Source organism: Sceloporus occidentalis, unplaced genomic scaffold (genome assembly GCF_023333645.1).
Source record: "Sceloporus occidentalis isolate IW3139 unplaced genomic scaffold, rSceOcc1.0.p SCAF_10, whole genome shotgun sequence".
Taxonomy (NCBI): domain Eukaryota; kingdom Metazoa; phylum Chordata; class Lepidosauria; order Squamata; family Phrynosomatidae; genus Sceloporus; species Sceloporus occidentalis.
The window spans coordinates 33,629,778-33,759,166 of NW_028316990.1; the positions used below are offsets into that span (position 1 = coordinate 33,629,778).

The following is a 129,389-nucleotide window of genomic DNA, read 5'->3' on the forward strand; positions in this document are numbered from 1 at the left end:
AGAATTTGCATTCCTGTTTGCTGCATATTGGTGATCATGGCAATAGTGTAGAGAATATGAAATGATTCTAGATTTTATAAAGTTAGCTTTTTTAATGAAAAGTATTTTTTGTTGTTTGAAAGTGACTTTCCAAGTTCTGGTTGTAAACACAGCCGTATTGTGGAGAGCACGACTATGAGCTGAGTAGGTGAGCGGTGTTCGTACATTGTCACACGAAGTTGCCCCCACGAAATGTGACGGTATGTTAGTCATGAAATTCTAGAGACCTAACTAATGCAGTTAAAATAAATCCAAATTCACAACAGCAAAAACATGGTGACATGTTTTCTGCAGGTGCTGATGAAAATATATGCATTTGCAAGGAGCTTTGTTTTGGTAGGAATTGCATAATACCGAGTGGGTTGTTTGCATCTTTTTGTCAAGCAGACAGTCCTTCTCTCTTTTCTGGGTGTCAGCATATTTTCCTCCACAAAGGTGAGAGAAGGGATGCATATCTTCGACTGTTTTGCTTTTACATGCAAAGATGAATAGCTTCCATAGTTTTCTTCTCACTGCCAAAGAAAACAAATATTTATGTGCCTGTGAGAAGCATTTCTTACTCTGTTCTCACATCCTGGAGCATCTAATGCAGAAAACTTGGACTGGCATCCTGTTAATGATATATGCCAGCATTAGTTCACTTTACGTCAGAGTATGTCTTACACTATGCTCTGCCCTAAAGCATCTCAGTCAGTGTTTTCTGCACAGAAAGCCTGTTCTGAGCTAAAAGTATCTTGATTGTAGGTGTCCCATAGGCGGTTACCTGACCACCATGTGAGTGAGCAACACCGTGAACTAGAGGGTAGGAATGTAAATCCTCTACTACTTCATCCTCAGATGTGAGATTTACTGTTCCTCCAAAGTATTCTCCCTGTGTTCAAAAGTCCCAAAGTGGAGGAATTAAGGCCTGTACAGACTGGCACTTTGTGCCAACCTGTATGCGCGCTAAGGGCTGAGCGTCCACATGCCCAAAACCCTTACAGCGCCACCAATCCACCATTATGGCATGCACCCATTCACATGGTGCATGCCATAATGATGCACACCGGGTGCAGCACCCAAACGGCACTGTGCGGAAAGGGCGTCATGACGCTGTGCCACGGTGCTGTTGACTCCCCTTCTGGGAACCAAAAAGAAGTGCCTGTTTGAGGCTTCTTTTTGCTCCTTCCAGAGGTCATGGCATGCAGTTCTTGTGACCTCCATCTGGGGCACAAAGGGGTGACACTGAGCCGCCCGTATGTACAGCCCCTTAATCTGTAGAGAAAAACCTGTGGTTTTCATGCATGTCCAGAAATAATATATATATATTCTATATATGAAGCACCTTTTTTTGCCCAGAAAACAGGGAGATTTTGCATAAGAAATCTGTTTTCTGGGCAGGATTGATTGATAATTTTGGAATGGTTAATAATGGATATTCTTTCCCTCCTTTCCAGAAAAGCTCTTGGTTTGATCCAGCATGGCTCTTATGTTTTCTTTACAGACAACCTACCCAAAAAGCCCATCTGTCCCATCTCAGGGAACGTTTTAAAAATTGATCAAACCTACTCATATCTCAGTCACCTGCTTCTCCCCCAGGGAGATGGATTCATCTTTTAAACATGCCTTAATCTCTCCTAAATCACAGTACGCATCTCCTCTGTTTGCTCACTGGATGCTGCTTGGCTTTCCATACCAGGTTGTCTTTGCTTAGAAGCAGGAGATAACACTTCCATTTTGCACAAACTCCTTTCAATTATATTTTGCCTCTAATGCCTGAGCATTAGTTCCACTTATCTTTGGCTAATAGTTCAGCTCATAGTCAAATACCCATTAACATAAAATCAACACAGCAATTTTGACTGAGTCCTTGTGTCATTAACCCATTTAAAGGGGATCTGTGGTTTGCACTTCAAATACGCTTAATTATTGACTTAATAACAGCGAAAGTGTCTGTGGTCTTTGATTCCGAGGGAAAATCGGGAAGATTTGCCATCCGTGCGTTTCGCAGAGCGCTTCCTTCTGATGCTCATTTATTCTGAATTAATTGGGCTGGCATTTTTTTCAAAATAATAATAAGAAGCAAGCAATAACATCTTCACACTTTTTGGTAGCAGGACACTCATGCCTTCACATAGAGAGCCTGCTGAAATTTGAGTTTGTCAAGATAAATTTCCATTCACATTCCAGTGGACACAAGTAGACCTACCTTTCCGATCTTGGTGGTCTGTATAGGATGGCTCAATAATATAAGTCCTGAGATGGGCTTTTTGATGGCTGGGTTCTGTGTACGCCAGTGGTGGCTGGTAGCTTCCAGGCCAGAAGGGCACTGAATCCATACCTAATGTTAGTTTAGGTTTTAAAGGAGCTATCCAGAGTCCAAAACAGGTTCAGGACCTAGGATAGATCTTTGGACAGCTGGCTATGAAGCTGGGCACCCATCTTCCCTTCCTCCTTTTCCTCAATTACATTCCCAATAACCTAAGAAGATGTGTCTGGTCCAAAACACACTGCAGAAACGATCCAGTCTGAGACCACTTTAACTGCCTTGGCTCAATGCTAGAGAAATCAATTGTGAAACATTAAGCCTACTTTGTCAGAGAGCTCTGGTGCCACAATAAACTACAATTCCCAGGATTCCCTAGTACTGAGCCAGGGCAGTTAAAGCGGTCACAAACTGGATTATTTCTACAGTGTGTTTTGGACCTTTGTCTACCAGTCTCTCCCTGCTTCTTAAAGCACACTCATAGCGAGGGATGGAGATATAACGTTCAATGCCAAGGTCAGAATTGTCCATGCCATAGTGTTTCTAATATCTATGGATGAATATGAAAGGTGGACAGTGAAGAAAGCATATAGGGAGAGAATCAGCTCATTTGAAATGTGGTGCTGAGAAGAGTTCTATGGATGTTCTAGAAGAGTTTGTTTATGAGGTATTGCTAGCATCTGTGGCTGGCATCTTCAGAGAATGCTGGCATGGAAGCGAGTGAGATATATATATATATATATATATATATATATATATATATATATATACACACACACACACACACACATACACACACACACACACACACATACATACACACACACTGTGTGACCCTAGGTTGGAGGAATGATTTCAAATATCTATGAATGAATATGAAAGGTGGACAGAGAAGAGTTCTATGGAAACCAAGGAGTGTGAAATCAAGTATGAATTCTCCCTAGATGCCAACAAGACTAATCTGAGACTATCATACTTTGTACATAACATTAAAAAATGTGACTCATTAGAAAAGAGGATAATGCTTGCTAAAGTGGGAGGCAGTGGAGAAAAAAAGGAAGGCTGTATTACAAGTGGATTGACCCAGTTAAGGAAGCTACAGCCCCGAATTTGTAAGACCTTTATAACAGGGTGTCTTGGAGGTCTCTTATTCATAGGATCACCATAAGTTGAAGTTGACTTTATGGCAATTAAAAATGAACTAGAGTTGACAAGAATATTTTGCAATTATCCATGCCCTCATTTAAAAATGTGTTTCCTAACAGCAGGGCAGAATAACAGAAGAGATATTTTAATAGAGATTCAACACAACTTTTGAATGGCATTTGACAATCCCAAACGTTAGGCGGATTCCATTCCATGGGGACACTGTTTTCTGGGCAGAAAATGGCTTCCCGGTTTCTTTATAGAAAGCAAGATTTTTGCCCGCACACAAAAGTGATATTTTTTTCCTCTGCGGAGCAATCCTAGCATAACACTTTGGAATGGACAATCTAGGCAGAATATTAATTTCCTCCCGCAGCAGGCTGAAAACTATTGCAATTATGTTCAGAGACAAAATAATCAAGGATTTACATCCCTATTTGTAATATTACATGATGTCTTCTTCCCGGCTCATCCTCATCTCATTTCCCATCCTTTCACTGAGCTTTGCCATAGCATCACACTCGGCGAGAGCAATCATTTATTTCCTTACAGCTGCCTTTAAAAACATCTTTAATAAAATTGCCTCCAGGCTTTGCACCAGTCTCTAAATTTGATCGGTTATTGCTCTTTGTCTAAATCTTATTTTCCCGGCTGCGATTCCATACTTGCTTAATGTACAGAAAATGCATTCTTGCCTTTCCTTCCCTGTTTATTTGGGCTGTTGATGCAGCTCTTTATTTATTCTTTTTAACAGCGATGCTGTAATTCTGCCTATTTTTTATTTAAAAAGCAAAAAAACCCAAACCTCGGCGCAGGCCATAAAAATGATGGTGACGTGGCTTAGGAAAGTATCCTTGGATTCCTTGCAATATTTCATTGATATTAGACAAAAATGCCTCTTCTGCCATCAGACTGAATTTTCCATAGATTCTCCACAAACTGACGGTTCATAGAAGATTTAAGTGTTTTACATGATTAAGGGTTTTTATTATAAGAACTCAGCCAGCTTCTAGCTTTGGGCAAGTTTTCTGAATGGGAGTATATCCTTGAACGTCCCCATTATCTTCCCACTTGTAGCATTCTCACGGTTAACATACTAACAGGATTATAACCCAAAGCGGGCTTCGGAGAAATAGAAAGGAAGGTTGGTGTAGTGGTTTGAGAGTTGGAAGGCTTTCGGAAGCCAGGGTTTGGATCCCTGCTCAGCCATGGAAACCCATGGAGTGGCTTTGGGCAAGTCATATTCTCTCAGCCTCAGATGAAGGCAAGGGCAAACCCTCTCTGAACAATCCTGGCCAAGAAAACCTTTTGGTTGTGTTCCGTCAATTCATTTCCGACATACGGCAACCCTAAGGCAACCCCACCATGGAGTTTTCTTGGTAAGATTTGTTCAAGAAGATTTCCCATTGCCTTTCCCTGAGGCTGAGAATATGTGACTTCCCCAGGGTCACCCAGTGGGTTTCCATAGCTGAGCCAGATTCAATAGCTGAGCCAGATATGACTCCTGGCTCTTCTGAGTCATGGGACTTTATCACATGAGGGGAAATCAGGAGGGAAGCACCGGCTTAAACTGTCATTATTCCATTAAAATTGTGAGATCGCAGTGAAGATTTTCATACACATCGTGATTAAAGAGGATTTATCCCAGCAATAACCAGGTAATAACCAGCAAGAAATCATTCACAGGATTTCCCCATGAATGATTTGATGCTGGTTATTACCTGGTTATTGTCGGGATAGGTCCTCTTTAGTCCAAACGTCACATGAAAATCTTCACTGCGATTGTGCCATTTTCATGCGGTAATGACAGTTTAAACCCCCGTTTCTCCCCTGATTTTCCACCATATGATAAAGTACATAGTCCAGCACTCGAACTACTATGCCGCGCTGGCTCTACCCATACTTAACCCACCCTATCCAAGTATAAAAATGTCCATATATGTTGGTGGGGTTTGTTTGTTTTTAGAAGAGCTGTCTCCTTCCCCAGTTTAAACTAAAGAGAGAGCTGTCCAGTGGGAGAGTGTTTCCCCTTCTCTGCAGGATGATGCACATTCCCAAAGCATTGGCACAGAGTCACAAAACCTGTTGTGGACTTTAAAAGCGGCCAACTCCAACGTCTCATTTGCAGTCTGTCGGCCAGGATGAGAGCCCCTTGCCAAGAAACTACAGCTGCATCTCTGGGTGCTAGTGGCAATGTTTTTCTTTATGCCTTAGCAAATGTAAATTATGCAAATGGAGTCTCTTTTTTGTCTTCTCTTTCATGGATACATGGAAAGCCTGGTTTCTACTGCTGTTGCTGCTGCTGTTGATCTTGGTTGTACCAGTTGTATTGTTCTCATGCGTCGGGCAGCCTTAGCATTTTTTGGTGCCATGGATCCTTTTGGTAGTCTGATGAAGACTATACAACCCCTCTCAGATTCTAGATTCTAGTTAACTGTAACACCCCAAATGCACAAAACAGCAATTAGGCCAACCAAAGTGCACAAAATAGATGATGCAAGCTGTCAAAACTCCACTGGCTTCTTTATCAGGAAAAGGTTTTTTAAATCATACATGAGAAAAGAAAAATATGGCAATGTTAGAGTCACAGATGTATGTTTTGTCAACATGTTGTTGTTGTTGTTTTCACTCAAGATGGTATGGAGGGATATCCATGTAGGGCGGCAGAGGCTATTTCTTGTTTGGCCAAGTGGTCTCTGCGAAACAAAGAGGCTTAAAGTCTAGGAAATAAAAGTCTAGGTAATAAAATTTAAGCTCCATTAGCAACACAAAAAGATACTTCCTATGAGATCCAGGCTGCATCCAAGGCCCTGTTTGTTATATATAAAGCACAAAGCCAAACATAGTATTAGTTCAAACTTGCAACTTTGTCTAATTTCACATTAAAATGAGAACCAAAACAGTTTCTCTTCCATCCCTAGACAGCAACACAAACATGCCTAGGACTGTACTGTAAACCTTGAGGAATAAATAAGGCAGGAAGATATTAGAAACCGATCTGTTTCTGCCTTTTCAATATGCCTCATTTTGCTGGCACACTCACACTGGCACAAATACTGCCTAGGCAATTTTTCCCCTATTATTACATTTGTATGAACAGCATAATCCTTGTATTATCTGCCCTGAAAGAAAGGGAGATCGCTGTTCAAGGTTGAAAAAAGCTTGAGTGAGAGGAAAAAGTAATGTTAGGTGGGTGAGTGATACACAACCCCACAAGCAAAAGCTGATCTCCTGATATCCAGATGATGGTAATAGGGGCAGATGGGGCAGTTACCATGTCAATGGCACAGGGAGTCCACTCTGGATTCTAGTCTGAACTTCCAAGAAACTATGCAAGGTTCTGAATCTAGCTAGAGTTTGCCACCTTCATTCTAAAACCAAGGGTGGGTTCACCAGTCCAATGTCATGAAGCCATCAGCCAACCCTGGACATTAAACATACTTCCTCATTTCTCATGTGGATTATATATGGATATATTTATTAAGTGACTGTAACTTGAAAATATGCAAGTCCATGGGGCGTCAGTTTCTGTTTTAGGCTGCAGATCCCTGAGCTGAAATGTGAGTATGCATTTGTTTAGAATCAAATTGGGATGGAGCCCAAAGGAAGTCCTACAGGAAGGTACATCACTTTGGGGGGCAGAGTTAACTTCAAGTCAGAGATGGAATGGAGAAGTCTATCAGCCCCAAATGGACCCCATCATCATGGCTGGAATCCTGTGGATAAGTCGCAACTAGAGTAGACCCACTGAATCGATTGTGGACTGGTGAGTCAACACATGGGCAATTGGGTCAATAGCTCTAGCTGGGGTAAAACATTGGATTTAGGCTAAGAAAACCATCTTTAAATGTGGGTTGGGTTTTCCAGATGCATCCCCACCGCCAGAATCTCCAGCCCCCAACCACTCAATGCCAGTTTACCACAAAACTGGAAGTGATGGGGTGTGCACCTGTGGAAGGGACACAGCATCAAAAATTAGTTCCCAGTCCTCGAGGAGTTGCCCATCCCAAGTGTAAGACTATTTAATTCAGAATGAGAAACCCACTGATAGTCAACCAGATGATTCTTTCCTGTCTTCTTCTCAGATTGTGTTTTTTAACACTTCACCCAAGTTGTGGAGGCAACATGGCAACCAGCCCCTGCATCTTCTTCTGGCTGACACAAAACTGACTGAGGCAGGATGCTCAAAAATGGCTGAGCTGTTTGGAGCTGCTTCACCCTAACAAATCTGGTGAAGAAGAGGAATGGAAAATTAAACCAAGCAAATTCATGACGTTTATGCCTTCCTGAAACACTGGCAGAACCAGGGTGCAACAGACCAGCCTTGAATGGTGGACGTTTAAGGAGAGCAAGCACACATGACTTGGGCTTCATTCCATGATTCCATTTTGCAGAGCAGTAGCACTTTCTTCTAGGCCCAGTTTCCCCCTATAATCCTCCTGTCTTCCTCGGTCGACATGTAAACAGTCTCTCTGTTGTTGCTAAAGCTGGGCAGAGTAAGAGTAGTCAAGGCGTCCAAATCCCCTTCCAATCTCCCAAGGAAATAGCTGAGGGATTCCTAGTATGCAGACCCAGATTCCAAAGCGAGTGGTATTTACGGAGCGAGGTGACTCAAGAATAAACAGCATGTGCTGAGTCGGCTGGGACAGGAGCCCCAGCTGCTCTCAGGAAGGCTACCACATGCTGCCAAGTGGGTTACATCATCTACGTCTTCGTGCGCAGGAGTTTCTCAGCGGTGATGTGCCTCCGCCTGGGTTCTGTGTAACGTGTCAGCTTTGCATTATTGTTTGTGCCAGATTTGCTAACAGCCTGTCACCAGATATCCTCCAAGGCTCCACAGTTCATCTGCCTCTTTCATTGGTTGCCACCAGGAGGGGACAAATCTATATATAAGGGTGAAATTCCATTCTTTGTTATAGATGAGGGCCAAGAAAGAAGATAGGAACAAAGGACAGAAAAGGTGGGATAGGGGGAAAGAACAAGAGGAAGAGGAGGAGGATTAGGAGGAAAAGAAGAGGAAGAAGAAGACTGGAAGAAGAAAAGTGAAAGAGGATGAAGATCAGGACAAAGTAGGAAGAAGAGGAGGGAGGGAAGGAAGGAAGGAAGGAAGGAAGGAAGGAAGGAAGGAAGGAGAGTGAGAGATGTCCATTTTGCTTGATATTCATTATCTCCTGCTTGCTTGATCCATAAATGTGTTCTCATATGGTGATTTTTTTTTTAGGACACAGCTGCATATTACAAAGTCAAGGTTGGGTCTCAATATATTTGTGTGATGAGCTAGCTACTCTACCCCTAGCTGCATCTGCCTTGTTCCATAGAAAGGAGGGACTCATGCATTCCTCCCTTCTCACATGCTCTTCCCTCCCTCTTCTCACTCCGTTTCACCTCCCTTTTCTTTCTGTCTCTCCTTCTCCCCCTTTCTTTCTCTCAGGCTTCATCTCCACTCTGGGAAAACTTCAGGGCCGATCCTCCTAGGTTCCAGCCAAGCCTGTGATGTGATAAATATTTATTGCTTGTAACCATAGGCCATGGCAAGATGTACAGACATAAAAGCTGTCTAGGACAGAAATATAAAACATGAACAGATGAGCTTCCCCATTTCTCGCTTAATATACAAGGCATTGCTCAAATGAGTCCTTAATAATAACTCGCAAAGCTTTGTCGTGTCATACCTTGCTCAGGTTAACGTAACAACACCAAAAAGGGGGCGATGGTTGCCAAAAGGGAGAACAAAGGCTGGCAGAGGTTTGCACAGAATGTGGCTGTCTCACAGATATGTACAGAGGTAAATTGTGGCATAATTGTGTTCTACTTAAAAGAGGAATATAGTAGTTGCCCTCATAGTCAGAAGATTATAATCAGGACTGGGACATTTCTATGGGTGGAGAGGGTGCCTATGACACCAGGTGACATCTCAGAGGGGATATCTGTCTTCCGGTGTGAAGCATATTGCCATGCTTCTCCATGGGTAGATTGGCACTTCTAGAAATTGAAGGTCCTGGAAAGACCCAATCTGCCTGTCCAGGTGCCAGAATGCTGTTGGCACACCATGGGAACTCTTGGAAGCCTCTCCCATTGCTGAATGGAGGCTGAACCCCTTAGGGAATTGCAAACAAGGCACGTAGACTGGAACAACCCAGGACGCCGGGTACCTTTGTCTACCATCTGTTGGCAACAAGCAAGTCAGAGCCTTTCTCTTTCATAATAGAGTCCTAATTTAGTCCTAAGGGACCATTGGCCTGGCAGCTCTCAGCCTGGTGATGACAGTATGAGTGACAGCACTGGAGTGACACCAGCCCTAGTGATGGCACTGTTGGGATGTAAGGAAGGCATGTAAAGCATGCCACTCCAAGTCCCAGTTCTGGGGAAAGAGAGGGATACAAATAAATATTATATTTCAGCATAATAAAGCATAAATTCGTGTTTTTCTTGTTTTCGGCTCAAAGGGATATCCAACACACCCAAATGCTCATTGGGAAAATTGCAAAATATCATGAGATGTACTGGGGGGGGGGGGAGTGTAGAAATTTGTTTGTACAAAAACCAGTTGTGCTCAGGTCATGTTTGCACAAAAAACAGCTCTGATCAGATAACGTCTTTGGTGCAGAACGGTTTCCTTTGTGCTGAAAGCCATTTATTTGGCACCAAACACAGTTTCTGGTGCAAAATCCACTGTTTCCTGCCCACAATTGCTTTTGCGCAAATGAAGTTTGCACTGAAGTTTGCAAATGAAGGGGGAGCTTTCACAACGTGAAAAAATAATTGAAATACGTGCAAAAATAATCTGGGTATTTTTGGTGGGTTTTTTGGGCCATGTGGCCATGTTCTAGAAGAGTTTATTCCTGATGTTTCACTAGCATCTGCGGCTGGCATCTTCAGAGAAGATCACAGATGCTGGCAAAACGTCAGGAATAAACTAATCTGAGTATTCTTTATGTCCCTTTTCATGAGGCATAGCAAAAGTGCAGTCCTTGGGCCATATATAGCCTCCGGAGCTGTTTTGTGGCCCTCAGGTGGGGCTGCATACAGCCCATAGACTGCACTTGCAAATAGATTCTTTGCTGCAATTGCCCATAATGCAATGTGACAGGATATATACATCTGAAATTTAAGTGTGCCACTATATTGTATGTTGACCACCCAGCATATTGAGACATACGAGAGAATAGCAGTTTTACTGTGGGAGAGGCATATAGAGGACAAAACAATAAAGGATGGACTAAATCTTTGCTGCAGCCACTTGCGCAGACACATCGTCTAGTGCATGCAGGAATTTGTTTCTCGGTGTAGGGCTGGCCCAAGATGATTAGTTGCCAATAGCAAAAGAAGGCGAAAAATGACACCACTATTATCCATTCCACTTACAGAAGATGGAAAAGCTTTTTAAAAAGTGATTGGTTACCATTCTAGGCTGAGCTTTTGCAGCAGAGGATATGAGGCTGCAACATTCTGAGGAGGGATCTATAACACAGGCACAATAGGCACCCACACTAATGAATTGTAACGATGTACAAAAGGGCACCGTTCAAAATGTCCTATTGGGCAATGGGACTCTTTGAACAACAGGGCACATTACACAACAGGACACATTGCTCATGGCCACACTGCTGGCTCCATTTGTGGTTAATTCTTTTCCAGCACTGAAGATTAACTACATTATCATTATAACCTAAAAAGAAGTACGTAACTTCTTTGGTGAATTAGTTGCTTCCAAGATCTATTACAGAACCCAACTAGGCTAGCAGTTGGAAGTGAGTTTCCTTGGCAATAGGCAATCTTTATCCACTGGTCTCAAAGGCCTAGCTTAGCAGGCATAACGCAAGCTTAGGAGGCCTAACTCAATTCCCCAACATCCCTCTCCTACTTCCTTTCCTTTGGCTTCTGTTTCTTCAGGATAAGATCTTGTAAATGCATTGGAAAATCAGGTTATTGTGCCATTGCCAGTGGGAGAGGGGTGGGAGGTTGCTCCATCTTTCCCACTCCCTCGCTTGGTGTGCAACACAATGTGACTGCCTCAAGCTAGAATCCTGCATTACAACATTTGTTGCTGTTGCTGTTGTTTGCCTTCAGGTTGTTCCCAACTTATGGTGACCCTAAGGCATTTTCTGGCGCTGAGAGAGTGTGACTCACGCCAGGTCACCCAATGGGTTCCCATGCCCAAGTGGGGAATCAAATCCTAGTCTCCAGAGACATAGTCCAATGCTCAAACCGCAATGCTACGCAGGTGTATACATGCCGGTGTATTTACATATAGGCGTAGTTATCCATTGTGCCTGCATATTCATTTTCTCACATTGCGAAAGAAGGTAGCTAGTACCACCTTGTGCAGGACCCTTTTTCGAAGAGCACACTAGCAGTTTAGAGTACCTCCTGTCCCATAGAACAGGTGATTTTCTAAGTCATTCCTCTCACAGTGCCTTTAGCTCCAAGGAACCCGCAGGAAACCAAGCATTTGAAGACAGGTTACTCAAAACTGACAGCTGTCTCTTCCAGGAACTACCACTGATGACCGTATTGTCTTTCCCTCATTACTGTTATGCCCATGGCATTTCCATGGGCCTCTGCTGCCTCCGCAGCCTTTACCTTGGGATAGCTGCATCAAAGGCATCCTAGACTGCTGGGTTTGAAAGTGATAACTAAGTCTTCCATATTCACTGTTATTCTTCCCATGTCCTTCTCCCCATTCACCCCATTCCAATTCTTTTGCATCAGGACCTCAGATGTGCACACTGGAAAGAGAGGAAGATGAGGAGAGTGCATCTACATTGTGGAAATAATGCTGTTTGATGCCACTTTAATTGCTTAAATGGCTCCATCCTACAGAATCCTGGGATTTGTAGTTTTAGGGGGGCACCAGCACCCTTTAGCAGAGAAAGCTAATGATCTTATTAAAATATAGTTACACAGGATGAAGCTATAGTGTTTTAAATGGTGTCCAACTGCATTATTTCTATGGTGCAGATGTACCCAGGGAGTGAGCAGGAGAAGCCTCTTTTCACGAACCATATCTGGAGATTTCAAAGTATATGGATATTAGCTGGCTTTGACATTGTCACCCTTGATATTCAGCTTGATCCATTATATTATCACTTTGTTTTATCGCTGTCACAGCATTGTCATAGCAATGGAGAAAAACCTTCCCCAAAGTATCAGTTTTTCACCTCCTGAGACTTGCTGCAAGAAAAAAGGGCCTCTTGCTGCAGGATTTCAGCCAAGTGGCTTGAAATATGCATAAATAATGTTCACGTTTTAAACATGTAAATGGCCAAAAAAAAGGTGCACAATTGGGAAAAGGACTCAATGAGTTGGGGAAATGCATACACAAATGTGTACATGAAAAATGCATGCCAACACAGATACATTTTCAAATACAAAAGGAGGAGGAGGAGGAGGATGGCTACCCAATAATTTGCTTTAAAATTGTAAATACAGTCTTGCAGCTTGATACGAACCATGGATGGGCGAGAATACAGATGGAACTGGAAGACACACACTGAAACTGAGACCGAATTTATTCTGTCGTTCTAAATATTTCATCTTCCCTATTTGTACGTTGTCATGAAATATAGTTTAGACGCAGAAACAAATTGCAACTCAGTACCATGCGATGGGGTATACCTTGGTTGCCTTGCTATTTTAAGGTTAGCTCTCATCTGCTGTCTAAGGCGAATGGATACTACTTAAGGTTTCTTCGGCCTGGTCTGACCTCAATGGGATTATCTGCCAGAGCCACTTTGCCAATATTGTTGCTTCCACACTGAAAAGCATCCTTGGGATTCCATTTTACTCAGTGCTTTGGAGGCTGACAGTTTCCAATCAAAACTCCACGCTCCCTTTGCGAACAAATACTGCAGGCCTGACAGATATTAAATGCCATGTTCAAAGCATACTTGCCTCCGATAAATGGTAACGGGATCCTCCCCACCCCTCCCAAAACGTAGCATGCAATCTAGTGCTAACTCAAAACATTATAGCAGAAAGTAGGTCTTGTGTGAGAACTTCAGTCAATAGACGTACAGTTTCCAGCTGCAAAAGAGTATCTTTACTGGTTGTATAGAAAGGGAATTTCAACAGGTCATGCAAACTCCACCTGTTGTAATTCCCTCTTTTCAACAACAATTACAGGTACAAGAATTCTGCTTTGTCATTTTGTGCCTTCAAGATGTTTCCAACTTAATGGTGACCCTAAGGGTGCATCTATGCTTTAGAAAGAGTGTACTTGACACCACTTTAAGTTTTGTACCGCCATCCTATGGAATCCTGGGATCTGTCATTTGATGAGGTCTTTAACCTTCTCCACCAAAAAGGGCTAGTGCCTCATAGAACTACAAATCCCAAGATTCTGCAGGATGGACCTGTGGCAGTTAAAATAAGACTGCATTATTTATGTTGTAGATGCACCCTAAGATGAGCCTATCATGGGGTTTCCTTGGTGGAATTTGTTCAGAGGTGGGTTTGCCTTTGCCTTGCACTGAAGCTTGGAAAATGCAACTTGCCAAAGGCTACCCAGTGGATTTCCATGGCAGAGAAGGGATTTGAACCCTGGTCTCCAGAGTCACTGTCCAACACTCAAACCACTACACCATGCATGCTCTCTGGAAACACAACCTAGAAGGCATCTGCTCAGCAGAGTTATAGCAGGTTGAGTTCTGTAGTTTGGTAAGACCCTTTGATCTGTTAGAGAGCTTAAGTATTTTGGTGCATTAGCATTCTCTAGCAGAGAACTGTAAGGACCTCATCAAACTATAAATCTCATGGTTTGTGGACGAGAGACATAATTTTATGATTTTATTCATTTCCATCTTCCCAGAAGGGTCAGACAAAAGCAAACTGCTGCAGCATCTCCTAGTTTATGTCTTATCCCTGAGGAATAATTTGCCATCCTGACTACACTCAGATGGTGCTTTGACCCATGAAATGCTGGTGGGCATGCGATCTGAAGAAGTATCTGTATTCACATTTGGCTGAGTAAAGTTACAGAGCATCTATGAATGGGATTATTTGGTTACTCATTGCTTCCCAAATGGCTTTCTTGGGGTCACTGACAGCAGTCTTTGTCAGAGTAAAAAAATAATTCATTAAAAAGTACCGGATGAGTAACATGTCCTTAATACATCACTAATAAAGTTAGCAACTCATGCGATTGTGTTAATTGTTAACAACAGTGTTCTAACTTCTTGGCAAATACAGTTCCAGGAATTTAAACCTGTTTACATTAAGAAAATAGAAAGGCATTAAATACACCAAGCATAGAGAAATAGATATCCCAGCTTGGGAACAATGGCTATTTTAACTTCATTCATAAGAACTAAGGAAATCTTGGATGGTTTTATAGATGGCTAGACACCATGGGCTAAATCTAATTGTTAATCCAACTATAGTAAACCCATTGAATCAATGGGAACTTGGCAAATCAACCCTTGTGTAAGTGCCACTGGTTTCATGGATCTATATATGGGATTAGCCATTCATTTGAAGGCCTTGTGTCCAATTTTGTAGACTTATGTCTAGTTCTAAAATGAATTAACAATGTAAGGAACACAATTTTCTCTAGCTTTTGTGGGGTTTTCAGGCTATGTGGGGCTAATGGGTGCTGGAGTCCAACAACCTCTGGAGGGACACAGCTTTTACGGTCCCCTTGAAAGTACCATGAAACATCCATCTCCTGCAAGGTAATAAAAAGGGTGAAAATCATACTCCCTGACTTAATGAAAACCTTCCAATTAAACTGTGACTCTTCTTCTATTCATCGCAGCTGGGAGATATTTTTGGCATGTTTGCTGGAAGAATAATTCTCATTATAATATGGCCCAAATAATTCTAATAATAGGGGCTCTTTCCAGCCCTTATGAGTGGCCGGTACCTGCAAAATTATCTTCTTTCCTTCTTTTCTTTCTTTCTTTCGTTTCCCTGGAACCAAAAAAGAAAAGGGAAGAAAACTATCAGACTGGCCAGGCAAGAATCATTTTTTTCCTCTCTCCCCATTTCTTTGAGGTTCTGTTGTTTCTTTCTGATTTCTCTGTTTAATAAAAACCAACAGAAGGAGAACGTTGAGCGGCTTCTGCGAGCGCCTGCCTGCCAAGACCGAAATTGTATTTTGCATTATCCACATTCTGTCCATCTTGCTCAGCGATTCTGCACATTGAGTGTGAAAGGAAGTAAAGCCTAGTGGCCACTTTATTAGATTAGGTGCTGAGAGCTGGGCATAATTCTATTGACCTACATCTAGAGCACAGCGAGAATTGCATTTGTGCATGTGCCCTCGGAAAGACTCAGAGTTCACTGGGCATAGGATGTATGGGATATTTCTTTTTCAACCAGACAAAAGCATGCAAAGACTCTAAATGTACTCTTTTGAAAGACAGAGCATCTCCTCGCTCAAAATGAGGCTTAAGACATCTCAAAGTTTCTTATAGATTCAGAATCCTATCATAAGTATCGGGTCATCTATATGGGGCTCATATTGACATTCATAAATGAGTGGTATAAGAAAGAGTAGATCTTGGAAAATAAGCAAGGTCAGCCCTGTTTATTACTTTGATGGGAGACCAGCAATGACTACCAGGTGGTGTAGACTATGGCGCGGTACATACCACCCTGAAAGGGTGGGCTGGAGGCATCCATTTTAACTCTGGAGGGTTGCCACAGCAGCCAAACTGTGCAGCGTCCCCCCGCAGTAAAAAGAACCTGGAAAGAAAGGGTACTTTTTAAGGCGGCCAGCACATGTCACAACCGCACCATTGGCACACTGGTGACATAAGCGACATGCAGTGATGTCTGTATGCTGCATGTCGCTTAATTCATCATGGTGGCACCCGTGTGGATGAGCCGCCATGATGCCACCACCATTACACGCTAGGGTTTGGGAGCATGCAGTTACTGCGCACTCCCAAATCCTAGTATCGGCAGCGGCACACCACTTTTGGCCCGTCTATCCTGGGCCTGTATTTCAGAGGAAGGAATTGGCAAACCACATCTGAGTATTCCTTACCTAAACAAATCCCATGAGATTCATGGGATCACCATAAATTAATAGAGGCTTGAAAATACACACATGCATACAAAGATCTAATAAGAAAAATAACTCTCAAACAGCTTTCAGTTTCTCTTGTATTCATATGTTTCCAGCACAGCAGCAATGGATGGCTTCCATATCAGTGTTAGTGAATCTGCTTCAGATTTTAGTCCAAAGCTAACCAAAGTGTTAAACCTATTTTAGGGATTGGTTTCTGCATCTTTAAAATTTGGGCAATAAATATAAAGAAGACTCACTGTGCTATGGACAATATGGAAGCCACCAGTGGCCACTTTTTAAACCTTAAGTCCATCCTGTTGGAAATACAATGAAATCGCACACAAAATGTTGGTCAGCTCTGATAAGTGATAACCAATCTCTGAGCAGTCAAGAAAGCACAAAAGATCAATTTTGGCTGACTATGTCTTATGTTCAAAGATATAGTAGATAGTGTAAAAGAATATGTGTGTCACTGAATACCAAAGAACCTCCTAGCATCCAATTTATTCATGGAATGACTTCCATCCAGAATAAGGCAACCACAAGGCATTTCCAAAACATAAAGAAGCGTTAATAGTACTACATCTCCAATAGAATGATAATGATGGCGGCGATGGTGGTGATAACAACAACAACAATGTTCATTTATAACACCCTTTCCACCAAATGATTTAGATAAGGCTTTATTTAAAAGATGTCATGATGTCCAGTATACTCCAGCATTGGAAAGGTAACTATAGCATATCCCCACCTGTGATCTAATGGATGGAAAATTTAACATCGCTTGCAATATTTGAAAGAGTGATGTATTGAAGCAATTTGCAAATTGACATGCATTTAGACATCTCCTCTGCTTTTATTGAAATTTATGAGTTATGATTTCTCCCTTTTTTTATCTTTTTATTCCTTACTGTTGCCATAACATCATGATATGTAAGTGAGAGCCTTGCAATGTAATTTTACCTTGCATAATTAGTATAAAGAAATAAAGAAAAGAAGAAAAAAGATTCTGATAAACAGAACAAACTGAAATGAAAGTCTTCTTCTCGGAAACAGTCCCAGACATTACATCCTGCCAAAGGCGCACAATCTAAGAATAAATATATATATAAATTATACAGTAATTATGAACAAATTATGGAGATAAAATGCACTACTATAATAGCAATTGAGATATAATCAAATATAAAATTATAAAACAGTACTAATGTAAAATTCCTAATGCTTTAACAAACAAGAATGTCTTCCATTCTGATTTAAAACTAGCCAGACGAGGCAGTGCACAAATATTCAGGGGGATTTCATCCCTGAGCAAACGCTGTTGTTGTTGTTGTTAATTGGCATCAAATTGACTTCAGCTTATGGCAACCCCATGAATGAAAGACCTCCAATTCGCCTGAACATCACCCGGTCTTGTAGATTCAGGGTCATGGCTTCCTTGAGTGAGGCCCTCTTCACACTGGCCATTAAGGCTGACCTGGGCGCGGAGTCAGGGCATTGCGTCCAAATGGCGCATGCCCTGACTCCACCCCCAGGGCACCATGACACCGCATGTCGCACCACACAGTGCGTTGCATCATGGCGGTCCTCTGTCCATACAATGCAGTGGCCAAGGAGCACCGCATAGCCACTTTTTGTGGCTCCTATTCACACCCTCGAAAGGCCAGATCGGGAGCTCAGAATGAGGTTGCCGCGACCCCAATCCAGCGATCTATAGAGCCTCTGAGTCTATCCACCCATAACACAGTATCCCTCTTTTGCCTACCATCTTCGATCTTACAAAATATCATTGTCTTTTCTAGTGAATCATGTCTTCCCATGATATGGCCAAAGTATGACAGCCTCAGTTTAGTCATCCTGGCGTCTAGGAAGAGTTCAGGCTTGGTTTGTCATAGGGCCCATTTTTTGTCTTTTTAGTCGTTAGTGGCATCTGTAGCACTCATGCTTCAGCATCACGTTTCAAATGGGTTGAGTTTCTTCCTAGCAGCTTTCTTCACTGTCCAGTTTCCATGACCATACACAGAAATGGGAAATATGATGTCAAGGACAATCCTACCTATAGTATCCAATGCTATATCTTGACACTTTCAAGATCTTGTCTAGTTCCTCCACTGACTTGGATGAGAATGCAGGAATTTAACACTTTACTTTGGCTGCCTTAACTGTCCTTCTAAATGCTTGACTAACATTTTAATTTAATGCAATGCTAGAAATTTGGAGACTGAAGGAAACTTTCAGGATCCTTATTGGAGAGCTAATGCCGTCATTGCGAACCCAATGTAATGACACTTCTGAAAATAGCTGTCCCTTTTAAATTGGAATGGCATAACTGGCAGGGAGCTCCATCCCAATACATTATTGAAGGGTTTCCATCATTCCCAACGCCAATGTTGCTTTACATTCCAGCTATACAGAGAATGAGAAGAAAGAGGGCTGGGCCCATCTAAAAGGATCTGGTCAAAAGGATCTTGTTTGTCAGAGGCCTTGTTAACAGAGGTATCCCTGTGCTGTTCTGCATCTTGTTTTGTTTTTTAATGGTTCTTAAAATTGGCATTTAAATCTGTTTTAAACCTGTTTAAATAATATTTTAGCTATGTTCTCTCGCTACGGGAGTTCTGTCAGGCTGGGGAAAAAAAGCATTGATAAATCTCTTTAATCAATAAATAAGCGCAAATAACTCTTGAAATGATTCAGAGCGAGGTGGGTTCCTTTTCCACATGCACTGCATGAAATTTAACCTAAACTATATATCCGATGCAAGCTCAATCCATGCAAACATCCACAAATGCATAATTATTTTAATTGCAAGAAGCCAGACAGAAAAGGGGAGGACTAAATGTTTCAGATAAACAAGAACTTTCATGCTTCCATCGTCGCAGCAGCTCCTTGGTTTTGGTGGGTTTTGTGTCTCTGGAGGGCACAGCCCTCCAAGGGTTGAAGTCTGAATAGAGGGATTTATTTATCAGGGCAAGAGAACATCGGCCCTCTCTGTGTTCAGAGACGCCTTGGCAGCACATGGAAGTTTAACCACTACGCAGCTGGCGCACACATAAAGCTAGCCTGAAGGGTCTTGCTGTGTGGGTCTTTCCCCCCGCTCTCCTTTCTCTTTCTCCAAAGCTGCTTGCAGCAGTCCAGGAAAAGGATTTGACTTGATATCGGCTTCCATCTTCTTCGGGATTTCAGGACCTGGCTGGTACTGAAGCAACTGCTCTCTGTTTCATTGGCCATGGCTGTCACCAACTTCTCCGCAGGGTGCCTGATCAGAAGCGTGCGCTCCATGGGAGATTTGGTTCCTCTCCATGGCCAGAGGTGTGGTGAAGAAAGTCTTTGCCCAAGAAGAGAGGGGGAATATGAGGGCCAACTGAATGCTTGCTTTCTGCCATCTTCCAGAAACAACTCCCCATGAAAACAGGCCAAGAAAGTTGGAGTTCCTGGGCCCAAATCAAATGGATTAATCCCAACTTCTCCGGAAAGCATCCCCAAGTTAGCAAAGAAAAGTTTGAAAAGTGGAAGAACGTCTCCATATTTGGGATGTTATGTAAAATATATTGCCCAATTGACAATCACAAATGTGTGTTATGCTGTCAGAAAATACCCTCCAATTCAGAATTTAATTGCTTTCCTTTCCATTCCTTTTTTTAAATCGTGCGCTGCTCATGTACGTCAACCTGCCTCTTATGGCACACTGTGCATTCGCTGCCTTGAGGAACTACATTTCCCCGGCTCCCAAGGAGGTCTTCTCAGGTTGTGTTCTGTCAATTATCTCCATATATAAATGTCTCCAAGGCCTTGTTGCTGCAAATTGCAATGGAGAATTTTAAGGGTTTTATTGGAAGAAGAAAGAAGTCAATAATGTGCATTGTTGGGGGGAGGGAGAAATCTTTCTGAAATTATACAGATTTATGGGCTCTGGGTTTATGTCTTTGTTTATGGAACATCAATGCAATGTATACATGCTGAAATACTGAAGCAAAGAGCCAGCATACAGAAAAAGAAGAATTGGCAACTGATAGATATTTGACTGACCTCTTAAGAATGCAGAAAATTATCTTCAACCAAACCTGAACCAGAGATCCATTTCATCCATTGCTTTCTACAGTGGGGCTACTACCACTGAGTCAGTGGATCTATTCTAACTGAGACTAAACAACAAGATCTCCAAGGTTCCAGTCCAGCATTCCAACCAACAAACCAGAGCATCCTTAAGGGCATGGCTACTCAAATAGTGGTCCATGGACCAAGTACAGTTCCCAGGCCATTGGTCACCAGCCCCAGGAGTGTCCCCAGAAAGAAACCGTGACAGTTAAAGTGGGGTCAAACTGCATTAATTCTGCAGTTTGACAATAGTCTGTGCCTACCCCCCTCCTTAATGTTTTTGAACTGCAGCTCCCATAATCCCATAGTCCACTGGCTACATTGGGTAGGGCTGCTGGAAGGTGCAGTCCAACAACATGAAGTGATGGAAGCCACAAATATATGGAAGACCATGGCTGCCCATTCTCAGTATAGTTGCTATCACTTCTATATTCCAACATCCAATTCTCTGGCATTTAATGGTGTTTTCCTGCAACATCATGACATGTACAAAACATGACGTTCTACCCAAAATGGCCAACAGTTCCCATGTTAGTTCCAGTGAATTTGTTCCAGCTTTTCACCCAAAGGAGTTATCCAAGATGCTGAACACATTGGTTGGTAAACAGCTTGAATGGTTCCTTTAACGCTCAGGCTAAAACCTGGAATGGATTCACTGCCCCACTGACCAAGAAGGTAGCTGCTTTCTCTGTGTTCTAGCAACCAAAGGGAATAGACTAGAATCACTGAGATTAGGAACACTGTTGCTAAAGCTATTTTTGTAACAGAAATTTAGAAAATGCTGGAATAAACTATTTTTTCAGTGCCAGGCGTTGTTACAATCTGCATGAGAAAGAGAACAGAAGCGGAAGGGACGGGGAACGCCTTAGCCTACTACAGTACTGTCTCAGGTTTGCTCAGCATGGCTGGTGAAAAACAACAACACTGTGAATGACTCAGAAGGGTGTATATCTGTGGCTTGATCTACCAGGAGCTGGCACCAGCCCTAGACAAGATGCAACATTGGAGATTTGGCCTGCCTCATTACCGTGTGGTTGTTCTCTTCCCCAGGACATCTTTTAAAAGCAAACCCAAACAACAACACCGACTTTCTGCCCATCCAAGGAAACAAAATAAATTGCAGTGTGAGAAGGACTCGCTTGAACCTCAGGAACTTACTGAAGGGAAGGAGACAAACACGCATCCCTCAAAAACCAAATTATAGCATGTTGCTACAGTGACTCTTCTCCAAGCAGTTATTTGCATATACATTGTTAGGACCTTGATAAACACCGAAGCATAGGAGAAAGCTGGCAGATGGAACAAGGAGGCTGGGATGGAAGGGGTGGCGCGGAGTTGCGCTTGGCAGTTTTGCAAGATTGCGCACCGCCAGCCGTCAAGGTTAGGACTGAGCTGGAGGTTCTTGCAAAGTAATCCCCCCCCCCCCCCCCATAAAAAGTTTTGGAAACTTTGAAAACAGGCCTTTGTTGAGTCAGAATGGGAAGGTGTTGAACAGGGAAGCGCACATCTATAGACGTCACGCCTGTCGACATTTTCTTTTCTCCTTTAATTCCATACCAGGTGGGCATCATGAAGGCTTCCAGATGCGGGTGAACTTTAACTCCCATAAAGGCCAATACTTGGAGGTGTCGTTCGGCAAAATCTGGAGAGGCATGTGATTCCCACTTGTACTCTGTACCTTGGGGCTTTTTTCACACTTCACCATTATAGCACCATGATATCTCTTTAACTCTTCATTCTGGGAATTGTGGGATTTGCAGTTTAGGGAAGGGTAGTTGGACATCTCTATTAGAGAACTCTAGTGCTTCACCAAAGTACAAATCCCAGGACTCCACAAGATGGAGCCACACTGGTTAAAGTGGAACAATACTGCTATAACTGTATAATGTAAAGGATCCTTTGTCTTGCTGTTGTTGATCTTAAATAACTGTTTTGGATGCCTTTTCGGGACACTAGGAAGGCATTTAGTAAATAAATAATCAATAAGTATCGCCTGACGCCATCAATTGATTGGAGGCCTGGGGTGCATCTACACTGCAGAAATAATGCAGTTTGACATCACTTTAAGTGTTGTAGCTCCATCCTGCGGAATCCTAGGATCTGGAGTTTGGAAAGGCCTTCAGCGTTCTCTAAAGGGGGGGGGGAGCCTGGGGAAACACAAAACTACAGATCCCAGGATTCTGTAATAATAATAGTAATAATAATAATAATAATAATAATAATAATAATATTTATATGCCATCTCTCCCGCAGGATCAAGGTGGCTTACAACATCAGGTAAAAACACATACAAAATACAACATACAACTGTAGGATGGAGCCATGGCAGTTAGTGCTGTCAAGCTGCATTATTTCTACATGTAGATGCATCTTGCCCCATCCTATGGAATCCTGGGATTTGTTGTTTTGCAAGGTCTTTAGCCATCTCTGCCAAAAAGCGCTGGTGCCTCCCAAAACTACAAACCCCAGGATTTTGTAGGATGGTGCCATGGCAGTTAAAGTGGTATCAGACTGCATTATTTCTACAGTGTAGATACCCCCATGGAGAGTGTTAATACTGCCATTAATACTACAATTATTGTTACGTCCTCCACCCTTAATGTCTTGTAGATGGGATGCCTTATTGATTTATCTAACTACGGAGTGATACAGATGAGTTTAAATGGTAATGTATTTCCAGGAACTTGCAAGAAGAAATTGCTAGTAAAAAAATGATTTATAGGCAGCAAAACAAAACTAGCAGGGTGGGAGAGAAATATGGAAATGACAAGCGTCAAAGGAAGAACAAAGCAAAGGGAGCTGAAAAGAAAAATAATGACATTAAGAGAACAAGGTATTTGATAAGACCATCCTAAAAACTTTTTTTTTAAAGTGCACCCTAATGAATTAATGAGACAAGAGAAGAATAAAGAGTGATGGATGCTCACTTTGAGTGTCATTTGCATAAGTACAAATGGGCCAGAACAAATGTTTGCTTCGCGCTTGTTGGCTCTTCAATGGAAGCGGCTTCTCGTGTTCCATTCCCTGAATCGTGATTTTCAAAACCAGGTGGAAGGCTGCTGCCAAAAGAGAAGATTTTAATATGTCAGACTGATCAGATGTAAATTTTATGGGACTGCAGCATCACGGAATCAAAGAACTGTTGAACTGGGAAGGGATCTCATGGGGGAAATGGGGTGGGAACAATGGGCATAAAAACCAGCTAAGAGAAGTTACAGTCTCTAGAATTGTTGCTGTTGTTGTTGCTGTTGTTGTGTGCTTTCAAGACATTTCCAACTTATGGCAACTCTATAAGGCAAAACTATAATGGGGTTTTCTTGGCAAGATTTGTCCAGAGGAGGTTTGGCTTTGGCTTCTTCCGAGGCTGAGAGAGTGGAACTTGGCCAAAGTCAGCCACTGGTGAAAGGCAAGAGTGGAACCTGTCCTGGAAGCACTGACCTCCCTCTACTCCCTCTCTTCCATCCAGCCTTTAGTGTGAGCCAAAACATTATATTATAGGTTCTTTGGCATTTTTCTTTGCCTCGTCCTTTAGATCCTTTGTTGCATGTCCCCAAGTTTTACCCTCAACTGATCCAAGGATCATATCAGTATCCATAATTTTGCCCCCAAAACTTGCCCTCGACTTATACATGAGGTTGACTTATAGTCTAGTATATATGATATATAATACACCACACACACCCAGAACTCTAGAAATAAAAAGAAGCATCTCTCTCCAGACGAGAGATATCAATCTGCATCCCACTTAATCAAGGTGACCTTTTTAATGGTTGGCATTTTTTAAAATCAGTTAATCTAATTTGCACCCTTCTTTCTTTCTTTCTCTCTTTCTCTCTTTCTCTCTTCCCAGCCTTTCTCAAGAGTAAGGCAGGAGAAACAGCAGTGCCAGTAACCAAAGAGAGAGAGAGATTAATCTTTAAGGATCAGAGGAAAGATGAAAACACTTGAGATGAGAAGAGTCGGTTCTGCTTCGGAGACATGCAGCCCCTAATTCTGTCTCCTGGCACCTGAAATGGAGACGATGTGGCTGCTGCCAGCCCAGATGCCCTTCTCTTCCCCCCGCGCAACATGTTCCCAGTCTGAACAATGGACAAAGAAGCAGAGGGTTGTGGAAGGAAGCAAAGAGGAGGGTCATGCGGTCAAGGGTTTCATCTCGGCCCACTCCAGAAAGTTTGTTCACACTTCCTGGCTCATGCCACTGACTCAGGAGGTTTGGGGTTTTCGGCCAGTGAATCACTGCTTCGGTTGAGCTATTTTTTGAGGAGGGGGGCGGTGGAAAAAGAAAACACACAACCGAAAAGTGTGTGCAAAGCCAACAAAAAGGGGACTTTTATCAAAGGTCACAGAAAAAGCTCTGTTGACACAGCAGCTTCCATTCCACTTCAAGGAGCCAAGACAAAGCACCAAAGTCTGCTTTTAGCTCCTCAATGTCCTGGAAACCAAGTGCTTGGGATGGTCATTTTCTAAATAATTAGTGATTGTTAAAATGGCAAAGTGTCACGATTATTAATATAGACAATAGTTAGAGTTGTTGTTGGGTGCCTTGAATTCATTTCCGACTTATAGCGACTCTAAGGCAAACCAAGACACTAGACCTCTCTAGCTGAGATTTCTGGCTGGGAACCCTTCCCCAATCTGCAAATCCCAGCATTCCATAGGTTTGGACCATGGCAGTTAAAGTGGGATTATAGTGGTAATATGTAGTATGAAAAGTAGAAAGGCAGCTCCACTGGTTCCCAGTCTGTTCCTAGACCCAAATTGAGTCCTAACCCTTTAAAGTCCTAATCATTTTGGGACTAGATTACCCTTCCTTGCATACCTATCCAAAGGTTAAGTTCTTCTTCAGAGATCCTTTCTTTCATTATTGCCATTATATGTCTTCAAGTCATTTCTGACTTGTGGCAACCCTAAAGTGACACTATCATATGGTTTTCTTTGGCAAGATTTGTTCAGGGACAGTTTGCTGTCCTCTGAGCCTGGGAGAGTGTGGCTTGCCCACTGTGGCTTGCCCAGTGAGTCTCCATGACCAAATGGGGATTTGAACCCTGTTCTCCCAGAGTTGTAGTCCAACACTCAAGATACTACATCATGCTGGCTTATCCCACTCTTCATGTCCTCACCTAATTCAATAGAATAGGCAAACAATAAGGAGAGGACCTTTGCAGAACTTAGGTTTCCACAGCTGAGCAGGGATTCAGTGGTCTTCCAGTGTCCTAGTCTAACATTCAAACCTATGCTGGCTCTCAGTTAAGATGGAAGGTAGGCTGTGTGTGTGTGTGTGTGTGTGTGTGTGTGTGTGTGTGTGTATGGGCCTGTACAGACAGGCCAAAATAAAGCTGCTTCAGGTCACTTTGGAGGTAAGCTGTTTAAATGACAAACACATCTTAAGAGTCCAGAAGCTGCATCAAAGCTGCATTCTAGTCCTTAAGACTGGAGCATGGCTTTGGTGCAGCTTCTGGCCTCTTAGGACACATGCAGCATTTAAATAGCATACCTCCAAAGTGACCCGAAGCAGCTTTATTTTGGCCTGTCTGTACGGACTCATATATATTGCAGAAATAATTCAGTGGGGTGCTGAATGAACATGCAAGGAAATGAGTGCTATTTTGTTGTTGTCATTTTGATCCGGTGGAAATCAGTAGTTCTGAAGAGAAACCTCTTCTATGCATGAAAGAAGAACCATCCCTTTTCATGCAATCAAACAACAGAGAAACCAACATGCTCCGTTCATCAATTGTTGATCTTAACCCAGGCATGGGAATCATGCAACCCTGTACCTGACTACAGAATAGCCAGCATAGCCAATGGTGCTGAACACTAGGGACTGCAGTCCAACAATATCTAGAGACCCGTAGGACTCCAATCCCTGATTTAACCTTCTTCTGGAATAGGACTAGTGTGCGGATATGTGTAGGACGCATGCACACTGAGACTTGGATCAAGACAACCACCTATATTTTGGGGCTTTCTCTTAGGAAACATCTCTATAAAGAAGGTTATAATGAGAGCTTGCCCTTCAAATTCAGCACTATGTCACTGGAAACCGGACTGAATAGAATTCAGGCTCAAATAAGTCCATTGGAGCCTTCTTGGGGGCAAAGATTTCATTGATTGATTGATTGATTGATTGATTTCGCTTGTGTTTTCTTTTCTAAAATGCAATGGTTCCTCTGGCCATCATGGAGTAGCTGACCAAGTGTATGCATGAACAAAGCCTTTGTCCCAAAATGAGATTCAAGGCGACCGTAAGTATGCAAAACCCTCATCTTGGACCTATTGTGTTTATTCAGACAGGCATCTTGCGCTGAAGCCAGCCAAAAAGAAATTTCAGTTATTTAATATGTGTACTCAGGACAAACCCAGGCTCATTTAATTTAAACAAATCATGCCTTTTTTTAGCCATTGCCAATGCATTGGCAAGGCAAGGAGATAAATCAGAGGCATCTGGCAAACCTTTGCTGTTTTTCCAGGGAGACATCTTGTGGATGTCTGTTGGCAAGATGAGCACCTTGAGACAGCTACCTGTAAAAACACAATGCAGGGCACATAATGCAACCATGTTACTGTTTATATAAAGCATCAGCTGCTTGGTGAGCCAAAGATAATGATGTACCCATATAAAAGTTAAGATACAAGAGGGAGAGGGGAAGCAGTTAGGGAATAAGTACAACAAAGCAAAAGCGGTAGCTATAATGCACAGTGTAGAAAAAATGAGGGCTGTGTGTGACACTTGGACCATACATTCCCAGCCTTGAAGCCCCTCTATCCAGTCCTCCAAAGCCTGCTAAGCTCCCCGTTTTTAAAAACAAAATTAGCACAGATGCATCCTCAGATGCATCCTTGGAAACAGACGAAGCCTAGAAAGGTATATGCTGCAAGGCCAAAATAAAGCTGCTTCGGGTCACTTTGGAGGTATGCTGTTTAAATGATGCATGCATCCTAAGAGGCCAGAAGCCATGTCAAAGCCATGTTCCAGTCCTAAGGATTGCAGCATAGCTTTGATGCAGCTTCTGGACTCTTAGGATGCATGTGTCATTTAAACAGCATACCTCCAAAGTGACCCGAAGCCGCTTTATTTTGGCCTGTCTGTTTGGGCCCATCTCAAAGGTGCTAGAAGAACCCCATGCACAGAAAAGTTACAGGTTGGATTGCAGTTCCCCAAAGCCCCTGGCTAGCATGGCCAGTGATAATGCTGCTGGTGGAATCTGGAAACTACTCCCCAGAACAATATCTTTCCTAATCACTGCTCCTAAGCTCTTCTGAGAATATACAGAATAGAGCGATGCGCTATGCATTTGTGATTGATTGACTGGAATTCGATCAAATGCTTGAGCCCTAGGGAGTGCAACTCCGTGCAACTTGCTGCAAGACTAATTAGCTCTCTAATTAACAGGGAATTAAAAATTCTGGTAATGACTTATAGTCCCTAAATTTCTAGGATTGCAGAGCATGGGGCACTAAAAATTGGTCATGCCTTCTATTTCCTATGTTTGCATTCCCTTGGTCACTTTGGTCTCATCCGAACTGCAGATATAATGCAGTTTGACACCCTTTTGACTGGCATGGCTCCATGCCAGGGATTTATAGTTTATTCTGGCACCAGAGCTCTCTGATAAGAGAAGGCGAAACGTCTTGCAAAACGACAAACCCCAGAACTCTGTAGCATGGACTCATGGCAGTTAAAGCGGTGTCAAACTCCATTAATTCTGCAGTGCAAAATTTCATTGGGAGAGGACAACATTTGGTCTTCTTTGCTCTTCCTTGGGTCCATTTAAACTCCCAGGAGTCTGCCCTTCATCTATCCTTGCTGCAGGATTTTGGGAGTTGTAGTCTAAATTGACAACTTTCCATGGTTTGTTTCTATATAGAGAATTACATTAGTAGTTCCATCAGAACGCAAGGCATCAAACCAACAGATTCTAGTGCTTGCATTAACAATAGTAGTAACATTGGAGGGAGAAAGAGACTGCGGTAAGTAGACGGAGAAAGAGAAATCTTTTTAAAAGGTACTCTCATATAGCAAAGAGTTCATTTTATTAAATTTATCAACTAGCCAAGAAATGTATTAATGGTGGGCAATTCCATTAAGAGTTCATTATTTCCTTGCGTTTGTAATAGGGGAAGCATTATCCAGGGTAATATTCATCTGACGCAGCAGAAATGGAGAGCGTGAAACCATTTGGCAAAGCCGCCCCAGAAGACTTGGAGCTCCAACCCTAACAAGAAGACATTTGCGATCCCTACGCTCTCATCCTCACAATGCATCAAACCAACATCGTAATGAGAGGCGGCAATAGAAACGTTTGATATAGTATCTCAGTAATTCTCATAATAAACCAAAGGAGACTGAACATCTTAAGCTCATAGGGTTGACAAGGGTTTCTTTCACAGCACACAATTGTGGCTCCATCCGAAGAGATGTGGTTTTGTGAGGCACTAGACCTCCCTGGCGGAGAATACTAAAGACCCCCCCACACACACAAAACTACAAATCCCAGGATTCCATAGGATGGAGCCATGGCAGCTGAAGTAGTATCAAAGTACTATAATTGTGTAGACTAGGGTTATCACCCAGTGAGTCCAAAATGAAGGCTGCGATCCTGCTCACATAGAGACAAACACTTTAACCCAATGGGAAGTACTTATAAGTTGCTGTCTAGAGGTTTGAGCTTTAAACTAAGGACAGCCTTAGTATGTAGCAACACTGCAGAAGTACAGCATTTTGATACCACTTGAACTCCCATGACTCCATCCTGTGGGATCCTGGGATTTATAGTTTGGTGAGGTGTTCAGCCTGGTATCTGAGAGCTCTGGTGCCTCGTCAAACTACAAATCCCAGGATTCCACTGGATAGAGTTGTGGCCATTAAAGTAGTGTCACAATGCTTTATTTCCACTGTGAGCCCATATCTTCTGATCTCATTGTTTGTCCCAATCGAAGAAGATCCATTGACTCAGTTCTATCAAGATTGCATTGATCTAGTGAATCTTCTCTAGCCAAGATGAACAAGTGGATTGAGATCCAAGATTTCAACCAGAGGTCCAAAACACACTGCAGAAATAACCCAGTTTGACATCACTTTAACTGCGCTGGATCAGGGTTAGGGAAGGGCCTCCAAATATATTGGTATGGTGCTTTGCTGTAATGGTATCCACAAGGGAGTGTGTGTGTGTGTGTGCAGAAAATTAGAGGGGGTGTATGGAGAAAATGTATGTGTATGTGCAAAGAGTGTGCAAATGTGTGTATGCAGGAAGCGTGAGGATCTGTCTGCGCAAGGAGTGTGTGTATGTGAAGAAAGAGAGTCTGCGCATGGGTAGAAAATGAGGCACTGTCACATTTGTGCGTGGGAAAAAGAGTTTGTGTAGTGTGTGTTGAGAATGCGAGTGTTTGTGTGTGCGGAGAAAGTGTGAGAGAGAAGAATTTGGGTAGAGAGGAGAACGAGTTTCTGCATGTGTGAAGAGAAAGAGCACATGTGTGATGTGCGCATTCGAGAATGAGAAAGTGTGTGTTTGTGCGTATGTGTTATTTTGTGTGTTTAGAGGAGGCAAGGCCTGTAGGAATGTCCTTCCAACACCAAAACTGAGAACAGCCGCATCTTGGCAAAATGTGGCCATTTTTCTTTCTCCGGTATGATTTTTAACGCCTTTGCCTGATGAAGAAGACAGTGGAGCCCCCAAAGTTTGCAACATGGATTTTGTGCCATTTGGTTGGCCAATATAAGCATCACTGTTTTGCAGATTTGGGATCTCCTTCTTCTTTGCTACATGGCCGACAAGTCAACATCTGGATATGCTTTGCGTATCAGAGAGAGAGAGAGCCAGAGAAAGACAGAAGAAGAGGAAGTGGGGAGCATTGCAAAATCTAGGCCATACTCTCTCTGGCTTTGCTTCGCGAATGAAGATTCAGGAAGGACTGAATCTTCGTTCGCGAAGCAAAGCCAGAGAGTATGGCCTAGATTTTGCAATGCTCCCCGCTTCCTCTTCTTCTGTCTCTCTCTCTGATACGCAAAGCATATCCAGATGTTGACCTGTCATACTAGAACACAACTATATACTCCAGGCAGTTGCCAGACTTTGCAATGCTATCGATTGTAGAGATTTGAGCTTCGGACTCTGGAGACCAGGGTTCGAATCCCTGCTCAGAAACCCGTGAGTGACCTTTGGGTAAGTCGCACTCTCTCAGCATCAAAGGAAGCCAAAGGCAAGCCTCCTCTGAACACATCTCCCCCCCCTTAAAAAAAACCCTCCCCACTCAGTATAGAAACCTCCTTGTTGACCTTGGGCAAGTCACACTCTCTCAGCCTCAGAGGCAGGCAATGGCCAATCCCCTCTGAACAAATCTGTTGCGTGCTTTGATTGCGAGTCCCTGCATGGCAGGAGGTGGGCCTGGAGGTCCCTTTTGGGGTGGGGGGGGATCTCTTCCAACTTTAGGGGTGCTATGGCTGTGAAGGAAGCTGTCCAACAAGCAAAGCCCAGGAGGAAGGCTGCCCAAAAGGCGAGCTCCGCGAACCCAGGCGCCCTCTTTGCGCTGCAGCCGGCTCTGCAGCGCAAAGCCAATGCAGGGCTGTGTGTCTCTTGTGTGTGTGTGTCTCTTGTGTGTGTGTTTGTGTGAGCTTTTCGTGGAGCCTGGCTTCAGCCAATCTCTTCCCTGTGACGTCGGGGCTCCGGATATTTAACACACCCCTTTTTTCCCCCCTCCAAGCAGCCAACCTCCCGCATTTCCTCCAGAAAGGAAGGAAGGAGGGAAGGGGAAAGGGGGGAAAAGGAGGAGAGGGGTGGCCCCATTCATGCTGCACCTGCCAGAGAGGCTCCATCGGGTCCCTTTTCCTCCCTCTTTCCCCAAAGACAGAGACCTTGCTGCGGAAAATTAAAGCAAAATCTCTCCTTTCCTTGCCTTCAAAGGAGATTTTACATTGGAAGCTTGATTTCTTTTGCAGAGACGTTTTGCTGACATTGCTTCCAGGGTTTGTTTGTTTTTTGTGGGGCTTGCTTTCTTATTATTTTGGAACCGCAGTGATTTTTAATTGAACTGAATTATTATTGCCAAGATCCAGTGCCAGTTTCGGACTTTGGATGAAGGCTTCGCTTGCAAACCTTGGAAGAAAACTCCGGAAAGAGACGAAAGAAGAAGAAGGAGGAAAAAAGGAGGAGGAAGAACCCCAAAAGCCAAGGTCTTCTCGCCTCTTCGAAAACCTTCCCCAAAAGACCTATTTTCCTGTGGATTTTGAGGGTGAGATCAATTCAATCCCCTCTTTTCTCTTTTTTTAGGAGGTATTTTTTCCATCCCTCCTTTCCTTTCTCTGCTCCTGCTTCGGTTTCTCCACCATTTCCTTGGCTTTGAATGCCATTTTTTGAAAGGCATCGCTACCTTTCTCCTCCCCAAAAGGAAAGCGAGTGGGTTTTGCTTTTTTGGGAGAGGGAAAGACATCCAATAAAGGTCTGTTTTTGGGAAGGAGGGCTTTGGCAGCCTCTTGGTTTGCCTTTCCTTTCCGTCTTTTAAACCCGATCCGGAGCTGAAGGCTTTTCCCTTCCAGCTGCGATGCTTTGCAAAGCCCTCTGCAACCGGGTTTCAAAGCCTTGACTTCCCAGATTTGGTTGCCTTTTCTCCTTTCTTCTCCATATCCCCCTATTTTATTGTATTGCCTTTTGGGAAAGATGCAAGGAGGACTCCTTTCCCAACCGACAACTGAGACCCAAATGCATCTGAGGAAGGAGGCTGAAGCCTAGGGAAGCTCCTTCTGTCCATTTCTAGCTTTCAGATAGACCTCTTTATTGGGTCTTTTCTTTCCCTGCCTTTGCAATGCCTGGTTGGACTGGGAAGGCTGGGAAGAAGCATCCTTAGCAATGCCTTTACACATCGCCTGAAAGAAAAGAAGCAAGACTCGGCAGCCTTGGGAGGCTTGAAAAGCACCACCAGCATCATCATCATCTCTATTAGAAGATAGATATTGATCTCTGCTATGATGCCTTGGACCCCTGGAGCTTCGCCTTCGCCGATCCCTTTCTAAGTCCCCTTTCAAAGACTGGGCTCTGCGAGTCTTTTTTGGACCCCTGAGACTCCCCCCCCCTTTTAAAGAAGAACCCTGATCTCTGGGATCCTTTCTTGACCCACCTCCGGCTCCTCCTCTGGGATCCCCCTTTTGAATCCCCTTTCAGCCTCCAAGAAAAATACTGAGCTGTCATGAGATCTTAAGCCACCTCTGGGACCCCCCTTTTGAAGACCCTTTCCTTCAGCCTCAGAAGGGAGACTCCTACTGAGCCCTGCCGGGAGGATGCTCCCTTGAGCCGCCTCGGGGCTCCAGATCCCTCGCTGGCCTCCTTTTTCCCTTTCAAGAAGAACCATCTCTTCCTCGAGCAAAGAGAACATCCTGAACTCGGGGGTTCACTCCCGACTCCTCTCCGGATCTCTTAAGAAGAGGGAAAGCTGGCTCCATCACTCTAAAGGAAGGAAGGAAGGAAGGAAGGAAGGAAGGGGAAAGAAAGGGAAGAAGAAAAAGGGACGGAGGGAGAAAAGAAAGAAAGAAAGGAGAAGAGAGGAAAGAAGGACCCTCTTTCTTTAGGTCTTCAAGCGACCTAAAAGGGAGAAAAAAAACCCAAGGAAGGAAGGAAAGAAAGAAAGAAGAGAGGGAGGGGAGGGAGAAAGGAAGGAAGGAAGGAAGGGAAGAAGAAAAAGGAAGGGAGGGAAGGAGGGAGGGAGGAAAGAAAGAAGGGAGAAGAGAGGAAAGGAGGACCCTCTTTCTTCAAGTGACCTAAAAGGGAGAAAAGACCCCCAAGGAAAGAGGGAAGGAAGGAAAGAAGAAAGAGAGGGAGGGAGGAGGGAGTGAGAAAGGGAGAAAGGAAAGGAGGGAGGAAGGAAGGAAGGAAGGAAGGAAGGAAGGAAGGAAGGACTCTCTTTCTTCAAGTGCCCTAAGGGGGAGAAAAGACCTCCAAGGAAAGAACGAAGGAAGGAAGGAAGGAAGGAAGGAAGGAAGGAAGGAAGGAAGGAAGGGGAAGGGAAGGGAAGAAGGAATCCCCTTCTTTCTTTCTTTCTTTCTTTCTTTCTTTCTTTCTTTCTTTCCTCCCTGGGCCCTGAGGGCGGAAGAGCCGAGGAGGGCGAGGAGGAGAGCCCTGCTCCCCGGGAGGCAGGCATCCGGCTCGGCGTCCGAGTCCTCCGGGGCCGGTTGGCTCTGGGGCGTCGTCGGGGATGAAGGTGCTGCTGGTGCGCCGCTTCCGAGTGCTGCTGGTGCTGGTGCTGCTCTTGGCCTGCTCCCTCCACATCATGATCGACCTGCTGCCCAAGCTGGAGCGGAGGGCGGCGGTGGCGGCGGTGGAAAGGGACGGAGCAGCCGGCGGAGGAGGAGGAGGAGGAGGCCTGGGACTGGGCTCGGAGAAGAGGCCGGCCTCCCCCGGCTGCAGCTGCGCCCACAAGGCCCCGGCGCCAGGCCCTGAGGCTGGTGGAGGAGGTGCAGCGGGGGTCTCTGCGGCCTCGGAGTCGGCCTCGGAGGGCGGCTGGCCCAGCAAGCACACCCTCCGTCTCCTGCAGGACTTCAGCAGCGAGCCGGGCTCCAACCTGAGCTCGCCTTCCCTGGAGAAAGGGCCCCCTTCTCCTCCTCCATCCTCGCTCCTGCTGGGCCAGGACCCCAACCAGAAGCCCCTCATGCTCCCCGAGGGAGCCAAGGGCCAGCAAGGAAGGCCGGCTGCTCCCAGCGAGGCCTCTTCCTCCTCTTCCTCCTCCTCGAAGCTGGCGGCCCTCTTCCAGCACGGCCTCTACCGCCTCCCCGCCGCCGGAGCTGGGGCTCCCGCTCTGTCCGAGGCCGATCTCCTCTTCAACGTCAACAGCGACATCCGCTTCAACCCCAAGGCAGCCGCCGCCGCCGCCGCAGAGAACCCCGAATGGTGAGTCAGTCAGTCAGTGGCTCCCCAAAATGGAGGGGGCTCCTCAGAGGGAAGGCCGCCTCCGCCTGCTTTCCACAGCCCCTCGCCCTCCGCCCTGAAAGAGAGAAAAGGGGGAAGGCTCCCCTTCACACACAGAGACCCCCCAAGACACCCCCCGTCTCCCTGGGAAAGAGAGACACCCCCTTCCCGCCAAAAGCATTGAAAGAAGGGGAAGGGCACCCCAAAACCACCCAGAGAGCCCCCGGCTATTCCTGGAGAAAGGCAAAGGCAGCCCCCTCCCCGTCCCACAAAACCCTTCCAAGAGACCCCTCAAAAACTACGACTGAAAGAGCCCCTTCAAGCATTGACAAGAAGCCCCCCTCAGCCCCTGAGAGCTCCTCTTGCATCCATGGAAAGAAAAGAGGCTTCCCCCATTATGCCCCCCCCCAAAAGCCATCTGAAGAGCCCCTTCCTCGCCCATTTCAAGAGCTCCCCCTCATCCCCCAAAAGAACCCTTTCAGGAGCCCCTTCCTTTGCCACTCCTCCCTGAACCTTAGAGGTCCTTCTTCCCCCTCAATTCAAGGGATGCTTCCTCACCCAGAAAACTATTCAGAGGGCTGAAAGAGCCCCCCAAAAAACTTTAAGACTGTTTCCCAACCCCAAAGCCATTGACAGGCCTTCCCTTACCCCCAAACCATGTAGGAAGCTGCCCATTGCCACCAAAACCATTAAGGGACCTCCCTCACCCCCTGAATCCTCAACCCTTCACCCTTTAAGCTCTTAAGAGTGCCCCTCATCCCATAACCTTTCCAATGATGCCCTTCATCCCATAACCTTTCCAAGGATGCCCTTCATCCCATAACCTTTCCAAGGGTGCCCCTCATCCCATAACCTTTCCAATGATGCCCTTCATCCCATAACCTTTCCAAGGGTGCCCCTCGTCCCATAACCTTCACCCCTATTAAAATATTTCCTTCTTGTCCCCAAAACCATTCAGAAAGCTTCTGTGCCTCCAATAAAAAGCATGGAGCCCAGAGTCAAAAAGGACCCAAATAGACCCCAGAAAAGACAGATGAGTTTAGTCTTGGCATCCTTCCCCCCAAAAGAAAACCCACAACATAACAGGACCTCCTTCTAAAACATTATCGAGGATGATTGCCTCCTTTTTCCTTCCATCCTAAAGAATAAAAAATGGAAGGGTCTTGCTTAGGTTGAATGCTCTTTTCAGAGCTTCATTCCTGCTTCAGCATCACCCCAAATCTTGCACCCCTGAAACCCCAATCTCTCTTTAATGAAGGGAAATGGTAGACTTCATGGATGGAGTCTCTTTAGAATAGGTCCCCCACCCTAATAAAAAATGGGTGAAGGTCTTGCATTGGCAAGACTCCCGTCCACCAAAGGTTATGATGTATAAGATGTTGCTTCCTCCATAGAGGAGAGACTTAGGGTTTGAGAGCCCCCTCCCCAATAAAGCCGAGAGGAGACCTTCCTGGACCGCCATTCCATCTCCTTGGACTTACATTGCTTGACCCTTGCCAGCAAAAATGAGAATAGAGTGGGGCCTTGGCATCCACTGGGGGTTGGGTCCAGGACCCAAATCTGTAGATGCTCAAGTCCCATTATATACAGTGGCATAGTAAAATGGTGGCCCTTATATAAAATGGACAAATGAATTTATATATGTTTGGAACATATATAAAGCATGCATGGATTGAACATATTAAAACAGCATTCCAAATATATGGGTCCAGAGGGCCAACTGTACTGTGTTTCATTGACTTGTGAGAGTAGTCCTGGCTCATGTTGGCCTCTCGGATTTGTTCTCCACTCCCAGGCTGAGCAAAAATGGATGGTGGTTTTAAACTCAGTGACATGACACCCCTCCTCCCTAAAGGCAGAGCTGGACATAGCATTGCAAAATGTGTCTTTTGGACTCCCTTTGATTCGACCTCCCTGCAAAATAAACACAACCCCTGGAAAAACATACGGCAAAAAATGGATGCTTCTTTTCAGCGAGTGGAATAAGGGTTTCAAGGAAGAATTGCTTCCTGTCCTCCCCGCAACCTCAGTCCATATAACAAAAATGTATAGCGGAGCTTTGGAAATGTAACGCTGTCAGATGTCTTTTTATATCTTGGCTAGAACTTCATTGTGTGTAAGGCAGCCGCAGGAGAAAAACTCTCCTCCCATGAGGTTTTCCACCATGATTCCTCCCTGCCACCGCTGCCCCATCCACACATAAGTAGAAGAAGGGTGAGATGCAGTGTTTCTAAGGATGCTGTTAATGGGGTTATTGGATTGCTCCATGTTCTTTTAAGGCAGGTTGCTGTTGCACCCCAAAGACAAAGAGAATGGAAGGGAGAGGAGCAGTGTATGCTCTCCGCACACCCTGCAAAATATCCCCCTAGAAAGGAAAAACCTACTGTAAGTAGGGCAAGCAGTATATTTTGAATGCTGTTTTTAAAGGGAGAGGGATGCTTTGGTTCACCAAAGGAACAGAAGCAGGATAAAGAGATTTTCCCTCTCTGATGCCCCCCCCCCCCTCTCCATCTTGGTGTACCCCTGCTAGGGTTGTTTCAATGGAGCCTGCTAGGTCAATCCATGCAAGATGCTGCCAAGGATAGGTATGATGAAGTAGGGAGTGTGTCTTCTCTTTAGATCCTCCATCACAGGGACGTAGCTAGGATTTTAGGAAGGGGGGGGGGGGGTCCAGACTAAGTGCCACCATTATAATGGTGTTTGGGTGCAAAGTTGCAGCAGCACACACCATTCATTTTTCTAATGGAAGGGGGGGGGGTCCGGACTCCAAGAACCCCCCCTTGGCTACGTCCCTGTCCATCATCATCATCATCATCATCATCATCATCATCATCATCATCATCACTATTGTATAATCTCAGCCCCCCCCCTCTCCCCTCCCCTCCCTAGATTTGCAGAATCTCTTTAGTTGAGTCAGATAGGATCAGGCTGTGCAATTGCAGGTACATTCTTCTCTTGATGTCTCCCCGCAGTATCTCTTGTCCTTTCCAATATATATATATATATATTCGTAACCAAGATTTTGCTATTTAGATTGTGAGGATCTGGTTCCTTAAAAACATCAAGGGAACAGTGCAGGGTTTGAACGTGTTCTCCCTGTGCCTCGATGCAGGGAAGCTGAAAGAAGCAACCCAGCTTCCACGCTTCCAAGAGCATCGTCCACCAAATGACTGGAGCGTTTCTAACATGACAGACTGCACTTACTTAGGTGCAAATCCCACTGAGCTTCTGAGTTAACCTCCAAGCCTCGTGGTGTTATGTGAGCATCCTTCCTCTGATCGCATTCCCCCTCCGCCAGATGATATTGCAGAGCTTCTGTTTTCTCTTTTATTAGGGTCAAGAGCCTTAGGCATGTCACATCCTCTCAGCCTCAGGGGAAGGCCATGGCAAACCTGGTCTAAACAAGTCTCACCAAGAAAACCCCATGATAGGTCCGCTTTAGGGTCGCCATAAGTCGGAAACGACTTGAAGGCACACTACAACAACAAGCAATGACATGACATGACATGAAATTTGGGGTGCCCTCCCAACATGGCCCCATTAAAATGGTTACAAAGCCTTACTGGAGGTGATGGACCATACCCCTCGTATACCCTGGTTGCCCAAATGAAGGCAAGATTTAACTCCTACCTTCTAGGCCTCCATCATCATCATCATCATCATCATCATCATCATCATCATCATCATCAGGATGATAGGGATATGATCCTTTTTATCCCAAGATTTCCCACAGCCCACATGGAGCTGTGGAGATGCCATGCCTCAAACCCAAGACTTTCCGAAGCATGAATGATTCAAGAGAGTATCCTCAGCTAACCCCTCGTCCTTCCTAGCTACAGGGAGCCTGAAAAGCTAAATGAGAATAGTACAGCAAGGATGATACTACAAGTTGAATATCCCTTATCCGAAATCCCCAGATGCTCCAATATCCAAAACTCTCTTCATGGGCACCTGAGATAGTGACACTTTTGCTTTCTGATGGTTCAGTGTACACAAACTTTGATTCAGGCACAAAATTATTTTTAAAATGGTATAAAATTACATTCAGGCTATGGGCATAAGGTCTAAATATAAATGAATTTGTGTTTTGACTTGGGTCCCTTCTGCAAGATTTCTCATTATGTATATTTATATATTCCAAAATTCATTAAAAAAAATTCTGAAATACTTCTGGTCTCAGCATTTCAGAGAAGGGATAATCCACCTAAACTTTCTCCTCATCTAATTCTTCCAGAACCAGTATAGCATAGTGGTTTGTAAGACACTGGGAGACCAGAGGTTGAATCCCTGCTCAGCCATGGAAACCCATTGAATGACCTTGAGCAAGGCACACTCTCTCAGCTTCAGAGGAAGGCAATAGCAAACCTCCTCTGAGCAAATCTGGCCCAGAAAACCCCATGATAAATTCATTTTAGGATTGCCATAAATCAGAATGGCTTAAAGACAGAACAAAGCTGATTCTTCACAGTGGCCTCTCTATCCTAAAGAGAAATAGCTAGTCTCAACTGAAGCAGATCCACTGAAGGAATGGGATTTATGTGTTGATTATTTTGTCATTAATTGCTTTTGTTGTTAATGCCTTTGACGTATGCTGACTCTATGCATGAGAGGCCTCCAAGAGCCCTCACTGTCAACTGCAAACTCAGGGCTGTGTCTTGTTTGATTTGAGCCTCTCCACCTGTAATGAGGTCTTTTGCCTTTCATATTGCTTTTTTACTTTAACCAAGCACTATCATTTTCTTAATGAGTCATGCTGTCTCATAATAAGTCTAAAGTATGATAACCTCAGTTAAGTCATTTTGGCTTCTAGGGAGACTCCAGGTCAGGCTTGCTTTTCTCTTGGACCCATTTATTGGTCTTTATGGCAGTCTCTGCTCTCTGCAGAACAGTCCTCCAGCACCGCATGTCAAAGGAGTTGATCCTCTTCCTATGGGCTCCCTTTACTCTTCCCAATGTTGATTTATCATATAGCAGTCGATTTAGTATGTCTATTCTAGTTCGTTGTTAGATATAGGCCCACATCTAAATGTTGATGGCTCAGGAGTTAGAAACTTTATCTTTTATGTAATATAATCCTTTGGTTTCTTTCCAAGCATTCTCCCTTGTGTTGGCTTAGGGTCTTTACCCAAAACCTTTCCGCACCCTCTGCTAAAGCTTTCCAAATATTTTGCTAGTCCTTAAAGCATGCAACCTGGATCAGGGTCTATTTAGCCATCTTTCCCAATCTTGGAACATACCCCGCCAATGGTTTTGGGTTGTAGCTCCCATTATGCTCACCCATGGTCAAGGATGTTGGGAGTTCTAGTCCAACGTTATGGAGGAGAGGACTGATGTAAGGAATACTAGACTAATGCTTCAAAAGGAACTTCCTCACTTAAAAACGGAGAGCTGCATATTCACTAGATGGTGCTGTCTTCTTAGGGCTGGCAAAAGGGGTTTTGCTAGAGGTGGCGTCTTCCATCACAGAGCAACAGTGACTTAGGGGAAGGGGCTTGCATTTGGCTGATGCAATTCTTAAACATGGAGGTGTAACCATCATCCTGCCCTTTCAATGTGTATTCACCTTGTATGGTTGGGACCTACAAGTCCTATCATCTTTGATCACTGGCCACATGGATTGGAGGCTACAGGGGGATGCTGTCCAAAATTTCAGGAGGGCACCACAGGGCAGCATGGCAAAGCTGCTCTAGCCCTTCTCTCTTTTCCTTCTTCTCATGCTAGAAGGGATTAAAGCCTTTTGGAACAATATAGTGATGTGCGCTCAGTGTGACTGCAGTACATGGAGTATCCACCATTCTTTGCCTCTTCAAAAAGTCAGCTTCCTTCTTCGTTCCTAGCAGAAAAGCTAGGAACAAGAGAGGAACTCTGTCTCTATCCACAGTATTCCAGGTGAGGTCTGACCAAACCAGAATAGAGAACTACTACTTCCCTCGCTCTAGACACTATACTTCTATTGATGCAGGCTGGAATTGCATTGACTTTTTTTAGCTGCCACATCCCATTGCTAACCCATGTTCGGCCTGTGGTCTACTAAGATTCCCAGACCCCTTTTGCATGTACCGCCTTTAAGCCAGGTGTCACCCATCCTATAACTGTGCATTTCGTTTTTGCTGCCCAAGTGTAGTAGCCTACACCTCTCCCCGCTGAAATTCATTTGAAGGCTTCTTCCAAAAAGCATTGAAGGGTTCTTTTTTCTTTCTTTCACCACCCCCATTTGTCTATTATTGATATGGCAGTAGCCAATAGTGAACATAATAGTGTACCTGGAAAGGCGGACTTATACGATCTCCCCTTTTCTGTCTGTTTTGCTGTTTGCACATGCTCAGTAAAGGATTCTGGAGGCAGCTGCTGTTTACCTTGCCTGTTGTAGAAATACAACCGGAGCTGTACTGTGATTACCTAGAGTAGAATTATATTCTTTTCCAGCTCAGACATTATTGCATTGTTTTCTCTAGCGACACAGCTGCAATCCAACACCAAAAAGTCTGTTTTTTTCTCACCCCGCTTCATCATCCTTCCATCTTGATGATGCATCTAAAAAATCTTCCAGCTAGACATAGGATATGGAGGAAAGGAGTGGCTAGGGCACTTAAGAAGGCTTTGTAAAAAAGGACATTCTTTATAAGAGGCTTTGTTAACTGTGATATGTTTATATAGAGGTCTTTAGCTTTCGTTGAATGTAATCAATATTAAAAAATCACATTTTCTCACTTTTGTGGCTCTCTAGTGTAGAGATTACAATGCCAACAATCCTCTGTACGATTACTCAGGTGTAAATCCTATTGGTTTCATTTGGACTTACCTCTAGGTAATGTGTATAGCGTTGGAGGCCAAATTTCATCTATTCACATGATTGCAGTATTCTTATACTGCCTCTGCTTTCATGGTATCTGCAAAGCAGTTACATTAAAATGTAATGGAAGTGTTCCAATCCTAAGCGTTTCATTTGGGAATCCAAATCTTTCGTCATGTTTGATAAAGGCCCAGTTTGCTGGTGTGGGCTGATGGAGGCAGCAGGCTGAGAAACAACCCCAAAAAGAGAGAGGTTAGGTTAATAGTTTACTAATTTGCATGTTAAAAATTGAGAGTTGTGTGCGCACTTGAGAGTCTGCAAAGTGCTTTGTTAAAAACCTAATGCCTTGTAAGAAAATCACTGTTATTCTTTATGTTTGTACTTGGACGTTTATGGCTGTAGTCTTGTAAATGCTTACCTGGAAGTATGTCAGAGTGCAGAAAGCAGATAAGAATAGTCTTGTGTTGCCTTGAGTAACAATTCACTCTTGCATGTGCCTTTTAGGGGGTAGATGCCCTCTGAACAGAAAGGAGACCCCTTACATTTAATGCAGTTTAATCGGAGAAAGGTTTGAATAGAATAGTAGCCTAAGTGGACAACACTTTGTTAGAGGAGTAGAGAGCCTCCATCTTCCAGAGTTGTAGTCCAAACCACAGTCCTTCGCCACGATGGTGGGAGTTGTAGGCCAAAGCTTGACGTTTGGGGAGACCCACTGAATTAATTGCTAAATGCATACCCTCCAGCATTTTATAGATAAAAGCCAGGAGACATGTGGTCAAGCAACATCAAAGTATGGTTAAGATGACAAAACTCATTAATGAGGAAGAAAACCCAAGCTTGGAGAAGCTTCAGGAGCCTGTTTGTGCCTGAGTCTACTGAGAGGGGGCAAGACTCTACCCCTTATTCTACTCTTTTCCCACTGACTCAATTGACTACAGGCTACTTTTGCACTTTGAACTGTTTGCTGCAAATAGGCTGAAGTCAAAGAGTCAAAGTGGGAGGAGGATAGAGAAGATGGGACATTTTAATAGCTGATGAAAAAGTGGGACAACAGAGGATTAAATGGGACTTTATCTTTCCAAATTAGGTCAGTGGGAGGGTGAGTGAAAGGAAAATCAACACATAGGTGTAGCCCATTGATTCAGCTGACTTACTCTAGTTGTCACTAAGACTAGCATTCAAACCTACATCTCCTGAAGGTTGTTCTTCACCAGTCCTTCATTGCTGCATGGCCTAGGATATTCAGAAAGCTGATTATATGCTGAATCAGGCTAATAATCCATCTAGCCCAGTGTTGTCTGTACTGACTGGCAGCAGTTCTTTAGGGTATCAGGCAGGAACTGGTGCCAAGGACTGAACCTGCCAAGCTCTTGCATGCAAAGCATGCACTTTACCACTGAGCCATGGCATGTTCATTGTGATGCCATGTCAAGGTCTCCAAACAGAGTCTTGGGTATATTCTCTGTTGAATGCAAATCCATTGCAGGTGTTGAGAACAGTGATCAGGTTAGATATTTTATACCTCAGGACAACTGTTGTAGTGCTGTCAAAACAAATTGGTTACTTCTTTTAAGCCAAGGTCCTTGGGCCTTGTACATATTTGCTTTTCTGGTGCATAGCACAATTGATTAGTTTACAGCAGGTGGGAATCATGTAGCCTTCCATTTTATTATTACATTAATAAATGAAATTTGTTTCATAAAGATCAAGTAGACCACACATACTGCAAAGAACAAAAATAACCTTCTGGCTTTGCATCGCACATTTTAGTGTCAATATTAAGACAGAAATATTTTGTGTTCAATTGAGCAAGTCTTGCAGAATGTCATGCCACATGTTTTGGGGTTGAAAATCCCAGTGTATAAACGATGGTTTGGATTGCTGGATGTTGAAATATCTAGATGGCTGCATGAGTCCCATCCTTGGTCTAAAACAGTGATCTCTCTGGTGGAAAGCATACAATGGATTCTTTGCAAGTGATCTGAAACATTGAAGGGAGTGGATGAAAAATATCCAGTGCTTTCTACATGTTGTTTTTTTTTATGACGGAAGATGCTGTTCATCACAGCTGGAGAGCTCTAAGTTGGAGAAAGCTTGACTAGGCAGAGTTTCAGCATTGCAGTTGAGTAACACAGCCTCATAAATCACATATCTCACCTGAATGCAAAATTGGATGTGACAACAAGCAGCTGCTGCCTCCTGACCATGTTGTCCTTTGTTTGGGGCTGTTGGCTTCCTCAAGGAAACAAAAAGCAGTATTTGACTATAGGCTAGCATGGTGTAGTAGTTTGAGATTTTGGACTATGAATCTGTAGATAAGGATTAATTTATTACTCCTCAGACCTGGAGCCTCTCCTGACAGCCATCCCATTTCTTTATCATCATCTGATGGTTTCCCATATTTTGTACATTTCTTTTCCCAAACCATCTTTCCATTCCAGAATCTGAATGACTCTGTTAAGGCTTAGTTACTGTCGTGAGACTGCTTCTATGGTCCTATGGATCCCCTTCCTCCATTTTGCTGTAGCATCCCCCAGTCTGCAGAGTCAACAAATCTTTCTCCTGCCTGCAGATATTTTGGAAATATCAAGTTATTTCTCTTTTACATATGAAGAAGTTTTCTTGCTCAGTAAAGGCCTCACCTGGACTGAAGGCAGCCAGGGCGAACAGGGATAGTCCAAAATGGAACAATGCTGAAATTGTTCCCACATCCACTAAGACACGGAGAGGGGGGTTGAATTACAATAAACCTTGAAAAAGATGGCAAAAGAGTGAAATCTTTGAGGGAAGCACAGTCTTCAGGGGCTGCATGCAGGCTGGAGGCTATGTTTTCTCCATTCTCTTTTAGCAAAAAACAAATGGAAACGATGTTTTCACCCAAGCCTGCCTTAATCCCATCCACATGGGGACTACACACTGGGCACTTTTATGGTTTGCATGATCCCAAATTCGATTGTTCCTTCAAGGTTGAAACAATCTGCAGGATTGCAGGCAGCAGGGTGCTAGGTTCTTGACCTAAATATTCTGTCTTTTCTTTTTTTCCAAGAGTGTTTCTGGCCTACTTACCCTTAGAGATACATAGAAAAATGTGCAATCCAGTTTTCTGCTCAGTTCCTAAGTAGAAAATAATAACACTGGTGCTTACCAGGGAATGCAAACCTGACAAATGATGGTGACCCTATTTATATATATATAACATTTGTAAAACTGAATTTGACTTTTAAAAAACATTTTAATACAGCTGCACTAGCTTAAAATGCATCAAGCTGCTGCTAGGCCACTTAAAATGGCTGCTGTGGGGGGCTACCATTATTTCTTCCGAATGGTATATTAGCCATACCTTTCATCATGTATCATAATTCTGGACCATTCTGAGAGAAAATAAACCCTAAACAAACCCGCTACCTATCTGAAAACCCATGAAGCAAACGGCCATTCTTTGGAATATGGATTAACCAGCTGTTATCCATATTTAGTTTTTTACTTCACTTCTCATTCACTTTCTACCCAGAACCTGCTCACTGCAAAATTCCTGGTGACATGCCACTCTGGAATACAAAATGGGTTATGGTTCAGCTTAAATGAAGTCCTGCTTCATGCTAATCCATTTTAAGGGAGTAAAAAACCATTGGCAGGTTTGCTGTATTGGTACCACCCAGCTTTCTATATGGAAAGAGATCTTGTAGCACCTTTGAGACTAAATGAAAGAAAGATGTTAGTGGCATCTTTCAGTTAGCCTCAAAGGTGCAACAACGGTGGTTCTCAATCTGTGGGTTGCGACCCCTTTGAGAGTCAAATGACCCCTTTGCAGGGGTTGCCTAGGACCATTGGAAAACACATATTTTCAGTTGTCTTAGGAACAGTTGGGGGTCACCACGACATGAGGAACTGTATTAAAGGGTCATGGCATAAGGAAGGTTGACAACCACTGTGTTACAAGATCTCTTTCCATATTGATTTTACAGATGGACACAACTATGTCTTTGAAAAGGTGGTGACCATATGTCCTACCTTATTTTATTATTTCTAGTCATTTAATTTATATTCCATCTTTCTTCCAATATGGGAGCCATAGATGTTCCATCTGTAGACTTAATGGAGAAGTGTCTTCTATATGAAGGGCTGTCTTGATTTGGAGGTATCCCCTTCATGGAGCACTTCCAAACCTAGTTTTGCTTAAAGGTAAAGAATCGTCAGTAGGGAAAACAGGGATCTTGAAGCTGTCCATCAGCAGTTGGTACCAGGGCAGTCACCAAATCTATGTTCTCCATTATGGCAAGGTGTTTTTGCACAGAACATCTACATTTGCATCTATACAGATTAATTAGTGTATGCCAATTTATGCAAGTCTGTGTCTGATTTTGTCCTCATCTTTCGTGATCCAAAAGTGGTCATCCTATTAAGCTTTACAGATCAAAAACATTGGATGCCTGCAGGAACTGTTATGATGAAAAGGAAAAATATAACTTGTAACAATCTAAATTATGGACAACATGCCCCATAGACAGTGGCAAATCCATGATGGTCTTTTAAAGATCTTAGGCAGATCTGAAATGAGCCAAATAGGTATGAATAGGAGGCCCTTCTTTGTAATTGTCCCCCTCCAGAGAAACTAATTTTCCAGACCTTCTTTGCTTCTTGGTTTCTAGAAAATAAAACAGCGTTCTCTTTCTTAAAAAAAAGTATTTGCAACAATTATACAGTATCTACCCAGCAATGAGATGCTTGTTTATTTTACTGACTTTACACAGCAAGAGAAGATGCCCTGAATCCTGTTGGTTACCCCCAACCAATATAGAACCATTGGATCAATTGTTGACTCAACATGCAGAGAAATCCCACTGAGTCCATGGTTCTACTCTGGTTTGGATTCAGCATAGGATCAGGCTAATGGGTTGTTGCCCACAGATATCTTATTATTATTATTATTATTATTATTATTATTATTATTAACCTTTATTTAGAAAGCACTGTACATTTACACATCTTGCTATTTAAAAGGAGATAAGGAGCCAGCATGAAGCAATGGAGTCTGGAGACCAGAGTTTCCCTCTTGGCCATGAAAACCTACTGGATGGCTGTGTACAAAATACACACTCTCAGCATTCAGAAAACCCTGTGATAGGTTTGCCTTAAGGTTGCTCTAAGTTGGAACCATCTTGAAGGCACACAACAACAACAACACAAGGGAGTGAGGAAAATATGGAAAGGAGAGCAAAGAAAGTCATGCAGCTAAGATGCTGTGTTGTTTTAGATATTTCTTTCATCGTTTTTACGGCCTGTTTTGTCAGTTGTGCATTTCATTCAGAAGCTATCTCAAGAGACTTTGAAATCAAAAGCAGGGTCAAGGCTTTTCAAAGGAATACAGTCCAATGTTGCAGCTATGCATAATATATACTCTCTCCTTCCCAAAAGCTAACAAGGTTTAAAAAACAGGGAGGAAGAGAAGGACAAAGAACAAGAAGGGGGTTAGAACAAGACAGAGCAGTAATATATTAACTTTTCTGGCAAACAGAAGAATTGGCACCGAAAAGAGGGAGAGAGAGGAATGAAAGATGGATTGCTTAAATGGGGACTCTTTTAAAATCCTTGCGATTTTGATTTATCCTTGATAACTGGATTGTGGTTTGGTATTGTACACAGCCTTGGATTTCAGCCTTTAATTTGTTTCATCCAAAAACATTTTGGTTACTCTGTATAGAATGGTTTTCAATGTGAATGCCTGACTCTTGACACAACAGCTCCCAATTTCCAACGTAACTGTCGCCGTCTCATTGAAACTGTCGTATAACAGGGTGTGATGTCTTTCTGAACATCCTATGAAGCAGCCAAGATGGGTGACTGCTTTGTTTTAGAAGATCTATATTCTACCTGCTGTTAAAATGAAACCTTTTCTTGTGAGGCAGGGCATCCGTGTTCAAACTCTAACAATGTGGATTCTTTCTAGAAAACATTACCTTCTTGGGCCTTCCCCAGAAAACAGGAATAGGGTTTGTTTTGCAATTAATAGTATGGCCATACCTCAGTCAGCACAGCTTCTAACCCTGACACTCCTTTTTGCAAAGCCTTTTTACACTCATCCTTTATTGGCTGTCTAGATAGAGGGATTTTTTAAAAATCAGCATTGGCATTGGGAGGATGGTGAAGGCAAGGGCTGTAGCAACACCAGCATTTGGAAACCATGCCCTATGAGGACCGCCTTAGGGAGCTGGGTATGTTTAGCCTGGAGAAAAGAAGGTTAAGAGGTGATATGATAGCCCTGTTTAAATATTTGAAGGGATGTCATATTGAGGAGGGAGCAAGCTTGTTTTCTGCTGCTCCAGAGACTAGGACCTGGAGCAATGGATGCAAGCTCTAGGAAAAGAGATTCCACCTTAACATTAGGAGGAACTTCCTGACAGTAAGGGCTGTTCAACAGTGGAACACACTCCTTCCTCGGAGTGTAGTGGAGTCTCCTTCCTTGGAGGTCTTCAAGCAGAGGCTGGATGGCCATCTGTTGGGGATGCTTTGATTGGGATTTCCTGCATGGCAGGGGGTTGGACTAGATGGCCCTTGCGGTCTCTTCCAACTCTATGATTCTATGATTCTATGATTTGGCTTTACATGTCTGTAGTAAACAATGCAATGAAATCTGAGTTGCGAAAGAGTGGGATTCTACTCTTAGCTGCTCCTATGGTAGCCATTGTGTACCTCCCTTGAGCAAGCAAGGTAAACAGAATCCTCCAGAATCCCTTACTGAGCATGTGAAAAGCAAAACAGAGACAAAAGGGAAGAGCAGGTAAACCTGCCTCTCCAGCTACCTCCCACACTTTTAAACAAAATATAGGTATGCAAGCTTGGCCAGTAAAGTGGAAATCAAAAGAAAAGAGGAAACATGTGAAAAGGAAAAGTCATCTCTGGATACATTGGGGAACGAGTATTCAAGTGGTCTCTAGAAGATCTTAAAATGCTTTCATTCACTACGCAAGCCTTAACCTACCTGATTTTTTCTTTTCGTTTTGCATACACACATATTGTTCATATGGATTTATTTATCCTGCCGTTTTCCTTACACAGGATCCAAGGTGGCTTGCAAACACTGAGTGAAAATGAATGAGATGTTTTGTTCTTTAGAATGAAAGGTTTTGAATGAAGAGCTTGTTGAAACTGCTCTTCTTCTTTGTGCCGTAGGTACCTATCCCTGTTTCCATATTACAGTGGCCCTGCTGCATTGGTATAGGATAGCAATCTGTGGATTCGACCACGCATGGATCACCATGCCCCATCTTATTCAATGGAGGTGTGTGCACATGGATGAGGATGTGCACTCTTTGCCACCACCCATTGGATAATATGGGGCATGATTGTCTGCATTTTTCCGCATCTGTTGTGAGGGCTTGGAACTGACCCTCCACTCCATGGATGGGAAGAGTCCACTGTATTTTATTCTCTCTGGTACCAAATTTTCTGCTAAACGAGCCATGTCCAGGAACACACCTACTTTATTAACTGAGGTATAACATTATTCTGGGTGGATAAGGGATTTGCAAACAACCCACCATAGCAACAGTAGTAGCAATATGCTCCAAGTAGAATGAGCTCAGAAGCTTCTATTTTCCTGAGAACTACTCATTATCCATTTCCACTCTTCTAATATGATCTAATCCTGTTCTTCCCAGCATTGTCATTTCTCTTGTCTCCTTTCTTAATACTGTAAATGATTTTTCAGGTCAAATGCATGGCTTGAGAGCAGTTGCCTTTAAATGGCAACTCATGCCTCTCTAAGACTTTGGGGCAATGGGATTTGCTAATTGGGGGAGGCATTTTAAAGTGTTCTGACATTGAGTAGGTTGGAGGGGATCATTGGGGGGTACACTGGGGGGAGTGGAAGAGGGCCACACAAGGTTTTTACAGCCTATAAGCTGCACTTTGCCTCGCCTGCTCTAACCACTACACCACACCAAGTCATAGAATCAAAGAGATCAAGCTGTTATTTGTGGATACTGTAAAGTAAGCATATCCACAGTATACAAACAAGAACACTGGTTTGCAGTTCAGCAAAGTCTAAATATCCCTGCAGTGGCCTGTCAAGTGCTTTTCTTGGCACTTCTCCGTGCCTTGGATTTGGTCCCATTTTCTCCCCCTCCCCACCCTGTCACAAAGTGCATTGCTGGCATTTTAAGGCAACCTAATCTTCTCTGCCATTTCTCATTTGTTTTCTTTTGGTAGGCAAAATGAAGGCAACGAAGACGAAGAATTCCTACCCACTGGAGAAACATCGATTGATTCCTATCCAAACTGGCTCAAGTTCCACATTGGCATTAACCGATACGAACTGTATTCCAGACACAACCCGGCCATTGGAGCCTTGCTGCAAGACCTGGCCTCCCAGAAAATAACAAGTGTTGGTAGGTTGATGAACGTACGGTTCCCGGTGGGATGCTGTGCAAATAAGTGGCTTGCTCTTGCTATGCTGTTGCTTGCAGATTCGGGGATATTTTGCATGGTTTACATTACAAGTTCCTGACAAAAGCTTGCTCTCGAAGATGGCAGGCGTAAAATACAGTCTGCTGCTCCCTGTGTACTGCCTTTGAAAACCAATCCCAAGAGAAAGCTTGGAGGAATTGAGTGGCAAAATGCAACAATAGCTTTGATGTAAAACTGGCACCGTCAATTTGACTTCACCCTTTGGAAGCTTTAATTTTGAGCAGAGCCAATTTAACTCCTCCCCCCCCCCCCAATATAGATGATGGATGATAGATAGATAGATAGATAGATAGATAGATAGATAGATAGTTTTTCAGGATCCACTAACAGCTGTTTTCCATCTTTGCATCCCACTTCGAACAATACTGTATAGAAGGCTAAGGGGCACATTAGCCTCCCCGGAGACATTGAAGATCCACATCCTTACCCCTGAAAGAGAGTCCTCAAATTCCCTCTGTGGGACCCAAGGATCATTATTGCCATGTTTTTAACCCCATCCCACTCTCCCCCATTTTAGATCCAGGAGATGCCTTTTTTAACAACTGGAAGAGAATGGAAATCTTCTTCATTTCCTTTCTGATTCCCAGTGGGAATCCCATGCCCCCAAGGAAGTTACTGGGTCTTGGGCCAGGAATAGGTGGGATGACACTGGCACCTGTAGGTATGCATGGCTTAGGGAAGGAAAGGCATTCTCAAGGAGCCATGTGCACAAGACCATTTCCTGGGGCCTTTTCACACAGTGATAGTGCTATGATTCAACAGCTGTGGCAACATCTTAATTTATAATTACACGAGGTACTTAGAATTCTCTACTGACAGTTGTAGTGCCTCACCAAACTACACACCCCAGGAATCCACACGATGCAGCCATGGCAGGTAAAGTGGAAGCATAGGACTATAACTATGGAGTGTGAAAGCTGGCCTCGGAACCTATTGATACAGTGTTTACGTTGTTCTTCCCCTTCTGCACTTCATTCTTTATGAACATAAGGCAATCTTGGGCATCTGTGGCCCTTTAGATGGGCTCTACAGATGGGGCAGTGGGGCATGCTCCTGGGCTGTGAAGCAATTAGAGTGTTCTGCCCCAAAAGCAGGAATTGGAGAAGATCAGAAACATGGCAGCAGCAGTTCTACCAAACTTTGCACACAGAGAGGACTTAACCAGGGAAGGTGCAGAGATAGAGAGGTGCTTGCATATGGCTATGGATGGTGGTGGTGGGGAGCCATCAGCACTGAAGAGCAGCTGTAATGGTAGCCCTTTCAAAAAGAGCAGCTATGTTAGGGTATGCTAGAGTGGTCCACTTCTTTTTGTTCTTATTATAAGCTTCCTAAACTTCTCTGCTGGCTCTAAATTTCTTTTCTAAGAGTACAATTCCCAGATGTCTCAGCTGCTTAGGGATGGTGGAAGGTGATGCCCAACAAGATCCAGAAGCCACAGTTGCCCACTCTGGAGATAGCAGTCTTGGGCCGTAGAATTTATTCTTTGTGAATCCCTTGGTCTTTGGGGTTATCTTTCAGTGGAAAGATACCTCTGTGCCCTCCCTCTGGCTGGTGATAATTTGTTTACTTTGGTTGCAGCCAGGATGACCTACAAAAGCTTCACTGGTGTAGCTCTGAGCAGCAGCAGCAGCACAATGTACAGATTACAGAATGTACTTAGCAGTGAGCACCAATTATGCCTTTGCAAACAAGAGATTGGCAGATAGAGGAGATGGAAGGTTGTTTTTTTCTACAGCAGTTCATGTTGGTGATTTCATTTGGGAGCCTTTTGTCCAGAGTTTCTGATTCATTACAACTACTACTAGTAGTAGTAGTACTGATGCTTCTTAAAAGCTTCCTCGTATACTTGTGTCATCTTTCCATGTTTTGCATGGTGCCAGTGACTTGGAAGCAAGTAACGCCAGGCAAGTGAATGCAAACGGGCTTACCTACTTTTGTATTAAGTACAAAATCAAACAAAGGATTGATCACACTAAACTATGTCACACAACTTTATTTCAAGGGTATGACAAGCATAATACTTTCACTGTGTAATTATTTGCACCACAGATGAAGAGTAGGGAGAGCTTAACATCTAAACAAACATCCCTTGGTAATTTGTTTACTTGTACGTACAAGTGCAGGGATGCATGTAAGCCATCATTTGATGTTAAGAGCATGAACTATAGTAAACTTTGGCCTTGCACACTCTCCTTCTTATTCTTTTGGTGCTGCTGTTAGATGACCTAAAATGTTTCAGTTGAACACTGCCACATGTTATGCCTAAACCTTACAGATCAACCAGTCGTAACTATAGTTTCCTAGAATAAGTCAACTTCATAAATGATTATTTGGATGGCTTTTGTCAATAAACCATAGTTAAGATTAACCCTAGTTTGTCAGGTCTGGATAATTTAGCAAACTGTGGTTAATCTGAAAGTAGATGCTTTTGAACTGGGCAGGAAGGAGGGGTGCCTAAACCTGATTTGGGGAACCGAGAAAGAGCAGTCTAGATAGTCTGAAGGGATTGAGGGCCACAAAAACACTATGGGGACCACACTCCCCTCTCTGTTCTATACCAATAAAACAGTGGTTCCCAACCTGTGGGTCAGGACACCTTTGGGGGCCCAACGGCCCTTTCACAGGGGTCACCTAAAACATATTTCCGATGGTCTTAGGAACTGAGACACCGCTCCTCCATGGTTGGAGGTCACAAGATGAGGAACTGTATTAAAGGGTCATGACATTAGGAAGGTTGAGAACCACTGCAATAAAGTAATTTTCCTCTTACACATTACATGCATTTTGAAATGTAGCCTTGTTGCATCTTTGTTATCATTAGATGTTACTGGTGGAAATGGCCTAGAGGGACCAGCTCGCATTTTGGTCAGCCCCAGTTAGTACTTGGATGGGAGACTGCCTATGAATATCCGATGCTGTGGGCTATATTTCAGAGGATGGCAGTAACCAATTACCTCTGAGTAGTCCTTGCCTAAGAAAACCCTATGACAATTCATGGGTTTGCCATGCGTTGGCAGGTGACTTGAAGGCACATACATGCATAATGGTATGCACACAATTATCTCGCTATCCATTTTCTTGCTTCTGCCAAGTTACAGCCAACACAAACTGCAGCCCTAGATCTCAGCTTTGTTTCTCTCCATATACTACCCCCTCGTAGCCCAGCCTTCCCTTTGCAAACTGCAGTATATACATGTTGTGATATTTCATTCCACATCGCTTCAGGGCAACAGCCTTGCTCAACCTGTGTTTCCTTGAAGAGTTTCCCTTTGAAGCACCTGAGCACCCTCCCCTCACTTTTGATTTTGCTTGGGTTGAGAAAGGAGACCCTCACACACAAACACAAAAGGCCTTTTCAATACCTCTTTGGCTCTGAGGATGTGGAGTGAGTGTGTGTTTGTGTGGGCATGGGTTCAGCTGCTGGAATATTTCTACTTTTGCTTTATTATCATTCCTGGCATTATTATTTCACTGTCCTTGAAACTGAAAAAAATATGTTGGTGGCTGGTTTATGTAGGAGACGAGGGGTTAAGGAGGAATTGTGCTTCGCCAAATGCTTAGGTTACAATGGGGCACCTTTTCTACCTGTGAGTACCTGAAAGAATGCCAGAAGGACAGTGTGAAATAGTGGGTGGAGTGGGTGTTGAAAGTAACTCTAGTTACTATGGCATTGTAAAATGGTGTCCCTTGTATAAACTTGCTAAATTGAGTTTTGCTTTTTGGATATGTATGTGTGTGTGTGTGCAAATATTTTCAAACCATGTTTGGTTGAATCACGATGCAGAATCTTTGTACACAAAGGGCCGACTGTATATCAAGATTTCTGGTATATTAGTATGGAAATGGAAGAATGGAGATAGGCTTTGTATATTTCATGGACCACTGATGCTTAGGACAATGTGATGAACCTATGGTCCTCCAGATGGTATTGGGTACCAGTCTCCATCATCTCTAGCCAGTGGCCATGTCTCCTGGGACTGATGGGATTTGAAATCCAGGAAGATCTGGAGTCCCACAGATTCCTCACTCCTACATGAGAGCTGCTGAGTCTATAACTAGGAACCTATGACATACTGCACATTTGGCCTATACAATACAACCCATGTATCTACAGAACCAGTACCCACAATTTAACTTATGCACATCTGAAAAATATGTTCTCTCTAGGCATTTCCTAGGTCCTCCAGAGCAATTCTATGGTATGCTTCTGGTGGAACTTGACATAGAGTTGTGCTGGAAGACCTAAAAATGCCTAAAGAGGTGGTCTCTCTAGGAATCTCTAGGTCTTCCAACACAACTCTAAGGTTGGCTTCTTCCAGAAGTCATTCATTTAAATAGGGTTTGCTGTTACACATGGTTTCTCATTTCCATGATATGTCCAGGAATGTATCCCCAATGGGCATGAGGGTAGTACTGTATACTGAGTAGTGGCAGTTGGTGCTTTCATGTCAATGGGATGAGGAATCTGCTCCAGGTTTTAATCTTATCTTTAAAGGAGCACTACATGGTGTAGAACCTCTTCAGAGGATAAGATTCAACCCCCAAAGAGCTCTTTTATAATTTGGACTGAAACCCAGAGCAGATTCATAACCCCACTGAGATAGAAGACATCAGTCAGCACTGATGTTGACCTCCAATGCCAACAGATAGAGCATGCCCCTAACTTGGGAAAGGGAACCTTTGGCTCTCTGGGTGTTTTGGACTACAACATCCATCAACCTTGCCTGTCAAAGCCAATGGTTAAGGAGTCAAAGTCTCCCCTGTAGCTGAAGCAGGAGGGGAAAATGGGTTACCAGTGAGTGAGGATGGACAAATTTGTTAGATTCTCTTTCTTAAGTGTTTGAATTTTATAAATCTCAACCAGAGCTCTGACGGGGAGGGCTAAATGTCTCGCAAAAACTACAATTACCAGCATTCGATAGCACTGAGCCATAGCCATTCAAGTGGTGTCCAAGCTGGATCATTTCTGCAGAGTGGACAGCCTCATATTCTGCAAACCAGCAGTGGTTAGGTAAAAGGCACTGCTGCAAACATGTGAAGGTGGGCATCTGAATGAAGCAAAGATCTCACCACCTCCACAGAAATACCTGCTATCCTCTATCTTGGGAAACAAAGGAATCGGCATGCAGGCCTTCACATCTTGCTTTGGAGGAAGCCAAATGGAATTGAGTGAATGTAGGGATCAGCTTCCTAGAAAACACACCCTGCAGATCTGCCCAGGTCTTGGCAGCCCAGTCAGCAAAAGGAACGTGTAACAATCCAGTCTCAAGGCCTCCAAAGCTGTGAGAGGACATGTTTATGTTCTCTCAAGAAAGTTGTCATAGCAGTGCAAGGTAATATTTACTGAATGTACTATTTTCATTTAACACGGCAGTATAATTTTCAAGCAATTAAAGAGTGCCAGAGCCATCAAAGGAGAGTGAGGTGGAGAGAGAGGCAAAAGAAGATGAGATGTTTCTGGAGGATACAAGTCAAGACTGGTTGGTTGCTACAGATGAGGTGTCCAAGTTCTTTAAAATGAACAGGAGAGCCTCAAGGGAGGACAGAAGAAGGCACTGCTGGGCAGCAATGGATTTTCCTCCCTCCTCTCTAAGGAGTTTATTACACTGGGGCTAATTTTGGCATTAAAGAGAGTTTAAAGCGCATTTAAAGCATCCTGCAAATAAAGTGAAAATGGCGAGTAATTGCATGAACGATTCCTAGGGTTACCCAGCTGGTTTCCATGACCAAGCTGGAATTCAAACATTGATCTCCAGAATCATAGTCCAATGCTCAAACCACGCTGGCTCTAGCAAACTGAAATTTGGATTGACTACAATATTGGTCCTCAGGATGGTTCTCCAGATGTTTTTGACTTCAGTCCCTAAAGGTCCTAGCCAACATGGCTGATGGTGGAGGATTTTGGGAGTTGTAATGCAACCACATATGGGAACGCACAGGAACCACTATGTTGCCATATTCTTTTGTCTGACCAAAAGATTCCATCTTCCCCCCTTTCCCCCCATTCTGTTCCATTCTCTTAAAGCATAATTAGATCTTTAAATATTATTTTGAATTGAGCATTGGCAGTAAATTTTTTCAGGGAAGAGTGAGCCTACACAACTCACAGGCAACGGTGCGTTGTGGAAGTGTAATTACCTGAATTAAGACACAGAAATGACCATAATTAGCAATTTCTTTGTGCCGCTTAAAATTTACATCTATAATAATGCCACCTGCATGAGCGAGAGAGTTGTTTAATTAGAAACACTGCATGGTATATAATAGTTAGATGCGACTCGTTAATAATGCCAGGCATCTTTCCCCTTCGACTAAAATTAACAAGAGGGCTGCCCTTGGTTTCTAAGGGAAGAGAGGACGCCTCGGGGTCTCTCTTTTTATTCCTTTGCCTGAAGAAATGAGTGCACAACCTGAGTAGTTTAATTTCTAAAATCTACAATGCGTTTCGCTTGGGCGGGCGACATAATTAAAGAGGTGGCACATGCCGTTATAGGCGTAATTAGCAAGTGATGCGGTTAACTAACTTGGGCAATGATAAAATTGGGGGAAACTGATGAAAATGGGTCCAGAATTCGGCCTAGAGTTCAGATAGGGAATCTGTGGTCTTCCACTTGCTTACCTACCTTCCCTTCCTTCGGCTAACGTTCTCTCTGATGTTTTGCTTATAAAGCCTGACAGGGGAGAGAAGGTAGCTGCAGGTTGTTTTTAGACCAGTGCTTTGCATGCAGAAAGATGAAGTTCAGCCCTTGGCATCTCCAGGAAGGTTTGTTAGACCAACTTTCATTTTACTGGCACCCTAAGTTCCACCAACTGGAGTTAGAGGGGGGAAACCCCTTGAAATGAAAGAACAGGGTGCCATGTGCAAATTCAGCACCAGAGATAAAAGCCAGCATGGTATAGCAACTTGGATATTGGACTAGGATTCTGGGAGAACAGGGTTTGACTTCAGCCCCTAAAAGTCTTAACCAACGTGGCTGATGGTGAACGATTCTAGGAGTTGTAGTGCGAACCACATATGGGAACACACAGGAACCACTGTGTTGCCGTATTCTTCTGTCTCACCAGTGAGGAAACCCACTGGGGGACCTTGGACAAATGACACTCTCTCAGCCTCAGATCACCAGATAGATCACAAGACTAGGGGTCAGCAGCTGGAATGGAGGTGGTGGCCAGTTTTTGCCTTTGTTCCCCCATGGGCTTTTCTGGTGCATTCCAGGGAACTGAAGTCAGCCCAAAATGAAGGTACATCAAAATCAGTTGTTGGGTTTTTTTATTTTGACTTACCTTTAAAATATTTGCTTGGTTTAATTTCTGGGGCATTTTTTTATTCAGCATTTATGCCAGACATGTTTTGGTGCATTTGGGCAATGAGCTGGGTGATATTCAAGCCCGTTTCTTCTAATGGGGAGACTGACAACTTTGAGGGTACTCTCTGTGACTTGTAGGGATTCCCCAGTAGATCTCCATCTATCACTAATTCCTCCTCTACCTTTCTCCATCCCTTAGCATAGACAATACTGAGCCAGGAGGCACAATGATTGGGCTTTGAACCTATGGGTTTTGTTTTGCTTTGTTCTGGCCATGTTTATTGCTCCCTCTCCAAATCACGCAGTTCTCAGAAATGAAAAGGTTTCCCATTCTTGATTTATACATGCAACAAACAAAAGGTTGATTCTCAACCTTCCTAATGCCGCAATACAGTGATCTCCAACCATACAATTATTTTGTCTCGGTTCCTAAAACCATATGAAATATGTGTTTTCCGATGGTCTTAGGTGACTCCTGTGAAAGGGTCATTCGACCCCCAGGTTGAGACCCACTGGCTTAGAATAAAGCAAGTGTTCTTAATCTGGATCTCCCCTGTTTTCCCCTCTAACCACATCCTCACCATGGCTCTTCAGTGGAAAAAATTCTAGGCGAATAATACATTTCCTCTAGGTCTGACATTGACTTGCTAATTTTCTCTGCATGTGGTATTTTGGGCTCCGGGAAGCACTGAAACATGATTTCTGCTTCATGGAATAGACACAAAGCACATGATTTGCTCTGCAAAGCACCTCTTCTATTTTTATCAGTGGCTGCTAAATTGGTCATTGGCTTGAAAATGGAAACAAACAAACAAAAAAAAGCAATGTGCAACAAAGCCAGGATTCCCACCAACTGAAGGTCAGCGCATAGGAAAAGCGTGTGATATTTTATTCATGGGGAAATGTCACAATGAAGTCAAAAGCTGTAATCAAGCCAGGCCTGTTCCATTTCTTATGATTTCTTGGGCTACCTTGGAATATAGTTATTTAACTAACAGTGCCTTACTCCAGGAAAATGCACAATAGACAATAGAGGAGTGTATGTTTAAAGCTTCTTCTTTGGCTACATTATACTGTATTGTGCTATATTGTATTATATAAGAACCAGGGGCTTTACAGATATTAATGACCTCCTGCCAGGGCTTGGGAAACCTTCCATTGAAACTGGGACATTGTGTGTTGTAAGCCAGGTGCTTCACCTGCTGAGCTGGGACTCTCATTGTAAGGCATCATTTCAGCTCAGAACTGAATTGGGAATTCATTGTTCTGTCATTCAGCTGAAACAGAATAGGAAACGAAATCCAGAATTGATTCTGCTGCGGTGGGTTTGTTGCATGTATAAATCAAGAATGGGAAACCTTTTCATTTCTGAGAACTGCATGATTTGGAGAGGGAGCAATAAACATGGCCAGAACAAAGCAAAACAAAACCCATAGGTTCACACTTTTTCTACTTGCCTTTCTGCCAATCTCTCCTCTCTTTCCTTCTTTGACCTTTCTTTCCTTCTCTCCCCTTAAGCCCCCCCTTTCCTGACATGGGATTTGGCCAAGAGAAAGGATGTACATTCATGCAAGAATGAATACTTACTATAGTTTTTCTCACCGCTGCAGGATAAAGCAAATACTTCTCCATAGCACTATCCTTGTATTCAGATGTCTGAAGGTACTGCAGAGAAATTACTTTGTGGAGACATGCACAAGGATGTGCTTTTTTGCACATACAAAAAAAAATGTCTCCAGGAAACCAGTTTTTGTGCAAAGGAACAACAACAACAACAACAACAGCATGTGCTTTTCTCCACAGAATAATTCCTCTGCAACACCTCATGGCCATTGAATATTTGGATGAAGCTGAGCAAAGTTCTCACTGGCCTATTATTCCTGATAGAGTTAATGTGCTTTTCATTGTGAGAACAAATAATAATGGATATTCTTTCCATCCATAGCCAAAGGTCACAGGTTATCTCTCACTAACATAGGTTGACAGATACAAGAATGGACTTTAGCCATGTACAAATGCAAATGTAGAAATAAATGCTGAAATATAATTAAAACTTCCATATGTCTGACCACAGTGGGCTAAGACTATGATCAGTGACCAATGTGCTTGCTATGTCATAGCAAGCACATTGGTCACTGATCATAGTCTTAGCCCACTGTGGTCAGACATATGGAAGTTTTAATTATATTTCAGCATTTATTTCTACCTCCCAGACATGGACTGTGAAGACACAGTGTCAAGGCTTCTGATGTCCTTTTTAGGTGCTCTTGGATGGGACAACCCTTCAAATAGGGCAGTGATGGTGAACCTATGGCATGCATACCAGAGGTGGCACTCAGAGCCCTCTCTGTGGACACATGTGCCATCGCCCCAGCACAGAGTTTGCCAGAGTTTGTTACTAGAAAGCCAGAGGGACATGGCACTTTGCAATAAATAAGTGGGTTTGGGGTTGCAGTTTGGGCACTTGGCCTCTAAAAGGTTCACCATCACTGAAATAGAGGATTGTCCTTTTAACAACTTTCAAATAAAGTGTAGACATAAGCATCCTACTGGAGAACTTTGGATTTCTTCTGAGTGTTTTTAAGGGTTCCTTCAGTTAAAAACTTAGTAGCTGTTGTGTGCCTTCAAGTCATATCTAACTTATAGTGACCGACCCTAAGGCAGACCTACTATTAGTGGAAAGTTAGGAGTGGTGAATAAAAGTCTATGTTGTAGGAGTGGTTGATCTTCAGCCAGTTGATCTTCCTCTGTAATGCACTACTTTGGGGTGTATTCCTAGAGCACACTGCCCATTGATAGCATGGCACAGAGGCTTAGTTGGGACCTCTCATAAACCCCAGATCATAAATCCTGGAACATTTCCCAGAACACTTTGCCAAATGTAGTTCTCCCAGAAATGAGTTGACATGAGCCTTTCATCGATGGTAGACAAGGACCACACCTCAGGGTCAGAAAACGTAAGTGAAGGTTTGACTGAAAGCCAATCTGTGTCATAGAAAACCCTCTTGAGTGAAGCAATGAAACTCTTCCAAAATGCAAACCTTAAAAGTAAGCTGAAATTCGAAGGCGTTTAAATCAGCCGTGACTTCGCTGACTTTGAGAGGGTCAAGGTGGTTGCTAGGATGCTGGGAGCGAGTGCAGTTTGGTTAACCTTTATATGACATTACTTAGCTTAATCTTTGCTTTCCATTCTTTTAGGTGAGTTGTAATGCTGAAAGATTAAATGTAACATTTGCATATCAGTGTGCTTTCAACACTGTGTAAACGTTCTGGGCGATCTTTGCCAAAGTTAACTATATACATTGGGAACATTGTAAAGGCTTTAACAAAAGATGCAATGTGTGCTTCTGGCATCAGTGCATATCCAGGAGGGTGGCTACTTGTGTGTTAACCAATGAAAATAAGAGTGTGTGGCACACAATGACATTGACTGGGCAATTTGCAGATTTCCATCCAGCCCCAAAGGCTGCTTTTGTGACCTTGCACCTCTCGGCTCCCCGAAACTGACCTTTCCCTGTCCAGGAAAGAGAAGGCCTATCGTTTCTCCTAGGAACCTTTAGATCTTTTTAAATAGGTCAATCTTTTAAATAGGTTGCAGCTCCCCTCCAAGCAATCCTTACCATTTAAAAAACATTTTTTCAAGCCAAAGGTAGACTTCCAACTGCTTCTGTTTTTTAATTTATTTGATTTTTGACTTTTGAGGGGACCCTGGGGCAGAAAATTGGCCCATTGAAATTATTCACCCCTGAAATATGAGCACAAAAGAGGACGGAGATTTGCATAGCATTTCCCAATGTTTGTACAAGTTACTGGCTCAAGCATACCTGCCGGTTTTTACAATCAATCCTCTATTGGCCCACTTTTCTAGTTGCTTTTAAAATGGTCCTGTTTTTCACACCTCTTCCTCATTCTCCCCTTTGGCCTGTTACAGACAGCCAAAATAAAGCTGCTTCGGGTCTCTTTGGAGGTACGCTATTTAAATGATGCATGGGTCCTAAGAGTCTGGAGGTTGCACCAAAGCCACACTCCATTCCTAAGCACTGGAGTGCAGCTTTGGTGCAGCTTCCGGATTCTTAGGATGTACACATCATTTAAACAGCATACCTCCAAAGAGACCTGAAGCAGCTTTATTTTGGCATTCTGTAACAGGCCATAGTCTCCTGCTTATTTCCATTGCTGGAAATGGAATTCAAAGTGCAAAAGTAGTCAGAACTCAGTTGACTCAATACTGGAGAGAAGAGAGGAAGGGGGCAGAATATTGCCCTTCCCAATAGGCTCAGGCAAAAGCAAACTGTGGCAGCTTCTCTTATCCTCTGTGTTCTTCCTCATTCATAACTTTTGCCATCGTGACCATACTGTGATGTTGCTTGGCCACTTGCCTTGGTTTTCATGTGTGAAACTTTGAAGGATACGCGCAAGTTTCTCTACAAGTACAAATGCGTTCTTTTCATTTCTGCATCAGCTTTCACCGGGTTTCATGTAAAAGTCTGCATTTGTGTTCTTGAGCATATGTCTGTGTCCATGAAAATTAATATGCAGTTTTGTACACAATTTCCCTAAAAATGCCCATTTTTGCAAGTGCCACCTTTAATATATGAATTTCTATATACAATGTTATTTAATGCACCTATTTTGGCACCACATGTCCTTTCACTTCCCTGTGGAATTGTGCATTGGAGAAGTGCATCCCAGAAATCCAGAGGCCTGTGAGATCCTTGCATTCTGATTTATACATTTGTTTGAAAGAATGAGAATTAGGCTGGTTCGTGTTAAAATTGTGGACCAGATGAATTTTGCTTTCGGCGCTGCGTGGGTCTTTTGCAGAGCAGAAAACACAAGTAAACAAAAACATGGCAGTCTTTATATTGACGAAGTTGGAGTTCAGTTTTATCTGGTGCCCTGGATAAAGAGTCAATAGGCGCCAAATTAATGTCCCATTTTGAGGCTTTGTTAACATGCCGTTCCAAGACATTACTGGCAGTGGTGACTTAAGTGTCATTATGTGGCTTTCTTGAGATCTGTTGACACAATCCGGTATGCTATAAATCCTCAAGACAATTTTATTTGGGGAGAAAATGAAGCCTCTCAGTTGGCAACTCCAAATAGGCAAACAGAGTCTGGGTTATTTTCTAATGTATTATTTAGCATGGAGGCAGGGAGGGAGACTTGGGTAATACTGTATGAAGCATGAGTGGGAAAGTGGCTTTTTTTGCTCTTATTTGTAGAGTTAACAAACAGCCTAGAATGTGACTTCAGTGGCCTGAATCCTATTTGTAGATTAGAGGAACTCAATTGAATCAATAAGGTTTCCTGCCTTTCAGTTTGTCATCAGATTGATTTTGACTTACAGTGAACCTAAGAATAAGAGACAGTCGGCATGGCCTAATGGTTTGAGCATAGGACTATGGCTCTAAAGACCAGGGTTTGAATCCCAGCTCAACCATGGAAACCCACTGGGTGACCCTGGGCAAGTCACATTCTCTCAGGATGAAAGAGAGGATGAAAGAGAAAAGAGAGAGGAGGAGAGAGAGATGGGGACATTTCAAAAGCAGCTTAAAAGGGGGGTAACAAAAGATTAATTGGGAGTGTGACTGCTAAATTGGGGCAGTTGGCGGGTATGATTAAGCCCCCTCACATGCTCCCATAAAACATGACTGAGAAGGTGAAAGGAGTGGACAAAAGGCTTGCCCAGAAGATCTCAGTGCTTTCACAAGCTCATACAGGTCAGTGTGGTCCCTCAAAGAGCCTGTAGCCAAATTACCGCAACGATGAGTCAATGTCTAATGCATAGTTCAGATGATGAAATCTTACCTGCAGAGACAGGCTTATAAAGCCAGCCAAACTCCTGTTGGCACCAGAGACAATCTTCTATGTTTGGGCTAATGAATTGCAATGCCTCTCTCTGGCTAGGCGGCATTGCAAAAAAAATCAAATTCAGTCTGAGAGTTGACCTGTTGGTAGAGAGAACAAGGCAAAAGTAAGACACACACACACACACACACCATGTTTCTTGAGTTAAAATCCACTTTAGCAAATCTGTTGAAATCATTGGGACCTAAGTTACAAGTAGTTCAGATTGACAAATTGTGAAGGTAGCTAGAGTTTCTGCATTGAGCCGGGGAAGGACTCAATGACCTGTGGAGCCTTTTCTAACTCTGTGGTTGTGTAAGTCCCAGTCATTTCCATGGATTTCTTCTAGATAGGACTAGCATTGAATTTAGACCTATTTCCCTCAGCACCTAAGGATGGTCTCACGTTTGCTTCCATAATATAACATGCGCTAGTTATACACAGGTACTTAGGCATGTCAAATTTCCACCCAATGCTTTGTAATTGTATCCATTTTGCCAGTAAGATGAAGGCATAGATGCTTTTAGTTTGGGGTGTAGCAATCTTTGTTGGCATAATACTGAGTTCAAATAATTATAGCATTTGAAACTAGATTTGTGTGTAATGCTGCAAATATGTTTGGGAGAGAGAGAGAAACATTGTGTTGTAAGTAGTAGAAACATACAAATTTGCAATCCCTTTGCCAAATATCAAATGGTATAATAAAAGTAATTGATTAGCAACAGAAAAATAATGTCACTTAGTATTTGCCCCTGCTATTTGGCCATTTCCTTTAGAAAGAAAAGTGTGCTTTTCTATAATGTGAAACAAGGATAACTGTTTTCATTGGGCAAGGGTTGGACCTGAAGGTGTGCTTGGCATTGACCGATGCTCATCTCTCATATCTTCAGCAATGCACTAAGGCTCTTACTGTTATGTGTTTGGATTTGGAGTCTTGACCTTTCTTTTCACATGGGTTCAGGTTTTCCTCTTGTTCTTTTTCCCCCGGAGGAGGCTAATCCGCCAGACAGAGGATTGCTAATGCTATTGTTTGTGCTTCCTAGGAAAAGCCAGGAGGCATCTGCCCATGTTTTCTTTCGCAAATCAATGTTAAGAGTCCACAGTCCAACTGATAAAAGGGCCCAAACAGACTGGCCAAAATAAAGCTGCTTTGGCTCACTTTAGAGGTATGCTGTTTAAATGACGCATGTGTCCTAAGAGGCCAGAAGCCACGCTAAAGCCATGCTCCAGACCGTGTGGTCAGGTTGGCACATGTTATTAATGCAGAGGAAGACACAGACTAGGAAAGGCTGCAGCAGTTTGCTTTTGCCTGAGCCTCCTGAAGAAGGCAAGATTCTGGCCTCTCCTCTCTCGATTCCTAGGTTAACGCAATTCAGACTACATTTGTACTTTGAACTCACTTTATACCTGTAGAGAAAGGGAGAAATAAGATGAGGAGAGAGAATCTGGTACGTTTTAAAAGCAGCTAAAAAACTGGAACAATAGAGGATTAATCTGGATTGTCCCTACCAAACTGGGGCAGCTGGAGAGTATAAGGAGATGCAGACCACAATGTTACCTGTTGAGAAAATTGACTAGTGCTCACCAAATAGTTGCTCACCTCTGTCTTATAATAAGATACCATTTGTTCGACACACTCAAACAGCTAAAAAGGGGAGCAGAATGTTATCTGTCTACAGGGAACAGACTTAGGGCATCTACATTGTAGAAATAATGCAGTTTCGGTGCTGGATCCCCATCCAATAGAATTCTGGTAGTTGTAATTTTGCAAGGTCTTTAGCCTGCTCTGCCAAAGAGTGATGGTGGCTCCCCAAACTACAAATCTCAGGATGCTGTAGGATGGACCCATGGCAGTTAAAGTGGTGTGAAACCACATTATTTCTACAGTGCAGATGGACCTTGAGACAAGGAGCCTTTTAACTTTTCAATGGTCCTGACTGTACTCTGTGTGTGTGTGTGTGTGTGTGTGTGTGTGTGTGTGTATACACACATACATATATCTATATGTATATATGTATGTATGAAAACAAGGGTCTTGGTTGTTTGTTTCCCAGTTGAAGAAGCAGTATGCTCCTCTTCCTTCCAAATATTGGCCCACTCAGCACCGCTGACTTAATCTAATATGTGAAATCCACATGCTCTGCCTATTCAGTGCAAAATACTTAATGCCCTTTAATTTCTAATTATTTATTTGTTCCTCTGGGAAGGATTGGTAATGCAAGAGAAGGCTGGGGTCAGCAAAACAGCTAGGCTGGAGGGACTGTTTTGCTGCAGCAGAAGAGTAATTAAACTGACCAGATTTGCATAACATTTTATTGCACAGGAAAGGAAAGGAAAGGAAAGGAGAACGGGATTAGGAGCTTGTGACCTATCAGGAATAAATCACCAAGAGTAATAATTAAAAAGATGCGAAACTAATAGGACTAGTTAGGGGACAGAAAGCGTTCCAGATGTAAAAGGCTGGAGAAAGTGAGCTTTGAAGCTGAATACATACCCTCCAACTATCTCAATTTGGCATGAACTAGCCCTAATAATCCTCTGTTGTTCCACTTTTTAAGGTCCTTTTTAAAATGTCTGGGTTTCTTTCTCCTCTTCCCACTTCCCTCTTTGTCCTCAGTTGTTTTCAATTGCGGCAACTGGAGTTCAAAGTGCAAAAGTAGTTGCACTCAGTTAGCTCAGCAAAGGGGAAAAGGAGAGTTGGGAAGCTGCCTTTCCCAGGAGGCTCAGGCAAAAGCAAACTGCTGCAGACTTTTCTAGCTTTGTGGTTTTCTTCGTTAAAAACGTTTGCCATCTTAACCACATCTGATGTTGCTTGACTGCATGCATTCCAGTTTTCACCTGTGACACATGGTTGTGTGTATGTATACATGAGCTAAGTTACGGGACAGTCTCCTTCCCACAATTAATCCAGTCTAGAGATGTGGGCTATTTCTTTTGGTGTTATTTTCAAACGGAGAACAAAAGCTGACCAATGCGAGCAGCTTCTAAAAATGGAAAGGTACAGTTTGATTAATCACACGTATTGATTATTTTGATGTGTGAAAGAGAGGGAGCGTGTGTGTGTATGTGTGTGTGCTAATGGACTTTAACACCTTATCATTTATTTAATTTATATCGAGTCCCGTCCCCCCCGAAATGAGATCCACGACTGATAAGACTGAGTTCATTCTCAACTCAGAATGATGCTGGCTATGGGGCGTTAGATGAGATGGCTTCTAACTGAAATGCCCTTACTCAGACATCACCCTTTTGGGGGGGTGATCTCAGAGATTAGTCGGCAGAGAGATCTGCTTGGACAGCTGCTCCAAAGAAAACTCAGAGAAGCCAAAAAATGTGAGGGAAGGTGGAAAGGAGACAGAGAGAAGGAGGAAGCAGTTATGTCTCCTCCAGATCTCCTCCAGTCCAGTGGCACAACCTTTATGCTGGTACAAAGCTGGGCCTGGGTAGTCCTAGATAATCATTTAAAGGACCAAATCTTGAGTTTTAAGATCTTTGGGGAAGGGCTTTCTCTTGCTCTTTCAATGGCATGGTTAGTGAGGACAAAAGAGGGCAACTTCTTGCGGGGTGCCACCAGGCTCTGGAACTTCTCTCCCAGAGAGGTGAAACTGGCATCCTCCTTGCTCTCCTTTTTTAGGCAGATGAAGACCGTTTCATTTTGGTCGGCCTTTTCTGACTTGACCGCTCAGGGTGAAATGACTTTTACATTTTACATTTATGGCCCTCCATATCCACAGACTCTTTTTCAACCATGAAAAATTATCAAGAAAAGTATAATCTGAAAAAATGAAACTTTGATTTTGCCATCTTAAATAAGAGACATTATCTTACTATGCCACTGTATTTAATGGAACTTGAGTATCCACAGATTTTGGTATCCACAGGGGTCCTGGAACAAAACCTCTGCAGATACTAAGGGCCCACTATATATGTTGTGTTGGTTACATTTGTTCTTCTTTTGAAGTGTCTGTTTTTAACTGACTTTAATTTTATTGATTGGTATTAATTGCCATCCAGTCAGACGGCACTTTTGAGACTAACTGAAAGAAACTGTTAGCATAAGCGACCATCTTCCCTTTCAGTAGTCTCAAAGGTGCAACAAGATCCCTTTGCATACTGATCCAGACTAACACAGTTGTGTCTGAATTCTACCCCTATGAATAAGAGACTGTTAAGTCACTCTGTTTCCAACAGCCCTGCTCAGAGTCTTGCGGGTTTCTTAACTGAGCTTAATTATATTTTAAACTTTTGTACAGGATAAATTTTCTAGCTGTATCTATTTTTTTGGAATTGGGGAAAATACTATCATTATCATTATCATTTTCATTTCTAAGATTCCTAGGCTCTAATAAGCACAGCTTGAGCCAACTCAATGTCAGCTCATCTGGCTCTCAGCTGTCTTAGCAAGACAGGATTGCTCTCTTACTCAGTTCTGACTTCTAGGAATTGAATGCAGAACTGAATACAGTTCATATGGTTTGCCTTCCACATTTGCAGCTTTGATTTTTTGCAGATTTGATTATTCATGGATTTGATTAATATGTTCTCTTTAGGAATCTTTTGGTCCTCCAGCACGACTCTGTGGTCAGCTTTGGCCAGAGGTCCCACTGGAGAACCTCATCAAATGAGGACCACATGGACATGGCCCATGGGCTTCATATGTCCCACCATTGATGAACAAGCTGACTGTATCAGATTTGTGCACATTTTAGAACTATAGACAGTCGCAGTGTTTTCAAAGGGGCATGTTTTGTCAAGCCTATGTTTTCTTCTTTCACAGACATGTCCGGTCAAGCCCTTTTCTTTTTCTTTTTCAAGACATACTGCAAGCTCAAAAATATACAGATGCACAGGATATAAATCAAGTAAATAGATACACTTGTAAACAGTAGATTTCCAACTGCAAATTGTATTTGGTTCTGGATCCAGTACCTGGACTGAACTCAACTATAGCTGCTTTGGGTCCCATTTCTGGAGATAAGCAGGATATAAATCAAATAAATAAATACACATGTAAGTTGTAGATTTCCAACTACAGTGAGCCCTTCACATTTGCTGGGGTTAGGGTTGCAGGACCTCTGTGAAAGTGGAAAAAGTGTAAATTGAACAGGGATGTGAACCCTGGTCTCCTGGTGTCCCAGTCCAACAATCAAATCACGACACCACATTGGTTCACATACAGTTAGCTGTGACGTTTCCGTACAAATGTTACTAGGTGTCTACTGAACCCTGTTTTGCAGTCGAATCATTTGTCTTCATTTTCCCCTTCTGCTTTCCCCTACAGCAATGAAATCAGGAGGCACCCAGCTCAAACTTATCATGACATTCCAGAACTATGGACAAGCTTTGTTTAAGCCAATGAAGTAAGTGAACAATCTACGATTCCTATTGTCAATGTTGTTATCAATGTAAATTTAAAAACCTGCCAACACTTTCCCTCTGAAGATTGTCAACAGATCATCAGTGGTCAGTGACATTTTCAACCAAGCGAAGGACCAAATGAGATATGGTATTATTCATCCCAATTTCATGGCTGTTTCTTTAGCGTAATGTAAAGAGCAGCCATGAGATGTGACAATTTGGATCATATTATAGGACTGGGGAGAGGGGAGGTCTAGCGCTCATCGCTACCTTGGCCATGGATGACATGGTTGCCCCCATCCCACCCCAATACATCTGCATCAAGAGTGAAGATAATACTTCCTACCAAGGGTAACCAACCGAATGTAGGGGTGTAAATCTTCACTAATTTTGTTCTCAATGCACACATAGAATAATTTGAGTAATTTCTTTCCCATGGGAAGTCTTTGAAAACCTTAAAGTTCTTGAAGACTATTCCGGGTTTGGGAATTATTCAGCACAAAATTCACATGGAGTATTTTTGTGCAGAAAACAGCATTTTTATTATATTACTGCCTGCTCAGCAAATGTTGTCTTCTGCATAGAGGATCTTGCTCTCTGTGCAAAATTCAGCATGGCATAAGAACCAAATTATGACGATTCTCATCAGTCCAGGATTCTTCACATCAGGATTTTCCAAATTTTGAAAAGACATTGATAACCATTTTTAAAAATAGTTTTGAATATGCTTCCAGTCCCTAATCTGCTGCCTTCTGGATGTTTTGGACTGCTGCTCATATCAGCCCCATCCACATGGCTAAACATCTAGAGCGAGCACCACCTTGTGTAGTCTTTCTCTACTCTGTTTGGAAGCCTCTTTCCAACCTCTCAGGTAGACCTTCCCATCATCCATGATTTGATCCTTTTAATTCAAGGATGGATCTGTTGATGTCATTGTATTGCTGATCTCATTAGTGTCAAAAAATCATAGGAGTGGCATTCCAGCATTAAATGGAGATGCTGGAGATTGAACTCGGGACCTTCTCAATGTGATGCACATGTTTTTTCCAGTAAGCTAAGACATTTGTTTTGTTTCCTTGCTGTTGTTCAGGGGAAATGGCGGCTCACTTTAAGTATGAGTGATTTGCACTGAACAAAGAATGCTTCTGGACTGATTGAAAATCACCAAATTTTGTGCCTGTTCTTCCAGATTTTATATTGGGTTAAAATAAACTGACCTGGGCAACTGTTTTTAAAAGTTTCTCAATATACCCGGAGCTGATAGAAAATATTCTGGGATAAACAAAACATGTATGGCTATCCAAAATAAAATCAGAAAGAAGAACAAAATCTGGTCTTTATTTAAAAAGCCTGGGTATGCCCTTAGTGGCGGTTTCATATTATTTTAGCTTGCAATGTGTTCTTCAATTATTATTTTTCTAAAAAATGAAAAGGCAATGCCTAGGAACTGAAGCCAGCAGGAGAAGCAGAAAAGCATGTGGGATGATGAAGGCTGTGGGCTTGATTTTCTCCTGATTGCTGCCCAGGAGGGATTGGCCTTCAAAATTAGCAGAATAAAATAGACGTAAAAGGGTATGAGAGAAAGCTGAATGGAAAAAATGGACCTTTTAAGCCGGGCCAACAGCAAAGGAAAGACATTATATGTTTATTGCACTGGGTTTAGCCAAGTCACTTGAGGCTGCAGAAGGTTTAACAAACCCCATTCAGCATCGGTGTGCAGGCAGCGCCTGAAAAATAAACTCATTTCTGCACTGTTTCGGCTGTATGGGAGTTCAATTATTAGTTCTCTTTCAGTGGGTACATAAAGTAAAAGAGTGGAAAATGATAAATGGTTTCAAGTGTCTATGTAGCATTCCTCACATCTCTGCTAAATCATAGGCTCCATAAATGAAGGCTGACGGAGGCTGGGATGCTTACAGGCTAAAACAAGAGTTGGTCAGGGTGAGGAACTTGAAGGCACACATGTCACACACACAGAGGAAAATTAAGGAAGAAAGTGCACAAAGGCCAGGAGAAATGGCTGCAGGTTAAGAAGACCTTAGTTCAAATCTCCCCAATCTATTAGTTACATGGTAGCCTTTGGCTGGGGGAATCATTCTTCAGCCTCTGCACCCTACCACCATCACCAGCCTGTGGATAACAGTACTAACTTGTCTTGAAAGTGTATTGCTGTTGTGGCTGCGGCTGCGGCTACTACTACTATAGTACTGATAGTCATAGTATTAAAAAAGTAGTACAGTTGGTTCTCTTTATCCATGGATTCTTCATCCATGGATTCAACTGTCCATAGCTAGATATAGGATCTCGGCAGACCACCCCAAAAGGGCGGGCTGGAGGCGCCCATTTTTGCTGCTGAGGGCCAAACTGTGCAGCCTCCCTCTGCACCAACCAACCTGATAAAAGCGGGTTCTTTTTGGTGCACGCGGCAGATGCCATGTGCGTGCCATTGGTGCAAGCGTGGCACCACGACGTACAGATGGTGTGCTACTCTTGCATCATCATGGCAGCCCCCATGTGGATGGTGCCACCACCACATACTAGGGCTTTGTTTTTGTAAGGGGCTACATGCTCATCCAGTCAACAAGAGGCTACCATGCCAGGCTGACAGGAACCAGGATTCTGAAAGTAACTCTACTTTTGTACTTCCTTTCTTGGTTTTCCTCCGTCTCTGTGTGTATGTGTCTTCAAGTTGCCTGTAGACGTATGGTGACCCCATAGATATTTAGGCCAGTCTCTAATACATATTCCTGAGTAATTCCTAACATTAGGAGACTCAACTCTTACTCTCCCTAATTCTGTATGTCTGTGTGCCTTCAAGACACCTGTCAATGCATGGGGACAATGAATTTCACAGGGTTTTCTTAGACAAGGAATGTTCAGAGGTGGTTTTGCCAGTTCCTTCCTCTGAAATATAGTCTATTGCACCTATTGTTCTTTGGCAGGCTCCCATCAAAGTACAAACTAGGGCTGACCCTGCTTAGCTTCCAAGATCAGGGAAGGTCTAATCACTTTAGGGTATTTAGGCCCTTGGAATACAGTCGATAATGAACAAGAAAGAATAAGGATAAATGAAAAGAAAGGAGGCTAGAGGAAGCAGGGCATGGCTGTCAAGAAAGGAAAAGATGCATGGAACAGATTTCCCTTGCTGATTTGAAGCAACCCACTAGTTATTTGGTCTGTAGGCTTCTAATGGTTCTGTGCACTAAAATCTGAAATCAAACTGAAGGCAGAAGAGTGCCCTTGTGATGAGCAAAGCCCAGTTCACCACAATCCTTTCATTTATTTGAGGATCTACTTCTTCCTGCCTGAAAAAATTGCCCAACAGCCACCTCTGTTTACAAATCCCATTGCTCAATGCGAATTCCATTGCTAATTCTGCATGAATCACCCCCAAATGAGACAGCTTCCAGGAAACTCCGAGAGAGTTATTACCATTACTGAAAACACATCTATCAAATACATTGTGTAGAGCTTTGCTTAATATATTGCAATATTCTCCACTCGTTTGAGATTTCTTGTGCCAAGGTTTCTTCCACGACTTCCACTTAGCAGGAAGATGCCCAAAGTAGTAGTAGTGGTAGTAATCCTTAGACTAACCAAATGTTGGATTGTGTGACTCATAATATTGGCAGTATTTGCATTGTCTTGATCCCAAAGTAAGTTCTGATGTCTGATGAACAGAACATTAGATTTTAGAGATCGGGATTCAGATCCATATCCCATCAACTTTATGGATGGAGCACAGTTGGCACTTGTATACCTAGAAGAACATTGGTACTGAATATGGTGAACTGTGACCAATCGGTGTTACATAAGTCATCTCATTGTCATAAAATGTTTCTTAAATTGCATGTTTCAATTTGGGCCTCATTTACTTACAGGCCTTACTTAAGCATTCTTTTCATTGTACCGAGAGAGTGGTCATTTTCAAAGTCACATTGTTATTTATCAATTACCTTTCTACTAGTTGTTCTCAAGGAAATGTATGCAGGAGGAAACCCTAGAAATAATGCAGTTTATCACCATTTTAACTGCCATGGTGCAATGCTATGGAATCCTGGGATTTGTAGTTTGTTGTGGCACCAGAGCTCCCTGGCAGAGAAAGAATAAATATGTCACCGAACTACAAATCCCAGAAATCCACAGAACTAAGCCATGGCAGATAAAGCATTGTTAAACAGCATTATTTCTGCAATGCAGATTAAACCTCAGTGTAGTTTCAGTACTGTCATGCCAGCAGCTTTCTAAGGCAAGGTCCATTTAGTAACCATGATTCTAATGGCCTGGGCAGAATCTCTCTGTGACAGGCTAAATCCACTGCAGAAAATGCCCTGCTAGGAAAAGCCAGGCTGGATGTACAAACAGTATCTCTCAGGTCATTGAAGCGGCTTAAAGCAATTTCCGGTGAGGATGTTCACTGCTACAATCTCGCTCGATGTGCAAGGCTGCTATTCCAGATTCGTGGTGTGACAACAAGATGATCTGAAAGGCAGAAACTGATAATCATAACATTTCAAGACCATCGTGCATGTTTAGAACTGAGAAGTGCCATGTTTCTAAAGAATTGGAGCAGGAAATCTCTCCCTCGCCCTCCCTCCAGCTTTTGGCATCTGGGAACATCAGATGTTGACATAACAAGGAGATGCTTAGCATGCTGCCAAGGGCACCCGGCAGCCCTGCCTGTGCTTGAAATGATGGCATCCAAACCTTTTGCAGCATCTGAAAGGGGCAGCCACCAAACTGGGCACCGCCATCCCCTGTCCGACCCCTGGATCTCCTATATGGTGTGTAAAAATAAGTATTGGCACTTTGTCCCTCATGCGGAAAAGGGAGTGGGAAGCTGAGATGAGACAGTTTGTATACAGAGGTAGTAGGGAGGGGTTTTTTCTTCTGTTGAAGGCTGCATACTGTTGGCAGTGGGTAGCTTCGGAGCTGGCATTGGGTGGAATTGGAGCCAGACTAATTGGTGGCTAGCCAAAATGGTTAGTTTTGCAATACTGCAGGGTTGTTTTCGCTTTCTGTGGTCTCAGTCTCAAATGTGTTCTCTGTACATGTGCCTTTCTCTGTCAGTCTCATTACAGCCCAGCTCTCTGTAGTCCATCTCATTTGTACCTCTGATACTTTTTTTTGTATTGTGTCACTCGAAGTCTTTATGACTCTCTGTACCATGCCACCCTTCTCTGAATGCTTTCTCTAGGTCAGCCCTCCTTCCTTCCCTTCCTTTGCCATCCTCTCTCTGTGGCCACTAACAGGATGCTATCCACTGAGGATGCCCAGTAAATTTTGTGGCTGTATGTAACTGCAGCTTGAGTCCTGGAATAGTTCCTACCATCACCCAGGACCCCGGGTTCTTCATTAAGTGTTGTTGCTGTGTTTCACAGCAATGCCTGTGTCCCTTTCAATTACAATACAATTACAACACTATTATTCCATTTTAACTATCATGGCAACATGCTATGAAATCCTAGGATTTGGAATTTAGAGGAGTGCTGAGGATACCGTGGGTGGCCAGAAAGACAAACAATTGGGTCCTAAGACAAACCAAGCCTGTACTCTCCCAGGAAGTCAAGATCATAGAAGCATAGAGTTGGAAGAGACATCAAGGGTCATCCAGTCCAACCCCCTGCCATGCAGGAATACACAATCAAAGCACTCCTGACGGATGGCCATCCAGCCTGTTTAAAAACCACCAAAGGAGACTCCTCCATTCTCTGAGAGAGTGTGTTCCACTGTTGAACAGCTCTTACTGTCAGGAAGTTCCTCCTAATGTTGAGCTGGAATCTCTTTTCATGTAGCTTGCACCCATTGTTTTGGGTCCTATTCTCTGCAGCAGCAGAAAACAAGCTTGCTCCCTCCTCAATATGACATCCCTTCAAGTATTTAAACAGGGCTATCATATCACCTCTTAACCTTCTCTTCTCCAGGCTAAACATCCCCAGCTCCAAGACCCTTCACCATTTTAGTCGCCTCCTTTGGACACACTCCAGTTGCTCAAGATGATCAAACGGAGGGTGTCATACTTTGGACACATCATGAGAAGACATGGCACACTAGGAAAGACAATGATGCTGGGGAAGGGAGAGGGCAGTAGAAAGATAACAAGACTGCAAGCCAGATGGATAGACTAAGTCAGGGAAACCATGGGCCTGAGCCTACAGCACCTGAGCAGAGAGGTAGAAGACAGAAGGGCTTAGAGATGGATCATTCACAGGGTTGCTATGAGTCAAGGTTAACTCAGAGGTAGCTAACAACAAGCAGACTTAGAATTCTCAACCATAAAGCTCCTATATCTCCTTAGACTAGAAATCCTAGGATTCCAGAGGATGTTATCATGGTAGTGAAAATGAAATTACAGTGCTTCAGTTGTATAGTATGAAGAGGCCATCTCTCTCTCATTCCCATCACACAATCATTAAGACCAACTGTTGTAGCATCCCTTTTGCATACACCACTTCTTCTGAAGGCTTCTTCCTCTGTGGCAACAGCCACGCCACAAAACTCCCTCACCCCAAAAGAATAGATTATTTCCCTCTCTACATGTTTTCCTCCAGGACCTGAATATATTTATTTCTGGAAAAGCTTTTCAAGTCTCTGGTTGCTTAATTTATTGTTAGTCTTGGCTCTGCATATGGGTGTGTGTGTGTGTGTGTGTTTGTTGGTCTTGATACGCCTTTTAGTCTGGTACTCTTCTTGTTTTAATGATGTTTACCTCCCTTCTTTGTCAGAGGCATTGAGCAATTCCTTCTTGGAAGGGGAGGGAGGTTAGAGTGGGAGATGTATTTTTGTTCAGAGAAAGAAATCCAAATTTGCACCATGCTTAGCGTCAACACAAAACAAAACAAAATCCATATCTTCCAGCCAACTCAAGATGTTGTTTCCTACCTTGTGGATGGTTGTTGTGTGCCTTCAAGTCATTTCAAGTTGTGTGCCTTAGGATGATCCCTATCATAGGAGTTTATTGGCAAGATTTGTTCAGAGGAGGTTTGCCATTGCCTTCTCCTGAGGCTGAGAGTTTACATGACTGAGCAGCGATTCAAACCCAGGTCTCTAGGGTCTCTAGGGTCCTAGTCCAACACTCAGACCATTACCCTCAAATTGTGGATACCCCTTCCTTTAAATCCATCGAAACACTTATCTCTTTTTGTTTGTAAAGGTTTCACATTTGTTTTCCTCCTGTGCATCTGGTCCTTTTCCCAGCCCACATTGGGTCAAAGCAAGGTCCAGCTCAAAAGTTACGGAGGCGGACATTTTGGCTCTGCAAGCCAGTATTTACTCTCAACCCGCATTTCCTCTTTTAAAACCTCTCACTGGCTCCTGGTTTCCGTGGAATTATTTAGTAACCCTCAGCATCCTGCCAAGAGGAAGTGCAAAGGTAAATATACAAGCAGCAGTCTCTCTTGCAGAGATGGCAATATTGGACAGAGAGACCTGGGTCCAACCTGCCAACGGTTGAGGGCTGAGGTTCATCCCATCTTCAATGCAATGAACTAAACCAAAACGCATATCCCTGTTATGGATGGAGAAAGTAGCAGACAGAGTCTGAGGACTAGGAAGCCACAGTTTGTTTATTTGAGCTCGCTTGCTGTGTCTCTTTCACCCTACAATTCTGGCTGAGTCCTGCTAGGAAAAAGCTGGGATGGAAATTAGAGGGTGTTGTAGATGGAGGTTAAAAGGCTGTTTGGGGAATGCCAAGGACGTCTTCCACAGGGACTAACAAAGCCATGTTGATAGGTTACCTTAGTCTAGTGATGGTGAGCTTTTTAGAGGCCAAGTGCCCAAACTGCAACCCCAAACCCACTTACTTATTGCAAAGTGCCACGTCCCTCTGGCTTTCTAGTAAGAAACTCTGTGTTGGGGCGACGGCACATGTGCCCACAGAGAGGGCTCAGACTGCCACCTTTGGCACGCATGCCATAGGTTCGCCATCACTGCCTTAGTCAAAGTATTGCCCCAGAATGGGATGTGGGACCTGACTCACAGAACCACTCAGAAGCAAACAGAAAGTCAAAAGATAAAACGATTAATGGGCCATATACAAATATCAGAGATCCAGTGTGTGCAGTGGTTGAGTGTTGGACTATTACCTTACAGATAAGGAACTCTATGTGGATGTCTTCAGGTAAAAGTAGAAGATGGTAAAAAGTTTAATTTTGGCCACCGAAGAAGGTGACAGTGTTGAATTGTGTCCGGCCCTTGTTTTCTTGAAGGCTTGTTTAGATCCATGGCATTTTGTATTTTATATATATATATATATATATATATATATATATGGACTATTGATGATGTGGTAGATTCATTGTAACTTCTAAACATTCATTCTTTCATTCATTTCTTGACTCTGTTTGCTTTTATGCCAGCACATTGTTCCTGTAACAAGTTACTTTTCTTGGTAGCAAGAGCGAACCTTCCAAAAATATTGTCACAAGTAAGAGTTATGTTATTTTGTTGTTATTTTTGAAGCTATTTTTAAAAGGACTTGTTTTTTTAAAAATTCCTTTTTAAAGAACCATTACAGGATTTTATTTTATTTTCCTTCTTTTTTAAAAAAAAAAATGCCATTCTTTTAACAACATTAAGGAGTCCTTTTGAAGTAACAAAAAGGAACTGGAAAGGAACTGAGAGTTACTTTTCCAGCATGGTGATGAGGAGTGACAATGCATTACCCTTTATCACTGTAATAAATAAGAAGAGTGAATTACTTTTAAAAAGCATCTTTCCAAACTCTGGCCCTAGTGTGAAGGAAGCTAAATTTGGTAAACCTGAGGGCATGACATTTGCAGAGAAAAGAGAATGACACTTTTGACATTTCCCTGATCCAAATGTCTCCCTGGATTTCAAAAGTCTTCTTCCCGTTTCTTCTTTCCAGTATAGAATTGATGCATCTGGAATCTTTCTCTCTCTATGCCTACATATATATTGTCAGTCAGTCAGTCAGTCAACGTTTATTAGGCACAGAAAAACAACATGCATTTACAACATTTACAATAAAACTTCAGGATCGTTATTAAAATGTGAACCATAATCTTCTTGCCTCCACCAGAAAATTGGCCATTATCCTGGTAATGTGTGGGTTCCAATCTTCCAATAGGTATTCCACTGATAACCCATTCAAAGGTGGGATACAGTAGACTGCCCAAAAAGGGCGGTCTGCCGCTGCCTCCATTTCCGCCAGCAGGAAGCCTCAGCCTCCAAACGGTGAGGTTTCCCGGCGGCGGAAAAAGAAGCCACAAAAAGCGGCTTCTTTTTGCGGCACGCAAGTGACACCACAGTGCACCATTAGCACACTCACAACGTCACCTGGGCACCGCGACGTGCGGACACCAGGCGTCCATTGCGTCAAAATGGCGGCGCCTGTGGGAACAGGGCACCGCCATTTTGTACTTACTCCGTACATACTAGGGTTGTGGGTGTCTAAAAGAGACACCCCCAGGCAACCCTAGTATGTACGGAGTACGTTCTTGGGTGCCCATCTGTTCAGGGCCAAAGAGATATTCATTTCCAATAACCTTCTTAACAATTTTTTCCTCGGAATTATGTACAATGGACAAAGCAATACAGTGTGATGGAGAACATCTGGAGCTTTGTCACAGTGACATACACGAATCAAAAATGGGGTCTGCAGATATCTGCCCCTGGTCACATTTGAGGAGTGTACATTCAGTCTTGCAAACAAAAAGGCCTTCCTTGACACCAGCAGTGAAAGGGTTTGAAAATAGTCTGGTATCCTACCCTGCAAGGGAAGGATACTGAGCATCGCTGGAGAACACACTCTGGGAGGAGTGGGATATGTCAGTTGATATTCTCTCTCTGCAAGGCAGGCCCTAATAGATTATATATTATATCTTCCAAATTTTGCACAGTGCGCTTGGGTCTACAGAGTCTGCAGTAGCTTAAGGGCAACTATGACAGAACTAGATAAGATCCTCTAAGGCATATCATTGAATACCAAAGTCAGGATCATCTATCCCTTCGTATTTTTGACTTCTTTATATGGTTGTGGAAAAGGGACAGTCAAGAAAGCTGAGGACAAGAGAATTAACATCTTTGAAAGTAGGTGATGAAGACATCAAAATGGTGAAATACTTTCTATACATAGATTCTTTGAAATGAATCAAAATTAAGATGATGGTTAAAAAACACTTATTATTATCATTATTATTGTTAATATTATTATTACTTACCCACTTCTCCCCAAGGCCTGAGGTAGGGCACAGCATAGATTAAAACACACAAAACCATTTTAACACATTACAGGGCAGTACAGACCGCCCAGAAACGGCGGGCTGGAGTCACCTGTTTTAACTACGGAAGGATGCCACAGCCGCCAAACCGTGCCACATCCCTCTGCAGTAAAAAGAACCCGGTTCTTTTGTGTTCTTTTTGTGATGCGTTGCGTACATCACAGGTGCGCCATTGGCAGCATCATCATAGTGGTGCCCATGTGGACAGGACGCCGCCATGATGATGCCGCCCGTACAGACTAGGGTTCCGGAGCATGTGGTTGCCATGCGCTCTGGAACCCTAGTTTGGGTGCTGTCACGCTGCTTTTGGCCAGTGTGTCTCGGGCCTAAGTTAAAACACATAAACCTAGGACACATTCAAATCTTCCAACATAAATTTTAAAGTGAACCTATAATAGGGTTTTCTTGGCAAGATTTGTTCAGAAGAGTTTTGCCATTGCCTTCCCCTGAGGCTGAGAGAGTGTAACTTACCCAAGGTCATCCTGTGGATTTCGTGGCTGAGCAGGGAATCGAACCCTGATCTCTAGAGCCATAGTCCAACACTCAAATCATTATGCCACAATGTATTGTGTGTGTGTGTGTGTGTGTGTGTGTGTGTGTGTGTGTATAGGTCTACATTTCACCAAATGATATGCATTTTTGTAATTTTTTAATGCTAAAATGCATATCTTTATATACATATGATTTTTGTTTTTTAGAAATCTTATCTCAGAATTCAGAGAAGTGTGAAAATTGAAACATAGCTGCAATCCAATCCATATGTTCCGCTATGAAGTCAGCGTCAGAGTGGTTCACTTAAAAAACGCTGGCCAAACACATCCTCAAATATTTCTAGGGACACAGTCTTCCCACTCTCAGCCATCATGGCTAGGAACCAAAAGCTGAGATGTGTGTATGCCTAAAGTCTGCATCTACCCACCTCTGTGTTCAGTCTGTCTAGTTTTGGGTTTGTCTGGGTTGGGTTTTGGCATTTGCTCGTTTTTTGTACAGTGTGATCTTTCCTTTTCTCAATCCCCCAATGTATGTAAGTTTGTGCATAATGACCTGCATCATTCTCTCATTTGTGGATGTGGGAGGAAAACAATCTCACTATTGCTGTGCTTTAGGATAAGCAGACCATCTCAGCACAAGAATTCGCTGGGATGAAACTGAATCACTGTTCAGTGCTGGGGGGGGGGGGGATGTTTCTTTGTTTGCCACACTTGATGCAAAATTTCATCTGAGACCACCACCCTCCAAGAAGTGTGGATCAAAGCAAACCTGCTGAACCTCTGACTGAAACAGATTCTTCATGCATCCCCAGCCAAAAGAGACCTTGACTTCTTATTAAGATAGCAGAGATTGGATAGCCGTCACACCAGAGTGAGCCGGGAAGGACATAACAATGGTGCTGTCCAAGAAGAGAAGGAATCCATGCAGAAGGGAAAGCCCTTTCCATGTGGCCGAGCTGCCTGCTCGGATCCATGCTCTTTTGGCACATGGAGTGCTGTCTGACAACTTGTGAGCCGGCACAGTGCCATCCAGGCAGATGGATACCAATCTTCTGGCAAGCATGTATGCCTGTCTGTTGCCCTCATGCGGGTGCAGAGGGCAAAAAAGCCTAGCCGTGCTGCAGAACAGCCTTGAATATATATATATTTTTATTCCTGGAGGTTATAAATTGACAAGGAATGGAAGTGGAAAGACTTTTAAGGTCAACTGTAGAAAAGGTTTTATTGCATGTTCAGCTGTCCCTTACTTGAACCCGCCATCTGTCTCGGGGTGATCTTTCATCACTTTGTTATTATTAAACATCACTAGAAAGTTGTGGAATGCTGCCGAAAGAGTTCTCGATCTGGGCTGGGAGTGGAATGAGTTGGAATGAAAGCCCCCAGTAAGTCAAGATTTACGTCACCAAGCCTATCTCACTGGCTTGTTTTGAGGATAGGATAAGAAGAGGAAACCATGCATGTCGACCTGAGCTCCTTGGAGAAGAGGGTGGGATTGTAGTTAAGAATAATTAACATAGAATTAACCATAGTAATAGGAGCCGCAGCAGCAGCACCGGCAATACAGCTGCAATAAGAATGTGTATCCCTATGACTGAATTAAATCCAGATTTGCATGCATTCACATGCAGCAAGGCTCATTTAGGCTGAAGGTTGTTTCCGAGAGCTGATTATTCATTAAATCTCAATTAAGGGATGCTGTGACTGCCAAAGCCTTTACGTGTGGAGTAGAATTTGCTTCAGCGTCTTCCTTTGTTTTTTATCCGTCTTCTTTTTTTTCCTCCTGGAGCTAAACAGTGCTTTTCTGCTGTGGCCATCCTTTTGAAAGACTAACACCATTGTGCGAGGAGATGGAACTGTCAGTAGGAGCTGGAATTTAATAAGTTCACTGCTGAAAGGTTCTGTGGGGGAAACAGAAAATGCTCTTTCCTCGGGAGAGAGGACGGCCTCCTGCTGGCTTCTCTCACAGTGATTAAAACACACTCCTACAATTTTGCAAAGGCATGGCATGCCTCCACACACATACACACATGTACCATTGCACATCGAAATGCTACCTCTAAATAATTTTTAAATAACTAGTGTGCCGTTAAGATGTCGGACTCCTGGCAGATCCAGGTTATCATTCTCAGCAACCTAACTATGGAGCTCGGCTCAGTGATCTTGGGTCATGCGCTCACTGTATCAGCCTGAGCTACCTCACAGGGTTGCTGTGATGATAATGTTGGGAGAAGGAGAGCCATGCATGCGGCCTCAATCTATTTGGTGTAAAGGTGGGATATAAATGTTTCATTTAAATTAATGTTAAGAGATGCCATTTCTAACACCTCGGGTTAAGAGTATTGGGTTGCAGGAGGCGACAGACCTTTCTCCACCTGAGACCCTGGAAAGCTCCAGAGAATCAGAATAGAGAATACTGAGCCTGTTACAGACTGCCAAAATAAAGCTGCTTCAGGTCTCTTTGGAGGTATGCTGTTTAAATGATGCATGCATCCTAAGAATCCGGAAGCTGCACCAAAGCTGCACTCCAGTGCTTAGGAATGGAGTGTGGCTTTGGCGCACCTCCGGACTCTTAGGACCCATGCATCATTTAAATAGCATACCTCCAAAGAGACCCGAAGCAGCTTTATTTTGGCAGTCTGTAACAGGCCAGAAGTGAGCAAATAGTTTTATTCAATATAAAATTTTATATTTAAGGATTTATATTCCATCTTTCTTCCCCAATGGGATTCATCTGCCTGTGTTCATGTGTTGTTGTTGTTGTTGTTGTTGTTGTTGTTGTTTTTGTTGTGTGCCTTCAAGTCATTTCCGACTTGTGGTGCCCCTAACCTGTCATGGGGTTTTCTTGGCAAGTGTCTTCAAATGAGGTCTGCCATTGCCATCCTCTGAGGCTGAGAGAGTGTGACTTGCCCAAGGACACCCAGAGGATCTACATGTCCAAACTAGGATTCGAAGCTTGGTCTTCAGAGTCCAATGCTCAAACCACTACACCATTCTGACTCTTGAACATATCTGAAAACTCCTTTCTAATGTAGCTTTCCAGATAAGTTTGTAACAGGTAACTCTTATGGAACTTTGTTTAGAAATACGTTCTTAACAATACAGATGCACTGATTTGCTTTCAGATTTGTTGTTGTTTTATTTTCAAGTGGGTCCCACCTACGCTGACAAACCTTGGTGGAATGAGTTTTCCACCTAGATGAATAAATTAGCCATCCCTTTCTCCTTCCTATCTCAAAGCAGCATTAAAGATGGTTACCTAGGTACCCTGCTTATAAAAGATGCACTTGCTGAAGCCTTTTAAATAGCTAGATTTGTCATCTGAATGCGGGCATCATTAGGAAAATGCGCTGTGGCTGGAACTCTGCCAGGACTGAATGCTGATCCCTTTTAGCATGGGATATAGAGATCTCCTTATTCAGTTGTATTTTAGTCTCAAGGAGGGACATCCAGACCCCAAAAAGATAAACCTTGATTCTCCTGCCTCATCTGCACAAGCAGCCTATCCAACCAAAAAAGATGGCTGGCATTCTGCTTGGGGCTTAAGTCTTTGTAAATGTCCTTACCTGTGTGCAAAACCAAATGAAGTAGTTTAGTAACATCCATATTGTCTCATGCCACCATATTATAACGTATGGGCATCTGTTGTGCAATGTTTTCCAGTGGAGTGAGTGACATACCGTGGCCTGATATACAGTAGATTTATAAATTTCTCTTTCCCCATTTGAATTTTTTTTAAAGAACTTGCTATTAGAGAATGTTTTATATGTTCTTTATGTTCAGTGTTGGTCAGGTCTGTGATTTATTGGGTGTTGTAAAAAATTACTGCTGCAAATTTTGGTTTGATTAACTGCATCCGAAGCCCTTCTGTGCCGACAGTTCAGTGAGCGTTTGGTATTCTTGTAATTTTGAGCTGCGGTGGAATTGTTCTATAAGTTGCCTATATTGGAGGAAGTATCTCATGATAACCCTTTATTCCCCCTGTAAATCCAATAGCATGCATCTATCTTCCAGGTGGTGATTAAATTCCTGCTGTGACACATAGTGTATTTTGCGAATCTTTTCTGCATAATGAATGTATTCATCATCCTAGACGCTCACAATATTTTCCTGGCTATTATCCTGGTAGCATTCCGCATATAAATAATGCAAAACATGGTATCAGTGGGATTTCCCCCTCCCCAGTTTTTCCAGGGCTATTATACATTAAAAGAAATCCCATGGTTCTTTTTGCGATGGATGCACCGCAGGAGAAGGAGGGGGTCTAGAGGAGAAGTGAGGTTGTTCTTTGTGATCAGCAATTCTAGAAGCAGATGATGCTCGTATCTATAAATCCCAATATAGTACGTTTATAATGTCTGGCGTTACTTGTGAAACTGAACTGCAGCACTGGAAGGTGAACATTTAACCTAGGAATGGGGACAGTGCCACATATAGGGCATATGTACCACTGCACTTTTGTGGCCCCTGAAGCCCCACATCAGCCATCCATAGCCTCCAACCTCACACTTTAGCAACAGCAATAGCGCTTACATTTCTATGCTGCTTTATATTGCTAGGCACTCTCTAAGTGGTTTACAGGCTATTAGCCAATTGCCCCCAACAAGCTGGGTATTCATTTACTGACCTACGAAAGGATGGAAGGCTGAGTCAACCTGGAGCCCTGCAGGATCAAACTCACTATGTTTTGGCTGCAGTGCCGGCATTTAGGTACTGCAGCAGTTAAGATGTTGACTCTGATGATGGCAAGTTTGGCTGGTCAACAGTTTAAGACCCAAGCGCTGTGGGATGGAGCGAGCTCCCAACTGTTAGTCCCAGCTTTTGCCAACCTAGCCGTTCGAAACCATGTAAAATTACAATTAGATAAATAGGTACCACTTCGGTGGGATGGTAGACTGGATTCACCCCCATCTATTTCCATTTTGGGACTCTCCTTCTGGGCCTGGCTATGGAGATTGGCATAGTGATGGCCCATCTAGAGTATGTGGATCTAACAGAGCTTGTACAATTAATATTTGCAATATCGTGTATTTGCATATTTGAAAGCTTGTGTGTTCTTCCACGTGAATAAGTTTTGTCATCCTAACTACACTCTGATATGGTTTGACCACATGGGTCCTGGTTTTCAGCTTTGAAGTATTGGGGGTATGCAATAGAGATGCTTTCTCCCCTGGTAGAAATGAGCATCAATTCAAGTGACTTTGGAGAGCTGGACCAAAAGAGGAATGCTTGAGAAGGTTGGCTTGGTCTCTGGAGCCTGGAAGCTCCTGCAAGGTCACAAGCAGGGCATCTCCCAGCAGGCCTTCAGCAATGTGCCAAGAGATGTAGACATGGACTGTGCCAGACCAGGCTCACGTTCAAGGATTGACTGGATGCTTTAATAGAAGGTGTCCTCCTTTAATTAGCCATACTATCTGCCAACCCACATACCAGTCCAAACATGTTATTAAACTGGTATCAGGTTGGATCAACCCTATTCCCACAGTAGAATTGAATCCAAACTGGTTTCATACTCTTGCTCGAATTGGGCACAGGCTCCAAGTTTTTGTATGCATTTAAAAAACCAAATCATACAATAGTCTATGCTTCTAAGTTAAGACATGGCAACTGCCCAAGAGCTGTGGATGAAGGGTGAGATTCTTTTGCTTTGCATGCTAATGCAAACTTGATGAATTTCACCTTTTCAAACTCAGTTGTGGTTTGAAATTCACACTTCGCTGAATTTTGCAAAAAGGGTTTTTTTCTAGGGGAAAATGCATATATTAAAGGAAGTCATATATACTTTGTTCTCAGCAACTGAACACGGCAGCAGCTAATAAATTTTGCTAATTTATTAAGTTGTGTTTCTTAATCACACCAATATGCATTTCAGTGATTAATTGCATCCTTCTAGGATCCAGAACAAATTTGTTAGAAGTGCAGTTTGTTCCTTTTAAATTATCCTCACACACACACACATAATCATCTTTACATTCTCATATATATATATATATATATATATATATATATATACACATACACACACACACATATATATATATACACACGTGTGTGTGTGTACATTTGTGTGCATGCGCATGAGAAAGTAAAGTTCAAAGAGCATTATAAAAGAACTATTTGCAAAAACATATACATTAATTTTGTAAAACCTCCATACAAAAATGCATGTATTAGTAGGAAAAATCTGCACAGATCTGCCTATAAATGTTAATGTGCAAGGTTTTGTTTTTCAAATGTTCTGTGCAAACTGAACTTAAAGACAGAGAAAATGAAAGAAACCAAAATTAACAAATGTGTCCGTTCCTACAAAGAATAGACTCAGAATAACCTCACACTAACTTCCTCCACTAGCTTTCTGATATCCTTAACTATAAACATGCTTAACTGCTGCAGAGATGCTTGAGGAATTTGAGTTTGCAAATAACAGTATAAACTGGCCAGATCGCTCATTCATAGGCTCCTGTGTGCACCAGATCCTAGTAACCACACCATTATTTTCCACTTCTCCACCTCCTGAAGGAAATATGCCCCTCCAGAGGAAAGTTCTCCATCCCCGCTTCACGGAGTTTCCCATGCCTCCCTACCTCTCCTTTGTCCTTCTCCAACTCATCCCATTCTATGTCGTTGCATGCATTTGAGCAAAAGAAATGGAGTAACATGAAATAGAAATTGCAAGGCAGGAAAGTGTCATAAAACATGACGTATCAAAGCCAATCCAATTTATTCTCCCTTTCTCTCTCGTACCGCAAAGCTGAGGCTGGGACAATTAAACATTTTCTCCCCGTGGCTTTAAGAGGCACCTCAACCTTTTGCTATGCATCGGAGAATGTTAATAGCGGCAGTAAAACAAGTTCAAGGGTGTGTGTTCTTTTATTAGGAAGTGGCACCTCTGAGGAATCAGACACATTTAGCTCTAGGGTGCGATTATATTGCCATGCCCACGTGGCTGCTGTCATGGTTGGCATAATTATTGGACGTCTTTGAGATTTTGAACAGAGAAGAGCCCAAGAGGGACATGCACTTCTTGTTCTTTTTCTTCCTAAGGAAAGCAACTGGGTATTGATATTGGTGAGTCTGTAAAGTACGAACTGGCTTCCTGATAGGTTAGGACAGGCTCCTAATCGGTTGGGAGGGTACGAAATGTCTGCCCATTTTCAGGCTGAGTATATTACTTGGAAGAGGATAAAAAGAGAATCCTTAGTAGATGCCAATCTGCTCCTGTTTGCTCGCTTTCTTGTGCCTCAGTGGCATTTTTTCCCCATGCCCGCGATCAAGCAGGGAGGGGAATTTCCAGATTGTGGTCCAAATATGTTCTGCCAAACCTCAGAATCCACACCCTGTTTGATGATATGTCTGATGACATTGCTGAGAAGCCCTAGCAAGACAGAAAAGAGAAGCTGTAGAAAGGAAAAGATACAAGTTTGGGTAGAATCATAGAGTTGGAAGAGACCGCACGGGCCATCCAGTCCAACCCCCTGCCATGCAGGAAATCCAAATCAAAGCGTTCCCGACAGATGGCCATCTAGCCTCTGCTTAAAGCCCTCCAAGGAAGGAGACTCCATTACACTCCGAGGAAGTGTGTTCCACTGTCGAACAGCCCTTACTGTCAGGAAGTTCTTCCTAATGTTGAGGTGGAATCTCTTTTCCTGTAGCTTGCATCCATTGTTCCGTGTTCTAGTCTCTGGAGCAGCAGAAAACAAGCTTGCTCCCTCCTCAACATAACATCCCTTCAAATATTTAAACAGGGCTGTCATATCACCTCTTAACTTTCTCTTCTCCAGGCTAAACATCCCCAGCTCCCTGAGTCGTTCCTCATAGGGCAAGGTTTCCAGACCTTTCACCATTTTAGTCGCCCTCCTCTGGACACGCTCCAGTAGCCAGGAAGTATGTTCCATGGGAGGGAGGGATGAAAGTTCATGAGTCTGTGATTGGGTTTTTGCTCCTCGGATCTTGCCCCAAACACTTCCCTGGCTGGTTTTCAGCTGGCCAAAATAGCTCAGATGCATGGCTCCTTATTTTAATTTTCCTTAAAAGAAAAACTCTGGAGAAAAGGTGAGCAGAAGGAATAGCTAAGAGAGTAAGAGCAGGAATAGGTGAAGAGGCCAAAAGAGGTTGACAGCAGAGACCTTCCAGCAAAGAATGGAAGCCTTATTCTCCTTCATTCAGGGCATGCTGTTTGTGGAGTGTTTTGATCCTGTTGAGGTTTTGAGCATTTTCAAAGCAGTAGGGCTTCCACTGGAAATTCTGGTGCAGCCCATTAACAGCCCCATAGTGCCTGTTAGTGAGGACTAATTTGCCATGCAGGGTTGTTGTGATGAATAACATGGGGGGGGGGGGATCCATGTATGTGATGGCTGAGAATCCTACAGTCCATATACCCCAGATCCTCTTGAGGATGGACCTCTCCAAAACTCGGTTTGGGTTTTTTTGGGTGGAGGAAAAGGATAAATGACTTATTTCTGGTCCCAGAAGCTCTGAGGAGCAGCAATATTGTATTATTAAAAAGTGCAGGTGCCTTGTTCTTCACAAAGAAGTTTTGTTGTTGTTGCATGCCTTCAAGTAGTTTCTGATTTACGCAACCCTCAGGCAAATCTATCACTGGGGTTTCTTAGCAAGATTTGTTCACAAGGGATTTGTCTCTGTCGTCCCCTGAGGCTGAGAGAATGTGACTTGTCAAAGGTCACTTGGTGGGTTTCAATGGTCGAAAGGGGATTCGAGTATACATCCAGTATGGTCTCCAGAGCCGTAGTTCAGTGCTCAAACCACTGCACCACATTGGCTTTTCTTTGTAAAATGAAGTCTTACAAAACAACAACAAAAAAGGTATTCTGGCCACTTCTGTTTTTGTTGTTCCTGGGATTGTCAGAATTGGATTTCCTGTAGCATCGTATAATTGGATACGCCCTCGTGTCTTTAAAAGGTAGTCCAAAAAGCAGATTGTGCCCCCTTTGACAGCAAGGGAATGGCCCTTGGCGTTTGGTCTACCTTGCTTGTTTTTCATTTTGAACTTCACTTATCTCAAGGGAAATAATAGCTGAGATTTCTTGTCCTTTCTTTTTAAAATCCTCATCTGTCCATAAATTTTCCACCAAGGCGATTCCCATGTTGAGGCCAGCTCTGCAAAATTCAGGTTCAGAAGAATTTGTCGTATATTGGAAAGAAAAATAAAGAACGTATAGTGGAAATGGCAAACTGGGGAAGGACAGAGAGGTTCATAGCCAATTAAAGATTATTTCATTCATGGGGTAGTCAACCATCTCACATGGGATTCATTGCCATGGGATGGTCTTTCAAGGGCCACATGGCACTGGAGGGCTGGAACATGAATAGATTCTGACATCTATTTAACGTTCGCCCTTTAAAATGAAGCCAGTTCTGGGTGAAAACAGAACCCAAAGCGGGCAAAGGCTTCCTCTTTCTCTCTTTCATCCACCATTTTCTCCTTCCCCTCATCTTTCTCCCTTCCCAGCCAACTGCTGGCAGAGGAACAGATGGCTCCTAACAAAGGTGTGAACTGATTTCTCAATCTGGGTCAAGGGCTCCATGTGGCTCACCCCGATTCAGTTGATTCATCCTCCGACTTTCCATTTATCCGTGCAATTTAAATAAGTTGTCCTATGATGAAAAACCTCAGCGTAGGTGCCATTTTGAGCATAATGAAGGCAAATGGACTTACTCTCTAAACAGCTAGACAACTCACGATTTAATACGATTGTATTTCATTGAAGACATATTGTTGTTTGTTTCACAGTCTACCAGGTATTGCCGACTGGAGTTTGGGGCATTAGCGATTTGGATTCTATACAAAAATCTGTGCCAAATAATGTGACACATTCCAAGTATACAAAAAGAATAAACAAATCCTATAATCAAAACTTAGCAGTAGAAATAACTTCTACTACTACTATTCCTACTTATTATTATTATATTAATATGTTATTATTATTATTATTATTAACTTATTCATATGTGTTATTTCAAGTAGTCTACCCTCTATATGCATGGATTCTTTATCCACAGATTCAAGTATCCACGGCTTGAAGTTATTCTCTCTCTCTCTGCAAAGCAAACATTCATTTTGCCATTTTATATAAGGGACACCATTTTACTATCCACTGTATTTAATGGAACTTGAATATCCATGAATTTTGGTATCCATGGAGGGTCCTGCAACCAAACCCCAGAAGATATCAAGGGTCTATTGTGTCTGGTGAGCCGATATGGTGCCATGGTTTGAGTGCTGGACTAGGAGTCCAGGAGACCTGGGTTCGAATCCCCACTGAGCCATGAGAAACCTACTGGGGGGCCTTGGACAAGCCCTCAGTCTCTGTTAGCCTCAGAGGAAGGCAATGACTAACTCCCACGGAATAAATCTTGCCAAGAAACTCCCATGATAGGGTCACTTTAGGATTGCCATAAGTTGGAAAAGACCTGAAGGCACACAACACTATAGAATCCTTTGATGTGAGAACATTGAAACTGCAGCGTTGCTTTTAGAAAATGAATCTCATCCGTTGATGCAGCCATCTCAGGTTGTCATCTCCTAGGGATTAATAGGTAACTAAAGCAAATCTTAGTTTGTATCCCTAATTTAGATACCGCTACTATAACAGGCCCTGACTTGTGCAAGCATCCACAATACATCAAAGGGTGGAAAGGGGTGTGAACCTAGCCCCAGGGGAAGGCATGAGCAAACAGGTACATTGGTACACTCTGTGGCGATCCCTAGCACACCTTTCTCATGGACCTACCATCAGCAAGAGCCTTGTTTTTATGGAAACAGCAGAGATGTGTATTAATCCTGTTCTCTTTGAAATGGAGACCATACAAAATTATCCAGCATCTGCAAGGACAGCTCACTAAGTGAAGTCCTCACATCAAAGGTCCTGTATTTAAATCTTAGTGGCAACTATCTTGAAGCTGGAAGTGGAGATCTCTGGAAAGTTCGGAATTTTACCAATCTGAAAAACAAAACTGAACACTGTTGTTATTCCACCGATTATATGCCCACTGGCCAAATTTCATTTTAATGATAACAATCATTATGCTGGTGATAATGGACCTCCAACATGAGCCCAGCATTCATTTTGTGTATCTGGAGTAGGTAATTGCTGGGGTAGGCAGTAGTTCCCCAAGGGCCACACCTTGTCCTCACTGCTGCCAACTTTGTTGCTGCATGGAGGTATCTGACAGTGCCACTGTAGCCAAAACATTAAAATAAATTAGAAAACCAACATATTTTTCTTCTGATGGGTGGCATGCATCTTGTTTTCATACTGAATTGTTCTTTCGGGAGGCTTCTGGGGATGCATTTCTGCTTGAAAACAAGGCATTTGCTCTCTACACACCTTGCTTGAAAGGTAAAACATGGACCTTTCTGCCACAGTCCAAGACTCCCCGAGATTCGTGATAGTCCTCTATACTGTTGTCCTGTGGATGCTAAAAGTCACATTTAATACAATGGATAGCAAAATGGCGTCCCTTCTATAAAATGGCATAATCAAGGATTGCTCTTTTGGAATTTATGTGTTTGGTTTTTTTAAAATATTTTCAAGCCGTGGATGCTTAAATCTGTGGATAAAGAATCTGTGGATATGGAGGAATGGTGGATATGGAAAACAATGCAAACTGTGTTTTTCCATAAAAAGAAAAGAGCAGCAATGCAGGGACATAAAGTGTGTTTATGAACAAACATGGATGGAACAGGCAGAGATGAGATATCATGTTGTGTCATTTCTAGTCCCAGGATGCAGCTGGAAAGCAGCTGGTTTTTAAGGCATTTTTAGGGTTTGGGGTACTTGGGAGGAGATCATTCGGTGACGGAGCCCAAAAATGGGACATCAAAATGGGAAGTTGAAAGTTTGCTTGTGTTTCCTCCACAATCTCTTGCCACAAAATGTGTTCCAAGACCAAATACAACCCATAGATTGTATCAGGCCCACTCCAGAAAGAGAGACAGATTACATCTATAAGTTGCAGGCAGTACGTGACGGAGATGCTGTTGTTGCCAAGATTCATGATACGCCTCTATAATGTCGTCCTGGAACAGTAGGGAGTTAATAGAGATCTGAAATTTCAGAGCGTATACCATCCCTGCCGTGATGTAATGACTGGCGCATGTGCCATGCAGGCAGCAGTGAGGAACAATGGCTGTTTTCCATAGATAGCTCTGCTTCGGTGATTGCAATCACGACTGAGGCTTGTCTTCGGGTCAAGATTTTCCTTGTCGAGAAATCTCCAGGATACGTTTACACTTTGGGGGAAGATTAAAGGGAAATTACTATCGATTAGCTAATTAGCCAGATTTTTTGAAGCTTATCGGTAACATCAAGTTAAGTCCCATTGAAGCATACTGCGAGTGGATCTTTTGTGGGTGAATCTTTTCAGAAATGTATTTTAAAAAAGAAACCATCTCAGAAAAAGAAGACAAAGCAAAACAAGAGTCATGAAATAGCAGGCTTTTATTTTTCCTTTTTTCATTGCAGAAGTAATTCTGAAATGAGCATTTGCTCAGGGTTTTGGCAATTGGTTAAAGTGTCTAGACATGTATTATCTCATCAGCAGGCCACAAGCGCTGTGAATTGGATTGCTCTACGGTCATCTCAGGTCAGGAAAGGGCGACACATTGCCCTGGAGACATTGTTGGATTGCAGCTTCCAGTATCCCTCAACATTGGCTGTGTTGGCCGGGGCTGTCGGGAGTTGCAGTCCTAACATGTAGCTGCCCATAGATGTACATGGCTTATCTGGTCATGTCTTTGCACAAGCCAGTGCTTCTAGTGTGCTTAGCAATGGTTTAGTGCCAGAGGGCAGTGAGTGGACTATGCAGACTGGAGTCATTCATTCATTGTGAAGTCGAAGGCTTTCATGGCCGGCATCCATAGTTTTTTGTGGGTTTCTCGGGCTATGCGGCCATGTTCTAGAAGAGTTTATTCCTGACATTTCGCCTGCATCTAATTTATTGATTGGGTGGCATATAAATAAATCCTATTATTATTATTATTATTATTATTATTATTATTGTGTTGTTACTCAGATCTTTCGAAACTTTCCATGCAATCCAGAGAACATTCTCTGTTCAGAAAACACATCTGCACAGAAAACAGGTTTCTTGCACAGAAAACTGTTGTTGTTGTTGTTGTTGTTTTGCTCAGAATAAGTTTCAAAATGTGTTAGCCTTTGAAAACTGCACAATTTTCAACAACCTTCTCGCAATGAGGAGGGGAAACATTGCAAAGATTTGCATCCCTACTAGCTTCACTCCCGTTGTTATATTTCTAGCAAAGGTGAAAATGGGATCTCAGTGTCTGCAGAGATGGCTGGATAGATATCCATCATTCAGAGGGAATCTTGACTGTCAACATGTTCGCCCTCCATAAGTGGAATTCAAAAATGGCAGATTCTTTTCTGACTTTGGCACTTGATCTTTGTGATCCTCTGGGGAGTCTGATGGGTGATTGCTCTTTTTTCCCATCTGAAATGGAGAAATAGTGGGTGGAACTCAGTTGCGGCAAGAAAAATGGCACTCCATGCCGAAGCCCTGCATTTGCCAAAGCTGAAACGGAAATGTGATGACTCTGGGAGACTTTATAATTACACTTAATAAAAATTCAATAAATCATCCATTGGCTGCTGTTAATGTGGTGTTTAGAAGGATGAAACAGATCTTGTTAAAATGAGTCTCCCTCTCTGTCTCTCTTTCCCTCACATCCATGGAAACCAACGGCTAGCAGCATCCTGCTAGGCAGTTATCATGTCATAGGCTAAACTTAGGAACTTGTAACTGTTTTGTATTCACAGTTACGATTATGGTACCCACAAATGCAAATGTCCCCAAAAAAACACCATATAAGCCAGACAGCCAGAATGAGTAAGTCCTGAAGCCTTGGTGAACAGGCCACATTAATAGCAGCCAAAGAGATGGATCATTTATTGAATTTTTATTAAGTGTAATTATAAAGTCTCCCAAAGTCATGACATTTCCATTTCAAGATGCTCAGCCTCCTCTGCCAGGGAGCCACAGTGCCATCTGCAGAAGCAGGGACCCATAAGGGACCTATGTTTGTAGAGACAATTCTGAATGCTTCATGGTCCTCCTATAAACACTAAACGGGTTCTTCCTGGAGAGCAATAAAAAAGTTAAGCATTTGCTACTTTTCTTTCTTCCACAGACAAACAAGAGAGCAGGAGACTCCTCCAGACTTCTTTTATTTCTCCGACTACGAAAGACATAACGCTGAAATCGCAGCATTTCACCTGGACAGGTAAGGAACATGAAACAAGGAAGCCATTTAACAACATCAATAAAATCTGGAAAGCAAAAATACTAAGGGAGGGAGGGAGATAAAGAGATATATATGTTAAGTTCCAACTTTGTATTTCGGTGCCTCATATTAATGGCTAATTTTGGTGTAATCGGCAAGATCTATCATAATTGTGATAGACCCACTGAATCAGTGGAACCTAACATGAGCATTAGGTTCACATCACAACATTCAACATTGAAGTAAGGTTTCCACTACTAGGAACCAATCATTGCATTTAGGCCATCACTTCTGAAATGTATAGTGAAAGTGTGGATGAACATCATTCCCTCTATTTCTGAGGTGAAGGCAGTGAATGCTACCTTTTATGCCATCAAAATGGTACCATCCATGCACAGATGGAAGATGTCACCATACTTGGAGGAACCCCAAGGTTTTACAGACATACAAAACAATCATTACAACATCTCTCCTAAAATGATGACTAGGCATGAGTCAAGGCTGAGAAATAATATTTTACTTTTCTCTTTTAACTGTTTTCCTTCCAAAAACTACACTACACTTAGGCTCAAACTAGACATTAAGGAGGATACATATTCCCTGTGATTCTCCCATTTTCCACCCAACATTGGGTTTTCCTCAGAGATATGTGCTTCAGTCACCAGTCTTACAAATTAAACCCTAAAAAGGATTTTTAAAATAAGTCATTAGAGATGTTGGAGAAGAGAAACAGTTTCCAGGGCCTATGGATAAAGTATGTAAGTGTACAGACAAAGTAGATTGTTTAAGTTTAGCAGTGTTTTTTTGTTGGAGTATTCCTCCAAATGTGTCTGTTAGTCATAGACAGTGCCTTTTTTGTCCTCACCTACGTATCTTGCATTTAACATGCTTATTTTGTGACTTCGTTTTGTTTTGAGAGCTAAACAAGGGCTTACTTTGCAAGTCTGATTGCTGAGGCATATGTCAATAAGGTGAAGAAAATGGATTAATCCTAGTGAATATGCATTCCCTTTCACAATCAGTTTGACCCTAAGTTTGTGCCAGTTCTTAGAGATCAAACAATTATCTCACAATTAGGTTAAAGACTATGTCGCAGCTCTGCCAACTGTATGTATGTATTTATTTGTATGCATTCATTCATTCATTCATTCATTCATTCATTCCTTTTGTTTCTGGAGCACAGTACAACAGAAACTCAGTGGGCCTTACATTTCTTTTCCAAATCCTGTGTCTTTCTCTTTTCCCCAGAATCCTGGACTTTCGCCGTGTGCCGCCGGTTGCAGGCAGATTGGTTAATATGACCAGAGAAATAAGGGATGTCACGCGTGACAAGAAATTATGGAGGACATTCTTCATCTCCCCAGGTACTATCTGCTCTTCTGAAACAAACTTTCTGGCTTCTTTAAAACATCTCCGGAAGGTTTTTAGTTTTTGATGATGATCATCGTAATCTGGGTGGCTTGCAACAAGGTAACCATTATAATACAAAGAAAATAATCACATGCACGGACTTTAAAAGCCAAAATATGCTACTTCAAGATAGTCTGTTTTATGAAAGATAGTAAGTTTGGTTCCTTTTAGGGTATAAATCTGTGTCCTAGCAAAGAAGAATAGTGAATTTCTAATCTGTTTTGACCACTGTGAGAAAGCAAAACGTTTTCGGTGCAGTTTCTGATCACTATTTGCATTTTAATATGTATTTCTGTGCACAGAAATACATGTCTTTTCTGTCCAAAATATACTGCCTGATATCCTATTTTGCTTACTTGGTTACAAATGCATATACCTAAGGCTGCATCTGCAGAATTAGTGTAGTTTGACATCACTTTAACTGCTATGGCCCAGTGCTATGAAATCCTGGGATTTGTAGTTTTTAGGTGGCACCAGAGCTCTCTGACAGAGAAGGCTAAATATCTCACAATACTACACATCCCAGAAGTCTATAGCCTTGAATATGTAGTATATGTGAATATGTAGTATTATTGAATATAGAGGAAAGGAAGGAAAATGAAAAGACTAGTCATAGGACTGCCATTTCTTCAGCAACATTTCAGCTGCCACTTTCTTCAGTTGCTAAAGACGAAACTGAGCTGCAGCCCAGGTGGCAGTTTAGAATATGTATTTTTCAGCATCCTTCAATGGATGATGGGTGTTTCGGTTTAAAACAGTGATTCCCAAACTGCAGTCCTCCAGCTGTTTTGGACTCAACTCCCCAAAGCTCCTTGGTCAACAGTGAAGAATGCTGGGAGCTGTAGTCCAAAACATCTATAGGACCAACATTTGGAAACTACTGATCTAAAAGGTGCATTTTTCGAATGCATTTTGGTACCTTTCTTGGGCTGAGAAACAAATTTGCAGATGCACAGAACCAAATGATAACTGTGTTCCAAGCAGAAAGTGAAATACTGGATCAGTTTGCTTAAAACTGTGGACCAGGCAAAATCTTCCCGCATCCCTACAGTATACTTTGTGGAAAAGTAATTCCACCCAGAGATGGTTAGTATCTTCTTAATATCATGCAAGATGGTTTTGGCGGTCCATACATCTCATCAGCATCTGGTCCTTCATGTTCATTAGAACTGAGCCTGTTATTCTTTCATGCCTTCATCTTAACTGCTGCCTTTGCAAACCAGTTTTCCATCTCCTACTTATTCTAAGGAGACTTAATGAACTTAAGGATTCGTACACAAGACCTCTGATGACTTTGTTAATAACAGCTGACTGACTGAGACAGAGCCAGAGATGTAGATCATGTCCACGTAAATATTTCATGCAAAGGCCAACTTTCTGCAATTCAAATTTCTTAATTGGATTCCTCTTGATAACAAAAATAGTTGCAGAGACAGGCTGTATTTCGAGAATTACGTAAGAATCTGCAAAAGACGGTTATCTTAGCTGGCAGGCCGAGCGGTGAACTCCGCGGCTTGTTGTTTCAAGTTCCCAAGTTCCTTCTAAAACTGGGCTGTTTGAAATGATTCAGGTTGTGCTTTAGATCTTGACATCTCTTTCTCCCTGCGTCTCTCTCAGTGCCAGGGCTTCTGCAGCCTAAAAAGTCACTTCTCTTGCTGAAATTATTTTACAGGTGAAGCTTTTTCTCCTCGTCCATGTCCTCCTCCTTCTTATGTGTATTTATATGCTACCTTTTTCCCAGTCTGAGACTCAAGGTGGTTTATAACAGCTAAAAGGGGAAAACATACATCGATACAAGCATTGAAAATATCATTAAGCTGTGCATAAAATTAAAAACAACAAATCAGCAAAACAGTAGATATATATATTGTGAAGTCGAAGGCTTTCATGGCTGGCATCCATAGCTTTTTGTGGGATTTGGGGGCCATGTTCTAGAAGAGTTTATTCCTGATGTTTTGCCAGCATCTGTGGCTGGCATCTTCATCTCTCTTCCATGCCAGCATTCTCTGAAGATGCCAGCCACAGATGTTGGCAAAACATCAGGAATAAACTCTTCTAGAACATGGCCACATAGATATTGTTTCCAACTGTGACCCTGTTTTGTAAAAGTAATTACGTTGGTGACTTTCTTAAATGGAAAGTAATATATTATAGGTAGTATTATTACTTGATGCACAATCTTCTACCAGGGGGAAAAAATATTCCATGGCAGTCCATTCCTACCCAGGGTACTTTAGGAGGAATCATTACTAGAGCAGGTTTGTTCAAGAATTACTTTCCCTATAATAGATTAGTCCTTTGTTTGGAGAAACCTGTCTGAAAGCAGACAGAAACAAGGTCAGTCGATACATGTTCGGAAAGAAAAGACACGGGGAGCACTTAGGCCGAAGCGCAAAGAGCAGAAATAGATCAGTAATTATTTAAATGTGTTTCTGCATCCTTTTGCAACCAAGGCCCACTGCTCTAACTCCAGGCTTTTAATGAATGAGTGGTAATTTACTAGCAAAAAAAGAGACATATTAACAACTTTAGCCATAGTTTTCAGGGTAATTGAAGCAGTAGTTTACCAAAATCAATCCTACATAGTTAGTAAGTACTGAGGCTTTCATTCATATTAACCAATCATGGAGGATTATGGATTTCCACCCCATCATCCCTGGATCCCCCGGGTAAACAGACAATAGCATATCTGTTCCATTTGCCCAGAAGGGCAAAAATAACATCCTTTCATGTTATCGTTGGATGTTTTTTAGATTTCGGTTTCACTGTCCAGGTTTTGAAATTACAAAAGAATAGCTGATGCTACGAATAGTTTCACCAGTCCCTGTATATACAGAAGAATGTTTCCTACACTTCATGGCAACAGCACCATACAAGTGTAGTAGTCTGAGTGTTGGAATAGGATTCTGGGATATCAGAATTTGTGTCTGCACTTGACTATGGAAATGCAGTGGATGACGATGGACAAGCCACATTCAGCTGCAAGGGAAGGCAAGGGCAAACCCCCTCTGAACACATCTCACCAAGAAAACCCATGATACCTTTGCCTTAGGGGTCCCATAAGTCAGACGTTATTTGAAGGTACACAACAACAACTGCAGCAAAAACAACAGTGGCAACAAACCCACAGTTTCCATCGAACTCAGTGGTGAACTACAGCCTACCCACCTATCTTATAAGTGTACCTATACTTAATCTTCCTCTAGTGCATGAAGAGCATGCTCTAAGTTATGCAAGATTGCAAAGAACCTTATAGAATCATACAATCATAGAGCTGGAAGATACCACAAGAGCCACCCAGTCCAACCCCCTGCCATGCAGGAACTCTCAATCAAAGCATACCCGACAGATGGCCATCCAGCCTCTGTTTAACCTTCTTCTGTGTGTCTATCATACTTGGGGAAGCAAGGAAGATGCAAAGAAGAAGGAATATAGTGCTTTCTGAAGCAAGGATGGTATACTGGATGCACAAGGAGTGAAGTCATGTTGGAGCTCAGTGGTCACCACAACACATGTTTCCAGATGTTAGAACTACCAAAATCCCAGACTATTAGCCATGCCATCTGGAAATGTTGGGAGTTGCAATCCAACAGCTTGGGATCCAAGCTTTGCAATTACTGTTGTGTCTTAGGTTATCCCAAGCTGATGTCTTCCAGTTTGTTTTTCCTACAGTCCTTATTGCTGCAATACCCAGCATGGCCAGTGGTCAGAGATTATTATAGCTATTGTCCAAAACATTTGGAAGCCACCAGATTGAAGCACTCTGTTCTCAACATCATGCAGAAGAAGAAGAAACCCAAGGTCCACATAATCTATCATCTGAAGGAACTATTGGTCTTTTGATACCCCTCCTGTGTGTGTTACCTCATGTGATCCACCTTTCACATGTGGATTTCTAATTGTGCCACCACAATTATTAATGCCATTAATGTGCTATTAATCAATATAGGTTATTAATTACTCTAAAGAAATCTTGCCATACTGTCACAACTCAAACATTTCAGTGGAATCAGTTCACACTTTGGGTTGTTTCCACTTTTGATGAAAAGCTTATTAAGAAATGCACCGTTTTGAGTTCCAGATTTCTTTGGAAACACGAAGGACTCCAGCAAAAACTTCCGCACCATATATACCAGCTCAAACATTTCAGTGGAATCAGTTCACACACTTTCAGTTGCTTCCGCTTCTGATGAAAAGCTTCATGATATACTAAGAAATACAGCTTTTTGAGTTCCAGAATTCTTTGGAAACAAGGAGGAGTCGAGAGATAACTTCCACACTGTACGGTGCCAGCTCAAACATTTCAATAGAGCCACTTAACACTTGGAGTTGTTTCCAACTTTATAGTTTACTAAGAAATACATCTTTTTGAATTTGGAATTATTTTTGGAAACACGAAGGGCACTTTATGAATTGTTAAATGATCCAAATGGAGGAGTTTCAGTGTACTCAAAGAGGTTCCTTGAAGGCTTATGTTTGGCACTGAGACTGTGCTTTTTCTGGTGAGCTTGGAAAGGTACCTTTGAAGGCGCATGCTTGATTTTGCTGGTTCTGGTCAGCAAGCCAACTGTGGGTTTCCATGGCTGAGCCAGGATTCAAATCCTACTCTCCAGAGTCATAGTCCAACACTCAAACCACTACACCACACTGGCTCTCATAAAAGATTAGATATTAGATCCAAATATCTAAAAATATTAAATATTAGATAGGTACAATAAATTTGCCAAACCATCCATAGTCCACACTTACAAACACACAGTCCAGGCATTTCAGCAACAATAGATGTAAACCTCCATTGAGCATGACTCTTCAACTGGAAGATTGATGACCATGGATCTGAGCAAGCCATCAATAAAACAAGGACCAGATGCATTTCAACAGTCTTCTTCAGTGGCCAAATACAGAAGTTTAAATCTCTTAGTTCTTCCCGCCAAACAAAGCAGTGTAAATATCCTCGCATAGTAAGAATAAACCTCTTTTGCTCTCACAAGCAACCAACCTATAGCCAACTAGATAATCCTTTGATGGAAGTCCATGAGCAGGACCTATGGACAGTTCTCTTTCACTGTGGCTCCTCAGCAACCGATATCACAGCCATATTTGGCCTCTCAAGGGAGATTAGATACAATTAATCTGACCATTGGTGCTAGCCTTTGCTGTCCTGTTCACCTTCCCCAGGTGTGCTGAACTGCATCTCCCATCATACCCAGCCAGTCCTAGTTGCATGGAAAGATTTAGGTTCCTGGATGACCCCCTATGCCACATCCCCTCTTGTGCAAGCTGGATTTATGTTGCTGGATGATTTTAGTTTAGCTATATTTTATACAAGATGGTACTCTTTGAAATTTTGCGATGCATTTATATGTGGAGGCAATGGTCATTTGTCATGGTTTCTGTTGTGCTGTGAGTTGCGATAGCTCCAGCTTCCTTCCTAGGGAGACTAGAATGACCTGCCTGATATGTTTCCAGGCAAAGATCATTGTTTTAAATGTTCCAACAGGCTTTTGAGAATGGAAGGTTTTGAAAGAAGGGGTTTTTATAGCATGCCATGCTGTTTAAATTGTATTGGGATTTTAAAACTGCTTTTTCACCATTATTTTAATGGTGTGTTTTTAATTGTTTTTAGTGCATCAGTGGTTTGATCCCATTTTAACGTTGATCTTTTGTAGGCTTAGACTTCCTTGTATGTATTTCAATTTGTAAGTCATCATGAGCCCCAGTTTGGGGGGATTTGGGATTGTAAAGAGAGCTAAAGAGCCAGTGTAGTGTAGTGCTGTTAGTTCAGAATTACAGCTTTGGAGACCAGGGTTCGATTCCCCACTCGGCCATTAAATCCAATGGGTGACCTTGGGCAAGTCACATACTCTTAGCCTCATATTTCATCATAAGTCTGATATTTAGTGACATATACACCTGTTACAGACTGCCAAAATAAAGCTGCTTCGGGTCTCTTTGGAGGTATGCTATTTAAATGATGCATGGGTCCTAAGAGTCCGGAGGTTGCGCCAAAGCCACACTCCATTCCTAAGCAATGGAGTGCTGCTTTGGTGCAGCTTTCGGATTCTTAGGATACATGCATCATTTAAACAGCATACCTCCAAAGAGACCCGAAGCAGCTTTATTTTGGCAGTCTGTAACAGGCCATATATTCTTTTAAACTATTTACCTGTGCCTTGGGGACTTAAGACATGGTAAGTGGAAATGGATCTTTTGTGCCTCTTTGGCTGCATATCCACTGCAGAAATAATCCAGTTTGACACCACTTTAACTGCCATGATTCAGTGCTATGGAATTCTGGGATTCGTAGTTTTGTTTAGCCGTCTCTGACAGAGAGCTCCGGTGCCACAACAAACTACAAATTCCAGGATTTCATAGCATTGTTCCCAGACCCTTAAAGCAGTGTCAAACTAGATAATTTCTGCAGCGCAGATGCAGGCTTTGCGTGTTTTAAAGAAAATGATAATCCATATTGGAAAAATAACACATCCCTATCTGTGATCCAGTGGATAGAAAAATTTAACAATGCAATGCTTGCAACGTTTAGAAGAATGATATACCGACACAATTTACAAATGGACTTATATTGAGCGATTTGGTCTGCTTTTATTGAAATTTATGAGTAACAATTTCTCTTCTTTTATCTCCTTATTCTTTACTGCTATAATGTTCGAACATCACAATATATAGCTGAGAGCCTTATAATGCAATTTTACTTTGCCTGCTGCCTTGAATATTTTCACTCTCCTTCTAAGCTACACTGCTGCTATCAGGGCTGTCTCAATTTGACTAAGAGGGAGTCGGGGTGTCTGTATATAACCCATAGGTTGTGCATGGGTTAGAAAGGGGTCCAGTGCTGCCCTTTGTCTCTCTTTATGCCTCTTTATGGGCACATAACTCTGTCTCTTCATCTGCCTAACCAAAGCCTAACCTAACCTCTCCTAATTGTTTTGGGCATTAAAGTCATTTCTGAACTATGGCAACCCTAAGGTGACCCTATCACAGGGCTTTCTGTCAAGATTTGTTCAGAGGGGTGTGCCATTGCCTTCCTCTGAGGCTGAGAGAGTGTGACTTGTCCAAAGTCACCCATGGGTTTCCATGGCTGATCAGGATTTGAACTCTGGTCTCAGAGTCGTACCTGAACACTCAGACCAGTACAGCACACTGGCTCTCCCTAATGATATGCATCTATAACCCAGTCTATAATCTATTTATAATGTTATGTGAATGTTTCTCAAAGACAATTTCAGTATTTATACCCTCGCTCCTTCCATTTTGTTGTTGTTGTGTGCCTTCAAGTCAATTCTAACATATGGAGACCCTAAGGCGAACCCATCATGGGGTTTTCTTAGCAGTGAACTTTCCATCCCAAATGAGGCAACTATGGGGGATTTCTAAAACAATTTCAATATACTGAATATTTTCAAGCCATGGATGCTTGAATCCATGGATAAAGGAGGGCCAACTGTGGTCTTCAAACTGCAAAGTCAAGAAGAAGGTCCCTCACCATCTCTCTCTCTCTCATTCCTGTTTCTTTCGACAGCCAATAATATCTGTTTCTACGGCGAATGCTCCTACTATTGTTCAACTGAGCATGCTTTGTGTGGGAAGCCAGACCAGATTGAAGGTTCTCTTGCTGCATTTCTGCCAGACCTTTCCTTAGCCAAAAGGAAGACTTGGAGGAATCCGTGGAGACGTTCCTACCACAAACGCAAGAAAGCAGAGTGAGTATTTTCTGATTATTATTTTTTACTTTAGATGGAAAGTTTTCCATCCTACCTTTCTGACGGTAACTCAAGATTGTGTGTACTGTATAGTTCTCAGTAACTCCCATGTTGGAACGGCTTAAAATCACAGAATTGGAAGAGACCTCAAGGACCATCCAGTCGAACCCCCTGCCATTTAGGAAGACACAACCAAAGCACCCCCAACTGCAAACCTTTTTACCCAAGTATGTTGGAGTGGATGCTGATCTTTTCATTCTCGTGTATAGGTTTTCCATCTTTTCAACAAGGGGTCTCAATCTTTTCTCATCAAGGTTGGGAATACTGGGGAATATCCTTCCATCCCTAACACTGGCTTTCTTTTCCCCAGGTGGGAAGTTGATCCAGATTACTGTGAAGAAGTTAAGCAAACTCCACCTTACGACAGGGGGACCCGAATTTTGGATATAATGGATATGACCATCTTTGACTTTCTCATGGGTACGTTTCCCATTGCATGAAATAAAATCAACTGGTGCCTGAGTTTCCTTCTTTTCATCTTACTAGTTTCATCATGTATCTTCTAGCTATGAATTCAGATCACCCAAACACAGACTCTTTCCCAGACTGGCATCCCCAGGGTTTCCCACTATAATACCCATCAGACCCAGCTAGCATGCCAAATGGTTGAGACAGATGGGAGCTGAAGTCCAACCAAATTATGGAACCATGCTATCCATATTTCCGGGGGAAAGGAGACATGGCACAGTCATGTTCCCCCTCGAAAGAAAAACACTGTACATCTTTCTTTCAGCTTAACTGTAATTTGTTCATGACACAAATACATGTATTTGTCAGATGTATCTGCATTGTTGCTTTGCCAAGTCCTTTAGTAAGAGGCATGTGACGGTGTGTGTTTTTTCTTTGTAGGCAACATGGACCGGCATCACTACGAAACATTTGAGAAATTTGGAAATGAAACTTTTATTATCCACTTAGACAATGGAAGGGGGTAAGTTTTCTAAGGACAGAAATTCAGAAGGATCAGTGCTGAATCCTATCTTAATGTCCTTGTTACCATATTCCTTTTCCTAGGGAAAGTAAGGGCGCATGAATCTACAATTTGTAGATAGCTTGGACTGAGTTAGGTTGTGGGTGCTCCTCGGATGTTAACCCGCTTCTTTCTAGGCCAGGGATGGGCAAACTTCAGCAGACCTTTGGAGCCAATATTTTGTCTATGGGACTATCCAAGATGGGGATACAAAAGCCAAAATGCTATTGTTAGACCCACCTGAAGTCAGCCCTTAAGACAACTCTTTCTTTTGTTTTCTCATTTTCATCTCTGCCCTAGGTTCGGGAAATACTCCCACGATGAACTTTCTATCTTGGTGCCTTTGAACCAGTGCTGCAGGTATGTTTCCCCTGACTGTCGTGATAAGGATAGTGCAATGGGGAATGTTGTTGTTGTTGTTTTGGGGGGTAGAACTATGCTGTAGCTGCTTTCAAGTTTGAAATCTGTAAAGTAATGATCGTGGAGATCTTTAAGGGAATTAGAAGAAATAATAACACTGGGAGCCCATGAAGGAAGCTGCAAGTTTATTCTCTATAGCCCTGGAGGATAGGATCAAGGGTACATCTACACAGTAGAAATTATGCAGTTTTATTACTACTTTAACTCCTGTAGTTCCATCCTATGAGATTTGTAGTTTTACAAGGTCCTTAGCCTTCTCTTCCAAAGAGTGCTGGTCCTTCACAAATTCCGGGATTCTGTAGGAGGGAGCCATGGCAGTTAAAGTGATGTTAAACTGCATCGTTTCTATAGTGTACGTGCACCTTGTGTCTAATGGCTTTAAGTTAAAGGAGGGCAGATTTTGTCTGAACGTTAAAAGGAACTTCTTGATGGTAAGAGCAGTTCCATAAAGGAACCAATGGCCCAGAAAGGTGTTGGAGTCTCTTTCTCTGGACACCTTCAAAAAAAGAGTTTGGAGGTTACTTATTGGGGATGATCTAGCAGGAGTCCCTGCACTGAGCAGGGGGTTGGATTTGATGGCCTTTGGGACCCCTTCCATCTCTCTGGTTCTATGAAGACGATAGCCCTCTTCCCATTGTTTTGCCTTGGCATTCAATAGGTGTAATCCCTGATGTTTTAGAGGTAATTCAGTTCTCCACCACGTCCCTTTGTTCCTCTCTTCCTCACTTGCCTTTCATGGTGTGCTCCATGATTCTGAAATGTGCCTCCAGAAACCAGGGCAATGCCTACCAAACAACGAAATAACCTTTTGAGAGCTCAAGTTACTTGATCCTTTCTTGAGCGCACAGAACTCAAAGCTCGGAACATTCCAGTCCTCAGAATAAATAGATGACTTGTATTTTAACCTTTAACAAAAGCCACCTTTTGCAGAACAGAGCAAAGGGCAGAAAAGGATATAAGCCTAAGAACATAAGAGGAGCTATGTCAGATCAGAACAAAAATCCATCTCATCTAGTGCCCCTTTGGCCACTGTGACCAGCCAAAGACCTCCAAGAAATTCAAAGGAGGCTTTGAAAGCAACTGCTCTCTCCTGCTGTTGCTCCCCTTTAGCTTCAGGGACCGATCATAGGAGGAGACCAGGGAAAAGTACATTTTGCTGATGCCCTGAGATGCAGGGATATGAAGATTAGGCTGCAGCCTGGAGAGGGAAAGGGAAATGAAGTGCACTATAGATGGACAACTCTGGTCCTCCAAATGCTTTGCAGTTGTGTCTCACATTAACCCAAACAGCACATGCACTGAGGGATTGTGAGAGGAGCCACAGTAAAAACTCTGCAAGGCTACAATTGCCCATCACTGTTATAGATCCCACCTGACAATATTTAAAGGAAAAAGAGCAAAAGAGATATCTATGCTTCTGTATAGGATATTCTCCCTTAAGAGCTACTGCTCCCAAGTTCCTTAGCATAAGTGATGGGAGGGTAACATTGCATGATAACTAGGAACATTGATCCCTGATAGTAGAAGCATTGCATGATAATCAGGAACATTTATCCCTGATAGTAGAAACATTGCTGATTCTCTACATGTCCAAAATGTAAGTCAGTGTCTTCCTTTTTTTCTCCCTAGAATACGGAAGTCCACCTATCTACGACTACAGCTACTAGCCAAGGAAGAGTACAAGCTTAGCCATCTGATGGAAGAGTCCTTAATGAAAGACAAAATTGCTCCCATTTTATACAAGTTGCACCTTGAAGCTATGGACCGTCGGCTCCGGATAGTCCTCAAGGCTGTCAGTGACTGTATAGAAAAGGATGGTTACAGCAACGTGGTTGAAAATGACTTTACCGCCGACATGAGTACGATTATGACCAAGAGGTAGTGAAATCGCAGGACCCAACTTTTTATTAGCTCTGTCAAAGAAGAAAGAAAGAAAGAAAAACAACACACAAAAAAGAAACAGTCTTGCAAAGGACTGTGTATGCCACTTTGTGAATTCAATGAATTCAGAAATTGCAATTATAATTGTTCTCCAAGTAGCTAAGGCGTAGACTGCGAAGAATATAGGTTGAGGATGAAGAGCCGTGGGAGTTCACGTAAGCAGCGGAAGCAGTTTTGGTGGCCCTCAGGGGACCCCCTTGTTTTCAGTGGATGCGACCTCACACTTCATACAGTCCTGCTTCCCTGAAACTCTTAACTTATTTCTTCCCTTTGCCCATTAAAGGCAATTACACATCATGCGTGGAGCTTCTGGAAAGCCCCACCTCGCATGGTCGTCTTGTTGTTCCTGCAATGAGTGAGTCTGTAACCAAGCTCTGCCCCTTCCACACAGCCACAGGTGTGCATGCACATGATGGGTGAAGCTTATGAGCAGCACTGGATCAGGCTTGTGGGAAATTCAGGTAGATAACTGAGCAGCAACAGGATTATCTGCCTGTGGATTAGGTAACTTGGGCAAACAAAGAAGTGACACTTAATTGCCGCTCTTCTTAACAAATCAATTCCCCAAAGAGGATTGGAAAGATATTTGAAATCGCTGCTCAGTGGCACTTGCCTGTCCACAAAATGGTCCTTCTCCGTTCCCCTCCCTTCTTCTTTCATTTGTACAGAAAGCAGATCTTTATTTAATATTTTGTATTTATAGAAGCGATGGCTGTGTTCTTTGAAAATGCAAACCTACCTACCAATTTTTATTTTTAAAAGAGAGGCACCAGGTTATTGTACGTTGCTCACAGAGGAAAGGATTCTAGAGGGAAATGCTGGAGTCCAGCTACTCTACATCGCTAACAGTCTTTCTGGGACTGTTCCACTTTGGAACCCTGGGCTGGCATTCAGTAATGGACTGGCTTTTTCATAGGTGGACTTACATGTGCGGGAAATAGAGTTGAGCCGTTTCGCTACATCTGTATTTACTTAGGGGCTGTTGTGAAATTACTACATACAAGCATCCATAACTCAATGGTGGAGCGACTGATACACTAGTGTACATTGGGCACAAATGTACATTGGTGTGCTCCCCAGTGCACGTGCGGACATCAGCAGGAGAGATCTGGAGCACAAAAGGGGTGCCCAGTGCACATCAGAAGTATCCAGTGGGAATCAGAAGAGCCCAATGAGCATTAGAAGTGACCAATGTGCAGCAGAAGAGGCCACTGCACATCGGAAGTGTCTGATGTGTATTGAAGCACTCTTGCCAATGCCCTGATGCACAACTTAGCGATTCACTCACTGGGTTTTGTTGAGTATCTGCAATGTAGCTAAGGATTTGTAAAGTTACGCAGCGCAGCCCATGAGGTAGAATCTCGGTCCTGTTTTGGTATGCAGGGATGGAAATAATTAAATCCTTAAATGCAGCCCTGTGCAAAGCAACACAAATACAGAAAACCAACATATTGAGGGGAAGGCTAGATTATAACTATTCTCCCCAGTGTGGTACTTTTCAACAAGACAATGCATTTGTAATGGAGCAGAAGCCTTTCTCCACCTGTGTCTTGAAATGGTATAGTCTCAGACAGGACTATGCCACCTGCTTTTTCTCAGTTGTGCACATCAACAGTTCCTTGTGTTGACCTTCAAGTTTTTTCTTTAAGGGTACCTTATTTAAATTGTTCGTTCCCAGCCGACACACACATATCCATACACCATTTCGAGGATGAATCCATCTCAGACTGGTTTTCAAAGCCAAAAGAAAAACAACATACCCCACAACCACAGCACAACCCGACAAAGTTACAGCAACGTAGTCATAAAAAAAAGAAGATTTTGATAATTTGCGCATTGACAGGAATACTTGAATGTGATTTTACAAAGTGATTTAAAAAAAATGACAAATTGTACTATTTATCCATACGAAAACAGCAGCTCTTATCTTTCTAGACTGTCATAGCAGGGCTGCTGCTTTCCTGACTTTTGCTTTTGATAGTTTCCATGTAAATATATACATATACCAGTTTAAAATAAATGAGGGTTCAAAAGAAAAAAACACACAAAAAACTGCTTTCAGCAGCAATAGACTTACTTTTGCAGCATTATTTTTTTTTCGGTGGATTTGTTTGCAATGTGGTCCCAGTGCAATAAAGATATTGGCAAATGTGTAGCCAGAAAGTCTGTGTGATTGTTTTACTTTATGGATGCTGGTGGAAACATAGGTCTGCTAGAGGCATAGATCCATCACCTTTTCTTGACATCATAAAATCATAGAGTTGGAAGAGACCGCAAGGGCAATCCAGTCCAACCCCTGCCATGCAGGAAATCCATATCAAAGCATCCCCGACAGATGGCCATCCAGCCTCCATTTGAAGACCTCCAAGGAGGGAGACTCCACTACACTCAAAGGGAGTTTGTTCCACTGTCGAACAGCCCTTACTGTCAGGAAGTTCCTCCTAATGTTGAGGTGGAATCTCTTTTCCTGTAGCTTGCATCCATTGCTCCGGGTCCTAGTCTCTGGAGCAGCAGAAAACAAGCTTGTTCCCTCCTCAATATGACATCCCTTCAAATATTTAAACAGGGCTATCATATCACCTCTTAACCTTCTTTTCTCCAGGCTAAACATACCCAGCTCCATAAGGCGTTCCTCATAGGGCATGGTTTCCAGACCCTTCACCATTTTAGTCGCCCTCCTTTGGACACGCTCATTGATGTAACTGTTAGGATGGCTTACAAGAGAAGACATGGCCCTTCAAAAAGCTTGAACCTGAGCCATTGATTGTGCTCAGAAACAACCTGGCAAGCAGCAGCACTGTAGTAAGAAAGGAGTGCATAGACAACCTGTCACTGTCCAGTTGCTTTGCATTACAACTTCCACATTCCAGGGCCATTGTTGATGTCTGGAGCTGATGGAGATGGTTGTCCAAACTGTCTGGAGGGCACCAGGTTGGTTCCCTCTGCCAGGGTCAGAGCCCATGCAAAGCTGTAGGACTGGAACCTCATCCAGATAGAATTTCACCTTAGATGTTCCCTGGCAAACAACACTTCATGCTAACTGCATTGCGTGCCTCCGTGGCCGGGAGGCTGAACACCTTTGCATGCCTCTGTGACAGTCAGATTAGCCTGGGAAGATTTGGTAGCTCTGAAGGGATGTCACTGTTTATTAGATCAGCAATCCCATGAGCTCAGGAAGATTAATATGACAGAGTGAGATGTCCTTTTGGAAGTTCTGCACCCCTCCTTCCAAAGCGAGGGGAAGTGCTGAAGTGGTGGGTTTGTTTTTAAACACGATGGCACTACGCTTAAATAGGTGGATGGGCTTACTTAAACTGTGATAAATGTAAAAAAGTAGATTAGGGTTGCAGTAATAATAAGAAGGAAAGTGTCATGTGGTGGTCTATATCAATGCAGATTCCTGCCACAGAAGGTAAAACATACACTGGTTTTGATAAAGAAAAGAATGATGTGATAGACAAGTTGACATAATGAAATACTATTTTGCAAACCTTTACGCTTCTTCAACAATTTGCTGATGCAATATCCCACCCCACCATTTTGGTTGTAGTTGGGAAAGGGAAGCTTTGGCCTGCTCAGTGTTTTGGACTACAATTCCCAGAATGATCTTTTACAATTGACTCGACAAGCTGGGCGCTGAAATCCAACACAACCATTTTCCACACCCCCAACTGAATATATATGCAAACTAAATCCTCTAAAGGCACCAGATTCTGTCCGAACGTGGAAGCTAAGCAGGGTCAGCCCTGGTTAATACTTGAATGGGAGAACACCAACAAATACCAGGTGCTGTAGGCTATATTTCAGAGGAAGGAACTGGCAAAACCACCTCTGAATATCCCTTGCCTTAGAGAAACCTATGAAATCCATGGGGTCACCATAAGACAGAGGACTTGAAGGCACATACCATCCAGATCATGAATTAAGGTATTTCTCAGGGATACATACAAAAAAATAGAGCCATTTCAGATGGATGTTGACATGCCAGGCAATGTCTGGATAATGAATACAGAGCTGGAGACCAAGTCCCAGGAGGAAAGCTTGAATTAGATGGGTGTCACTTGAACTTGAAGGTAGGGCTAAGGAGGAACAGAGAAGCAATCTCCAACCATCTGTAAGACTGTCATAGATAAGAGACAAGAAAGGAAACTTTAGCAGAAGAGCCCATTTTGACTGGACAAGAGGAGAAGCTTCCCAGTAGTGAGTGACCAAAATTGTTAGGGACATGTTGCTCTCACTTCACATGTGGTGCCAAAAAGTCATCACTGCACAACGGATATATTCTGCTGATAGCGGGGGGAATAGAATTGCACAGACAACATATTCACCTCTGCCTTGCCTTTGCCTTTGCACACTGTGCATTACATGTTGTAACTGTGCCTCCTATGCTTTGCATTGCGGTTCTGTATTCAATATTTTGCCTTGCTCCTATCCGTCCTTTATTTTTGCACTGCGGTTGTACATCTTATCCTTTGCATTGTTGCTGAGCATCATGTTGTGTCTTGCAAACTGGCATTTAGTGATTGACATGTATTTCACAAGGTTGCAGTTCTGCGTGGGGTTTTGCGTAGTGCTCAGGTTGCACATCTCCATGCACAGACCTTTATACTATACTGAGGTGATGTTGCATTGAGGTCTGTTAGTATTAGATAGTGGAAGATATTGGGAGGTGGTAGGAAGTCCTGAATGCACTGGAGATATTTAAGGAAAGACTGGATGCTGCATTAGAGGACTGAAAAAGATTTATTTGACGCTATAAAGACTCAGCCTGAAACATATCCAAAAGAAGATAACAGAGATGGTGAGGCTATCAAGTCCTACGTTGAAGGAGTTGGATAGGTTTGCCTTGGAGGAGAGATCTTTCAAATGATATGAGATATAAATAACCTTTGCAATTTTTTTTCATCCTTGATAAGAAAGGTTATCTTGACACATCACGACATCCCCATGAAAATAGTCAAATGCCGTGAGATACTGTAATGCCCCTTCCCCCAAAAGTTCTTGTGAAGAAAAAGAAACAGACATACCTTGTCAAAAAATGGGGGGAGAGACACAGCAAAGATCAGACAAGGCCCTCTCCTGTTCAGCAGGTCAATCCAGGATCCGAAGAGAAGGAAAAGCCACACCACCCAAGTCCCAAGGAAAGGTGGAAGCTCTGCCAAGTGTAGAGATGTCCCACCAAGCTCAGATCTCTAGCTATATCACATACTGCATCTAAGAGGAAGAGTCTCCACCAGACGCAGTATAAGACTGTGATACAGCCAGAGATCTGAGCATGGTGAGACATCACTACCAATATAAGGCAGATGAGAACACCAGCTCTTAGGTTTCCTAGACCTTGGCGTGCCTAGTTTGGTCTTGATAGATTTATGATGCCTACTCTGTTTAACAAGTCAACTACAGATAACGCCTGCATTTCTGGCATTGGTTTATGGCTTTTTGACCTTGGCCTGCACAACACCTTTATTATCTCTTGCTCCTTACAATGCTTACTCCTGATACTAAAACCTAGCTTCCTTTGGACCATGATTCAGGGATCCTGGTTAACTGGGTTCCATTTGCACTTGCAGTTAAAACAGGCCAGCTGCACTGATAAAGGCTGCATCTTCACTCCAAAAATAACGCAGTTTGACATTGCTTTCATTGCCCTGACTCAGTGCTATGGGATTCTCCGTCAGAGAATTCTAGTGACACACAACAACCGCTGAACCATGAGAGTTAAAGCAATATCAAACTGAGTTATTTCTGCAGTTCAGACGTAGCCTGAGGAACTGATTGCACTTGGGGCCTTTTGGTGAACATTTCATTTGCCCAGGATTGCAAGACAGGCCTACCTGAAGGATTCCTGTGGCTCAGAACTTGGAAATGAATGCCAAGGTGGCCCAAACTGGGAAACGGAAATGGCAGACACTTGTGTTGGTTGAACCAAATTGTCTTCTGATAGGTTACTGGTACTCAGGTGTAGAAAGCCAGCAAACTCTAAAGCGATGCCATTACATCTGGAAGTCAGCAAGATTCCAAGCCCGGATCCAAGGCAGACCCAATGCAGACAGTACTGTACAGGATACTGCACATCCCATCAGTTCTACCCAGCATGGTCAATGGGGAGGAATAAGGTATTTGTAGTCCAGGTACATCTGGTGGAATGTACAATTCACAAATGCACTCTACATAAATAGCCTGTTAACACTTCTCCAAATATCTAAGCGCCGTTGGAAATCACCTCCTAGGATCCAAAGCCTGCTGTTCTGAGCCTTTGATAAATAAATCAGCCAAACATCTCTTTCAATGTCTTGGGTATAATTCCTGCTATAAATAGCCCATCCTGTTGATTTTTTCCCCCATAAAAAACATAATTCTTCTTAATAAGTAAAATCAGTGACAGTTTTACAAAAGCTGGATTAGTCCCATTATATTTCTTTCACTCTCCCATTCATCGCTCAATGGTCTTAGTGTGTCTCTAGGCTGCTTAGTTAACACTGTTTGAGAATTTGTGGTGCTATGCCTTGACTTGCATCTTATTAAGTTATCTCCACTACATGGAGATTCTGGAAGTTTCAATGATGCTTTGTTATAAGCTTCTCTAAATCAGGGTTTGACCCAACTGGGTTGTTTTTTGGAAGAACCTAACACAACAGGAACCAGTCCAAACCAAGGGAAGAAGAAAAAACAAAGTGTGGACGCACTATATATCACTAAGTGCAGATACCAACAAACAGTAAGATACTGCACAAAATGTAGTTAAACTCTCACAAATACAAGTATAATTAAACCATTATCAATGAATAATAAAATATCTGATCCTTATAATAGCGGAGAACTATAAATGTTAATTATGGCCCAGGACAGACGGTCCCAAAGCAGTGTGCTTACCTCTGTTTTAGGCCATATGCAGCTTGCTTACAGCAAAATCAATGAGTACAAAATGTTATAACTAATGGTGATCATATACACACTATCTTCTAAATGCCCTACATATGGCTCATTCATGTATTACAGTTCTGAAAGAAACATGAGTTTGCTCCCGTTCAAACTAAACCTGCCAGCATAGAAAACCTAAGAACAGGCTGAAGAAAGGCCCCAAGAAATCCCTTATTGCATTACAATGGAGATCAAGGTTGGGGAAAAGGTGGTCCACAGCTCCCATTCCGCCAAGCAAGGAGATCCCTGCAGTTCTGGGACACACACACACCTGCTCCTTCTCCTCCTCTTCCTCCTTCTTCTTCACCCTCCTCCTCCTTCTCCTCCTTTATCATCTCTTCCTACTCCTACTCCTCCTGCTCCTCATCTCTTTCTCTTTATCATTTTCTCCTCCTCCTCCTCCTTCTCTTCATCGTCCTCCTTCTCCAACACCACCATCTCCTTCTCATCACTTTCTCCTTCTCCTCCTCCTTCATCATCTCTTCCTCCTGCTCCTCTTCCTCTTCTTTCTCCTTCATAATTTTCTCCTTCTCCTCCTCTTCTTCCTCCTCCAACACCACCATCTCCTCCTCCTCTTCCTCCTCCTCCTTGATCATAAGCTTTGAAATGGTAGTATTCAACACTTCTGAGTGTTCCTTTGTAGCTCAACTAAAAATCGGAGTGGGTTCACTGCCCCACTGACCTGGAGGCCACCAGCTTCCAGGTTTATTGGCCCAGCTTCTTCTCAAGGTCTCATAGGGTGCTCAGAAAGTCCCCAAATTCCCAGTTTGTGCATTATTTTCATAGAGAGTCTGTTCCTCCCCTTGATAGTACACCCTCCACGCAGTGTTAGGGTGCTTTGGAAACCATCTATTTGGAAACCATCCATTGCTACCACCAATAGCTTTATTTTAAAGCCCCCTCTCCATCCTTTCCCTCCTCCTCAATCTGCCATGTATCATATTTACGTGAGGCGTGGGATAAAGTTGCTATGACTGACAGGGATATTCATTGCCGGGGCTGCCGAAATGGCAACCAGAGGCCTAATGCCCCATTGCATCCCCAGGCGAAGATCCATTTGATTTATTGAAAACTGAAATATACATCATCCCGTCTGGGGCTGCAGGCAGGCTGCAATCATTATGAATGCACACCCGATGAATGATGAATAATCCTCTTCACTGCATAATCCCAGGCCTGCAAGACATTTGCTTTGAGAGGCCTTGCTGGCTGGGAAGTTCAAAGTTATATCTGAGTGCCGGCATTTTTATTTATTAACCGCGCTCATGTTAAGGAAGTGCCTATATATTTTGCAAATGCTGTGAATGGGAGTGTGCATGTGTGAGATCCAGTGTTACCATGAAATGATGGCCTGTTACAGACAGCCAAAATAAAGCTGCTTTGAGTCACAGTGGCAGTATGGTGTTTCAATGATGTATGAGTCCTAAGAGTCCAGAAGCCACACCAAAGCCATGCTCCAGTCCTTAGGGCTGGAGCGTGGCTTTGGTGCAACTTCTGGACTCTTAGGACGCATGCATCATTGAAACACCATTCCTCCACTGTGACTTGAAGCAGCTTTATTTTGGCTGTCTGTAAGACACTTTTGAGAAGTAATTGGCGTTGGGGCACAAAACAGCCCAAAGGGTAACAAGTGACTCCAGGCTGGACCCCGATACAGGAATTGCTGTGAATGATGTTTCTGAATTTAACTTGGAAGTTTTCTCTCTAACTCTCAGTTCTTCCTCTAAAAGAGGCATCGGTTGACAATCAGCTCAGCTCCAGACCTGTGTGGTTTAGTTTGCTTTTCCAATTAAAGGAAAAACCCCAGGCTTCTGGCTCAAGCAAGTGAAGTGGACACATACTCAAATAAGCTCGCACCACAAGGGGGGAAAAGATAAATTAGTCACCCCCCTTCCTGACGGTGCAATTGTCCCCCGAGAAAAGAAGTGTGATTTCCAATTTATTTCTTATGAACGGCTGTTTCTGCTCCACTGTCCTCACATAATGAATACATTGCCGCTACTTAAAGAATTAGCTTCTTCACTCCTGTCCAAGAAATTTGCAAAATGAGGCACACTGCTGCTTATTTATTCATTCATTGTTCCTGAGTTATGACATACTGGGATAGATATGATAGGTGTTTTTCTCGAGGAAATCCCCGGGGATGAGAGCATGGGGATCTACCCTCCGGCGGTAAGACATATCTTCTCCCCTAAATTAGAAGGGACGTTTGTAAAACAAAAATAGAATTGGGAAAGGAAGATGGGCATAGGAGAGAGGTAATTTGCTTAACATAAAGCCAGCATTTTAAAGTACAGGATTTGTATTAAAGATGCTTTGTCTTAAATCTGGTTTGCAACAAAGGAGGGTGTCCATAATGAAGCAGACCATTCATACATCTATGCCACCGCTGTCCACATCTCTTATGACATACATGCATGGATGAGAATTTCATTTCATTTCATTTTGGTAAGTAGACTGCCAAAATAAAGCTGCTTCGGGTCTCTTTGGAGGCATGCTGTTTAAATGATGCGTGCATCCTAAGAATCCGGAAGCTGCGCCAAAGCTGCACTCCAGTGCTTAGGAATGGAGTGTGGCTTTGGCGCGACCTCCGGACTCTTAGGACCCATGCATCATTTAAATAGCATACCTCCAAAGAGACCCGAAGCAGCTTTATTTTGGCAGTCTGTAACAGGCATATACAAAGAGCCTGGAATTGAAAAGTAACCAAACATGGAGGAAATGGAGGCTAGGATCCTCCAGTTAGCTTACACATGTGTAAATGCCCCCGTGGAAGTAACTGAGCATCTTTCCCTGATGTACTGGGAACATGAGTGAGCAATGTCACACAGCAACTAAGAAAGCCAATGTAATTCTAGGCTGCATCAATAGGAGTGTGGTGTTTAGTTCGAGGGAAGGAATAGCGCCACTCTATTCTGCTTTGGTCAGGTCCCATCTAGAATATTGTGTCCAGTTCTGGGCACCACAATTCAAAAAAGATGTTGAGAAGCTGGAGTGTATCCAGAGGAGGGCGAATAAAATGGTGAAGGCTCTGGAAACCATGGCCTGGGACAGACAGTCCCCAAGCACCATGCCCCCGCCGATTCTAAGGTTAGAGAACACAAACCAACCGCACAATCCCTAACCCTAGCATGGCATGGCAGCGGCCTAATGGCAGCATCTCATCCACATGGGCACCGCCATCTTGATGTAAGTGATGCACAGCATATAGATATTGCTGCGTGTCACTTATGTCACAAGTGTGCCATTGGTGCACTCATGACGTGCGCCCAGAGATCCAAAAAGAACTTGTTTTTGCTGGGTTCTTTTTGGGGTGGAGAAACACCGGGCAGTTTGGCTGCTGCAGCGTCCTTCCAGAGGGAAACAGGAAGGTCTGTTCCGGGCCCATAAAGCCCTATGAAGAATGACTTAGAGAGCTGGATATGTTTAGCCTGGAGGAGAGAAGGTTGAGAAGTGATATGGGAGCCCTGTTTAAATATTTGAAGGGGTGTCATATTGAGGATGGAGCAAGCTTGTTTTCTGCTGCTCCGGAGACTAGGACACTGAGCAATGGATTCAAGCTACAGGGGAAAAAGTTGCCATCTGCCTTTCCGTGCTTTGCAAGAAGATCACTGTTCCTGGAGACATTCCAGAGTATGTTGCTCCTTGTTTAGACACCTCTCATTTTTGGGGGGGGAAAATTAAAAAATGGATATTTTGCACAGAAAATGGCATTTTCTGTGCAGAAACTTGTTTTCTTTAGAGAAACCAGTTTTCTGCATAGAAAAGGGCATTTTATGCATACAGAAAAACCCACACACATTTTGTTTGTTTTGCATAGACTAAATCTTGCACTGGGAAGAATTTCACCTGTCTACAGTGATCTTCCTCACGGTGTCCTGATACTCAATACAGCTGTTTTTCAGTTGTTTCTGAACATTTCTATACATCTTTTTCCATCCCTAACCTGGACTGAGGTCAACCTCTCTGAACGAGGAGATTCAAGATTTGCATGGGATAGAACCCATCCTTTGGAAAGACTAAAACTGGGCTCAAGGTTGCTCAGAAGAAAATGAAACAATCACCGCAATGAGATGTTTGGGAAGGGAGAGAGCTTCAGGGAGTCAAAGCTGATCTGAATGCATTGCTCTCTCCAGCAGCTTGGCTGATTAATGGTTGCGCCTCTCACAGTTTCTGTTTGATAGGTGCAGAGGCCATGCGGGGAAAAGTATGCTCTTCATAATTGCCTCGGAGCCTGAATCAATGAGGCTTTCTCTTCCAGAGTAAACAATTTTCCCATCCACCCACCCCTTCTCCCTTCCCTGCCGCCACAATCACATTTGTAAAAGAGAGCATTGAAATTAGAGATGGCTAAACTGGCAAGAAAGTTATTAGGAGTCTGGAAGCGGATCCCCGGATAGCCATTTGGGAACAGAGAAGGACAAGATCAGCGGTGGTTGATGGGTTTCATTTGAGTGGGATAGTGGATCTGCTCTGGGTTCTAGTCTGAACATGGAAGAAATGACCCATAATGTTGAACATTTCCACCCCCCATGGCAATTGGTTTGGTCAGGTTTCATGCAAGCAATTCTTTGCAGAGGCCAACTGCAGATGCTCACTTCTAGAACATGGCCACATAGTCCAAACCCCACACAAAAAACGATGGATGCCGACCATGAAAGCCTTCAACTTCTCTCTCATATATATATATATATATATATATATATATATATAAAATTTATATCCCTCCTTTCTCCCCGGAGGGACCCGAGGTGGCTCACAGATAAAACCTTTCAAATTATTATAAAATTCAAACAATTTATATGTGTGTGTGTGTGTGTGTGTATAATCACATAAAATACACAATATAAAATATAGTATAAAATCACATGCAATCACATGTTAAAAACAGACTAAAAACCCACCTGCTCCATAAAACCACCCTCCTATGCATTATGTATCTGATATTTTAGCATTGAATTTGTTTGAATTATTGTAATAATTTAATCCTATTTTAACGTACTGTTTTTGTATGTTTTTAAGTGTATGGTGATTTTTCATGTCACAAGTCTTGGGAGAAAGACGGGATATAAATAAATATAATAATAATAATAATAATAATAATAATAATAAGTACAGAAAGCCTGCCAACAGAATTCTATGATTCTATGAACATAAAAATGTTTTGACTTGGCACCGAAAGGCCAGCAGGGAGGGGACCAGCCTAGCCTTTCAAGGAAGGACATAATATATACACAATTTAGTTTTCACTTTCTATTCTCTACAAACCCCTTGGATTTTTCTGGAAATGAAACTTAGCCACTGAACTGTAACCCCATATATGCCAATGCAAAACAACACCAACCCACCCATCTTGATATAAATGAACTGTTCCTCCACAGACGGCAATGGCAGGACAACTGCAGAACAAACAACCCAGACAGAAATAGAAAAGGTAATATATAAATATACAAAAACATACTGTGAACACAAAAATAGAATATAAAAATATTTTAAAAATATAATTTATATTTTATATAAATATAAAGACAACATAATTGAAAGCAAACTGACAACTACATACAGTATAACCAACATATGCAAGATTATAAAACCATATGGAACTAAAATTTAAACATCCAAACCCTTCCAAACATTTCGGCTGGCTTTTCTTGAAGAAGGCTTGAACTAATGGAGAGATGGGCTGTCATGGGATAAGTGAAAAGGGAGAGGCTAAATACAGACAGATTTGGCCATCCAAGGATGCCATGTATCTCAGGGCTAAGGTCCTTCAAGAAGCCCCAAAATTGTTGTAAAGGGTAAGTGCCATGGCTGTTCAGCTTCAACATCTTTTTAAAACTATTTACTCTTAACCAGCCCCATAATTTGCTCATTTACCAGCAAGCTAAGCATGTAATGTCTTGATGAATATGTATAAAGAACATAGAATGAGCCACATCTGGATATATATGCATCCTTTGTTAGTCCCTGGTGTGAAAAGAAACATCAGCCCTCAATATTTGGTGCATTTCTTCTCTTCCTACCCATCTCTGCTGCACTCTCTGGGCACATGTTCCTCTCCTCCACTGTGCCTTTGAGAGCATCACATATTCATGGAGAACTAAAGAATGGCTTTAAAATGCATTTACCTTGTAAAAAATATATATATCAGACCTTCCCTCAAATGAGCGCTGGTGAATTATGAATGAAGACATGCAGAGCTGAAAGCTCTTGCTTATACATTTTTAAAAGTCGTCTCTCATTTCTGATAATGCTGTTTTAAGCCCATCGGACCACCGCCTGCCACTGATGGCACACGCATGCGCATGGAATAGTAAGCACAGACTGGCTACTTTTCTCCTACGGTTGCTCCTAGGTGTTACCCCAAAAAAGTGGGGGGAGTGGGGGGGTCCCCACCAAGTATGTCAGCATTAACTTAAAGGTTGGAGAAATTAGCTTTGCAAGAGGGTGGGTAACCTTTAGGACCTTGGCACCTGTGTATACTGGTCATAACTAACTTCTTGGGTGTATCTGCAGGACACTGTGGACATGCAGTTTTATACCACTTTAACTGCCATGGCTCCATCTTACAGAATCCAGATTTGTAGTTCTGGCACCAGAACTCAATGTCAGGAAAGGCCAAAGGTGTTGTAAAACTACAGATCTCAATACTCCATAGGATGGAGTTACAGCAGTTAAAGTGGTGACAAACGGCATTATTTCTATAGAGTAGATGCACCCTTTGAGGAAAGGGAAAGTGCATCTGCATGTAAGAAAGGCTTGAATACATGGATCAAAGATACAGACCAGGGTGGGGGAATCAAAGGGCAGGCAGAGATTCATTGCTCCACTGACATGGAGCGATCCCTGCACCATTCACTATGCATCCACTCAACACACCTTTCCTTCTTCCAGTGAAGGAAGCAAAGATCCACTTTCCTTCTCAGGCAGAGCTAGATGCATTCACTTTGGCCCGATACATACGGGCGGGAAGCGCAGCAAGCGCATGCTCCAGAACCCTAGTCCATATAGATGTCATTATTTTAAACATGTCATCTAATATCTGCCAGGTCTGCAGTATTTGTTGGCGATGGGATTGAGGAATTAAGCAAATAGTTCTAAGGACCTCACCAAACGATGAATCCCTGGATTTCATAGTCTGGAGCCTTGACAGTTAAGGGGCATCAACTTTCTTAACTGAGTAGAGTAGCTAGATTTCCAGTAGATGAATTATAGGACAGGGCTGTAGCTATACTGCAGAATTAATGCAATTCAATACCGCTGTAACTGCCATGGCTCAATGCTATGGAATTCTGGGATTTGTAGTTTGATCAGATATGTAGCCCTCTCTGTCAGAGAGCTCTGGTGCCACAACAAACTATCCATCCCTATAGGTTTCTATAGGATGGAGGCATGGCAGTTAAAGCATTGTCAAACTGCATTAATTCTGCAGTGTGGCCTCATTCCTCTGAAAAATAAGAGATGAATATACAATAAATGTGTTTTCTTTATATTTAGGTTAACATCTGCATCATGCAATGACATACCACTCACTGCTGAGTAGAAAAGCAAATGTGAAGCACACCGTTTTTTAAAACCATTCCCATACTGTCAGTATCTCAGTATCTGCACTGCTCTGTGTAACCTGTCAGCCCAGTTTAAAGTGTGTTCTAGCTCCTTCTGGTGGTTAACACTGCAATTTTTTTTTACATTTGTGTACAAATGGTTTCCCAAAATTCTCAGTCCTATTTGCAGGCAGAGAAATGGGGGAAGCAAAACCATTTCGCTCAGGTTCTCCAGGAACAGGATCTATTCTCCAGCATCTATTCTTCCAGAGAAGATGCTTACTCCCAGCAGTATCAATAGCACCCCTTTCATTTTGACCAAGGGCCCCACTACCACCGACTTTGCAAGAAGCAGTGGTAGAAACTATCTTCCACAATTCCCAAAACTCGGATCAGTGAAGCGCTGGTAGGTCCAGGGATTGTGTGCTGTGTGTGTTGTGTGCCTTCAAGTCATTCCCGACTTATGGTGACCCTAAGGCGAACCTATCACAGGGTTTTCTTGGCAAGTTTCTTCAGAGGAGGGTCGCCGTTGCCATCCTCTGAGGCTGAGATGATGTGACTTGCTCAAGGTCAAGTAGGTTTTCATGGCTGAGCAGGGATTCAACCCTGGTCTCCAGAGTCCTAGTCCAGTGCTCAAACCACTATGCCATGCTTGCTCTCTCCTTGCCCCCACATTCCACCATCCACCCAGATGCCATGGCCATGATCCTGCCTTGAGCAGTGCCCACATACTTCCATGGACTCTTCCCTCCAGCATCGGCCAAACTGCCCACGCATCTGTCCATGCAACTGCTGATCATTACCCATTGGAAGGATAAAGAGAAGAGGATGAGAAAATGGCTGGTCTCAGCTCAGTGGAGGAAGAAAGAAGAGTGAGCTGACAGATGGAGTGCACTCTCCTTTTCCTTCTCCTTGGAGCCAAGAGCAGCTGCATTTTCATCCTCTGGTTTTTTGGTTTTGTTTTTCTACCTTTTGGAATTTGGATTTGTCTTTGCTTTGGTTTTTTTATTGGAAGAGGAGGTTATTTTGGGCCTGACATTATGCATAGAAATAGATTTTGGATTGAGAATTTGGCTTCCTGGGGGTTTCCCCCACTCAATGCTGTACAGCTTTGCAGGATCCTTGGGTGTTTCTGTGGCATTTGACATTTGCAGGTATCCCTGCTCATATTTCCTCTACTCCCTCTCTTAGAAAAGTGAATCGTCTCTCCTGGAAACCTTCAGAAGTAGTCATCTGCCTTTGAAACAAATTGCGGAAGATACATGCACATACACATCACTGTTTAACATTTTTGCACAACACTGTTTGAGGTTTTTTAAAGACTGGAATCCTTCTAGTATGGTTTGTCACTTAATCCTCTATTCATGCTGCTCCTCTGGATGTTTTTTAGCTACAATGGACTCATTTTTATTTATAAGGCACCTTGAGTCTCCCAGTTTTTTGGGGGAAAGCAGGATATCAATAAAGATAATGGCTGACATCCTGTTGAGCGGTTATGAATGTGTAAGCTAGACTTGCACATTTGTAACTGTTTGGCATTCATGTTTGCAGTCATGGCACTATTGCAATGATAGCAAATGCCCACTCAAACCTATCTTAACAGCCACAATGAGAAATAGGCCTGTTCTTCTGGAAGCCAGGGCATTGCATTTCCTTCTCCTCCTGCCAGTAAATTGTTGTGCAACAATCAGATGTGGGACCCCTGTTGCAAGTCATCTCACAACAGCTGGCTGGTGGGAAGTGACCGGAAATGTCATCCCGCAGTGCCCTGATCACCATCAGAAGAGATCATTGATCATTTTGGCTAGCTGGGGCTGATGGAGCTTGGAGTCACAGGTTTGCCAGCCCAGCTTAATAGCTGCTGATGCAGACATTAACACTGAGAGACTAAGACGTTTATGAAAGCACAGATATAAAATGGTGTTCTAGCTCTATTCTCTGTGATTACCAATAGTCTCGATAGGGACATCTCTTGCTCGCTAAGGCAATGAAAAATAACAGACACAACTTCAGCACTGTGTCTTGATGTTAGAAGGTTGTGTAAAATATATCCTTATCAGAGGGCACCATCTAGAGGAAAATAGGAGTACATGATGACTTCCAAGGAAATAGATCTAGAAAGAAGGCAGTGGATATTGGGCTCAGAAGTGGTGTACTATGCAGTGATCCCTCCACAGTCACTGGGATTAGGGTTAAAGGAACACCGTAAAAGTGGAAAAACCCCAAATAAAAAAAATGCTGTTCTTTTTTACCAAAGGGAACATCTCTCTAGGAATCTCCAGTGCAACTCTAAGGTCAATCTTTGCCAGAAGTTGACTATAGAATCATGCTGGAAGACCTACCAAATGCCTTGAGAAGTGTTTGACTCTGGAGACCAGGGTTCAGTTCCCCACTTAGCCATAGAAACACACTGGAAGATCTTGCATGAGTCACATATTCTCAGCTCCAGAAAACCCCATGATAGGTTATTTGGGATGGATACATCTGTTCATTTTGCTTTCAGCAATAAAGCAGAAATCAGAAATGACTTGAAGGCCCACGTCAGCAACAAAATTACTGACCCGTGTGGCGAAGTAGTTGTAAGATGTCACCCGAATTGTATTGTTAATCCCAACATGATGAACATGGAATCAATGGGACTGACCTACATGCTGATTCACCAGTCAGAAATTGATTCAGTAGGTCTACACTGTTGTTGTTAACTGCCATCAAGTTGAGCTTGACTTATGGTGGCCCTATGAATGAGAGACTGTGCAAGGCACCTTGTCATTAACTGGCCCTGCTCAGCTTTTGCAGACTCAAGGCCATGGCTTTCTTGATTGAATCAATCCATGTGCAAACTGGGTCTCTATCTGAATATTAGACTACGGCTCAAGGATAAAAAGGTTTAAATCACCTTCAATGATAGAAACCCTACTGGGTGACCTTGGGCAAGTCATGCTCTTATTTGTAATCTTTTGCAAAGGGAGCATTTCATAGATTTCCATGTGGTGGGAAATGTTGATTAAAGCCTATAATAAGAAGCACAATTGGTCTGCTTGTCCCCCACCCTTGTGTCATGCATTGGGCTATAGACGATGAAAATGTAATGCCATCTTGCTGAGATCATTTTGGATCCTGTCACACACATGCATCGCAACATATGGGCACACACACTCGCCTTAAAACAGAAGGTCATGTCTTTAATTAGAGCCACTCATTTGTACTTGTAGATTTCATATGATAAAGCATGGAGTAGATCTCCTTTCCACCCTTCCTTGACCCCTTCCTTCTCTAATCCCCTTTGAATTTTGCGGCTTTCAAGAGGGAGATATGGTTCGTTTCCTGATTAACTGGGCATTTCCTTAAGATTTTTGCTTCCTTCATGGTTTACTAGGAGGTCCAAAATTACCTACAGACAAAAAGCATGATAGGAGAGAGTTCTATGTAGGTTATGACTTACTACCATTCACTGTAACTTATTGAAAAATGGATACTTGGGAGGGATATATCTGTTCAGTTCACTTTTTTATTTCCCATACACTTACAAAGATGTAGGTCCCTAAGTGAATTCCAGCCTACATTTAGTAGTGATATGTAGAACCAGACAGTGTTGTGCTTTCAGCCATTAGTAGTCTGTATAAAAGTCGGTATTACTGAGATGCTTAAGAAACCGAAAGAAGCATGTTCGCACATGGAAAAAAAAGTACTTAAAAGCTATGACTTTTATTTCAAGGAGCTGTAAGCAGCAGCATTGGCGTATGTTGTGAGCAAAAGGGTTGCCTGTCACTTTGACATGATGGATGCCCGAATACTTGAAGGATAATGATATATACAGCTACAGGTTGTAGTTCTAAATTAGTTGGTGACGATTGGAGATGGTGAGATTGAGAGGGAGAGAGAGAACAAACACGAAGCAGCATGACTTTGGGGAAATATAATAGAGAATCCCTGACATAAACCCCGCCAAGGCTTTATTCTGGCAGCAAATTTTGTCCTGCAACTTGTCACTGTTATCAGCTATGGCACTCTTCCCAGAATCAAGATAAAGCTCATCAAAAAATTACTTTCTTTGTGCTGTTTATGGTAACATAAAGGCAGGGTGATTGGTAAGGAGTGGACTGTCCTCATTTCAACTCAGAATCAGCTTGGTTTTTATGAGGGTTTTGGAGCTGGCAGCCAGAAACAAGGCACATCTACTTCCAGGAGTTTTCTTCTGACTCACAATGTTGGCACCGAAGGCTTTCATGGCATCCATAGTTTTTTGTGGGTTTTTGGGGCTATGTGGCCATGTTCTAGAAGAGTTTATTCTGGATGTTTCACCAGCATCTGTGGCTGGCATCTTCCAGGTAGTGGTAGAGAGGATGGGTAAGATGGACCGCCGCCGCCACCACCACTGTCCTGTGGCAGCCTTTTACGAGAAGCCACACCAGGTGACACCAATCCAAGTGACACCGCTGACAGTAGCTTTACAGTCTGCTCAGTCCTAAACTGTATGACATGAGAGCTTGGGAAACTGGGAGAAATGTCTACAAGTCTTCTTTACAAGTATAGAATCACAGAATCATAGGGTTGGGAGAGACTCCAAGGGCCATACAGTCCAACCTCCTGCCATGCATAACCAAAGCACCCTGACAGATGGCCATCCAGCCTCTGTTTAAAGACCTCCAAAGAAGGGGACTCCACCACTCTCCAAGGAAGTGTGTTCCTTTGTCAAACTGCTCTTACTGATCAGATACAGAAAACTCCTTGATAGGATTGCCTTAAGGTCACCATAAGTCAGAAATGACTTGAAGGCCCTCAACAACAATGAGGGATCATCACTTAACAACTTCTGCATCTGCACCACCAAGAGCCACCTGATCACCTCTTTTGGAAAAGAACATTTGGAAAGGATGGAGAAAGGATTCATAATACATCCAGACGCTAAAAGCTGGACAAGCTCATTTTCCAAACCAGGTATATCTCTACTGAGTACGGAAGGGGACCTTGTGGCACCTTTCATACTAACTGAAAGAAAGACATTGGCAGCATGAGCTTTCGTAGACTTGAGCCTACTTCCTCTAGTCTCTGTATATTTATGAGGTGCAAAGAAATATACTATTCCACCAGTCCATTTGGTCACCAGAAAGATATTCCCTTCATTCACTTGCCTCCAGTTCCTTATCACCTATGGGGACCAGGCAAGTTCTTACTTTAATGGCTGATTTAAATCCCAGACTCTCCATTCTCAATGCAACGGGGATGTAATTCTTTGCTATTTTTCTTCTTAAAGGAAGCAATGAATACTTGTAGCAATTTTCTTCCTGCTCTGAGAAAAACTCCAAAAAACAAAAGACTATTTTCGATTTGGGACTCATTCTTTGCAAAATTCAACACATGGCTGTTTTGCACAGAAAACAGCGTTTTCTGTGCAGAAAGCAATATTCCTGCAATGGAAATATTATTGTCTGTGCAGAAAACACAAACAATAACTCATGTGAATTTGTTGCAGAACAAGTTCCCAAACTGCAAAAATTCTTGTCTAGGAATTTTCCCATCATGCTTTCTCTAAACATGGAAAAACCTGTTTTTCAGCCAATTTGCAAATACTTTTGAATATCCTTTCCATCCATACTGTACGCAACAGTCTTAACTACTGCACCACACTTAGAAGAATATGTTTGCTTTCTATGAACTGACAAAGTGTGGAAAGTGTCATCTTTAGCAGCTACTCAACTCCTACAACCGCTGTTCACTTTCCTTTGGAATTAGTTCTTTCCATGTTTAAATAAAACGGGTCCTTCCCACTGCGATGCCATTTGGTGCACAAACGGAGCGGGTGAACATCTGGAACAAGTTCCTTGGCCACATTTAGTGTTTAAGACAGAACATAAACATTTGCATTCATCCAAACAACTCTTTGAATGGCTAAACAGTGCTGTGAAGACCAAAGGAATAACTAAGGTCAGCCGCCTGCGGGATATATATTTCTAGGAGAGAGGGAAAAAAGCAAGCATCTCAATTTTAGAATGAATATGTCTTTTCCCAGTCTCTCTTTCTCTCCCCTTGGGTTGTTGCAGCCCTTCTTCCAATGATCCAGTACATCTGTGGAAACATGGGGAGTAAATTTCAGTTAAGGAAGAAACCATAATGAAACCACAAAACATGGAAGGATTTTTGATACCTCTCAGAATCTCTCAGCCAGTTTAGCTGGGCAGTTCTAAGACGCGTAGTCTCAAATGCAAAGGCGATCAGTTGTTGTAGCTGTCCTTATTGTTATTTTGATATTTTGTCCAGCAACCTTTTGTTTGTTTGTTGTTATTTTAACCTTTTTCATCCTTCATCTAATGCACCAGCACATGCCTTGCATTTGTTTTACTACAGTGGGACCTTGGTATCTGCTGGGGTTTGCTTTCAGGACCCATCCACCTCAGATACCAAAATCTGTGGATGCTCAAATCCCATTAAATATAATGGCACTGAAAAAAGGTGTCCGTTATATAAAATGGCAACATCAAGGTTTGCTTATTGGATTTCTTTTTCCTTGATATTTTTAAGCCTGTGGATGGTTCAGTCTGGCATCCCTACAATACAGAGGTGGGCAAAGTGTTGGTTGTAGGACACATGCATTCCCAGGGGCATTTGTGTGCCCCCCCCCCCCAGGTGCCCACCACGGATCTCGAAATATAATGGCTCCAAATACCCTTTAGGGAATGTGGGGAGGATATTATTAGACCATTGTAGGACCAGGAGAGGCCTTTTTAGGAAACAGGACATTAGTTCCTGGTCACTTCCAGTTGTACAAAAAGGCCTCTTAGGCTTCAAATGGCCCAGGAGGCTAAAAACATGGCAAAATATCCCCAAAGCCCTCAAGGTGTATCTGGAGTGGATAAGGGGTGCAGAAGAGGGTTCAAATCTACAAGATCCCCGGGGGGGTTAATGCAGCCCTCTAATGTCCGACTGCTGTGCACCCCTCTTTAGATACTTTCTGTAAAATGGGCAGTGGTTAGAATCATAGAATCATAGAGTTGGAAGAGACTGCAAGGGCCATCCAGTCCATGCAGGAACTCTCAATCAAAGCATCCCCGACATCCAGCCTCTGCTTAAAGACCTCCAAAGAAGGAGACTCCACTAAACTCCGGGGGAGTTTGTTCCACTGTCGAACAGCCCTTACTCTCAGGAAGTTCTTCCTAATGTTGAGGTGGAATCTCTTTTCCTGTAGCTTGCATCCATTGCTCCAGGTCCTAGTCTCTGGAGCAGCAGAAAGCAAGCTTGCTCCCTCCTCAATATGACATCTTTCAAGTATTTAAACAGGGCTATCATATCACCTCTTAACCTTCTCTTCTCCAGGCTAAACATCCCCCAGCTCCTTAAGTTGTTCCTCATAGGACATGGTTTCCAGACCCTTCACCATTTTAGTCGCCCTCCTTTGGACACACTCCAGTTTTTCAACATCCTTTTTAAATTGTGGTGCCCAGAACTGGACACAGTATTCCAGGTGGGGCCTGATCCAAGCAGAATACAGTGGCACTTTTACTTCCCTTGATTTAGATACTATACTTTTATTGATGCAGCCTAAAATTGCATTGGCCTTTTTAGCTGCCACATCGCACTGTTGACTCATGTTCAACTTGTGGTCTACTTGGACTCCAAGATCCCTTTCACACAAATAAGTCTCTCGTTCAGCCAGGTGTCCCCCATAATCCTATATCTGTGCATTTCATTTTTCCGCCCTAAGTGCAGTACCTTACATTTCTCCCTGTTGAAGTTCATTTTGTTAGCTGTGGCCCAACTTTCTAGTCTATTCAGGTCATTTTGAATTTTGATCCTGTCCTCTGGAGTATTAGCTATTCCTCCTAATTTGGTGTCATCTGCAAATTTGATAAGTATACCCCCAATTCTGTCATCCAAGTCATTGATAAAGATGTTGAATAGCACTGGGCCCAGGACAGAGCCCTTGGGACCCCACTGGTCACTTCTCTCCAGGATGAAAAGGAGCCATTGCTGACCATCCTTTGGGTTCGGCTGGTCAACCAATTACAAATCCATGTAACAGTTGCCTTGTCTAGCCCACATTTTACAAGCGTGTTTGCAAGAATGTCATGGGAAACCTTGTCAAAGGCCTTACTGAAATCAAGATATACGACATCCACAGCATTCCTTTCATGTACCAAGCTGGTAATTTTATCAAAAACAGAGATCAGATTTGTCTGGCATGACTTCTTTCTCTGAAGCCGGTTAAATGCCAGTACTGGAGCCACAAGGTTGTGAGTTCGATCCCAGGGCTCCAGGGTTGACTCAGCCTTCCATCCTTTTGTAGGTTGGTAAAATGAGTACCCAAATTGTTGGGGCAATTTGCTTACAGATTGTAAACCACTTAGAGAGGCCTAAATCTTACTGATAGTCCCAACTAGTGTCAATGGGATTACCATTAAGTGTTGAGATACAATTCAACAGTTAATTCAGGTCCACCCTAGATGGCATTGCCAACAAGATTCAGGCCTTCTGCATACAAAGCAATATAGAGAATAACATAGCTGATCATATAGCCTCTCATATTGTCTGGTGGCTTTTAAAATGTCCCAGTTCCTCTTTCCTCCTCCCACCTCCATTCTCAGATTACTTCAATAGCCGTTAAGTGAGTTCTGGGAGAAAGGTGGCATGCAAATGAAGTAAATAAATAAATGAAATAAACAAAGTGCAAAAGTAGTTTGTATTCAATTAACTCATCTGGAGGAGAGGAGAAGTAGGAGCAGAATCTTGTCCTTTATAAACTCAAAGGCAAATTGCTGCAACCTTTCCAAGCTGATCTGTTCTTATTCAAAGCATTTGCCATCTTGACTACATTCTGCTGTTGCTTGGCCAAACATGGCCAAGTTTTCATCTCTGTAATGTTGGAGGGTATACACCAGGAAGATGACACATTGCCAAACTCTAGTTTTATGCATTGCATTTCAGATCCACTCTAAGCCTTTCAGGAATCAAAAAGTAAACAAATTAATGTTTATTAATAATTGGATCCCTTGCAAAAAAAATCTCAAATAGCCCTCTGGTATTATGAAATGCTTCAATTGCAGGTGTTAGGTGTTTGTTTTTTTAACTACTATTAAGCAGCCATCATTATATCGTCCAAAAAATATTTCGCAATTTTAATATGGTTTTTATTTGGGGTTGCGTTGGCCTTTTTCTGTTTAGTCAGTCAGTTTTGCAAAAAGCAAATCTTACACGACATTTTAATCGTCT

General features: G+C 42.8%; 1 protein-coding gene across 1 annotated transcript; it reads left to right on the forward strand.

Moving 5' to 3' along the window:
• Positions 1–33,234: 33,234 nt before the first annotated feature.
• Positions 33,235–107,883, forward strand: LOC149306421 (extracellular serine/threonine protein kinase FAM20C-like). Its single transcript, XM_089476870.1, has 10 exons — positions 33,235–34,414; positions 49,434–49,612; positions 68,130–68,208; positions 93,106–93,198; positions 94,447–94,562; positions 102,149–102,329; positions 102,700–102,809; positions 103,239–103,320; positions 103,660–103,719; positions 105,409–107,883. The coding sequence occupies exons 1-10, from the start codon at positions 33,723–33,725 to the stop codon at positions 105,659–105,661; spliced, it is 1,845 nt and encodes a 614-aa protein (XP_089332996.1). The 5' UTR covers positions 33,235–33,722; the 3' UTR covers positions 105,662–107,883.
• Positions 107,884–129,389: the final 21,506 nt, after the last annotated feature.

Coding starts and splice junctions, on each gene's coding strand:
- LOC149306421 (XM_089476870.1), top strand. CDS start 33,723: ATGAAGGTGCTGCTGGTGCGCCGCTTCCGAGTGCTGCTGGTGCTGGTG. Junction 102,810..103,238: donor CATCTTTGACTTTCTCATGG/GTACGTTTCCCA, acceptor TTTTCTTTGTAG/GCAACATGGACCGGCATCAC. Junction 103,720..105,408: donor CCTTTGAACCAGTGCTGCAG/GTATGTTTCCCC, acceptor TTTTCTCCCTAG/AATACGGAAGTCCACCTATC.